This window comes from Leptosomus discolor, chromosome 2 (genome assembly GCF_034619465.1).
Source record: "Leptosomus discolor isolate bLepDis1 chromosome 2, bLepDis1.hap2, whole genome shotgun sequence".
NCBI lineage: Eukaryota > Metazoa > Chordata > Aves > Leptosomiformes > Leptosomidae > Leptosomus > Leptosomus discolor.
This window is the reverse complement of record NC_141392.1, coordinates 4,930,057-5,071,514: the sequence shown is the minus strand read 5'-3', so window position 1 is coordinate 5,071,514 and position 141,458 is coordinate 4,930,057. Positions and strand designations below refer to the sequence as shown.

The 141,458-nt window shown below is 49.8% G+C and overlaps 1 protein-coding gene and 1 non-coding gene across 3 annotated transcripts; one reads left to right on the top strand and one right to left on the bottom strand.

Moving 5' to 3' along the window:
- Positions 1-14,338: 14,338 nt before the first annotated feature.
- Positions 14,339-14,425, bottom strand: TRNASTOP-UCA (transfer RNA opal suppressor (anticodon UCA)). Its single transcript has one exon. It is a non-coding gene; the product is annotated as a tRNA-Sec (tRNA).
- Positions 14,426-46,138: 31,713 nt separating this feature from the next.
- LOC104347283 (uncharacterized) lies at positions 46,139-105,112 on the top strand. 2 transcript variants are annotated; one of them, XM_009952260.2, is made up of 5 exons: positions 46,139-46,248; positions 64,460-64,535; positions 65,801-66,291; positions 89,579-89,632; positions 102,903-105,112. In XM_009952260.2, the coding sequence occupies exons 1-5, from the start codon at positions 46,180-46,182 to the stop codon at positions 103,029-103,031; spliced, it is 819 nt and encodes a 272-aa protein (XP_009950562.2). In that variant the 5' UTR covers positions 46,139-46,179; the 3' UTR covers positions 103,032-105,112. The 2 variants fall into 2 exon arrangements, with proteins under 2 accessions (XP_009950562.2, XP_086316685.1); XM_086460559.1 differs by lacking the exon at positions 89,579-89,632.
- The last annotated feature ends 36,346 nt before the right edge of the window (positions 105,113-141,458 follow it).

Below are 141,458 nucleotides of genomic sequence, written 5' to 3'. Positions count from 1 at the left end.
ACTTGTTCAATTTTGTGTTCTAGGCTTCAGCTGAACTCTCCTGACTTGCCAGAGCGTGTTTCCATTGAACACATAGCTTGGTGAAGAAATAGCCCCTTCCCTATCCTGCAGCTTCCCCTGACCCTACTTCAACCAGAAAGGCAGTTGTGGTTGTGTTTGCTTTCGATCTGTCTGAAGCTGTTGATGCAGTACAGCCTAAACTCTCTTCCCAGCTACATCACACTCAAATCCCACCAACCTCTCCCCCTCCAAGGGAAAATCAGGGTGATGGGAAAGCTCGCATCCTTCGGTCTCACTTTCTTTCTGCAGTTTTGGACCCTTGCAAGCAGCTTCTTTCTGCTACTTTCACCTAGAAGTTCAGAAAGCCACAGCCACCTCCAGGCTTTGATCTTGAGCCAAAGCCAAAGCTAACCTCCTTCGTTCCCCAGACCTTTAAGTTTTGCTTTGACAGACACAAGTGGTCTTCTCTGTGCTTTCCCTCTTCTCTCTGTTCCTCCTTTTCACTCCTGCACTCCCCAGACCTTGGCTGGGAGTCTGCAACCTTATCATCCCTGTGGGAGGAGGTGTGTATGATCTTCTGCTCCACAGGTCACCAAGACAATGCTGGACCAAGGGAAGTGGGCAGGCAGAGCCTAGGTGATTTGGCCCCAAATGTTAAGACAATGGGCTTTCCTGCCATTGTTTTCTGTCAGTCTGCCTCACTGCAGGAGGTGATGTACACCCTGTCCTAAAAATGCCCGAGAGGGAGAGGGAAAGGCCATAGCAGACATCTGGGGCCAAAGAAGCAGCCATTTGTTAACGCCGTGTAGCCACAAATGGAGCTTTGAGAGAGGGGTCTGCAAACAGCAAACTGTTTCCAGATGTTCAGAGTCAATTCAAACATGCCACCTACTGGACCTGAGCTTGGAGACTTGGTAGAGATAGGGCAGGTGGCACTGAAGAACCAGGGAGCATGAGCTTCCACACTCCCTAAGGATTTCTTGTAGAAGATGGTCCGTCCCTCACCTCTTCTGGTCTCTGGACTTCATGATCAGTGTCCTTAACTCCACTCTGCAGAAAGCTTTCCTGCAGCCAAAAGCTGAAGAGAGCAAGGCAGAGCGCATGCAGAATGTCCCCAGAAGCTCTGTGGGAAAAGTCTTTCTTGTGTTGGTTTGCAGAAGGAAAATACATCCGAGCAGCAGAAGTACAGGCTTTTTAATGTGGAAATCTTGAGTCTGCCCCTCCGCTGCCAGACCCTGCTTCATGCAATGCTGAGCAAGTAAGGCACATATTTAACTGCATCTCCTGGTTTGGGATGCTCCAGCTTCAGATGTAATGGCCTGTGGTTAAGAGGTGCTGAGCAATCTTCAGAGTTGTTAGTTTCAAAGTATTAGATGGCCAGCACTTCTGGAGCTCTTCACGTCTCAGTTTCTTGGCCTCCGAGGAAACCTTGGAAGTGATGACAGAGAGGATGGTGAGCCATTTGCCCTGGGTAGGAAAGGTAGAGAAGTCCGTGAGTCATTACCTTCCCACACATCCGAAGGCAGCGCAAGTCCCTGCTAGTGGGCTGAAGCCCTTCGGAACTTGGTGTGCTCCGGGTCTGATGGAACAGAATTGAGGGGCGCATCTGAAGTACTGCCATGAACCCCCCTGTGTCTCGGAGCTTTTTCAGCTCGCTCACTTGAAAAGCTACCTACGCAACCAACAGGCAAACGAAATCGAAGGAAAAAAAGAAACCAACCCAATACCAGGGCAGGTAAATGTTCTTTAGTACTTCTTAAGTGCCACTGGGGGCAAAGCATTATCATCACAAAAACAGATGCTCTTTGTCTAAATCCTTCCCTCACATTTGTGGTAGATCACTCTGGTCATTTACGTTCCAGTTCTTCCCTAAAGCTTTGCCACAGGGATTTGGGCAGGCGTTCAAGTACCTGGCAGCTGGAACCATGCCCCTACTAAGCCACCTAAAGACTGACATTCCAGGCCTCCCCTCATGGAGAAGAGCCTTGGTCCCCTAACTGAGCTTCAGCATCCTGAGTACAAAGCCTGTCAGATTTCATTGTTAACGAGTGAGGAAATAAATTGGCTCTAATTATTCTATGAAGAGCTTAGATGGAATTTTACAGGAAAGAAGCTTTGTCTGGAGATTATAAGAGGAGACTCTGAGCCTGGATTCCCAGGTTTCATTTCTGGTTCTCCCCTTCATTCGTTGAGCGGCCCTGAGTATATGTTATATCTTGTTTTCACCCCATCTGTAAAAAGGGGTGATGATATTGAACTTCCTGGCATAAGTGTTTCTAGGCTTAATTAATTAACAGCAGTGAAGCAATCTGAGTTTTCAGTTGGAAGATGCCATAGTAATAATCAAAGAAATGTTTCTAGCTGCTTTGGTATTTGTCCTTCTCATTCTTTTTCACGTGTAGATGGCAGCCCTCAATGACAGAGAACAGAGCTTTCAATCTACTAACTGGTGACCGGGCATTAAGGAAAACTGGTGTGTAACTGGGTAATAAATTCACTGAAATCGCATTTCTTCTCAGGCTGTGAAGAACAGGCAGGCAGACTTTTGCTCAGCTATTTGTTAGTCTAAAATTTTCAATGAATTGTTTTATGCAAACAAATCTTTTTGCAAATGATTCACTGTGACTTTTGTTTGTGGTTTCTACTCGTGCAGAGTGATTGGCCAATCAACTCACGTGGCGTTGTGTCTGCTCCTTAAGTGGATAACGCTCGGGCTCCCAAACACATTTCAGAACCGTACAATCACAGAATTGCTTAGGTTGGAAGGGACTTTGGGAGGTCTCTAGTTTAACCTCCTGTTCAAAGAAGGAGAAGGTCAGCTATGAAATGAGAACAGGAAAGCTCAGGGATTAGGACCTGAAAACCTTCAAGGATGGTGACAGCACAACTTCTTTGGGCAATACTTGACTGTCTTCATGGCAAAAATGCTTTTCCTTGTAGCCAGCCTGAACATCTTTCATTCTAATTTATGTCCATTGTCTCTTGTCCTCCCACCATGCACTGTGGCAAAGAGCCTGGCTCCATTTCTTGATAACCTCCTTATAGGAACTGTCAGGCTGTTGCTTCTCCCCTGCAAAGCCAATCTCTTCTCCGAGCCAAACAAGCTCAGTTCCTTCAGTCTCTCCTCACAGGGCTCTAGCCCCTAGACATCTTGGTGATGTCTGCTGAACTCGTGCCAATGTGTCAACGTTTTTCTTGCGGGGTTCAGCACTCCAGTGCCATCTGAGTACCTAGGGAAGGGGGATAAACATGATCACCCACCTCCTGGCTGTGACCCCGTTAATACGGCCCGGAATGCCTTTGCCTGCCCTTGCTGCCAAGGCACACCGCTGGCTCATTCCCAGCTTGCTCTGTGCCTGAGTCCCCAGATGCTGTTCTGCAGAGCTGCTCCCCTGCCCATCAGTCCCAGCCTCTACTGCTGTAGGGGCTCTTCCCTCCCGAGTGCAAGACTTTGCCTTTGTTGTTGCTGAATTTCTTCAGGTTCCTATCAGCCCGTTCCTCCAGCCTGTCCAGGGCCCTCTGAATGGCAGCCCTGCACACAAGCCTATCAACTGCCCCCTGCTACTTTGATGTCCTCTCCAAACTTGATGAGCAAGTACTCCATCACCTCATCCAGACAACTGCTGAAGGTGTTTAAGCAGGACAGGCCCCAGGATAGACCCCCCGCAGTACCCCACTTGTTACCAGCCTCTGGGTAGAGTAAAACATGTATCCGCTCCTCTCCGAGCCTGACCGTCTAAACCAGTTTTTTACCTTCTGCTAGTCCACCCATCCAGACCATAACATTCTAACTTGAAAACAAGAATATTGTGGTAGACAGCATGAAACCTTGCTAAAGTCACGGTAACATGCCTGCCAAGAATAATAGCTGCATATATTACATTTACCTACATGTGTGTGTGTATGTGCATGTGCTTTTTGAAAACAGGCTTGTGAACTGTGGTGCAGACACTGTCTAAAAGCCATTCAGAATGGTAGTGAAGTGAATTTCTGTCTCAGAGTTCAATTTCTTGAGCACATGCTCTGTTGTTTTCCGCTTTATGGTTTTCCATTTTACCTTTGACCAGGATTTTTTAAAGCAACCGCTTTGTCCTTATATCCAACTCCAGTCATGAGTCAAATGGGTCTCTGCATTTGAAGAATGGAGCTACTTCTAGCCATAAGTCATTCTCTCAAGTTTTTCCTTCCCCTAACTTCAAAAGGAGTTCTAATCTTTTTAACTTTGGCTTTCCCCAGTAACATCAAACATATGGTCTGCAGGAGATACAGACCACCAATGAAATCATGGGAAGCTCATGGACTGAGAGAATGGATGTGAATGAGATACTCCAGGAGAAGAGGATTGGCTCCATGCCTGGCCTGCATAGGCTTGTCAACATAAGCAGTATGGATCTCGGGCAGCATCCTCTCTAGGTGTATCTAGGCTTTAAACTTAAACCAGATCTCCAGCTTCAATCATCATGTCCTTGCTACTGGTGTTCAGCTCTGTCCTGTGCCTGTTGTCTCATCTCCTGTTGTTTGGAGACGTAGCACAGAGTTTTCCCCAGCAGTTGGGCAATAAAGCTGTGTGTGCTCCTCATCATCTCTTCTTGCTAGTAATATTATTCTTCTAATGAAGCTAAGAATATGCTCTGAGAGCTTCTGGGTGCAGAGTGAGGCCACCCATGGAGGAAGGGGAGATGCGTGGCCATTTTTTAACTGGGTTGGGGAGCTCACTCCCTCTCAAAGCCTTGAGCCATTGAAGGAGGACGGTGCCTAAGTAAGCTGCTCTTCTGCAAAATTGGAGCCATCCCCTGCAGTACCTCAGTGAGTGCTGCTGAACTTGGGTGCAGCCACACTCAAGACTGGTGTTCATCATGGACAACGCAATACCACCCATGCCATGCTGAGGTATGTACTGACCTCTGCCTAGCCGGAGAGGAGACTTGCTGAACCTCTGGTCCCTCATCTGTTGGAGATCTCCCATCTAGGTACTGCCTGGCTAAAAATGTTATACACAAAGGCTGGCGGCAGAGCAGCCAGGACTGGTGCTAGAAGGCAGGCCTGCCCCCTCTTTACAGTACACAAATTTCCAAAATCCCATGTTTGTGCAATTCTTCTAGCTTCCCTTCCTTGGACAATGTTGGGTATGTAATGACACCCGGCCAGATCACTTAGAGGAAATTGTGTTTTTTCAGACTGACCTGTGAACTTGTGCCTGAAGCCCCGTGTTGGGCAGTGTGCTGGAGGTGCACTTGTCTGGGAGTCAGGCAGCACTGCCACGATGAAATAAAGCACACGAAAATTACCACACGGGGAAGGTGCAGAGGTTGGTATTGGTGCCTGACACAGCCAGTGCAGCCGGGGTGGGCAGATGGCTGGGTGTTGATTCTAGCCGATCTCCCACCCAAAGTGCACCGAGGACCTTGGGAAACGTGCAGCTACCTCCTCCCAACAGTACTCATGTGAGTGTCATGGTAATTATTATTTCCATTTACCACGAGGTGCAGTAAGGCCTAAGGCAGCTCATAGGGCTGTGGCAAAGCCCAGTGTTGTGACTGCTGGACTCCTGAGTTTTCTGTGCAATTAAAGACAGAAATCCTTCCTTTACCTGTTCCGTGACACAGCACTCGGTGACAGTCAGGCAGTTGCCTCAATGGTTTCATGAGCCTTCTAAAGCCCTGGAGAGAATGGTTGAACTTGCTGTTGGATTTTTCCACCTTGTTTTCTGGCAGACAGAAAATCAAATCTCTTGTAGTGATCTTAGCTGTGAATGTCGGTACTGCAGCCTGGTTTTTTATGCCAGGGTTATTTACCAAAAATGGATCCCATCGGAGTGGGAAGGGAAGTGATCTCATCGTTCAGCCTTCCTACCCATGCAAGAATGCGTGATGTCGTCACTATCTTGAACCAGCTAATCCTCCTTCCCTTCCAGGGTGGCACCTGCACCGCTAGGTCTCAGTGTCAGAGACGCTGTTTTGCCAACGGCTGATGACGTTTCCCTGCGTTCGGGGAAGGGTCCCGCTTTTTCCACGCTGGGGACTGCAAATGCTGTCCTTGCTACAGCTATGAAGTGAACGTTGTGTACCTTGGACCTGGCCTAGTGGCAGTCAGGAAGTCCTGGGAAGCCACAGGCGCTTACAACACTCTGTAGATACCGACAGGTTTGCCCGAGATGTGTGGCCCACAGCAGGAGTGAGAAGAGCCCCCTTTGCTCTGCCTGCCTGCAGAAGGGCTGCAGCCCACAGCCCAGCTAGTGTTGCCATGGCCACACTCTCTGCCCTGGGCCCGCAAATTCTGATTACTTCAGTGAAAATAATTTGATGCAATCAGCAGAGACGTGAGGTTTGCCGTTACCACACCCACCCACACAGATACACTTGCTCCTGCAACCATCTTCTTTGTGCCATGGTTTCAGTAAGCGAGCAGACGGGTCTGCTTGTAAGACACAGCGGCATGTTAGCCAGCAGGGATGGTTACAAACGTGGCTTTCTTCGGCTCTGCTTAACAAGACCTCCTCCTGCTGCTTGGAACAATGTGTTGTTACCACAACACGACATCTAGTTAAGAAAAGAAAGCCAAGCACAATCCACCCCAACTTCAAAACTTCCCTCTTCCCTTCAACAACAGATTTTTCTCGTCAGGTTCAAATTATTTGCCAGTGAGTGCTGGAAAAAGCCGTTGCTCTGGTTTGGCCCGTATTTATTTGCTGCCCAAAATCAACAGAAGGTATTTCTGGGAAGCGAACATCAGGGGGTGCAATAAAATGACATTGGCCTGTAGTAAAATTAAGACTAGCTTCTTCGAGAGTTGGGCCGTGGTGGTGGGTATTGCGTACTACTCTATGGCGGCTTCTCTTCCTGGGCTGATGTGTCTGGGCTGCATGCTGTAATTTCAGGTTTTGGTGAACCGAAAGCAAAATCCCAGAAGCCACAGGCAGCGTTACCCAGCCTTGGTGGGCAGGCTGGCTGGGTCACCTCTCCACATCTCAGCCCGTAGGTGAGGAACACTGAGAGGGCAGCGAGATAGACGCTTGGTGCTTGTGCTTGCTCTTACGATTGTTCTTGAGGGAGTCTGCTGCATGTTTGCAAGGGAGCCAGGTAGTGGATGGATGTTGTACAGAACTTGAGTCTCCCAGTCTGTCAAGTTTGAAAGTTTTTCCAGCTTTCAATTTTGTCTAGAGTTTCTTTCTTAAGACTCCCCCCTTCTTCAAACAGAGCCTCAACTCTGGCTGGGTCCCAGAGATAGATACCAAATGGCGCTTTTTTCCCTTTCTTTTGCTCTTTCTTCCTTCTCGTGAAGCTGGCAGACTCTCCAAACACACATCCAACCAACGCACAGTGCATTCGAAAACAGGCCATCTGGCTGAGCACTCCTTGAGAATGAGAAGACAAGAAAAACAACCCTCTTGGAGCTGGCAGCCGAAAGGCAGGCAGCCCGTACGTGGACTTGATCTTGTGGTGCAATCCAAGAGTCGTCCAATCCAAGGGCATTGCAAAAAAGCTCTTTCCTAATGAGCAGAATACGGCTGTCTCCAGAAGCGGCTCCAAGTCAACAATTTGAGTGGGATGCTGTAAGTCTCCTTGCGGCACATGTGCTCATTAATTAAAGCCACTTTGGAAGATGCCCCTGACACCCCCGCCGGGGCTGCCAACCTACCCTCCCCGAAATGCTGCCTGCTGCTTTGCAGCCCCCTGCTGGGCAGGGAACTGCGGAGCCTCAGGAGAAGGACAAGGGCCATCGGCATCCAGCTTTTAACCGCAAAACGGACCTGTTGCGTCACGGGTGAGCAGCTGCGCGGGGAGCAGAGCCCTGGAAGGAAGTTGCACTCCAGTTGCTTTGCTGTCGTTTTTCCTCCCCTCTGAGTTCGGTAACAACCAGAGTGCTCCAGGCATAAACCCACTCTGGGCAGGTCAGCAAGCGACAGGGACGGCAGTGAGGTGAGCAACATTGCAGTTCTGAGCTATTTTTCTGAGGGCTGAGGGCTGGGTTCACAAAATCTGGGTGGCTGAGGTGAATGCGGAGCCGTTAGTAGCCAAATCCCTCAACAGTAGAACAGGGAGCACTCAGTGAAACTACCAGGAGACAAGTTTAAAACAGATGCAAGAAATTCCATCACATTAGGTAGAGAACTTCTGGAAGTTGCTGTCCCAGCAGGCTGCAAAGGCAGATGGCATCAGCAAGCGTGAAATGGGATTTGACAGATTTGCAGAGAACAGGTCTGTAAACGGACACTAAAGGGAAATGGCAAGATCTACGGTCTAACATCCCGATACAACAAGGGTGAATGCTGAGGAAACACAAGGGAGAGGGAAATGGCCAGGCCTGTGCGCTCTCCCTGGGTAGTCTCTCACCTTGCCCCAGCTGCGAGCAGAGTACAGGGTGGGGATGTCCACTGCTCTGGCCCAGAAGGGCTGTTCTTCCATTTTTAGCGTAGGATTCAGTCCCTGTGCCAGCCTGATCTGAAGGTCATATGAACAGACTGTTGCCCTTTAAATTACCAGAAGGAAGCTAGGATCTGATTTTTCTCGGAAAGCTGGATTTGTGGAACATGTTCCCGCGAATGTTAACAGTCACAAGCCCTGGCTTAATCTGTTTGGTCTCCCAGTCGTCACATTTCACGCAGTGACTAGGTGATTCATTTGACCCTTTATCTTCTTACTTGGGATCTCGTTTCTGCATGTGCCCCTTTAGTACCGATGGGAGCAAGGACAGCTCAGCCGCTGGCAGATCATCTCAGCTGTGTGGGTATGGGTTTCCAATGGCTGGTTACAGCTCTGCATGTCCGGGTGGCTATTTCTCAGGTTTCTGCTGTGCCTTCTTGCCTACAGTCGTGTTTCCAGGGTGAAGGACTAAAGGTCTTGGTCTTTTGACATTATCAACTCCAGAGTAGAGTTCTGTAAGCGAAAAATGGCTTACTTCTCTTTAAAAATGATGACAAAGGGCTCACAGCACCAATGCAGGTCCTTAGGAGATCTGTGTTTCTTGCTACTAAGTTATCAGAGACATTTAGTGCCTCTTCCCTTTATCAACATAGAGTTTAGTGGTTCCCAACTGACAAAGGTGAGGTCTATAATTGAGATTTTGCATCATTATCTTTTAAACCCACTGCTTTATAAGCTTTGATAATGACAGGGAGATGTTCCTAAACTGAAAAAAAAAAAAAAAAAGTAGGGATTTGATGGAGTCAAATATGTCCCTTCTTTGGCACTGACTTAATTGAAACACAGGTGGCTAGTTCAGAACAACCTGGAGGTCACAAGGGATACAGACCTGTACTAACTCAGAGCAAAGTGCAGCAGTGCAATTGCTAAATCGTACCAGAGAGAATGTAAAGAGTAACTGAGAAACTTCAGTGTGGAAAAAAATGGGGAAAGGGGCACAACAAATTAGAAGGGGCCTCTGGGTCACTGAATCTACTCCTCTGCTGTCATGATATCCCACAGCTGATAAAGATCTGTCTTCAGTTAAGTTTTTAATTCCCATTGTTCCTCTTTGGAGGTTATTCTGAACTTCACTTTGCTGTTGTTTTGAAAGCTTCTGCTAGTTTGCAGCCTGAATTTATTTATGACCAGGGTATGCCTGTTTTAAGATCCTTCCTTTTTTAAACTCTAACCTGCTATTAGCCACATTTAGTAAAAGTTTTAGAGCATAATTCATCTCCTACAAATATGTGTGTTCTATTGCGCTAACATTGTCCCTTTTTTATTTTTAACTTACAGGAAAGCAGAATAATATGCAAAGACAAGATGAAACAGATGTTTCAGGTCTACATTACAATTCAGACAGAAATCTGGATCAGCTGAAGACATCAGAACAAAACGCATTGCAAGTGTTTCTGTGGTATCAGTTACTCAAGGGATAGTTGCAGGTAATACGCCTTTCAGTACATATTGCTTCCTTTGCAGCCTTTGATGTGATCTTGGGAAAGGTAGATTCCCTTCAGGAATGTGCTCTGAGGTCTGAGGCAAGTCGGCTGGAGGCCTGGGAGCACAGCGTCTCCAGAGACCCGATTCTGAACTTGCTTGAGATGTTTGTGTGAACAGCACTGTTGACAAAGAGAGAATATCAGGATATATTCTCGTGATACTGAGAATACCAAGCGAATATCGGTTGTGCTGTGGGAGTGCCATTTGTGCCTTATATTCCAAGAAAATGAATTATTAAGTTTTCTTCAGGTCAGTTCCAAAATTAGATGTAGAGAATGTCCAAACCATCACCAGCGAAAAGGATGCCAGTTGGAACAATTCTCTAGTGAAAAAACGGGTTTTGAGAGAACAGATATTTTCATAGAAAGTGTTTGCTGTCCTCCAAAATGTGCCCCCTCTCATAAACCCAAGAATCTTAAAAGCAAAAGAGGTTTGATTGTTGGCAGTTTGGGGATTATTCCCCTCCCTGTCCCTCAGCGTTTTCCAATGGAAAATATTCAGGGTTTGGGTTTTCAGCCCTTTGCTGAAATGTCAACATTTTCCAAAGGGTGAAGGAGGGGAAAAGAGAAGAAAAGAAAAACATGTTCTGACCAGCTCCAGTCAGAGCCAAATGGCTCCATCCTGGATTTGGTCAGGGAAGTATGCTGGAGGGGAGAAAATGGGAGTGTCTTGGTTCCACGGACAGCCTGGCTGGGCTGAGGGCTGCGTATCGCGATCCATTTGTATGAGTCACTCGGGTCAACGTTTCGCCAGGGGAGCGTGTGTAGTGGCTTTTAAGCCCTTCAGGTCAATCCTGTTAGTTGCAAAGGCTGCCTTGCTGCTTGCCGTGGCCACTTTGGCTCTCTGTGCACACAGGTACACTCTGTTGAAGTCCTCCCGTATTTCCGAGATGTCTTTAACACACAGAGACAACAATAACACCTGGCACCTGGCCAGACCTGAGAATTCAGCTCTCCCCCATTCATAAAAGGGGAGAAAGGAGAAAAATAGCACTTGCCTGTAAACATACATGGTTGTCTGGGTCCTCTGCCCAGGGGATGCTGTCTCGTGCTGTGCAATGGCTGGAATTTAGCCTGTGAAAGCCCCGGCCGGCTGCGGATGGGCTGGCCCTAGGTAGGAAGAAATGGTGGAAGTGCCAACATAAAGGCTGCTAAAGTACACACGCGCGTGCGTTCGCCATCGTGGTTCTGGGGGGAAAGGAGTGGCTTTGTTTCCCCGATGCGTTGCTGATCCTCAGCTGCGTGCTCAGCCTCTGGAAAGCTGTCCCAGCAGTTGGGCACCTTCAAATCTGAGGAAGACGAGGGCCATCTTTGCTTCTGCCTCTCCAAGGTGTCTCCCACAGCTGCAGTGGGGGAGCTGTTACATGGATGCATACCCAGACTAGGTCTTTGTCCCCCTCTAGTGACTCCACTGCAAAAGATGTTTTCCGAGTCCTGCTCCCTCCAAGCAAAGTTGGTCATTATTTTAGGCCAGGATGTGGAATAGTTTCCTTTTTGAAGGCCAGTAGGACATCTAAGCACCACTGGCAGATCATATATTTATACACACTCAGACATTATCCACTACCAATGTAAACAGTAATTAGGAGCTTGACTTTCTGCTCTATTAGGCCACGTGTCCCTGCTTTCCTCCCGTGGAGGATGGCAGTCACAGGCTTCAGATGACAGCCCGTGCTTAGTCCTCCAGGAGACCCAGCTAGGGCCACTGTTACCGGTCCAAAAGCACTGTTACCAGTCCAAAAGCACATGCTCCTGATCTCTTGTAACCAAACACTTGCTGAGTCACAGCACAGTCACCCGTACGCTTCGCAAGTCGAGTCAGCCATCTGTCACCAGCACATCCTCCTCACCGTGCTGTGACTCCAGGGGGAAAACAACAGGAGGAAGATTGAGGAGCCAGGCTCTCGTGCGTGTTGGCTCTGAGTAACCGCTGGATTGCCTTCTAACCAGCGGTGAAGCCTTTGGCTCCTCTTAGTTTGGCCCTTTGTCAGAGAAGAAAGTGACATTCAGGTTCAAATGCTGAAAGCTTTGCCTGACTCATGAGTGACTCCGAACAAAGCCAACTCAGGCAAGACATGGATAGCATTGTGCAAAATGTCCCTCATCTACGTGGGCCTCCACACTAGCGTTCTCCTCCAACCAGGGTTTAAAAAATAGCACCAAAATATAGGCTGCCCTGTTTCCTAACAGGTGCCCTGTTGTCCCACTGACCATGTCAGCCAGAGGCTGCAAGAGCAGCCTTGTTGTGTCTCCTGTCCTAATGAAACCCCGTGATTCCCTAGGTTCGGCCTAGAGGTGCAGCCCTGGAGGGCACAGCCCCAAAAGACGGGATCGCTTCCTGCCGTGTGCCTGCATGACCGACCAGGTGAGGCACTGCCCAGGTACGTGAGCCAGCCCGGGGTGTGTGAGCAGCTCGGAGTAGGGATTCACACAGGATTTCACAAACCTAGACCCCCTGCAACCTCCACAGCCAGGGCTCCTCAGCCTCCTGTCTCATGTGCTTGAAAGTCTGTTTTCCCCACGAGCTCCCTGAGGGACAAATCACCCACACCAGCGATCTGACCACCCTACTTTATCCTAAGGCGATGAAAGAGTGCGGAGTGGATGTGGCCTTTTTTGTTCTAGAGGGAAAAAAAAAAGTGAACTCAATGCCAGGCACAGATCCCAGGCTGTCTAGTTCAAATCGCACTTGGAGCACATAATTCCCATTTGTGTTTGTGTGCACGCAGGGCAAGGGTGGGGGTTGGCAGGGGGGTGCGTGTGTGTGTGTGAATATAAGAATGTAATTGTCATAATTTAATCCAAAACTACTTCTTGGAAGAAAAAAAAAAACAACAGGCTGACACAAAACAGCATGTTCAGTTATAAACACCACATGAAAGAGCCGTATTATGTTCTGCTTGGTAACTGACATCGAACGTTAACGTTCTCAGCTGCCCACTACTGGGCAAAGGCCTTTCCAACGCTCCCCCCCGCCTCCCCGACGGAAACAAAAGCCCCCAGCCAAACTGTGGCGCAGATACCGATTGCTGAGGCCGCAGAGAAATTCCACATAGCAAGTTCATTATGGGCAGAGGAGGCAGGCTGGTAGACGGAGCGGCACGGAGCAGATCGATAGCCATCTGCGACTCAGGGGGCTCCCAGCTGCGGCGGGGAGAGCGCACGCACATCTCCTGCGAGGCCGTAAAAAAGTTGGCATGTGCTGTGTGAGCCGTGGAGGGGGTTTTTTCAGCCCCCTCTCCAGATTTCCCATAATGGGCCAGTGTATTCCTGGAGTGACAGGCCTTGCTGGCACCATGGCTGCTCCTCTCCGATGGACCGGGGTGCTGGGCAGGCTGGAAGCAGTAGTAGCCTGCAGGAGCGGTGTTAGGGCCTTCCGTGCCCTTCCCTTCTCCTCCCAGGCCTTCAGCTGGAGTGAGTCACTGGGTGGAAAGGAAGCACAGTCATTCTGGCTTGGATCCTCAGGGGTGCTTACCTCCTTAGCTCCGGATGGCACTGCACCCCCTCAAAAAGCACACGGGAACACCAGAGACCTGGTAATTCACTCGGTGTTTCTTCTCTCCCTCTGGGGGATTCACCAGGCAGAATCACCCGTCCTGCCCTTGGGCCCAGGAGGTGACGAGGAAGTGGCCTCCAAATCCTCACTCTCCCCTGCGGCAGGGATGGTTGGGGTCTCGTCCTAACTAGAGGCTCCACCAATCATCTGCTGAGTCGTCGCAATAGGATATCACGAAATAAACACCTTCTGCTTGAAGAATATGTTTTTTAGCTTCACGTTAACCTTTATATTTTGTGGGGCTGGGTGACATTATTAGCACCCATGCTTACTGCTGAAGTGAAGCATCTTTGTTGCAGCGTGGGTGGGAGATGGGTTATCGTCAATATGGAGCAGATCTAGAGAATGGCTTCTGTTATTTACTTTTTTTTACTTTTTTTTTCTTTTTTTTCTGTTCTTGTAGGATGTGTGACACCGTTTAACAAAGATCTGCTTAGCAGAATCCAATTAAAATCCGAATTGTCACCCAGGCACCCTTGGGAGATGCATCGGCTGTGCCCAGCACCCCGCCATTTTGTCGGTCCGAGTGCCAAGCTCCGAGGGGACGGCCAAAACCAACAAATTGCTACGTCTCCATGGACGGGACCTCTCTGCTGCGCCCCAAAAAGGTGCTTTGTCGGGTAAGGCTACGTCTCCATGGATGGGATCTCCCTGTTGCGCCCCAAAAAGGTCCTCTGTGGGGTAAGGCGGCAAAATGCCTCCTTGCTCTGTGGCAACTCGGGATAACGCTTCAGCAGGCGCCGCTTTTTGCCCCGGGGACGGTCGGGGACCGCCGGTCCCCGACCGTCCCCGGGGCAAAAAGCGGCAGCCCCCGTGTCTGTTCTCTCAGTCCCCGAAGAAAAAGGTGGTGCCCCCCGGCTTTCTCCCCTCAGTTTCGCCCGAAAGGTGGAATTGAACCACTCTGTCGCTAGACAGCTACAGGTTTGAAGCCTGCACCCCAGACCACTGAGGGTCATCCGGGCAACTGACATGCACCGCTCTGTCGCTTATATAAACCTCCCGCCTTATTCCTCGGCGAGGTCACGGTGAGGGGCGCTTTCCCGGAGGGGTGCGTCCTCCGCCGGTTCCCGCTCAGCCAACCGCCCCCGCCGCGGGAAGGGTGCCGTAATGGCGGAGGGGACCGAGTGAGGGCAGCCCCCCGCGCTGCCGGCCCAGAAGGACCCGGGCGCTGTATGTAAATCAAAGGCCGGTGATTGGCTGTTCCCCGTGGGAGGAGCGGGGCGGGAAGGGGGCACGCGGGCCTGGAGCGGGGCGGCGGGGTGAGTCACGGCGCTTCCCAGAAGGAGCGGGGCCGTGCCAGGAGCGCGGCCGCCCCCCGCCCTTCCCGGATCTCCGGGGTCCCTTACAACATCGGCCGGGGAGGCTTGTGCAACGGGGGCCGCCCCCGCCCCGGCCCCGCTCCCGGGGTGCTGTGCTCGCCCCTCCGCCGCGGTCGCTGGCGGGGCGGCATGAAGCGCTGCCTTTAGCGCCCGGGGTTGACCTGACAGCCCTGTGCTTTTCCCCCACTCGAGCTCCGAGCGGCGGGTCCCCCTCTCCTCTCCCCGGCACCGGGGCTGCCCGGCCCGTCAAGCGGGTGCGAATCCGGCTGCCCAGTTAGTTGGGAGCAGATAAATCGACACGCAGGGCTCGGCAGAGGAGACAGAGCACGGGCTTATTTTGAGCAGTATCTTTCTTTCTTTTTTGTGGTAGCATTTTTTTTTTTTAATTTTTTTTTTTTTCTCTGCAGTGGCTAGTGCCAAATACTCTGGAGGAAGACGTGAATCTCCCATGAGATACCTCGCAGAACAATAATATCCTCTGGGAGGAAATTCCTCCCTGGCCCCCAGCTGAGGATCAACTTATGCCCTGAAGTATGAGGATTGAAAACACTTGTAATTTTATCCTAGCGAGTGTAGCTATAGCGGCTATTTTCATAAATGTCTAAACCCTTGAAAAATTACTCACTTACTTGCCTCGAGAGATTCCTCTGAAGTGGAGCCATTTCTGCAAATGCATGTGGCTTCCAGTGATTTTTAATTAGATGATTCTTTTTGGTGTAAGCAATAAATAAAACCATAGGCCCATTCCCCCCTCTTGCTCGCCCTAGGGAAGCTGAGGCTCAAAACTGGTCCTCAGTGGAGCAGCACCAGGGTAAAACTGGTACGGAACACAACCAGGGCTGCAGCCTGAGGCCGGGAGCCGTTTTGTAGATGTCAGCAAAAGAAAGCGAAAAGTACATGGTGGGGCAGCGCCGTTCCCGCTCGCACCCGGGAACGCTGCTGGGCACAGCGTTGCTTTCAGCGCGTGGCTCCAAGTCATGACTTACCCCATTGGAGCTGCACCAGCTCCGGTATCATCTGGCCTGCTGGCTGCCCGACATGGGCATGACTGTATCTGAGGCCTTATTGTTCGTAGTGAGCAGCTTTTTTAGCGACTTCAATGTGTTTTTTCGAGCTCATTTTTAACTCCAACCCAGAAGCAGGGTTTTTATCAGAAGGAGCTGGCTGGAGAGCCACTCCTGTGCCTGCCAATGCCAGGCAGGATTTTTTCTTCCCTTCCTTGGTTTGTAGGCGTCGTGTCCCCCAGTACATTCTTATCTCTTTACCTGGTACTTATCCCAGTAGCAGGTGGCGTAATCTAGCAAATTTCTTTTGTGTATAAAAATGTAGAGGGTGAGGGACTGGGGACGAGCGTGGGAGGAGATGCAGGGAAATTAGTCATGGGGAGGAAGAGGTTAGTGTGGGGGTTTGAGGAAATCAGGTGGCCACAGCAATCCCTCAGGCTTCCAGCCCAGCGGGTCCTGACGTCTGCTGGGAGCAGCACGTCAGCTCGGAGATATGCTCCTGTCGGCCCAGCGGCATGTGACCTTGCTGACCGCTTCAGGCTGAGCCAGGGGTCGGAGGAGACATTCCGAGCTCCTGTACTTCATTTTCAAGGCTCGGCTTTAACAACACTTTCACTTTCTCTTTGCTTTCCTCTCTAGCGTCTACCTTTTCTGGATCTCTTCCCCTGCAGCACTTCAGGGGAAGGCATCTTAGTGTGACAGTGCTGCTCTCATCTTCTCTCTCTTGTGGCCTCTAGGAGTTTTAAGCAGAGATGGCTGTCTTTTTGTGTCTCATGATCAATCTCCCTGTGCTTTCTAGAAAAAGACTATGCCAAGCACTCAAGTCCAAATGAAAAATAACAGCCAGGCAAAATACTCCAGCCAAGTAACCAAAGGATCCATCGGAAGGGCCGGCTCCTAAAGCTTCCCTGATTCTCCAGTAAAGGGACGTGCAGAGATAATGGAACACGGCGGTTTCTAAAGATCAAGCAGTGGAGGAAGGTGCCCGAGAGGGTCAGCAGCAGCATGGGAAATGATGCCGGACCTCAGAATGGAGGGGGAAGTGCTAACGAAGAAGCGTTGCGAGTTTTCTCCTTGACCGGATGCCAGTCCATCGAGGTTCAGGCCTGCTGCTGGAGCGGCAGCGGTGCTAGCCACTGACTTCCCCAGCCCTGGCTGAAAATAACATTTCCAGGACCTCTGTGTGTGTCTGGTGTGTAAAGGCCTTTGCCACCCCCGACCAGGAGGGGCTGCAGATGTGCTGCTGTGCCTGGCAGAGGTGCCGGTCCCCTTCTGTGAGGAGGAGGGTAATACTTTGTGCGGTTACCGCTCCTGGTGCCATTTTCTCTCAGTTGCTGCCCACGTGCTTCTGAGGGCCCCGGCGCCCATCAGGGATCGGTGGGTAGAGCTGGCTGCCAGCTGCAGGTGATGGTCATCTTATGACTTAGGGTTGGGTTTATAAGGCTACCAAAATTGCAACTAGGTACCTCATAGGATTTTCAAAACCGTGTAAATAAGTGAACAGACCCGTTGATTCGAAAGGCTCCTCAGCAGCTGATTTGCCTTTAAACGTTTCTTGGAAATCCTGTGAGCACTCAGCTTCGTCTTTAGGCCAAGTGTCTTTGCAAATCTGACCCTTTGCCATTAAAAGTATAGAACAAGTTCAGTTTTATCAGCTTAATGGTGGAAATCTCGCTCTCCTCAGTAGTGCTCTTAATTAAAACATTTCTCAGTGTCTTTGGACCTGATTCTCCACCTTATGCAGAGAGCTACACTCGCCAAATGGGTGCAGAGCACTGCCAATTTAGGTTTGATTCAATGCCCGTTCGAGTTAATAGAAATCCTCCCACGGAAATCAATGGGATTTGGTTCAGGCCCCAAAGTCGATGGGGAACTCTGATTTGGCAGTATTTTACGCCCACGCTGCACCAGTGAAGCAAATATTCAAGGTACAAAGCCTTGGAGAATTTGGAAGGGGCTTTGTAAGGGACCTTCTGGGGCAGAGTGTAGCCTAGGCTATTTGAGCAATTTGCAGTGCCTGAGACTGACCAGCAAGGAAGCCTTAAAACAGGTAGTCTGAACTTTTCCAGTTTGTTTTTTATAGCACTCTTACCACTTCACAATACAGTCTTGATTTTGGGTGGTTTTTTTTTGGTCCCAGGCTGACAGAACATGTAAGCATCTTCAGTGCTTTGTTCTTACTTCTTCTTTTAACCACCAGAACCTGATTTGTGTCAGAAAAGATAAGCCTAGATTTCTACTGTATTAATAAATAATTATTTGGTGTAAGGTGGGGGATGAGAAGGGCTGTTATTCTTAGCAGCAGCAATGAAATTTCAGCAGCTGATGACGTCAGTGCTAAAATGTCAGTGTGAAACAGGCTGGAACAAATTAAGAGTGTGGTGTCGTCACTGTGAGAGCCACGCTGCCCTCCGGAGGGACTGTGGTTGGATGCTGCAGATGCAGTTCAGGAGATGGGGGGGACAGAGGCTTGTGGGAGCTTCTCAGAAGCCTCCAAAAAAGCAACAAGAATCATCTCAGTACCAGAAAGGTCAAAGAAGATGCTATTTGAATGTCCCTGCCCACCTCATGGCGTGAGCTAACAGCAAGGGGAGGGCCGCATTTACAAACCAGATTCCAGGAACTAGCACAGGAAAAAAAAAAAAAAAAAAACAGAATAAAATTGGCCATCTTCTAGCCACTTAACAAGCTGCAGTAACTCCATCTCTGATGTCACTCCCGTGACTCAAATCAAAGAGAAATTTGGCCTGAGATGCCTTTTGTGCTGCTTAAAAGAGGGTGATGTGCTCGGAGTAGAGGTGATCCTGCAGCAGGTTATTACTTAACTGTGCTGTTGCATTTGAAGAATGCCTTCGGGCTATTCAAAACTGCTGAACTCAAGGTGCACAAAGATTTCATCGAAACGGGGTAAAATTCCAAATGCACTCATGCTTGTCCTCGCAGAGCCTGGTCTTGCGCGTTTCTTGGTTGGTCTCGGGTTGTGTTTTAGAGCTAACCCTGCCCCAGCGCGGGGCAGGGATGCTGGCTGCGAGGTGGTGCGGCAGACAGAGGCAAACACATCGAGACGTGTGCTGATCTCTCCGTCGTACCAGCTGTTTCTGGCAGGCAGCGACTGGCTGACCGCGGCGAGGAAAGGAGGATGTAGTCAGTTAGCAAAGGCGCTCTTTTCTCAGCCAGGACGATAAGGATTATTATTGGCAAACCCACAGAGAGTTACGGGAACAGAGGAACTGGTGTGCTGAAGTCACTTCCTATCGCTCGGGAGTCCCTGCGCTCGGAGCATTGTGTTTGCTTTCCCAGGATGGGTCTCGGTGGCTGCCTGCGTTCGTTCAGACGTGTGAGTGCCCTCGCCCCGGCTCGGCACGCAGAAAGCTCGCTCAGAGAGATGGCCATGTAGTGTTTTATCTCCTTTTGGGGGTAGGATCCAGACAGGGAGCATGATTCTTTACCACCAGCAACACACCTTGCTGCAGAGATATTTGCAAAACCAAGCGTGACTTAATCAATTCAGGGAACAGAAACACTCTTTTGCCAACACGAACCGCGCTGCCACTCGAGGAGTATCGGCAATCCCGCTCTTGTCAGCGTGGGGCCTTTCACCGATGAGGTGCTGTACGGGCAGGCAGCGCAGGAGGTTCGCAGCCAGTGAGATCACTCAGGGCTTTGCACCTCAGTGCTGAGGTGAGCCCCAATTCCTTCAACTCAGGAGGAAGCAGCGGGTATTTCAGCTGCAGCTGTATCAACAGGGGATTTATATCAACTGGAGGGGAGCTCCTGAGCGCGCAGATGTTTACTGCCACAGTCTGTAGATGGGAAAATTGCCCTCTGCGTTGTACGTGGTCGACACAGGTCTTGAGGATACCTCAGGAGTATCTGGTGACTTCTCAGAGGTCTTGCCAGCCAGCTCAGAAAGGGCTCCCGCTGCAGCCCTGCGTGCAACTAATTGCAGACTAGCACTGAGGTTAGGAGAATGCTACTAGATCAAAGCATCCTGACCAGGAAGGCTGGAGAGCCTGGACAAGGATTAGACAGATCCGGTGCCAAAAAGCGTCATGTTGCCCTGCTGTCAGCATTTCAGGTCTAAATATGTGACTGGGAATATTTGCAGGGGAAGCAAAAGGTTGAATGCTACCTGCACTGCATCCTGTTTTAGTCCAGATTTACTAGAGCTTTGGGGATATAGGAATTAAATGTCCACAGAAGGAAAAAAAAGACTTCTGCTTTTTCTGGATTTATTGGGTGGGGATGTCTCTGTGACATTGATCTCTAATACGACTCCCCGATAGACAGTCATTGGAGACAGAATGACTTTGTTCAGGCTGTAAATATCTGTCTATATTTTTAAGACTTGCCACTGTAGGAGACCCAAGATGATCTGTGATTTCTGCAATCTCATCGGAGAGAGCAAGTGAGTGATTCCATGCGGTAGAGACATACAGCCCGTGACTCACAGCCCTGAGTCACAGCATTGGGACACTTCAGCGCTCAGAAACACTAGTAGTGACAGAAATCAGGATGATGAGCAAGCAGCTGTTACTCATTCTCAGCTGGACACCGTAAGCATGTTTGTGCCAGTCAGTGTGGCTCTGGCTCTTCTTTGTCTCCTCTTGCAGACCTGCAGTCATCTGGATAGCGTGGTGGCATAGCTCGCTTCACATTTGCCTCTGGGCAAGAGATGATCAAGTCTAGTCTCTGGCTCCCAGACTGTCCTGCTTGACTCTATTAGTCTCAGCATCGAGCTATCATGGCAATTTTCACTTTAGATTACTTCTTTTATCTCTGGGGATCAGCTCACGTTACCAACACGGGCGCATTGATCATCACACGGGGTCAGAAAGTATCTGTATCCCTGTTTATAGCTGGGGGGCGCTGGGGCACTAAGCAGGTAGTGACTAACATTAAACACTTGCTTTCAGTGACAAAAACACAGGAGCCTTAACTACCTCTCTTAACCTCTAACCACCGAGCCGTACGCTCCATCGCATTCATCACTTCCTCATGAGGAGGCCGTTTGGATGAGAACAAGTGCCCAGGAAGTCGCCCTGTTTATTCTGTCTCGGCCTTTTAATGCCTGTGGAACTTTTTTTATTGAATTCTTTTCATGGCCATCAGCTTTGGTGCGGGAAATGATTCCGAGAGACAAAGACTCGGTTGTGTGTGTGCACGTGCGTGTGTGGTTGGGAGAGGGGAAGAATAAAAAATCCATTTCCAGATGGTTGAAAGGATGCATAGCACTTTGCTATTGGCAAAAACAACCTCTTTCATTTTCAGGATGTGTAAGTCACAGAACTGCAGCTGGAAAAAAATCGGCAGAAAGGGAGGCAGTGGGGTAAAAATAAGAACAACTAATGAAAAATAACCCAGCCGATATTTGAAAATCTAAAAGTGCTTCATTTTTATTTAAACACGGGGTGGGAGGGGGGGGGAAATGTGCTTGCTGAGGAGGATCTGTGTGGGGCAGGTTCAAATATGTATCATCTCATTTTCTTGTTAGCTTCTTTGCTTTGCATTCCCCACTGTAGCCTCACAGGAAATTCAGTCCCTGGCAAGCTTCGGCTCCAGACAGGAAACATTCTGAGGAATTTCTTCCATACAGGTACTATATTTGCTTGGAGGGATAACACGGTGGAGATATTTACCACGGCTGGATTTAGCTAGCAGGATATTATACATGTTGATGGAGTTGCTGGGAGTGATCTCTGTCTGCAGCCACCAGCATGCCATGTTTAAACAAATCGTGCTGCTCTGCCTGCCTGTGGGAAGATTTGCATCAGATCTGGGCCAGATTCTCCTTCCTCTGACAGCAGCAAGGCCCGATTTATGTCAAAGATATTTGCTGATGTCCAAGAGTGTCAGAATCGGGCCCGCCCAGCAGGCATGTGTCACACGACAGCCTTGGTCTCATGCCACTTGCACGGGCTGATATTTGCAAACGGGTATTTCGACAGGAGGGGTGACTGTGAGGGCGGTGCAGGCTTGTGTGTGCAGGGGAAAGAAGGTCTTTGCTCTCGCCTTTGCTCTCTGGAGAGGACCAAACGCTCGGAGGGGTGAGCTGTAGCAGCACGCCACCTTCCAGAGGGGTCGGAGGGACTGAGCGTGACCGACCGAGACACGAGCTTCCCGCAGCCCTTGAGGCTCGCTTGGGATGCTTTCCCACCTTTCTCTGCAAGTTCAGAGCAGGCCCGTTGTGCTTCTTAAGAGGAGGATGACAGCAGTCTGAAAAACAACAAGTGCCATACCTCCCTCGTCCACTTTGCTAGGTAACTTCGGCGTCATCAGTGAGCCGTGATGCGGTGGGTTGAATGTTTCTTGATGCACCCGAGAGAGATGTCCTTTCCTTCCCAAAACACGTGAGCGCTTGCCCGTCTTTAATGCAGTTCTCAGGATACAAGGTGTGTGGAGAGAAAAAAACTGATCAGTCTGACTCATTGTCTCCCAAGAGAAACGTGAGGGATTAAGTATACGGCTGGGAACAATCCTGCGCTGGCAAGGAAATGGACTGCATGACCCATCTCAGAGATCTATGATTCACTGCAAATACAGAGAACGAGCACGAAAATGTGTAGTAACATGCAGTGGTACCTTGCCTGCTATTACAGCGCAGCCTCCAGCCAGAGACAACCCGACCACGTTTACAGGTATGCTCTGGGAACAGGTTTTTGCTGTGGGGAGCCATGAAAGACAGGAGAATGCCTTCAAAGCCTTAAAGGTCTCTGTGCCGCCCTGCCAAGCCGTGGAGATGTAACTGCATGTGCGGTGCTGAAGCACGGGGGGGGGGGGGGGGGGGTGTTAATTATTCTTTTTTGTTGTTTTTTGTTTCTGGGGCAGGAAGCACAAGTGCAGATCCTCCCACTTAATGCTATGGGGGGAAGAAAAGATTCACCGACTCCCCTGCAGTGTTAGTGAAAATGCAGCTTTGGCCTTTAGTGCCCTTTGTTACATAAACACAAGTAGCGTAGACATATTAATCACCCTGCCATTGAGGGAGGAACAGAGCAGCAACCTCAAGTGCCACCCACTCCCCATTCTCGCTCCCATTTGATGTTGCTATTTTAAGCCACACATTATTTCCTGCTGTGATTTTATTTTTTTTTTCACCCAGCTTCTAATTCTGGCTCTGAGGTAAGCTGTGACATACGTATCCCTCCTCTCCCCCTCCCCGCCTTCCTCCTCCCCCTGCACCCACGTCCTCTTTATCACTGTCTTTTAGAAATTTTCACTCTGTGTCTCGTAAGCAGCCAGGTCCCAGAGGTTAGTTACTGACTACCTGGAAAAAAAAAAAAAAAAAAGGCAAAAAGGCTGATCTTCTTCCTGCTTTTGGACAGCCCAAACAATTTTTGGGCCATGGTTTGCAGGGCAGACTGCCTTAAAAATGCTATTCCCCTGCTTCCCCCCTCCTCAGAGAGTTTAGCGTTGTAGAGAGGGTGGTCTGGCTGGGAAGGAAGGCTGCTGCTCAGCAGCTAATGATGGGCCATGGCCAGTGTGCTCAGCTGATGAGAAGGGTATGACACCAGTGGCACGTGCTTTGTGGCTTAGAGGAGGCAGGACGGAGCTCAGCTGCTCTCCCAGGGGTTTCTCTCCTGAGCCTGCTTCTGTGTGAAGGCAAGCAGCAGATTTCTAGCCCCCAAGTATTTTCCCCCACAGGCAACTGCCTCCTCCTGCCTGTGCCAGGGCGCAGCTTCTGTCTGTCTGGTTCTGCTGCCTCCACGTGTCTCCCGTGGCTTTCAGCTGCAGCCGGCTCAGCCCCGAGGAAGGCCGTAACGGCGTCAGTCTCGGGCAGAAGAAGAATGGAGCCTGCAGTCCCAGGAAGGGCCCAGCGCAGCGGTGGCTCTTTCCCTGCATGAGTGCGCGGCTGAGCACTGATAAGAGCTCTGCCAAGGTAAGTTTGAGCCCTAGGAGGAAATCTGAGGCCTGCTTCTGCACCGCAGTTGGGGAACATTACAGGTTTATCCTCTTCCACACCCACATGCCCCTTCCCTCCCTGCCAAGCAACCCATCCTGAAAATCTCCTCCGCCTGGATGTTTGCTGCTGCAGATGCATCCCCACTAGCATAAAAGAGCAGGCTGGGTGGTGGCAGGCTGCTGGCAAAGCCTCGGGCCTTGCTTCTACACCCAAGGAGACCGAGGTCTGGGCTGCCCTCAGCCAGCCCTGGTGTATAGATTTCACACAAACAATCTCACGCCTTTCCCTTCCTGTGAGCGGCTTTCGGAGCTGCTGCACGTGGCTCTTGTCTGCCTGGTACGAGCAATAGCTGTAGGAAATCCCAGGCTGGGCGTCTACGTGTCCTTCATCCTCCCCTTCCCCAGACAGGGATTCCAGTTATGCCCTTTCTGAGGTTCCCGGAGAGTGGGAGAGGCAGAGAGAGCGAGAAGCCCTTTGCCAAGTGGTTTAACGTTAGTCACAGCTGCTGGAAGCCTTCGCTGTGCTCTCACCAGGACCGTTATTTTTATTTGCACGGCTGGGTTTCCACGCGGGTCCCTCGAGAAGGCTGAGGAGTCGCATCCCTTCCCAGGAGCGCGCCGCACGCTAGCTGTGCACGTTTGCACGCTTCGCCATGTGTCGTGAGGCAGCGGGGGGAGAGCACGCCAGCCCACGGAGCTGGGCGGCTGTCCTGCGGCAGCCCAAACCACGGCCCTCGAATCCCTGCCTGCGAAGAGCTTGCAGCTGAATCGAGCAAGTTAATTTCCAGTGGATGGGAGGGAAGGGAAAGAGCCAGGCTTACAAATTGGAGTGATCACACCCGAACGAAATGACTGTTTTTCCAGTATACTGTGTCCCCATGGGCAGCTATTTTAAAAGTTCTTGCAGAATAACTTCTCCCACAACAGCAACGCTGGAGAATTTCCCCCTCGAGACACGACCTCAGAAAGGACTCGAGTAAATTGGCTTCACAGAAAATCACCCCGCTCTCGGGTGTCACACCCAGCGCTGCGCAGCGGGAGCCAGCCAGCAGCTGACAGGCGTTTGGTGTCCTGGGGGGAAACGCACTGGATGAGGACAGCTCTCCGAGGACCGACATCCACATGACAGCCACTACTGCCGTCCTCGCTGGCACAGACTCACAGCACCTCAGTGGAGGTCCGTGCGGTGGAGGGAAGAGCTGACTGGGCGCCGGGGCCTCAGGGAGGGAGAAGAGTTCAGTTTATGCTGAGTGTTGCCTGCTTGCTGGGACCATCCACCAGAGGCCAACGCTGGTATCAGCTCTGGTGGTCACTGGAACAATAGGAATACTGGGAAGGAGCCTGTGGTTGGCAGATAAAACGGCTGTGGGGTCGGGGTAGCTTAGGGGCACTGGTGCAATAGGCCGTGTGTGAGATGGCATTCAAGGTATGTGATAAATAACCCGTCTTCAAGTTTGGTCAGGCTGAGTATTGCAAAAGCAACAACAACAAAGAACTTAAAAAGCCCGCTCCATCCTGAATACCCACAGTTTGGCATCTGGGAATGGCACAAGATGGTGGAGATTTCATGGCCTGTGGACTAGCTGATCCCGTCCATGCAACCCCAAAGTCTTTCCTTCCTTGCAGAGCTGGCCTTTGTGATCCGTCTTGCTGTATGCTCCCTGGCATGGGAGCAACCAGAGAGGCCCAGCCCGTGCAAAGCAGATCTGGCAGGAGCCCTGACTGCCTGGAGAAGCCGCCTTGCTGCCGGCCTGCCGTTGTTCCTCGCGTTGGCAGCTCAGCTGTGGCTCATCTAGGTCAAGAGAGGCGGCTCGGGAAGACGTTCCCTGCGAGCTCTGATGAGACCTGCTCCTCCCAGGGCTCTTCAGCTGGGCTTGCTCCTTTTTCTCATTCCACACAGGGTTTAAAAGGCTGTGTTTGTAAACACCGGTCTGCGACTCGCTGCCTCTGGGGCTCTGGGCAGAAGGCCAGGGAGGGATCTGCAGACAGTTTTAAGAGGCTGTGGCGTCCGATCGCCGCCATGGAGGGGACACGCCTTGCAGTTAATAGCCATGGTGGCGGGAGTCACCTATAGTACCAGTCGGGCTCAGCACTATTTCATGGCTCCCTGAGGCTGAGCTTGGCTTTTACTGAAATGACCTCTTCCCATGCCAAGGTAAATTCTGGGTCTCTCAAGCAGCTCTGCCAGAGCCAGTGGGTGGTTGAGCTGCGCTGCCTCAAAATGTACGTACAAGATCAGCGCCCTGTGATGACAAGCACCACAGTGGACACGTGTTTGCATTTGAGACGGTGCTGGTTAAATATTCACTCTGTTCAACCTCTCCTTCCTGTAGATTGCCCCAGAGAGCTTGGCCATGTACGTGGACTTGAGCACTTCCGTCTTACGGGGAGACAAGGGCCTGCTGTGGCATAGCACCTGCTCACTGAACACAAGCCAGATGACCATCCACCTGAGGTGCTGGTGAAGAGGGTTTGCCCACACCTTCCAGGCTCCCTGTCACAGAATCACAGAAGGGTAGGGGTTGGAAGGGACCTCTGGAGATCATCTAGTCCAACCCCCCCTGCTAAAGCAGGTTCCCCTACAGCAGGTTACACAGGACCGCATCCAGGTGGGTTTTGAATGTCTCCAGAGAAGGAGACTCCACAACCTCCCCAGGCAGCCTGTTCCAGGGCTTTGCCACCCTCAGAGTAAAGAAGTTTTTCCTCATGTTCAAGCGGAACTTCCTGTGCTCCAGCTTGTGTCCGTTGCCCCTTGTCCTGTCGCTGGGCACCACAGAGAAGAGCCCGGCTCCATCTTCTTGACACTCACTCTTTAGGTATTTAGAAGTGTTGATAAGGTCCCCTCTCAGTCTTCTCTTCTCCAGGCTAAAGAGCCCCAGGTCTCTCAGCCTTTCTTCATATGAGAGATGCTCCAGTCCTCTCATCATCTTTGTAGCCCTCCACTGAACTCTGTCTAGTAGCTACCTGTCTCTCTTGAATTGGGGGGGGGGGGGGGGCAGAACTGGACATAGTACTCCAAGTGTGGCCTTACCAGGGCAGAGCAGAGTGGGAGGATGACCTCCCTCCTTGATCCTTTCAAGAACTGGTTAACAAGTGCCATTGTTTGGCATTGGACATTGTGGAGCAGTGACAAAGATCTGCCATTGAGGGAAGGCTAGACCTGGTGAGAGGTAGAGTTGGGCCCACCTCTTCCCACCAGCTGCAGCACTTGGTGGGCAAGGGAGGCCAGGAGAGTTCTTCACCCAAGCACAAGTTTGAGCCTGTCTTTATGTCCAGAATTGCATCTGTCCACATGCTTTACCAGCAGGCACATTCATGCATCGATTTAGCTGGAGCTGCAAAGCTCCCAGGAAGGTGAGAGCTGGGTCCGGGCAGAGCGGCGAGCGTTAGCAGCCGGAGCACACACGGAGATGGAGCACAGAGCTACCGCTGGGAAGCAGCCCGTAGTCCAGACAGGCTGTGCGTTGGCTGTAGGGTTGGCCTGTCTATACCTGAGCTCACCTACACCTCACTGCACCGATGGAACCGCTGTGCCCGGCATCCCGAAGGCCTGGAGTTGGGACAGCGCTTGTTTTCCCTGTGTGGGTAACTCCGCACTGGAGTCCCACGGCTTCACGCTGTGTGTGATGGCTTGTACCTGGGTCAGGCGTTACACCCGTGCAAAGGACTGCGTGGCTCCTGCGGGAGCAGTGTGGGAGGTCAGGTCTGGCTGGTGGGGCCAAGGGAGGAAGAGAAAAGCTGGTGGCTCCTTTAAGGGAGGAAGCCGACAGGGCTGCAGGGAAGGAGCTCTGGAAGCCTGTTTTTCTCTCAGCGCCTCAGGGGCTGGTTACTAAATTTGGTTACTGGGCTTAAATAATGCAGCGTGGCAGAGCCCAGTGGGTTTGAACATTGTCATATCCACATAATCCTCTCCTAGGTGGCTGAGATCTCTTGTTCTCGGCTGCTGCTATCTGCACAGGAGCTTGAATGTGATGTGAAACATCATCTTAAATAATTATAACTAGCAGAGAAGAGCCAAAGCTGCAAAGTCCCATCTATTTCCACTGTGCTCTGTCTATCTATGTAATTTCTAAGGTGCCAATCACCAAAGCATCCAAGCACTGTCTAATCTGGATCCGAGTTCCCTCGGTGCTCACGGAGGCTTGAATCTTAGCATTTTATGTGAGCCCATCTCTAATTAGCAAGCATAGGGATAGAGCTGCATACTGTGAGCAGAGAAGCCTCTTGTTGCTTTATGATTTACTGACCAAAAGCCCAGTTGGGTTGGAGGAGTCAGGCCATCACGGTCACTCCTGGCCCAGGAAGCATTAAATCCTCTTTCCGTTATTCCAGGGAAGGCAGGGCAGGTTCACCAGGGGAGTGCAGGGAGCCACGGTCCCCTGGCCACGGTGTTGTCTACCTTCCAGGTCACAGAGTGTGGAGTTAGGGGCAGATCTGTGCATCAAGGCTGCATCCAGCTCTGGGGCAAGAAAAGAGAAGGCTCTCTGCCACTCCTCGCTGCAGATCCAAGCCTCCCCCTGCAGAGAGGAGGGAGAAGCACGGGACAGGAGTCAGTGACCTGGCTTTGCACCACTGCAGGAGGAGGGGGAAGAAAAGGAGGCAGGCAGCTGTCCTCTCAGCTGACCTACTGCCTTCCTGCAGGCTTTGTGAAACAGCTCCAAACCTGCCAGGTGACCGCTCACAGCTAACGCAGCGAGTGTTCACAGTGGCAAAGGGACTTGCTGTACTGAACGTACTCACCTGGAGGGAAACCAGCTTAAACCTTTCCTTCATTACCAGGGAAACAGTATTTGTTTCTAGTGAGAACCTGCCAGGTTCAGGCAATGCTATAGCAGGGCAATTACGTTCCATCCATCAGGCTGCACTCAGGAGAAGGGTCTCTCTCAGCCTCTGCCCGCAGTCTCCCTGATTTCACACGACACTTGACAGCAGGTTTTCACGGCAGAGGATACTCAGCAGTTACCGGGAGGCAGCCTTTCCAAATCCCGCTTGTAAGCATCACATTTCAGTCCCTACAAAAGCGCGGGTCCTCCTCACCCTCCCGCATCGATCAGCCCTATCCTCCTTCCCCTGCAACTGCTGGAGTATTTTTAGTGACACTGAATAAATACATGTTAAATCTTTCTCCATTAGTGACATGTCAGAAATTAAAATGGCATTAGCTGTGAAGCCTGCAGCAAAGCCAGCTTCATCTACGGCACTTGCACATGGTTGCCCAAGAGGCGAGGAACAACGGTACCAGCATCGCTTTTCCTTCAATCCGTTCATATTCTCTGCACACCCTTTCTGCTCTTCTTCCTCCAGAAATACAAATGCCACCTTCTTCTGCTGTCTATCCAGCCTCCAAAACCGTATGCCCAGGAAGAGTCTCCAGGTTATGAAGTTTCATCCTCTCCAGTCACATGTGAGGCATGTCCTCTCCAGCCATCATCTCAGAGGTTTCTCAAGCCCCGTTTTATAAAAAGCCATTGGGATTTTTTTGGCCCTTGCTAAGGCCACTGTATAGCAGCTCCAAAACTGCTCCCACAGCTAGGACTTGGCAGGTAGGAATCTAAGTATATCCATAACTACATTTTCCATCCATACCCACAACTGCTGCCTTCTTCCACATGATCTCCACTCTTCCCCAGACATTGGCTCCTCAGCTAAACTTCATGTCTGACTCTAAGCCATGCCCGCTCTGCCCATCACCCCGTTCCTTTATTTCAAGCCCAGTTTCTCCCTCAACATCCTGCCTCTCCCTCACTGCCTCTGCTGCTTCAGCTTCCCCCTGCCCTTCCCTTCTCCTGACTACCTGTCCGGTCCCCTTCCTTCTTTGTTCCCCTTTTCAGTCCATCCTGCCTCCCAGACTAATCCATCTTCTTTGGTCAGAGATGGACATCTCTGCTGTCTCTGGTGGTTCAGGCAAACGGCTTGCATCTTCTCCGAGTTGCCCAAGGCAGGAGCTTGCTCTCCTTTAGCACTACTCCTTCAGGTACCTGGTATGGATCAGCTTAGCACGCAGAGCTTGGGGAAAAGTCTACACAGCTCACAGCCTGCGTGGCTTAACAGGAGGAGATTGGCTCAGCAGCTCTGCCACGAAGGAGCAGTGGATGATGGATGAGGTGAAGCTCGAGGTGAAAGACACCGAAATGCTACAGCTATCAAGGAAGCCAAAATATTTATAGCTGTGAATTGCAGGGTGACTGATTGTGCAGGGTAGGGAAAAGCTGCCATTAAGGAAGAGGGAAATTGCAAAACAAACATCCCCTTTGGATATTTAGTAGCACGCCCAAAAGATTAACATTGATTATATCTCCTTATTAAGAAGCAAGATACTACTCTGCTTTAATTAACTAGGTGGGTTCTCAATCCTCAATTACCTCTTCGCAAGTATCAGGTGAGACATCAGGGCTGGCGTTCCCAGTGGCATGAAGCTGAGCTCTTCTGGTTAGCAGGCTAATCCCGAGGCCCTGATCTTCAAAGGTATTTGGGTTTCAGGCAGCTGATGTTATTTAGATGCTTAGATCTTTTAAGGCTCTGAGCCTTAGGAGCTAACAGGGTGGCTACGAAACTCCAGATTGCCTGCTTCAGGTCTAGTCTCTGTCAGTCCTGGTGGGTGAACGTTACTGTTAGGTATCTGCGTGATGTCAAATCTGAGGCCGGGTCATTCTGCAGTTGCCTGATGTAGCCTCTTTTCGCCCTTTGTTGTTGAAGGAGGGGATGATTGCCAGCGTGGGACTCCTGATAATGGCTTTGAGGGACCTGTGTGGAACTCAGGTTGTTTGACAGCTATTAATTCATCCAGACAAGCCAGCCTGCTGCTTGATGGGTGTTTTGTTTCACTTGGGGGTGGGGGGGAGAGGGCTGGGGGGAGAGCGCAGGGAGAATTGGTGGTTTTCCCAGACTTGCACAATAGCAGGGTTGGAATTGGGCCCTGTTCAATTTCAGTGACTGAGTTGCAAGCATTAAGTGCCGGACTGCCCACTTTTTATTGTAGCTGTGGAAGGCGGTGCAGAGAGCAAACCGCCATGGTTTGGATGTGATGGAGGTGCTGTCAGATTTTAGCAGTTCGGTGACTTTTTCATAACAGTTCCTGAAATCACAGCTCTCCCAACGCTTGGCAATCGGTAAGAGTTGTGCACAGGTAAGGACTTTCTGTTTCTTGGTGCAAGAGGAGGAGGAAGGAGAGATCGAAGAGATTGCTTCTTCCACCAGCCTCCTGCTTAATTACCTGCCTGAAGAATGACATTGAACTCAGACCCTGTCAAAGGCTTCCCAGAGGGAATAGAGATTTCTTAATAATGGAATGGACTCCTTCCCCAGACTTGCCACTGGTCCTTTATTAATGGCAGGATCCTCCCCTCCCTCCCAGTTCAGCACCTTTAATCTCTCTGGAGTCAAGCCAAGCTCCTCAAATCTAGGAAAGCAAAGGGATGAGGTTTCTCTAGTGAATCTTTGAGCCAGGAGAAAAAGCAGCTCTGATACTCAGGCTCTTCCCCCTCCTTTTACACCGAAAGCATTCTGCCATCAACGGGTGAGCCAAGCTTGTGGGGGGAAGCAGGCTGTGTCCTTTCTGCCTCGTGCGTCTCCTTAAAGAACAGCGGGCAGTTTGGCTGGAGATTCTTCAAGCAGGATGGGGCTGGATCACACCCTGACTACTTGGAGGCAACAAAGAGCCTGAAGTGCTTTTCTCACGTCTCCCAGGTTGCTGTACTTCTCCCAGCCATCAGAGTGTGGTGTCCAGGGGCTCCCACCAGTCCAGTTCTCCCTAGCTCACAAGTACGGTGGTGAAAAGGGCAACTTTTACAGGGCCTGCTCTTATACTGTGAGGTCTTCTCAGGCAAGGAAGAGTCCTGAATTCCCAGCAGCGCACAGAGGATGCTGAAACTGGAGCAGAATTTACTTAGGGGTGATGAGTGGGGCCGTGAGGATGACTTCTCGTAGACAAGTTTCAGATGAGGCCAAGGGCTTTAAGTCCACCTACATCACACCCAGGTTTTGCTGGGCTGTGTTACGCTGCATGCGCTATGCTACTGGGATGCTGAGGGCTTTGAATTTTGGGGCAAGACCTGAATGTTTTAAAAGCCATTAAAAAGCGTGTCAGGGTATTCCCATGTCTGTATCTTTGCTGGAGCTCTGGAGAGAAGGGGGATTTCCTTTCCAGTACAGTATCACCACCGAACTGGCCTGCTGTGTGTTTTTATGGTGGTAAGGATACACCTGGCCAGCATCGCTTAATGGTTCTCATGCAATTGGTCAGCGGAGGTCTGGTGGGTAAAGAGAGCACCTGAGATGTGACTAAATCCCTGTGACTTTTGTGCTCAGAATGCCCAAAACAAGGAAGTCTTTCGCAAGTTGCTCCAGCAGATTTTGTACCTTGGTAGGTCTGGTGGGGCAGGCAATGGGGGGTGGGGGTGGTGGATGTTGTCTTTCACTGCTGTTGTGGGCAGAAGAAAGAACCACTTGCCTTAAGGGTTCAGGTAAGGCTGTTGGGGAAAGCTAACGTAGGGGGAAGACTCTAGTTCACCGCGGAACAAGTAATAAAGGGAGCTGGCATGAACAGAGGTGCCTAAAGCCTTTTTATTATATCCAAAAAGCACCCAATGCCTTGCTCCCTGGGGAAGAGCTCCAAGATAGTTGTCAGTCTGGCTGGCCCCTGCCCTTTAATCTGAACGTGCCCAAATGGGCCAGGGGCTTTATTTTTGTATTACTGCATTGTCTTCCTCCCACTCACTTGTGCTTTCTTTCCTCTCAAATGCCTGTGGCTGCTTTTCATGCTTCTCTCCCATTTTGGCCTCTCTGTTGGGCAAACTTTACGGTTTGCCACCTTTCCTTGCTCCTTTTCCTACGTCTTTGATGGTACAAGAAAGCTTCTGGTTGTTTCTGTTTGCATTTCGCTCGCTGTAGGGTTGTGTCTGATGTGCTAAGCCAATAACGTGCGAGTCCTGAGTTACACACAGTAGTAAGTTAGATATCTAACAGGGAATGTTCAGCAAGCAAATGCAAAGTACGAGGTAAAAAGAGGCTGTCCATTTCTTACATTTCTTAGCGTCCTAAAGAAAAAAGATATTTGCTACTTCCTTCACGATAAAGTTATTGGCAATATTTACTTTGTTCTCTGTTCTTAGGTGACATGCTTTATCTGGCAACTTCCAAGAACCTTGCCAGTGTTATTTGTATAAATAAATCTCACATTGCTCCTGTGCAATAGGCGATTTCCTCCATTTTGCAGTTTGGGGAGCCAAGGCATTTGAAAGAGAATTAGCTTTTGCAGAACTACAGAATAATCCGGCCTTAAGAAAGAGACCAAGAACCTCCTAGTCCTGCCTTCATTGCCTTCGTTAATGGAGTGTTCTCCACCTCTAGTTAATTGGCAGCCTGATTTTCCTTCAGGTCATGATCATAAAAAGATCCAATTGTCACTTCAAACACATATAATTAAAGCGCCTGCCTACAGAATGACCTTCATCAGAATGTTCCAGCCACTGCACAGGTGAGTAGGATGCTCCTATATTGAAAATTGTGAGGCTCAGAGAGATTAAGAAATGTGAACGATTTGGAATATGAACACTCACCCTGTAATACAGAAATGTTGATTCTTATGGCCTTGTTCTGAGCCTTAGACAACATTGTTTCCCCAGGGTTTCGCACTCCCCACCCCACAAATTCCCTGAGGTTTGCCGGGAGGAGGAGACACTCTCCAGGCAATCTGCACACTTGCTGGCTGATCACCACGAAGTGGTGGAGTTGGTGACCGGAGTTTATATGGGCCAGGTTGGCCAGCTTTGCTGTGTCCTGGAGCTTGGTGAACACGAATTCACCTGATGGGTTTTTTCCTTCCTTTCTTTCTTTCTTTCTCCCTTCTCTAGTGGCTTATGCTGTCGAAATAAGTTGTCACCCCTTTTCAGTAAGGGAGAAGAAGCAGTTGCAAGTGGCAAAGAAGTCAGGAATGACTGTGATTGTCTTAAGGGCCTTTCCTGGAAAAACCCCTTTCTGCCATAGGTGGCCTGAAGACACTGGTACATTAGGACTGCAGTGTTTCCAGTAACCCAGCAGGATTTGGTGGGTGGAGGAAAGGGAAGGAACTCAGCAAGCCGTGACAATGGGAAAAATCTTGGCAGGGACTTGCACACGCAGTCTTGCAACTGGCCTCAATGTCCCAAATGTTACAAGAAGGGATTGCAGCGAAGGGAGGAAAGCTCAGAATAGGGTGCATGAAGGCAACTATAAACCCGAATCCTGGATTGGTGTGTTTGGCTGAGGCCTTGGGGCAAAGCGAGGAGGCGACTGAGGCCACGCTCCCCTTAGGCTCAGTGACACTGCCCTGCTGTAGCGACCGGGAACCTGGAGACACCCATTCCCCGCCGAGGGAGAAGGGGACGGGGGCGGTTTTGGTGGCCGCATGCTCTAAAGCGGGCACCACTCGAGCACAGGGTTCCTTCAGGTCGCCCCGTTTGGAGGTGCCGGTGCTGGGCAGCGGGTGAGGGCTGGGGGACTCCGGAGCCCCCCTGCTGAGCTGCTGCCTCTGCCCCGGGCCGCCTCACGACACAGCTCCGCTCCTCGCCCCGCAGCCACGAGAGAAGGGGCTGCTCCCGGAGGGGTGCGGGGGCCCGGCGGCAGGCGGCGGCCCCCGGGGCGGGAGGGACCCCGGGGGTGTCAGGGCCCCGGGGCGGGCAGCGGCCGCGCCCCGCCGGCCGTTAGGGCCGTTGCGCGGGCTGCTGGTGCGCGGGCCGCTGCTGCCCCCTGCCGGGAGCGCGGCCGAGGAGCCCCGCTGAGGGGAAGGGCCCGCCGCGGGGGCCGGGCGGCGGCCGTCGGCCCACGGGGACGCGGCAGAGCCCTCCAGAAGCCCCGGGAGGGATTTTTTTTTTTTTTTTTTTTTTTTTTTTTTTTTTTTTTGTCGGGGAGATGTGTCTGCCCGCCTGGGTTGAGGGGTGAGCAAGGCCTCCCTCGGCGGCTGAGAGCTGCCGTGAGGGCGGGCTGCGCCCTCCCGCCTCACCCGCTGGCTCCCTGAGGCCTCCTCGCTGCCCTGCCTGCCGGGGCACGGCTTGGCTGCGGCCTTGCTGCGGAGCGGGTGTGCAGATGCTTTGGGTTACGGGGTGCCTCGCCCGGCGCTGCGTGCGTGTGACTGTCCCTGCAGCAGCCCCTGCAGCGCTGTCTCGGAGTGGGTCATTTCCTTTTGACTCAGCGGCATCAATCGCAGAGCGCCGTGCTCTGGCTCTTGGCTCAGGGCTTCAGCTGTGAAGACATCCGCCCCCGCTCACCCATGGGCTACGGGCAGCTTGGAGACAAGCCCTGGGCTTTTGGTTTGCTGGCCCCGTAGCACCCATCAGCACTAACTGCAGCTGGCATGGGGCTATTCCCCGGCCTTCTCGGTGGCTGTTCTGTATCCTCTGCTGATGTAGAGGTGCCAGCATGGCTCGTGGGCCAGGCGAGTCAGCTTCAGGGTCCTGCCGAGCAGGCTTTCCGAGCTCAGACTGCCCCGCCAGCGTGGCGGATCCGCTGCGCAGGGCGACGGGCTCCTGCGAGTGTCCCAGCGTTGCACACCATGTGGAGTCAGGGCTTAAGGCAGCCGGTGTTAGCTCATGCTGATTCAGACACCTCTGGTAGAGTGAAACACAACCTACATCCAGATACTGTCCGAACTGTTTAGAGGCCGTCCCCTGCACCTAAGATGTGCACAGTGTGTTGTTTCATGTGAACAAGTACGTGATACAATTTATATGGACAAGTTCATATGAACGAAAGCTTTCTTTTACACAGCATGGGATTTTGATTGTGTAGCTCAGGCTCTTTCCTGTAAAAGTCAAGACCAGCTACTGCTCGCGTTCCCCTGCTGACGCAGGATGACTGGATGGACAGAGGATGCTATCCTATCCATGGATAAACAGGAGCGGTCTGAAGGCTAAGCGTGTAAATAAATACCCTATGCCTCCGGATGACTTGCCTGGAGTAGTTTTAGGGGAAACAGCTATTACTACTAGGGAAAAAAAAAAGTACTTTGTAATTTGGGACATGCTCAAGGTCCTCTATGTGCTACAGGAATGGGCCCACAATTGCTGTGGCAATCCCATCATCTCTGTGTGTCCTCTTTGCCTGTGCAAAATGACGTTGTGTGACTGACGTCCGACAGACAGGGCAGAGCAAAGGCTTGCAGCTTTGAAGAGCTGCAGTGTGGTTCACCATGGGGCGCAGGCAGAGCTGGTGGTTCGGACTCCCTTCTGTCAACGTGGACATGAGATGCTCAGTCACAGGAGAGTCCTGGGCTTTACACTGGTCCTGGGATCTGCCAGATCACGTACAACATAGACATGAGACAGTGTTAGAGATTCACAGCGAATCTCAAAAGCGAAGGCAATCTCCAGACAAACACCTCTAAGCGTGGACAAATACACACTCCAGTTGTGAAAATGAATGTGAAAATTACCCCCAAATGTTTCCAGTTATTCAGAATAAAACGGCAGTGTCTGAGAAGGTAGAAATCTGAGCTTAAACTGGAAGGGAGGAAGGAAGGCGCTTGAAAGTAAGGACCGCGGATGGCTAGTCAGCCAGCAGCATAAACACCTGTCCGCCACGCTTTTGCCATGAAATCCTTCCTGTGCAGGCTAAAATTGATACTTGTAAGTATATACAATATTCTACATAAATGTGTATGTATCGATAGTACCTTAATATGTATAGATAATATATGTGCACGTGATAATGATTTTAGGGCTACGTCTGTATTGGCAAGTGTTCTGGGGCACTTACAGCTCCGTCGTCTGTGAAATTAATAGCTGATCCCTGATAATTTATTCTTGCCATGGTTTTTGGCCTGTGCCAGTTAACACTCTTCCAAACAATTCCCAGGGAGGGAGTTAGTGTGGGCCAGGGGCCGTTCCCAACAACCACTTGAATCCAAATGCCTTGCTCGAAGGTTAGAAGTGTTTAATGTTATGGGTGCAAGCCATCCTGTGCCAGGGCCCTCTGTGCCAGAGAACAGTCCTGGGCACGTTTAATTTACTGGTATAGACATAGTCTGGGAGCCCAAGGGATTAGGCAGGGATTGAAGGGTTGCATGCCTGGACTTAGATACTTGATGTCTCCCAAGATCCATTTTATGGGACTTTGTGGTTTTTTTGTGGACATCGGCCTTGATCCTTTAAATCTTCTATCACCTTAGCTAAAAAGCCTTGCCTTCTGATGTTAATGACCCTTTAGCGTTCTCTCTAAATAGCAGACATCCAGTGGAAGGTAAAGTGGGTTATAATTACACAGTTTTATTGTTGCTGCCTTCATGACAGTGGCATATAACAACACTGAACTCTGTTTAATTAACATTTTAAAAATATTTTTAGGAAGAAAGTCACATAAAACATAAGAGGAAAAAAAAAAAACCAAACATACAAAACGGTCATTTTTCAAAGCCTGGCTAATTTTCATCAGGCTTTGTAGAAAATAGCTTCCTTTGCCTGCAGGTAGAACCTGGAGATTTTAAGATCACACTGTTTTTGCTATATGAAATTATGGAGGGACTGACTAGATTTTGCAAGGGGTCCCCCCTGTAAGTGTATTCAGTTATACTGATCCTTGGGAACGGTGCTACTGAGTTTCCACTACGTCAATGTACTTGAGCTTTTAGCTTTTCTATGTCTCCTGAAGAACGGCACCGAAAGGTGTCTCACTGATAGCAGCAAACCTGCATTGGTAGGAAGGAACAAAAAATCTTTGGTCAAGATGCTAATTGTGGTGCTCCAAGTCCCATACTTTTACCGACCCATCCGTCTGGTCTCCTCACAGCTCTTTCTCCTGACTCTTTGTGGCTGGTTTTGAGCTTCATTTCTGTCAATTTGGCCACCACCTTAGCGTCAGAATAAACAGGCCAGTGAGATGAACACTGACGTAGCAAGCGCCTCTTCTTACCTGTGCGAGCCTGGTGGATCTGGTGGGACTGCCGCTCTGCTGTGCAGTGCGTGACCTGAGTATCCAACCACCCCAACCACAGCCCGCTCGGTGTGCAAACAGGCGTTGGGACAGCTCTGACACGGTGATGATGACGCAGTGAGGTGACGGTAGCAGCAAGGAACGGGGCAGAAGTATATTGAAAGCCCAGTTACCTGCTGGTTTGATGAGTGTCTGCCATATAGAGAGCAAATTTGGCTGGATCTTCAGTAGTTGCCCTTTGAGTTTACAAGGAAGGTAAGGGGAGGGCTGGGGAGCGACGAGGTTAACATCTGATCCTTTAGACTGAATCTGTCTGTCCTGTTTTTCCTTGCAATTCGCTACACGGGTCTCCCAGAGATGGAATCCCACGCACTTGCGTTTCTTTGTAATGTGTGAGCAGGTAAATTTGGGGGATTTGGTGCTATGTCTCTGGGCCCATTACTCACCTAGAGGGGAGCCAGAAAACAGCTGAGCGGATCTGGTTGAGAAAGAGAAGAGGTTTTTCAAAAACTGAGCTCCAGAAAATGACTCATTAATACCTCTAGGAATGCTGGCTGCGGGGCGGAAACTAAGACCAAGAGAATGTGTTTCTGCGTTGCCTCCTCTGAATGCGGTCAGGTTGTGTGGGCCCTGCTTTTGTTGTCCCTCGAGGGCTGGGAGAGTGGCTGTGGGGTGGAACTTGTGTCAGGCTCTAGCGCCCACCTCTCACGCGCTCAGACGGCGCAAGGTCCTCGGGTGGGATTTGGAGGCGGGCCCGATCCTTTCCCTCTGGCCTTTTGCGCCGTCCTCGGGCTCAAGCCACTCAAGGGAGAGCGCGGAGCCTGGGACCAGCAGCCTGGCTGGCCACGCGTGAGACACCCAGACCTCTGGGTGGTAAAGCGCGACTTCCCGCTCGCGTGTGCGCTCGACAACCCAAAGCAGCTCCTTGGTGCTGTGTGGTGATCCCGGTCGTGCCCTCGGCCCGTGTGGAAGAACACAGAGGCAGAGCTGGGAAATAGCAGGAACCCCTGCAGACCCCTTTCCCTTCTGGCAGCGCTCGGTTGGAAAGGGTGAGCCGGGGCAGAGGCAAAGTCGCGGTCTCTTGTGCCCTCTGGGGACGGCTGGTGTGTAATACAGGTCCAACATGGGGCTTTTCACAAGGTTGCTTTCAGCCAGCCCTCCCGTAGGGGAAGGTTGTAGGACAGGAGCAGGCCATGGCTGCGTCTCCATGCATCTGCCAGATCCTGCTGCTGTTCTCGCAGCACCTCTTAGCTGAAAGGTTTTATCCTGGAAACAGAGACACCGAAGGGAGTGATGTGTGATAAGATTTACATGAAAATACCTCACCCCCACCATTTATCTTCTCTTTGTCTTAGCCCATCTTCCTTTGCCCCCTTTTTTTGACCATTTTTTGCTCTGGCGTGCCTGCACGCAGAGCTCATGGGTTCTGATGCCAAACTAATTTCCTTCCTCCCAAGGCCATTTTCATCCTTGTTTACACAGCCATGCTGTAGAGAGCTGTTCCAACTGGGATTTCTGGTAGATAGCTTGCAAATAACTGTTCTCAGTTGTTAGAAACTGATACATGTTTCAGCATTTGGCCTTGGCTTCTAGAAGAGCCGGAGGGATGCACAGATGCACCATGCATTCACAGAGTTCAGAATGCAAGGAGCAAATGACATGCTTATGACTTATTCTCGTTACAAAATTTTCTAAGGTCTCTCCTTCCTTGGCCAGTCTAGCAATCTGAGCTTTTGAGGCAGCAGATTGCGAAGACAGGTTGTCTCCTTCTGTTCCTCAAAGTGCAGTTCCACTGGATGCTTGGACCCCTTCGGTTGGCTTCTGGCTGGCTTGCGGCCACAAATCCTCAGTCATTTTCGATTCTACAGTTATTTTAAGGGCTGTGTATTTTACCTTCAAGCCTTTGAGGATTCTGCTGCGCTGTCACTCCTGCAGAGGCCTCAGGCAGCACTCGTGCTCCTCTCCCCAGCCTTCCCTGCCATGCCAAGAGCAGCTCAGTAGCGCGGGTTTACACACTGACTTCAGCAGACCCAGAACTGCCTTCCCTCCCCACTGGTGGCCTGGAGCCTGGCAGCAGCTGGAGATGGGGTGCAGGTAGGCTGACGGGAGTCCTAGCAGTTCTGTGAAACATCACCAGCGCCTGGCCGGTGTTTCCTGATGATCCGAGGGCAATTTGAGAGCTCTGGCCAGGCTCACGGTGAGGCACCGTGGCCAGGAGGCCCCCAGGCCAGCCAGGGCACAGCGTGGGTGCGGCCTGGCTGTTGCTCTCCTCATCCACGCACCGTGCCCACAGTAGGGATGAGCTGCAAAGCAGCAAGTTCAAACTGGCACCTCCTGGAAATTCTTCCTGGAATTTCTTTCCCCGATGATATGAACCTGGCTCTTATTTCACTTTCCTTAGAAGCACTGAAACTGCTCACAAATACAGATCTAGATGGGGTGCGCAATGAGAGGAACTGGGAACCCTCTTTGATGTTGAAAGCTGTATTTTATTTATACACTCAGGATAAGCCCAGAGGCTGTCTGGGCAGCCAGGAAGTTCCAGAAAGGAATTTCCCCCCATCAAACTAGCAACCACAATAATATTTTCTCCCTTCCTCTGCAGAGACTGAGCGTGCTCATTTCCTAGCACTTTTGCTTAAGAAGTTTCCCGCTTTTGCAGGAACCTAGGGCCTTTCCTTCTGCTGCTCCCCTTCTAAGCTTTGTAGTTTGAGGTTTCTTGTCTTTGACCCAAAGACCTCAAGTCTGAGGCAGCTGATGAGTTGCTTGGCCCTTTCTGTGGGGGTATGATGTATAGACTAGATGTTTCTTTTGTTTTTGGACTGACTGCTGCTGGCTAGCTCCATGGCAGGGCTCAGAACCACGGTGGGATTTCAGCTGAGGACTGTTATCGTGAAGGCATTTGTAAAGGAAGAGACGTGAGTGAGTTGCAGCGACTGTATTTGAAGAAATGAAGGTCAGAGATCCTTTAGCCAGATGAGCTAATTCCTCTTCTCCAGGGGTTAGAGGGAAGAAACTATCTAGAGAAGATTCCCTGGAGGTTCCAGCTGGCCAAGCTAAACTGCTGGCCCTGTGAGTGCTGTCCAAGCAGCCCATTACCAAGTGAGTGTCGTGGGGTCCCTTGTAGGCTTGTTCGCAGAGGAACAAACGTCTGCAGGACCAGCTGGAGAAGCACGGTGTAAACGGCCATGGTAGTCCTGCTCTCCCTGCTTCTCGGTGTGCTGGCCACACGCTGACTTTCCAGTTGGCCCTAGCAATTTGCAGGGAGAGAACGGGCAGCAAGGGAGTAATAACAGAGCTATATATATGTGTGTATAGATATATATATGGGGCTGCCCAGCAGTGCTGTTAAGAGGATCATCTCTTTTCCTCACTGCTGTCACGTGGCCTGTGCTGGCATGGTCATTGTTTCTCTGTCAAGTAGCAGGGATCAGTAATTTCTGAACACCTTTCTCTTCAGTTCCTTTTCTGCTTCTTTTCCTCTTTTCACGGCAGTCAAAAATTACATCTGCAAAAACACGCATCCTAGGTAGCGCATCGCTCAGATGTGCCTAAAAGAGATGTATCTACAAAGAGAACAGATGGGTGTCAGTCTCGGCCATCTCTGACCTCCCCTTCCTGATACTCCCTGGATGTCTGAAGTGTTTGCAGGACAGCAGCTGGCTCAGTGCTGGGACAGTTTGTAGCCGTTAAGGTAACGGTGGCCAGTTCTCACCTTTGGGTGCCTACGGCCTTAGCGAAGGGCTCCTTTGTGCCCCCACGTGGGAGGTTTCCAATGGCCTGCCCCACACTCCTGGTATAAAGACCTGATCACGGCCAGAGCTCGGAGAGCACTTGTGTGCGCTGGAGCTTCACCCCCGCAGCTGGGTCACGGGGTGTTTATGGTTGGTATGGTGGGGCCTTGGCTTAGGGCAGACCTCACCCGGAGGCAAGGGCAGAGAGGATCCCTTCTGGAGGAGCCTACAGGCTCAGCAGTTCACATGCTGGAGGAGAAGTACCCTGTGGGACCTGCCCTAAGTGGTTGGTGGCTGGCTCAGGGATAGAGCTTGGTGCCCTTTGCCTGTTTTGTCAGTCAGACTGTTCTGGGGACAATTCTCGTTAATTTTGTGGACTGTCTAGATAAAAGCAGGGGAGAAGATCTACATACCTTGGATTGTGGCTGAGACAGTTGGTGGACAGCCCTGCTCTGCGGCACCGCTCAAGATGTGCCTGGCTTTGGGCCCGCATCTCCCTCCCAGCAAGCTCTAGCCTCAGCTTTCATCCTGCTTCTGCCTTGCTGTTCTCTTTTAGCATTGCCTTTGGCAGACAGATGTTCCTTCCGTGCCTGGCACTGGCTGTACTCCAGTGCTTGTCTCCGACATCACCCAGTTAGAGGTCATAAGTCAGAGGGGATGGGATGGATGGGGTTTTTCCACCTCATCCTTGTCTCCCTTGGTGTAATAAGGGGAGATCCCCAATAGATGGCACTTGAAGCTCTTGCCTGGCTGTTTTTTTATTTTCGCCTTCAACATCGGATGTTCAGACCAGCGTCTGCACAGATGCAGTGTGACACTGCCATGGCACAGCGTGCGGGAAAGGGAGGCCACAGAGCGGGTCAGTGTGCAAGGCGGGCCGAGCAAATCCCCAGGTGCCTTCAAAGGGTGAGAACAGCATCTCTTTCCTTATGACAAGGCTTGGCCAGGCCTGCCTGATGGCCCTTCTGCACCCACCCACATTCAGGTTCTTGTGTGTCGCAGTGTCAGTGGTACACCCTGAGCAGGATAAACCGCACAAGGCATTCGATTGTCCTCTGAGCACAACGGGAAACACAGCTCAGAGGGAATCTGTGCATTGAACTAACCCTCTCTGCATTGCCTTCACCCCTCCTGCCTGTCTCCCCTACTCCACTGTTTGGCCAGGATTCCCACAGAGGAATAGCTCTGAGGGAAAATAAGAGGTGGCACACCAGGAGCTAAGGCAGTTCTCCTGGGATGTCTTCCCCATGGCAGCAGAACATGTGGGTATTGTGGAAGTGAACCAGGATCCTGGCTCAGCTCACAGCCCCCTGCCCTCTCCCCAACGCCACATGTTCTTGCAGGGGAAACTTGCCACTTGCCTCCCTTCTGCTCCTGCTCTGGCCCTGAGGAATTCAAAGAGATCTCCAAGCAATGCTGGAGCAGGTGTGTGGGCTTACCCTAAATGTAATGCGATGCGTTTTTCATGTTTTTATCGTGTGTCCAGAGGAAGCTTGGACCAGGTTTGAGATCTGGATTTGGTTTGAACTCAGTAGGCAGATCAAAACTCCAGGGGTGAGAAACCCACAGGAACCAAAATCAAAGGAAAGCGATCACATGAGATGCTTGGGAAGTGAAACCACTGAAGTGTGCATAGCTCCAGCAGCGTGCTTTAGTAACAGGCTAGATTGCAGTCTGGGAGCACACGGCTAGGGGCCAGGAGATACCACTTCTATTCTTGGATCTTCCACAGCTTTCCTCAGTGACCTTCAGAAAGTCAAGTAACCTTCTTCTGTCTTAGTTTTCTTCTTTGGGAATAATACTGTTACTTACCCCTGGAAAATGTTTTGCTATCCTTGGATAGAAGTTACTTGGTAATGTTCTGCAACCTGCAACACCTCCAGACCTCTCAGGAAGCTTTCCTTCCAGTATATGATGCAGCAGCATGACTTGTCCTCTGCTGGGAACCCATCTAGCATGTCAAGCCTCATCCTCAGGGCAGGGATCACATAAGACAAGAGTTGCAGCAGTGGGTTGCAGCTCTGTTTCTGCAAGGGCTTCTTCTCCTCTGGGATTCGGCTACATTGCTTGTCGCTGGTTGCAGCAGTGTCACTGTGCCTCATTCAGAGGAGATGCTGGATGCTGTGGATCGATGGAGAGCTTGTCATCTGTCAATCACTTGCTCCTGGCATTGCGGCTGTGGAGCATGAGAGAGGCCATGGTACTTTACCAGGGTGAGGTGCAAGGTTAGCTGAGAGTCTGAGCTTCTCCTAGGCCTGATGGAACACAGACACGCTCATGGCTACGCAGCCTGAGAAAACAGGGAGCAGGTGTGTATAACTTGACCCCCAAAAGACCTGGGTGTACCCAAAATTGGTGTTCCTGGCTATTCTGGTTACATGAAATACAAAGCAAGAAAGAAATAGCTGCTCTGCAGGTACCTGTTGAAACACATGCAGGCAGAGTTGCAGAAGCAGAGGTAATACGAGGAATTATAGTACTGGTTTCTCTCGCATCACAAGTGCCACGACAAAGCCTCACCAGCACTTGCTTTTGCCACTTGTCGTGAGCAGCACTGGCCCCGAAACAGGTCAGGCAGCCTCGCACAACCCCACCGTGCCTCCCCGCTGCTGTTCTGTGCCTTCCTGGGGTGGTGCGAGTTCAGGGAGGGGCTGTGAGGTGTTGCAAGTGGGGTGGCAGGTTCTGCTCCTCTGTTTCAGGGAGCTTCTTCAGCTTCATCTGTCCTGAGACAAACTACTGGGCCCTGGCACGTGCCTGCCCCAACGCCTGAACCCTGGGAGCTCCAATATGGGAAAGGAATCATACCCAGGATTTGAAGCTGCCTGTGGTTTATTTCTTACAGACCGTTACGAGGAAAGCCAGTGGCTGCAGTGCTGGAATAAGGCATGAATACAGGCCTGGGAGATTTGGCTTGATATGAAAAGAAAAATCTTCTTAAGTGACAGTCACTAGAGTAAGAAAATGAGAAGAGATTCTCAGTTGTTGGGCTTTGGGATAGACCTTGATCAGTGGTTAGGGATCAGGAGTAATTCTTACCCAACATACTATTGCATCTCTACATGGAGGATTTCTGCTTTCATCTGGCATTTTGCTCTCTCCTATTGGAGGCAGGGTGCTAGACTAGTGATCTGCTAATGTGCACTATTCCCTCCTGTTCATGCAATAAGGGAACCAGAAGTACCTTTAACAACAGGTAGCTTAGAGTCATTAAGAGTGGACGGCGATTTCAGTTTGGTGTGAACCAGGGGAAACCCAGGTGAAAATAAGTCCACAGTGTGAACGCAGAACTCGCAGAGCAAACGTGGTTTGACAGATGAGATAGGTTCCTTCTGCAGGCGTCTTCTCAGAAGGTGCTATCTGAAAAGCAGCCACGTCATTTTCTGGCCCAGACGCTGTGCCGGTTGTACTCCTTCAACAAAAAACATTTCACTATAACTGGAGCTGGCTGAGGCCCTTTCCCCGGCAGTGATGTGCTCTTTTCTTACCTCATTACAGGTGCTGGCTGAGCATGGGGAACCAGCCTGTGCTCCTCTGGAATTTGGACACGAGCAGAGACCCCCTCAAAACTTCCAAACTTGTCCCAGGAGGAAGGCTGGGACAAAAGGCTCTGCTGGCCCCAAGGGACTGGCAACGGGCAAAAGGGACCTTTCGCCTAGACACAAGGAGGTTATCGCTGGCGCGGAGCTGGCAGGGGCTGAAAGCCCTTTGTGTTCCTGCTGGCAAACGCGTCGGTGGCTTCCTGCGGGCTCGGAGCGGCCGGGAGCGGAGCGGCCGGTCCCCGATAACCTCCCCGGCTGTTTGGCCAGGGAGGGGCCGGAGGGCGGGCGGTGGAAGCGGGACACCTCGCTTGGGCCCGAGGGCACCTGGGGCCATCTGGGCCCCGCGCCTGCATTTACCGTGAGACAAGGCGGCGGCGGCGGCGAGTTTCCCGGCTAGCTGCGGGCCCTGGGCAACCTCCCTGGGTGGCCCGAGGGGGGACACACACACACACACGAGGCCTCCCGACGGCTCCGTGCCCTGACGAGGGGGACAGGACGGGCGGGGCACGGCGTCCCGCTGCCCTCCCGCTGTACGCAGGCCGTTATCAGTCTCCTACAGCCTGAGCTGAGCTGAGCTGAGCCCGCCCGGGTCGGGTCGGGTAGGGTAGGGTAGGGTCGGGTCGGGTCGGGTCGGGGACGCAGGGACAGCCGCCTGGACAGAGCCGCCGGTGACACCGCCGCGGGCCGGAGCAGCAGGCATCCAAGCCGTCAAGCCGGCGGGGCCCCTTTAAGCGGAGGCCCCGCCCCGTCCCGCCCCGGCCGGGCCAATGGGCGCCGCGGCTGCCGCGCCGTTTGTTACAAGTTTCCCGTCGCGGGCAGGGGCGCGGGGCGGCGGCGGGGCGCGATGCCCGCCGGGGGCCGCCGGGCTGAGGGGCGGGCGGGAGCGGAGCCCTGAGGGGAGCTCTGCCCTCCCGCCACAACCGCTCTGCACCCCCCCCCCCCCAATGCCTGTCGTCCCTTGCAGCACGCTGCCAGCCGGTACCTCCCTCCTCCCTGCAGCGTAACCGGGGAGGGGGTGGCAAGCGAAGGAAGTTTGGTATTTATTCCTTCGGCTTTGGAAAGGGCTCACCTCCCTCTGCCCCCGCGGAGGGCTGTAGGGCAGAAGGCGGTGGCGGAGGAGAGGGGGGCACGGCTGGAAGCGGGCTGTCCGGAGCTTGCCCCCCCCCCCCCTACGCCCGCCGCTGTGTACCTGGGGGGTGCTGGATGCGAGCTCCGCAGGGCTCCCCCGAGCGTGGCCGTAGCAGCTCGGCAGATGTAGATGCGTGCGTGCGTGTGTGTGTGTGCTTAACCCTTTCTTGGCTTCGCGGATTTGTACCATGCTGAAGATCCTCACGAAAAAGCTCAGGAACCAGAGTTTGAACGAAATCCAACCTTTCCAGCTGAAGGTAAGAGCAGCCGGTTTTGTCTCGGTTTTTTTTTTTTTTTTTTTGTGCCCTTCACGTAACTAATAGCGGGGCCTTGAGCAGCTGGTAACTTGCAGTGTTTATTATGCTGGGCCAGTTTCCTCTCAGCCACTGTGCTCAGTGGGAACTGGCCCAGGCTGTAGTCGTGTTGCTCAAATCCTATTCCTTTGCTCTGAGTTACCCTGCATGATTCAATAGGTGGGTACAGAAAGGTGGATAAAGGCAGATGTATCTGTCTGTTCTGTAGAAGTATCTACTTTTATTGAGTTTCACATTAACTCCATGGGCATTTGCCTGGCTGTCTAGTTCCCTTTGTACGTGTGCAATCTGTAGTCTCCCAGCCCTTGCCAGGCTAGAACCCCACCGTGCTAGGTACTGCACAAACATGATTTGCCTAAAATGCCTTTTGGCTCGTTATTTGCATTTCTCTCCCTTCTGGTCCTGAAGGCTGGAATCTGAGCTGAAGTTTGCAGTCTGGCTCACTGCATTGACCCAGGGCTTTTCAGGCTCTGCTTAACATCCTTTCTTAGTGCTCAAAAGAAAAGTGAGGATCACAGATTCAGGATGAGGAGTATCTAAGCCCTTCCTGCCAAATGCAAGGAGGAATTTTCGAGCCATATGCAATGGGATAACAATGCAGTCATGATGAGTAAATTATAAAAAATTACCGGATCCTCATTTGGTGAGAGTGTTGTGAACCAAGGGATACCCCTTGAAATCAGCGGAGTTTTATTGTGGACTGGCATCAGTACTGCGGGAAGTATAGTGCCTGGCCCCCAATCAAAGAAGGGAGCTGGGAAAAGTAGCAGCCCTCGTTGCCTGAGTTGGGGGCTGGGGATCCGTATACCAGACTCTAGTGGAGTCTTTTGTATGTGTTACACAGAGGCGGATTGCCGTGTGGCTGCACTTCTGCGCAGTCACGGTGGACAGGCTGATGGCAACTTTGTTAGAAACGGGGCTGATGTTTCCTCAAAGTTTGCTGTGTCTGTGTACTTCTTCCTGCAGGGACTGCGTGTTCTGTGGTGCTTGAGGGAGGCAGGATTAGGTTTTGGTTCTGGAAATAAAATAAAAGCCATGCTTTATTGTAGTGGACTGATTAAGTGCAGAATATCTCTGCAGAGGCAGTGGGGGATTTCTGTCGAACACTGTTTCGGGGGCCTTGTGGCTGCGATCGCCTCCTTTACCTTTAGTGTTTGTGTCTTGGAGCCTCAGGTTGTGAAACCGTGAGAATCTTTGGAAGGAGCTCTTGAGGGTATGTACGGCCTTCAGGATGCTTGGAGGCATGCAGGAAAACCCGCAGGAGTGGGTATCTGCAGCCATTTTGTTCCTATTAATGCCAAGGTTTTGTGCTGCAAACAGGTGGTCTGCATTTTTGCAGGCTCAATAGAGAAGAGAGACTTAAGCTTGTACTGTTTCTTGCAAGGCTGATGCATAGACCATCAGAGGTACCGTTGCAGCCGGCTGTGGGGAGTGGTACAATGACTGGTATACATGTGTATGGGCAGAAAGCCAGACTTTCAGACTCTGGGTTTATATGTTTTGTAGGCCTTTGGGGACTGTGTACAGCTGCCTGGTCTTGGTTTAGCCTTGTACCAGCATACTAATCGCTTAACAGAGCGTGCAGTGCTCTGTCTGAGGTGTTGGGCCACATCTCCTTACAGGTGTGAGCAGAAGATAGGTGTCACGAGCACCGAGCGGTGCATGAGCTTCCCATGGCTGCACTGTGCGTGGACCCTGTGACAAGGCCAAGCGTCCTGTACCATCTCCTTCTGCTGCCCTTGGGTGATGTGGTTCTGCCAGGCACAGACTGGACTTCTGCCTTCTCAACTTACGTTGGTCTGAGTCTGTGCAGGTCTCTACGTATTCTGGCATGTATGCTACATGCCTGTTTAAAAAGTCCAGCCTGCTGTCACTGAGACCTAGTGAAAAGCTAGTGAGGTGTGAGCATAAAATCAAGTCTGTAGCAGCGTAAGTGGAGAATGAGCCACTAGCTTGGATAGAGTAAGGACTGGTCTGCATCCACCACCCCAACCAAGAGCTTTCTGAACTTTAAAGCCAGTGTGCTTAGCTGCTGCTCTTCATTACCCGCTTGCTTTTGCACTTTATGACCTTTGTTGGAAGTTCCCAAATTCAAGGGAAAGCAAGCTGCTCTTGTGTTTCTAGTATGCCAACAGTCCTGCCATTGGGCAAAGTCCCAGGAGACTGTCCTTGGGTAAATAGTCAACTCATTTTTGTAAGCTTGGGACATTTGACCAACCTTGGATTGGCATCCAAGCTTTGGGCATCTTTTCAGGATGAAATTTCTGCTCGCTGTAAAGATCTCATTTTGGTACCATGTGTCCTGAATTGGTTTAGTGTGGCTTTTTCCTAATCTTCCTCTACTTGGAGAAGCTGCCATGGCCTCCTGTAAGTGAAACCAGGACATATGCAAGCTTTGGGTATTGATGTAACGGACTTTTCTTTTTTCCCCCTACTAAAGTTGACCTTTAGGCAGTTAACAATGAAGACCACTCACAGGGCTTTGACTCAAGAGGTCTGCTGGTTTGCACTGGTGTTGCTGAGGCAGTGAGTGTGCCTTTATTGCCCTTTCACCAGAAGTCACCTTCATGGGAAGGGAGAGCTTGACTGACGTTTCACCCACTGTTGGGTTAGCGTGTGCTGCCAGCAGTTTTCTGGTAAGGGTGGCTGGGCTGTGAAGTGTGGTAGTTAGGGTTCACGTTTGAACCCTTGGCCTTGGAAGACTGGTCCTGCTGACCTTGCTGGCTCCCCACTGGACGCTCGTGCCCCTGTAGCAGGGGCAGCAAAGTGGCAGCGTGTCTGCTCCCGAGCCGTTGCGGTTCATAGTCCAGCCCATTGCCTTAGAGTCCTTCAGCTGCTGTGGCTAAATCCAAGGAAGGATTGTGAATTGTAGCCTTGTGCCTCAGCCTGTTGTTCCACCTCAATGGGCTGGTGTTATTTGCTAGAGATTAGGCCAGATTCAGAAACCTCCAGTTTTTGGCTGGCTGTTAGAAATAGAGAGCCAAAAGCAGATCTGACTTTACAGGTTAAGGCTCATCTTGATAACAGCTGGCAACTGGGTTTGTTCCAGAGCAGACTTTGTGTGACAGAAGTGAAGGCTGAAAACAGGGGGTTGTCTCATACTGTAGTGAAATGCTTCATATAAGGACAGTGAGAGAAGCCTGTAACTGAAGGCCTGACTTTTTTGTTGGTTGTTCAGTATTATAGTCTAGTACAGTTTTTTATTATTTCCTTTCATAGCTTCGGACTGGTAGTCCTGAGAAGCCCTTCCTGAACTGTAAGTCAAATTGTTCAAGGAGCTTTTAAAATGCATATCCTGGGGTTGCATGTGGGTTTATGTGATGGAGTACTGATACTGAGCCCTTGGGATTACTCTCCAACTGGCTCTGAGCTTTCTATAAACGTCTTGTTCATCCCTGCAACTTGGGGTAAGGGTTTCTCATACAAATGCATTTCTTTCAAATCCCTCTTCAACTCTTGTGCCCTTGCATATTTGTGTAGTGGCTAAAGTGTAGGTGTCTATCTTCTAAGCTTTGCTTGCAAGCAAGCTCCTTGGGGCAGGGAGCATCTGGTTGGAACAAGCCTGTGCATGGCCAGTCAAACTAAGCCCTTAATTAGTGGCCCTAGGTGTTATCAGAATGAAACAGTTGGATTGTGGTGTGTTAAAAAAATGAACTGGGTGGAACACAAAGCTGAAGAAAACGGAGCACTTTAAGGGTGGCGATTCCATTCCAGCTTTGCTGTTGACACAACCCACTTCAGAGGCGAAACAACTGATGTTCTAATCCACGAAAGCTGTTAAATTACTTATGTGCTTGGTGTATTCCTTTCTCTCCTGGGCAGAGGTAGTTAAGACACATTTGTCATTTCCTTAAAGTTGATCAACAGAATGAAGTCACATGTGAGTCTGTTCTGGTGACAGAGAACTGCATTTCTGGGCTATGTAATTTTAGCCTTACACTTGCTTACAGGGGAACTGTAGACTAGGTGCTAACGAAGCCACCGTGTCAGGAATCTTCAAGCACCCTTGCAGCTTGTGCATGTGCATACGCAGCGCTGGGGACCAGCAAGTCATGGCAGTCATTTTCTGCTGGCGTCCGCATCCAGAATCAGCCATGAGACTCTGGTCTGGCTGGCCGTCCCTGACGAGCTACTGGGAATCAGCCCAATCCTTTCGATATGGAAGGGGTTCAGTTGGTTGTGCAAAGTGAACCTCAGGCTTGCAGGCAGCGACTTCTGAGTTGCTGTCCTGGTGGTAGCTGGTTATTCTGCAGAGCCAGGAGTGTATTCTTTAATTATTTTTTTTCTCCTCGGACCAAAAAAAAAAAAAAAGAGTGAAGTAGCATCATTATTACTGATGCACAGTGGGTGTGCTTTCAAAGATCTATGTGAGGGCTCATGCTTTGTATGAATGAGGACAGACTAATTTCCCCTCTTTCTTTGAGTTGACTGCTTGTCACGTGCTCAGCCAGCCTCTGGTCTTCAGGCTGGCTGTAGACCGCTTGGCACAGTAGAAAGTTTAGCTTTGTCTTCTGTGGTGTACGAAGATTTTTTCCCCTTCGTGGGTTTTTCAGCACAGCCCACTGAACAGGTTCATTTCTCTAGGGCTGGACGACTGGTTTACATCAAAGCTTTGCTTTTCCTCCTCTTAACACCTGGTAATATTAGATGCTTCTGGTTTGTCTTAATCTCGCTTGGAAGGGTCACAGGCACTTACATGAATCTAAGTGTGTAAGTACAACTTTTTGGCTATTGGAGTATCTATGAATAAGCCTAAAGTTAGGCTTGTGATAGTTTGGACTAAAATTATGTTAGTGGGTTAGATGCAGTGATAGATACTTAGCCAAGGCAAAGAATAGAACAAGCAATCCCAACCACTCAGAAACCTCAAGTTTTTGAGACTTCCGCCTGAGGCATTGTAAAATAATAGGCTTGCGATTCTTTCTACTTGGTTTCTAAGGTCTGAATCTTCAAGGGTTGTCATCTTTCCTGTGTGGACATCCAGCACTGATAGTCTCCTGTAATGACTTCATTCCAGAGCGTGGGACTTCAGACAAATTGCAGATATTGCAAATACAGCATAATGGGAAGTTTGTGGACATGGGGCTACTTCAGTGAGACATCCTTTCAGCTGGCCTTCTTTGGGACTGATAGGAAAACATGGTCTAGGTTAAAAAAAAAAAAAAATCCACCCCCCAGTGTCATGAAGAAAACTCATTACTTTTCCTTGGTTTTCCCGATTCTTGATTTTTATTTGAATGAGAAATTGAATTCTGAAAATGTAGTACTTTGCTGGACAGTGCAGTTCTCCTTCATTTCCTGCTGTCATGCACAGTCTTATGGTTCCTGAATTTATGTTGCACTGTTTGGGATGCTAGAAGTTTTCCTGAGCAGGAAAATAGCTTATATTTGAAGTGAATATAGAAAGCAAACCTAGGTCATCACTTATTTTAATTATGGCTCTTGCAAAACCATGGGTTCAGCTTGTTTTAAAGTAAAAAGCAAGGCTGGCATCCGCTTAGGGCATCTCTGTGGAGTGGTGGGTGGGCAGGGCTCCACTCTGCTGCAGCATGCTAGTCTGGCCAGCTTCTCTGGGTGTTCCTGGACTGTGCATGGGGCTGCAGAAGTGTTGCTGGGATGCCTCAGCATGGGAACTGGGGGCTATATTCCCTTTTCAGTGGGAAGTACGCTCCCACCCACAGCATAGGCAGTGCCGACCCCTCCTACCCCCACACATTTATCTGTAGCCCCCGTTTCTCCTGTTCAGTGGGATTCAGGTTGCTGGGTGACCCGACCCTTCCTAGCAACCAGCATCCCAGGTATGTGTGCGCTCAGGGCTGTTTGCTGCTGCCACCGCTGTCCTACGTGGCTGTGGGCAGAGCCTGTTTGTCCTCTCGCCACTGTTGACCAGCAGAGTCAGCCAGCTAAGCTGTTTTTGAATAGGCACCAGCACCACCCACAACTGCTCAGCGTGAACACCCGGGCAAGGATTTAGAGAAAAGCCAATTAGTTGTGACCTTTATCTGCACAGAAAGCATTCCTTGTGCAGTATGAACTCTGCTGTGACCCAGGCCTAAAAGTCGATGTAAAGGACATATGGCCCAGTGTGACCTATGCAGAGCTGTCTCCGTACCAATCTGGGCACAGGCCTGCCCAAGCTGTGGGGACATGGCACACAGGTGACGCACAGCTCAAGGAAGGTTTCTTCTGCAACAGCATGGTCACTTCTTGGGGGTGGACAGCCCAGGCTGCCTCTGGGCATTTCTCCCTTCTCTTGCTATGTTCTTCTTGCTTGTCATACCCATTATAACCTCCTTCCTGCTGTGGGCTGGCCTCCATGTGTACCTCAGTACCTACATGCTGAATTGTTCAGTTGTTGTAGGACAGGCATTCTGAGGCTGGGGCATCTCGGGAGCTGGCTGAGGCAGAGAGAGTGGATCTCATGTGGTGAGAGTCTCTCTTCCTCCTCTGTAATTTCTGCAGCACACCAAGTGCTCGGCCAGGTGAACTTCTGCTGTTCTGTCTTTGAGACAGCCCTACAGAATGGGAATGCTACAATCGAGTACCCTTGTGTGGGTACATCATCTGAAGAGCTCATGTGGTTGCCTCTCTAGTCCAGCCTTGGTGGCTTCATGGAGGGTGAAATACTGTGGACACTTATGAAAACTTCCTGGATGTAAGAAAGTATCTTGTTTGGAAGATTTGCACCAAAGCTGCCACATAGCTGCATGTGCAAGAAGGCAAATCCTGGGCCTTCCTCGTTGTTCTGGGTTAGCATGGCAGAGTGTCATCTGGGGGTGTCAGGAGCTAAAAGCCCAAAGAAGGTTCTGTGAGTGAATATCAGCTTTGCAAGCAGCTGATGTGGACCAGTCTTTGTTTCCAGCCCTTTCCTCCCCCGGCACTCTTAGCCATCCGGCCTCTCTGTAGAAGTAAAGTCCTGCTGCAGAGCCCCTTCAGCTTGCCAAGGCTTGAGCTGTGGTGCTGGGAACAGAGGTCGATGCCTGTGCCCCACTGGCATGCACCTTCTAAATGAGTGTTGTCAGCGAAGAGATGTGGTGGAACCTGGGGAGGTGTCCCTCAGGCGTGGTAGGCTGTGAGACTATGGACCACCTTCCTCAAATGAGCTGCCATCGTATGGGACTGGCCTGAGTGGCTTGGTTGGTGGTTGTATCCAGCAAACACATCTGAGAAGCCCTTTAAAGCTTTGCCAGGGATCACCTCCAAACCCTTGCTCCAGCATCAGCCTATATGAGAAGACCTAAGAGTTCAGGGCTAGAAACACCTTCTGAGGAAGAGGAAACCAGTGCCTGAGCCTGGGTGTCCTGAGGAGGTTTTTATTAGTCACATCTCCCATTTCAGGGATGGGTTGACCTGAGGTTTGTTGCCTGACTGCAAGGTAGGTGGTCCTTATCTGAATTTAGATTTATGAAAGGAGAGAAGATGCTTGGATAAAGTACTCCTAAATACCTCAATATTTGTTAAATCCACAATGAGAGTAGGCAGCCCTTGGTTTCTGACATTTCTGGGACAGACTATTGATTGGTCTTGGATCGCTGATTAATTGATTTGACTGGGCTACAAACCTGGTTTTGAGCCACTGATTTCAAGGAGATCATGGAATTCAAGTTGTGGGTGGCGTAAAGATCGTATCCCCTCGTGCTCATTTTGTTCAGAAATCTGTCTCCTCTTACTCCTTCCTAATGGGGTCACGTTGTTTCCATGATGCAGGCTATATTTTAACTGATGTCCTTTCTTCTTGGCATCAGAGGCCACAATCTGCCAAGCTCTATATGGGCATAAGATGAGAAAAAAATGTCCTTTGGTTGGATGGGGAATTTCCCGTCTTAAGGAAAGGTGCCAGACAGGCAGCTAGATCCTCCAGTTTGCTGAGAGTGTGTCTGGATGTAAGCTGGAAAAATATAAAATAATCCTTCCATATCCTGTCACCCAGTTATTACACACAAAGCCAAGTGGTTGTTCCAGACAGTTGTCTGCAGCCAGACTGTTTTTGTGGGGGGGGTTTCTTTTTTTTTTCCTTATTTTTTTTCTTTATTCTGAGGAGTTGGTTATTCCAAAGAAATGAAAGTTCTTTGGCCAAAGGCTAATTAACAGGAGAGAACACTGGTATTTGGTGTAGAGCATGTGAAGTGAAATAATTTAGTCTTAAAAAAATCAGCAGCTTCCACGTATATATTTTTGTTCATAGAAAACCCTTTATTCTGGCTTGGACAGAACCAGTCATTCTTGGGAAACCTCTCTGGTATTTTGCAGAGGGCTGCAGTGCAATGCAACTTTCCCCCTGTCTTGCTCCTGAAATGGTATGTGGGGGTGCTAATTTAGTATGTGGTGCTTGGGCACTGGCTCAGAAGCTATCTGTGGGGAGTGTGGCGAGTTGAATCTGCAAGAACCCTGTCAGGTTTTGTTCTGTGCATCCCCTTGTGTCATGATATTGCAAGTAAATGCATGGACTGTGTGGCCTGCTTCCACGAACGGGGCTTAAGAGCACCCATCTGTGTTAGACCTGCAGTCTGTTTCCTCTTTCTGTCCTGTCTCCTGCAGACGCCAGAGGTGGGCACTTAGGGGAGACTGTAAGAACAGCACTTATTTTGGTCCTGGGACTTCTTGAGACAGAAATGCTGTGCATTTAGTAGCCCAGTGGACTTTTAACCTAAACCTGTCTACCTCCCCCACCAAATCTATGTAGGGTCGTTGCATCCAGAACATCCTGTGGCAAAGTTTCACACCTTAACTGTGTGTTGCTGAAGGGTCACCTGTGGTTTGTTTAGAACCTGCCTCTTACTAATTTAATTTTGTGCTTACTACCTCATATATTGGAGGAGAGAGGAAACATTCAAATTCTGTCTTTCTGCCACTCGTCTCTAGCCCATCTCTCCACGTGCAGGGTGAAAAGACCACCCCTTTGGCCAGATTCTCCCAATTAGGAACCGCTTGGAATCCCACAATGCCTACTGGGAAAGGTTTTGGTGCAGAGAGCACCGTTACAAGGTCCCAACTCTTACTTTAGAGCTGCCTGACCAGAGGGATCAAAGATCTAGTCTTGAAGGATTATCCTGTGTTACTGGCTTGCTCCATGATAAAACACGAGAGGCTTGGTGTAAATCCATAGAGATGAAACAGCTCGCATCTGTGTGCACTCAGAAGGGTTAATGTGGGATTTTTAGAGGAGGAGAAGCCTGAAATGTCTCATGTGCTCCAAATGCGTTTTCCAGCCTGACTGTAAGGCATTGTTCCTTGTGTTTGCAAATCTGGCTAATGTAGTTCTTCATGGCTGAGCAGAGGTGAGTGTTGAGTGAGGTCTCCCAACGCCAGCAGCTTCTCAGCTAAAGAAGTATCTCAGGGCCGTGGCAGTTGCCCTCTCTGGGCCTTTTGAGGAGGGGATGGGAAAACTGCCACCAGACGTGTTGTTTATGCCAGCTGCTGTCAGCTGTGCCTCCCTGGTGGAGGGGACCCATGCGATGCTGGGGAGTTGCTGTAAACTGTCAGAGAAGCTGGCCTGTGCAAAAGGACCTCTTCTCATCACAGCAATACAATAACAGAGCTAGGCCAGTGGGAATGGGGGGTGAGTCTAGAGGGTCATATATAAATCCCTGTGGCCAAAGCAGGAATGGTTGGTGCTGGTGTGAGCAGCCATCTCCCATCCTCCCCTCTCTCAGGACTTGCATTACAGATGAGATGGGTTATGCGTGTAGGTGCCTCTCCAGTTCTAGGTGTCCCTTGTACCATCATCCCCTTATGTCTGAGAGGGTTGTCAGCCTGTGATAAATAGTGCTGCTTTTAATCTGACTGTGTTTGGAGCCGAGGTTCAGCAGCAAATGGGCTGTAAATTACAGATGGAGCTAAGTCACTGTATCTTAATGCAGTGGATGAGGCCCCCTGTAATGACTGTCTTTAATCCTTCAGGCTCCTTCTCGTCTTTCTGGACTGCTGTGCTTTGTGGTGTCAACATTGCTGAATAATACTGCTGCTGCAGGGTGCAGAGCCAGGGGAATGCCAGGGCTCCATGCTGGGAGCTGTCAGAGGAGTTGACCTCCTTTGCAAAGGGATCAACTGCTTTGTAGGTTGCTGCTTCTTTCTGATCGGTGCTTCCCAACACTTTACCACTGTTTTCTTTGCATAATTCCCTTCTGAACTACGTATGTAAAATCCTTTCTCCCAGTATAGGATGAGAAAGCTAACAGGTGAATGCTAGTCTTCCAAGAGAATCCTTGAAACTTGGATATGAATTAGCCATAACTCTGTCACATCAGTAAAGCCATGAGTAGAGTAACAGAGCTGGTGGGAAACTTACTGTAAGGGTCTATTGCATCCAGGTGGCTGCTGGCTGAGGCCAGGCTGCACCTGATATTTGTGCTGAGCAGAAACTGAGTGGTGGGAGGAGAGGAGGGGATTTGCTGGAGACTTACTGGGAAGTGGCACATCTGTAAGCTTTACTTGCAGGTAGAAGTGGAGTTGGTTGGGTGTATGGTTTCTGTCACCATAGTGAGAGCTATAAACATTAACGAGCCTCTTAAGCTGACAACATAGGGATAGTCTGAGAATTTTGTGAAAATTCTTACTACAGAAAATACAGTACATATCACAGCACGGGCCTGCAGCATTCCCCTGGCTCCTGTACTGCAGAAGCAGTCTTGTTTTGTAACACATTGTGGTCTGGGAGGGCAAGGAGGAAACTGGAGGATTAAAGGCTCTACTTCAGTGGCAGCATGTTTGTTACCAGACTCCATCCACCTGCTGAGTGAGGGCTGTAATGACTTTGTTCTATCTGTAATTTCTAACATTGTAACCTGTGAAATTGTGGCCCCAAACATGACTGCAGCTATGTTTATACAAAAAGATTTTGGTTCTCGTAGTGGCTTTAAGGATAAATAAACCGAATGGTGAGTTCTCAGATTTGGAGTATTTTGGGTGCTAAGGACCAGAGTCTGAGTGTTTGCCTAAGAGGCTTTTTAAAGTCTCATTTTTCAGTTTCTAGTGTTCTTTTTGTGTCTTCTGTTGTCATGCAAGTTTGATGGCTGGTGGGAGGAGTGTATGCACATATGTGGGTGCCTATACCATTGGTCTATGCTGGGTAGAGCTGGGTCTGTTGTAGTCGCCTTGCAAGTGCTGCCTTTTGGAGGTTTATCTTGAATGGAATTTAAAAGGATGGTCTTGGTTTTGCTCTTCTAACAGTATTTGCCCAGAGCTTTTGAGAACAGACCCATGGTGGATAGCAGTCTCAGCTGTAGGCATCGGCTGCGTTCAGTTCCCTGCGATCGGAGAACATCTGATGTTTGCTTTTTGTGGTGACTGTGGAGTTCACGTGCTCATGCACCGTGGGCTCACTGGTGTTGTATGCCATACTTCTCTGGAACAATGGTGAAGCATCAGGACTTGGTGGAGGTTTTTTTTATTGTGAAAGCCCCTCGTGTGTTTATCTTTAATCTTTCCCTGCAAAAATCAGCTTAGCCCTGGGGAGAGCAGGGGGGAGATTTAGAAAAGGAGGTTTGATGCAGACTGCTGCAAGAGAGCTGTCGTGGGGCAGATGAGAGTGTGCAGTGAGTCCAGCTGAGCTCTCTGGGTTTGGCCTGCACTGTATTTTGACCAGTCTTTGTGCCCCTTTCCAGCGCTGAAGCCAGCCCCACTGCGCTTGTCTCTGCGTAGAGTCCTCTGATTCACTCCACTTGCACGTGAGGAACCCCAAGGCTAGGGCAGCGCCCTGTCATTTCTGTAGTTCTAGCCAGGTTTGGCCACAGCTGTAACTTCATTCCAGGAGCTGTAGACAGTAGATAAACACAATCTCACCACGCAAACAGTATGCTTAAAGCACAAGTATTAATTTATTCGTGGAATTACAAAAGGGTGAGGGAGAGGATTTGAAACAGTAAGAGGACCACACATGTACCTCCTTGCACCCACCCACCACTCGTATCCTCACTGTTCTGTGTAAGCCTAGCGCTTTCCTTTCAAGATCTAGGTAACGCAACATAAGCCCATGCTTCTGGAAATCAGGTTCAGCCATTGTTCCTCAGAACAGAAGCTCAGTTTCTATGTTCTCTGGTTAATGACTCCCACCACTTGCAGCCTGAGAGCTGCCAGTCACCATGTTTGCCTGTGTCTGTAAAGTAAGCATTCAACAAAAACATCATCTGTATTGTTAAAACATTGTGGATGCTGCTGCCTACAGTGACTCTCCTTCCCTCAAACCTGTGAAACCACCGACGGTTAAGTAGACTCTAGGCCCATGCAGAAGGTGATGTGTCTGATAAAATGTGCAGCATTCCCACAAAAGTAGGAACTTTGCTGTCTTTGGCATGGGGCAGGCCTGGAAAACGAGAGCCTTGAGGAGTGCTGTGTCCCACTGGCCCATCACTGCTTTCACTGGCTCAGCCAGACCGCTGCGCTGTCAAGCAGGACAATGTTCAAGGGTTATGAACCCTGGGTTTGAATTGTAGCCATTTGCAAGGGAATGGGGAAAGGAGTTTGAAGGCAGAGCTATTACGAAAATTAAAAAGGAAAAATAATAATAACAATGGGGAAAAAAAGACTTTAGAAAGCTTTTGCTGTACTATTCTGGCTGGAAATTTAGCTGTTGAAGGACGCCAGCTGTAAAACCCAGTCTGGGCAGTCATATCTTGCATGTGGATGTTTGAAGACTGAACTGAATTTAATCTCCAGCTCTGCTTTTCTTGAGGCGAGAGCAAGCATTACAGCCTGTTTCACTAGCATAAATAGTCTCTGTAATGCTGAATATCTCTAAAATAAATTTTAAAGAAGAACTTGGGAGAGGAGTTAGATGTTGATTTGAAGGTCTGTTTGACTCATTCCTTCCTTCCTTCCTCATGCTGTTCCACAGCTCAAAACTGGCTTTCAGTGTCTCATCTCCCTTGTTTTCCCACTCTCTCTAATTTCTCATAACTGGGAGGATGGCACTTCCCTCGTTCAAGATCAGGCAGTGTCCCATGGCAACTGCAGCAATTGTTGACCTGGAAAAATAACATTGGGGAAATTCAGTAAGATGTTTTTACTAAAGCCAAGCTGTTGGGAGGGAGGAGAGCCAGCAGCGGAGCCCTGTGCTGTAGGATGCCCATGCCTCTAGCAGCTGCCTGTAGGCAGTGTAGCAGGGAGAAGGTAAGTGAGCACTCGTTTCACTTCTGCAATCTGAAGTCTGAAGAAATGGATATCGGTTCCCCACAGCAGAGATGTCAGCAGTCACTGGTGAGCTCATCATCCCTTTCTACTTCTGTGCCAAGAAGCAGTGAGTGAGACCAACTCGGCAAAGTCTCTTTCCGTGGCACTTGGAAGGGGCTTTACTTAGTTGCAGAGATTCCCTGGGGTGCCAGGGCTCAAGCGAATGAGCCTGTGTCGCAAACAGCCTTACGTGGGGCAGCACAGCAGCACTGGTCTCTGCTGGGGAAGCCTGGAGGTAAACTCCCTCCCTCCGGAGGGGGAGATGGGGAATGGTGCCCTCCAGCCTGTGTGCATTCTTGGTTCATGCTGGGAACATGGGGGGTGGGGGTGGTTGCCTGTGGTCAATTGTATCTTTGTCTTACCTGCTGTGCATGCACTTACCCTCCCCTGCACCAAACCACCCCGTTGGTGTTTTAGGGTTTTTTAGGACAATACAGCTGCTAAGTGAAGCCTGTTGAGAGATTTGTTCTGCCTTAGAAGTGAGATTCCCTTCTCTTTGGTAATCATCTCCCAGATGATTCTTAATGTAATTACTTTTGATCATATGATAGCAGTTAATTTCTCTTCTGTAAGGGAAACCAAGAAGAACTCCACTTTGACAGGGTGGGGTGTTTTTATTGTCTGATGTGTTTCAGGACTTTAGACTCTAAGGGTGATGGAATGCTTTAGGACCTGGGCAGTTCTGGCTGCAGCGAGTTATTACACAGTTGACAAGCAGCAGTGTGATGAGAAAGACAAAGATTTTTCTCTGTCTCTAGCTTTTTCTTATATCTACTAGTTTGTCTTTCATGTTAAATCTCCCTCAAAGATACAAGCTTTGCACTCAGTTTTCCTTAAATACCATCTGCTTATTCTACACAAACCCGTCCTTCCTTACTGGAGATTGATGCAAAATCAAATGTAGGGGGAAGTTTGTCCGTGTTTCCATCTGGCACAGTAGGAGTCCTTAGCCTGACAGACGGCGTGCCTGGTGCTGGAGGACCCAGGTGTAAGACTGAGATCCCCGTCAACATCAACAGGAGGCTGCTGGCTGGGAACTTCAGAGCTGGTGCATTTCCTGAAGAAAGACTGGAGGGTGAATGGATGCCCATCCTTGGTTTTCTGGCTTGTTTTGTGCCATGGCTTGTAAACATGGACACATCTATGTGACTTGGAGACTTTCTTCTCTTTAATTTCACACATTAAGGTACAGAGTGTACTGGGCACAGTCCTGGGCAGCCTGTTCTAGTTGACCCGGCTTGAGCCGGGCCTTGGACTAGCTGATGCCAAGAGGTATTTATCCTCCATTCTAAGCCGTTCTGTGATTTGTGTGCTGTGAATGAAGCCGTGATCTAGTGGGATCTTTGACAGGGAGATCAAGTTTTCTGCTATAGCAGTGCCACAGTTCTGAATTTGTGAGGAAAACAAGGCTGTGCTGCCTTGGATGAAAGTAAATCTGTGGCTAATATGAGACAGGGACTGTGCAATGGAGGCTGGAGGCCTGAACACAATATGGCTGTGTTTAGTGGAATGCTTTTGAAGAGAGGAAAGTGTTACTGCTAAAGTCTGGGAAGAGTCAAGGGAGAGCGCATTTATCTCCAACTAGTCAAAGCATTAGTCTTTGATTCCCTATATCTTTATAGTTTCTGGGAATTCTTGTTATCCATACAGACAGACAATCGCTTTTTTGATCTTCCGTTAATCTTTGCTTGTGCGGTGTATTATGGCAAGAGGTTTCATGTGTAAACTTTCAACTCTGCAGGACTGATGGTTAGTCTGCTGTGAACGATGTTTCTCTGTTAGGGAACAGGGGAGCGAGGGTCTCGTATGTAGGAGCTTGGGAGACTTCAGTTCCCACAACCAGGATATAATTTCTGGAAGGATTTACAGCGAATGTAAAACAGAGAAGGTAACAGTACTAAAATAGAAGGCCTTACTGAATGACGAATGGGAGGAAAATGATGATGTCTCTGAAAAATGTGAAGACCAAGCAGGAGAGTATTTGCATGTGTGTAACCCACGCAAAATCAGAGATGAGAGGACTTCTGAAAGACAGGGCAGGTCATGGGATAACAGAGGCAATGTGATTTCTGGGTCTTATCTGTTTACTTCATCCATGCACAACATGAACACTTACTGGATTTTATGGCTTTTTTTATGGTTAACCTGTGATACATATGATGAAAATATTCTGATTTCTGAGGGTATTGTCTAGAACAAGGGTATAATGACAGCAGTGGGAATAATGGAAGAAGCCAAGTCTGAATGTCGAGAGAAATGTGCTACTGGTATGATGTTCTTCGAAAATAAAAGGTGGGTGTGAGGAAGTGTGGCTTATTAGGTATCTCTTATTGCCTTGATTCTGAAAAGCACCTGATCTGTTGCTCGTAAAAACTGTAGCCTGTTAAAGAACACGTGCTTGTTTTTCCATGGCTGTCATCAGCAGGATGATTAGCAAGACTGTGGGAGCCCCTTTTTTCCTTGAAGCCTTTTATATTGTCCTACTGCTTTAATTCTTTGGGATATACTATGGGACAAAATCCACAGACTCAGTATCTTGTTTGAAAGCGATTTCTCTCGCAGGTGTTCTGAACAAAGCCTCTGGAGAAGTGTTTGAGGCAACTCACAGGGCATTAGTCCTGGGCTGCCTGTGGGACTGGGGAGGACTTAGCAGAGGAGACTTACCCGTATGAGACTAGGGGCTAGCAAGATTGCACTTGTACAGGGAGGAGTGAATATTTTGGAAGCCCAAGACTGGTAGACACAAAGACCATCAAAATGTCAATCATTGACTGAAATCCAGCTCCTATTTTAAGCATCTCAAGCCAATGACATTGGGCAGTAGCTCTTTGACCTGCATGTGCTAGGTGTCATTGCCTCTTTTTTGGAAGCAGCTCTATGCCGTGTATTGACATTTACATGGTACAAAAGCTGGACCTGATAGATTTCCCACGCAGAGCTGTTAAACTTCCCTGAAAACCCTGCCGTGCCCAAATGAAAGGTTTTTATGTGGGAATGAGCCACAGACTAAGGTCAGTACCTCTTGAGTTAGAATTGGAGCCTTAGCTTTTGTAACGAAGACAGGGCTGCTGTCTGTCTGTACAGCAGCCAGCACAATGGCACCTCAGTGTCAGCTGTCCCCTCTGTGAACTACCATGGCACAAACAAGGTATTATACCTGTTCTGCGGACAACTAGAAGTCTGTTAATTTGGCAGTGTTCCTCAGTGCCAGCTGCCTTTATTAAATGATGCATGTGTGTGAATATGTACAAGAAATTTGTAGTTGTGGTGGGAAAAACAACCCCCTGTGTTTACTTCAAGAATATCAGCGATGGAGATCAATCTGTGCCATTTTCCCAGGTCATCATTTGACAGTTGGGAATGTAGTTTAAAGACTAGCAAGGAAGGATTCTGATTTCTTAAAGGGCAATGTAAATAAGAAAGGCAAAATGTAGCTTGAAAAAAGGTGGCACCAGGCTTTTCAGGGAACAAAACCCCCAAACACAATCCTGGAGAATGGTTACAAAATAGGTGTGTTGACTTAATAGCTGTCGAATTCGGTGTCAGTCAGAATTTCTCTGCTGTTCCTATTTCTGTGCATCAGCTGTATGTCTTTCATAGGCATCTAGTTCAAGGGTAGTTGCTCTTTTGGGTCTCAGACTGAAACACTCCCAAGGATGTTTCCCTAGGAATGGGGGTGGAGGTGAGATGGGTCCATATCAGTGTAATGGTTGCATGCTGCCTCACCTAGAAAAGTCAAGCACAGCACATCAGACGCTTTTTGAAATGGAAACACAGCATGTCACCTTTTGAAACCTATTGCCACTGGATTCTGTGGTGGGCAAGTAGCTTGTGAGACTTGGCTAAGAATGATGGAATGTTTGTTTTTATTTGGAATAAAAAGATGTAAGGAATAACAAAACTCATCTTGCAGTTATTTTATTCCAGAGCTGTCTCGTATAAAGTTTTATTTTGAAGTATTGAGTTTTCCTTTGGCTCATTTGGTTTTGGCCATTGACAGAGACACATACTGAGCTGCATAGCTCGGAGGTTTGATGTTGTAACTTCAAGGTATGCTCTATGCAGCAGAACGAAAGTCACTTTAGGAACAAGGTAGGTAAGCTTTCCTTTATGTGGGAAACTCAGTAGTAGCAGGATCTATCTGACCTACAAAAGCTTGGTTTCAGATCTCTCAACCCTTCTCAAGAGGCTGCTACCAAGTTTGTGCAGTGTTAGAAGATGTTTTGAGTAAGTGGGTGTTTGGGTATACAGCGAGTGGTTTGGTGAAGTCCATTGGCTGACACAGAGCAAATGTTCCTGAAAATTCCTGATAGACAAATGCGTGAATTGTCATTGCTTTTGGAGCATTGAAGGATGTTCAGGGGTACTGTAAGATTCTGTGCTGGTGGGGACAGCATAATGGTTGTTTGCGTTTCTGTGAAATCCTGTTTCTTTTATTTCTATTACATTCTTCAGAGCTGTCCTGCAGGAAAGTGAGATAAGTCTGTTCTTTGTGGCTTGTGTGTGTGCCTTCAAGGGGGAAGTGTGGGTACATACGGAGGATGGCTGAAGTTACCATGCCACTTCCACTTGTGGGTGCCTTGCAAGGTGACAGTGCTGTTGACAGGATGTGTCTTTATTTTGGCGGTGGGTTTTGGAGATTCCGTTGTCCACGTGATGTGGATGTGGTAGGCCATGATGGTTGTAAGCTGTGTGTCTGGGGAGCTAAGGGCAGGGTATGTTTGTTGTGCTTGGGGAAAGCGTTGGCGGTGCAGTAAGGTGGAAATAGCGGTAGGGTGTGTGTTTTGTGTTGCTGCAAGTGAGAGGATACCATGGGAGTTTGAGGTTGGGAGATGAGGGTGTGTGTAGAGGGAGGTGCTGTGGCTGGGGGTGTGTGGTTAGATGGGGTGGACGCCTGCAGCATCTGAGAGGGGGAAAGGGTGGGGGAAGTGACTGGGCAGCGGTTCAGTGTTCACGATGAAGCCTTTTCTTTCTCCTTGACCCCTAGATCTCCTACCCCCCAAGTGATGAGGACAGCGATGACTCTGAGGGAGAGAACCAGGAACTTGCTCAGATCGACAGAGGTAAACGGATGAGACAGGAGAGTCCTGGGGTTCTACAGCTGAAGTCCATTTTGCTTTTCACTTGTGTTCTTGGAAGTGCCTCCTTCCCTGTCTCCAGTGTACCACAACCAGATGCATTAAATCAGTCACCTTGAAGTCTTTGGGACCTCGCAGGGAGAAGCTGGTATTGCCAATCACTGCAGTTTCTTTGCACTTTTCTTACCAGAGGTGGACATTGTCAACTATATGTTAAGGCCCCAGTGCTGCAGACATGGGGCAGAGAAGGTCTCCAGTTGGACCAGCAGCAGAGCTAGGACTAAAAATTTGTTCTATCCCGTGCTTGTGCACCTGAGTCAGCTTTGTTCTAGGTTTCCTCTTCCTTGCCATTCTGAGTTTTTCACCTTCTCTTTCCTCATTCCCCTGGACTCATTGGCTGATTAGCTTGCTGCCTTCCTCCTGTGCTGTTGGTATTGGGCAGCCCTATTCTTGACTCGAGTTGAGGCTCTTTGATAGAGGAGAGACAGGTGCTCTGCTGTTGTTTTGGGACCTGGTATGAAGCAGCTTAGAGCTGCAGGTGAAGTCTGTAGTAAATGCATCTGTTGAGCTATGCTAAGTCTCTGCTAGTAGTGCATGCTCTGTTTTATTGTTGTTTAGCCAAATTCAAGTGGATTCTTATGCAAAGGTAGAAGTAGTTAAATTCCTGACCCACAGGAAAAATTCAAATCCCTGCTCCATGTGATTAACACAGAAAGAACTCAGCCGAACAGGTAAAGTGCACCCAGCTTATGGCTGAAGGTGTGCGCTCTTGTATGACAAGCCTCGTAATAAGAACTTTTACCTCCAGAAACCAGTTCTCTATTGTTTGAGCCACAGATGTGCTGCTTAGAATAATGTTACTTGCCTCATCTACCCTGAGAACTGGTCACTAGAACATCATGTTTTTAGCTAGAGGCAAGTGCCTAACGCCACATTTGTATGATCACGTCTTCTCGACGTTCAGGGGATGAGGCGGGTGGCAGGTCCATGTTCTTCCTCTGCAACTGGACTTCCAGGTGACTGTTTGTGAGGGGATGTCTAGGAGTCTGATCTAAATAAAGGCCTGGAAACTTCCAAAGGGAAGCATTCAGCCAGGGGCTGTTTCTTCTGGGGAAGAAAAGGTGGGAAAACAGCTCAGAAGTTTACTTGGGAGGAGATAAAATAAGAACAGGTCAGGACAAAACAAGCCCGGTTGTTTAGGGTGTGGGACATACCTGCTTTGCCACTCCTCTATCTTCTTCTCCCACCAGAGAGAAGACGGAATTGTACCTTGACCCCTCTGGCCACCAACCAGCTCCAGAACCAGGAGAACCAATGCTGCAAGGTTCGGGCCCTTTTCCATGCCAGCCTTGACCGCCACAGCTCGGAAGAGGAGCTGGAGCGCATCAACCGAGAGTTTGCGGCCGAGAAGCGCAAGTGGTCCCAGGTCAGCAGGCTTGCCTGCTGCAGCGACAGCAACAACACCTCCTCCAGCGACGAAGAAGTGAAGAACTTGTGCACGATGTCCTTCCGGCCTGTGGCCGAGCAGGCTGATGGCCTGCATGCCAGCCCGAGCCCCGTGCTGTTCAGTGCCTCCCCTCCCAAGAGACTCCAGCCCCTGGTGCGGAGCCCAGCCTCCAGACCTTTAATCTTCACAAGCGTTGGGGCGGGCCTTGAGCAAGTCATGCCTTGTAAGAGACATCGACAAGGATACGGGGATAAGGTCAGCAGGCCCAGCCTTGACCTGGAAAAAATGCAGCAGGTAAGGCAGAACTTCGTTTGGGGAAAGCAGCATCACTTGAGAGAAGGTGCTGTAAGCACAGATGGAAAAGGATTGTTGAGGCAGGGTTTGGTGAATTCGTAGGGTGGTTTCTTGTGGTCATCTCTTCAGGGGCATAACTGGTACTTCTGCTGCCTGTCTGGGGTAAACTAGGCCTAAGGGTTGATACCTTTCTTGGGAGGCAAAGCTGCTGCTACTTGGGTGGCTCTTGCTGCAGTTGGGCTGTTCTCTTGCTACCTCCATTAGGTTCGCAGCACCCATCCTGTCTGGTTCATTGCATGGCACAGGAGCAAAATCGCTGGAATTCGCTTTCGTCACGTTAGCCCTGCTGCCGTGATCTGACTCATACCGTACCATTTACTCCAAAATAATTTAACTGCTTATGGGCATATAAATACCTTTGTGATGAAAGGGGTTGTAGGCTTGATGACAATAGGTGTTTCCGCACTTGTTGACCTCCTTGGGCCCAGGTTTCTTTATGCCTCCTAGGAGTTTTACAGCAGTGTAAAACTGTGGTTTTTACCTTCTTAACACTTTACAAACTGTTTACAGTTTGCTCTAGATGTAGTTACTCTTGATTTTGCAGGACTTTTTTAGGGGCCTGGGGTTGAGATGCATAAATGCTAGGAGTTTGCCTCATCACTACAGAGGCTGGGAAGTGGGACGTGCCTGGTACTGGTGGGGTGGGCTGCCCTGCACAGTGCCCATCTGGTGCCTCTCTTTCAGAAGGTGTTGCTGTAGAGTTACCATTTCAGTTTGCTCTTCATTATTTGTTTTTCTTGCACTGGTGTAGTGTCAGTTTGAAAGAGTATCTGCAGACATCTGCTGACCCTGGTAAATTGCATGAAGTTAAAGGCAATTATTTTCAGTTCTGAATTTCCTCTCATTAGGGAAGAATTTCACTGCCGTTGGTGGGATGTACTAGTTTTAACCTCACTAACGCCACCTCCTTTAAGCCTACAAAATAGACCCACTAACAGAAAGGACTATGTATGTATTTTCCAAGATCTATTAAAAACGAGACACCCCCCCCATTTCCCCATTACATTGCTGCTTGTTCTCAGTCCTGCTGGCAGCATACATCCCATGAATACATAATGCAGAGACTTGTGGTTTCAGTACAGTTTTCCTCACCCCCTCTTCACCCTTCTAGCCAAGTTTCTGCTCACAGAACATTCAAAAGGCCCAGTCTTGCATTTCACATCACCCAAATCTTCTACTGATACTGACAGACTTTAATTAGTCTCACATCCTAATGAGAGGAGAAGAAAGCTGGTGAGGCTGTGCCCAGCCTTCCTTTTTTCAGAGTGCATGTGAGTAAATAAAAAAAAAAATGTTCCTTTTTAGCCTGGGTGCTTCCTCTGGTTTGGATCTCAGGCATAGTGTCTACCTGCTCTGCCTTAAATTCCTTTCTGTAGCATGTTTGGGAGTGTGTTGCTGAAGGTTAGGGGCTAATTTAAATAAGATATCCAAACTGTTGTGTTTTTTCTGGGAAAGCTTGTGAGAACAATTTGTCTCCTGGTCCGTCTGCTCTCTACACTTCTGGATTAATTGTGGCGAAGATTTTTGCAAAAGAAGTTGAAATCCAGAGTGGAGGTGGGGGGGGTGTTTTTAAAATAACACTTTTACTGTAGATGCCATTAACACTTCTGGGTTTAGAATCCCTGTTACCAAGAAAGGATATTCAGCTAATGGGTTTAATTTTAAAGGTGTGTTTTTTTGTGGCGTGGGGGAGGAACCTGCAAAGTGAGATGCAGCCTGAATATTCTAAGTGTTTGGTCACTTGTATTTTTATAGTTTTAATTGGTTAATTTTCAACAAGTAACATCCTGAAGCTCTATGATGACTTTTTGCTTGCTACCTGTACTGGTTTCTGCTACAGAAGTTATGACAGAAATAACGATGGTGTTGTAGATTCAGTCTTCTACTGACACTCGGATTCCCATCAGCTTAGCTAAAATCAGCAATCTCATTTCTCATGACAGTGATCTGAAATCTGTTTTATTTTGAGTTCTCCCGCAAAATCCTTGTATGAAGCTGAGCAAGCCTCATTCAGTAACTCCATTTCTCACCTGTAAAATGGGACCAGGGTGTTTGGTCTGTTTTCATTCTCCAACAAAAATGACTCTTAATCGCCTGGGCAGCACTTGGCATCATGTGGGTTTTTTTAATCAGGTCAACAATGCAAATGAGGAATGATAATACTAAACTGGCTGCTCTAAGGTTTCATCTGGGCTCTGAACATCAAGCTATACTTGCATTGCAATTCTTATCCTTACTATCATGTGCTTGCCCATGAGAATACAGCTGAAAAGCTCGATCAGATGGAAGCTTTCTTGAGCAGCAGATGTGTCTTTCACTCTTGTCCCTGAGCCTTACTTCCCATTCCTGCAGCTCTATGGAGCTGACAGATGACAAAGTATCAGGCAAGATTAATTTGTGCTGGAAGCAAATGTGTTCTGAGACAAGGCGACACTTTTGGGTGCATGATGTGGTGTGGGTTACTGAATGGCAGATGAAGGCATGCCGAGTGCTTTGCCTTTGCATCAAATCCTGTTTATGTTGGGTGGTGATGGAAAATTGGTCTGGAGAGTTGTGGTGTGGAGCAGCTTGGTGTTGGGATGCTTAAGCTGTTCTTAGGGTTGAACAGACAAGGCACCTCTTTGTAGGAAGGCCATGGATCAGTGGCATGTGGTGTCCAAATGTCTTCCTGTGTTCCAGTGATTTGGTGCCTTTTGGTAAGGAAGGCAAGCAAGTTTGGGAGAGATAAGTGGGTTTGGAGCAATCTGAATGCTTTTAAGAGGCTGGGGAACTGCTGTGCTTCTACCTCCATGGCTTGTGGATAAATGGAAATCTCCACCATCTGGGCCTTTCAGTTCAGCCTCCCTCAGCAGGAAAGGCTGCACAGGAGCAGGTTTAAGAAGTCCCATTCTGGTTAGGTGCCAGACCATGGCTTTCTAGCTTCACAGGGCAGTGTGATTCTGCTCTTCTGTGCCCCAACCATGAGTTTGGACAGTCAGTGGGTGTATTTCCCATGCTGGCTGGTCAGCTGGCCACCCAGCCTCTTCCCTATTGAGGCCGAGCGAGGGCAATTCAATGCACGCTTTTCTTCACTCCTCCAAAGGACTAGAAAATTAGCTCAGAAGACTTCTTCCTTTCTTTCCCCTAATTGGGCAGAAATATCCTGGCTCGTGCAGACACCCACGTTGCTGCAGTGAATGCCCTCTCCCAGCCACCTCTTGATCATGGTCCTTGGACAGCAACGTCATGACGTACAGGCCCTGCTGCCAGACACTTGCTGTTTAATGAAGGCTGTGCATGTCCTAGAAAGTGGGGCTGCTGCCACCCTGTTAACTTTAGCAGGTCTGGCTTTTTTGGCAGTGGTGAGAGCACGAGGTCAGGGAGCGCAGGGACATCCTGTGATGGCTCGAGGTGAAGGCCACCAGGGGATGCAAGGGTCAGCTGAGGTGTAAGGAAGTCCAGGGTGTCACAAAGGCTCCTTGGAGCTGTTGAGCTCATTCCTAGAGGATAAGACTAATTGGTCTTGGCACATTGTGTAAACAGAGGAAGTAAAGGGTCCATCCTCTTGTGCTGTTCAGTGGGGCTGCCTGGACCTCCTTTGATATCTGCTTTGAGCAGCTTGAGAGAGTGTGGCATTTGCAGGGAGAGAGATCATAAGAGATCCCTCTTGGAGGAGAGCAACTTTGGGTTGGCATGATGAGCAATCCAAATTGTCCTCATTTATGTGTGGGTTAAGTGGCTGGTAGGGAAATTGTCGTTTTTAAGATACAAGGCAGAGAGTTTGGGTACATGGGTATATTTCCAGTTACGCTGCGAAGTCACTACATAGTTCTGAGCAAGTTGTGAAACGTTTCTGCCGTGGTTTCCCTCACCCATATATGAGTAGATAATATAAATACTGTTGTCTTATGGAGGCGTAGTGCATTATTTAAAATGCTTTGAGGTGCTACAATGAGAAAGGCCGGCACAGAAGAGAAAAACACCTCCTGTGCTAACATTTGGATTTCTCACTGCAGACACTGCACTCTCTTGGTGGGTGAGTAGTTTCAGTGCACAGCAGGTGAGTGGAACTTCATCTTGGCTTGACACTGAAAGTGGCCTGGGTACAGTGTGAGCCCTAGAGCTGGGCTTAGCTGTGTTATATCAAGCCCGATGGTCCTTCTGGTGAATTTGAATACTGGCAGTTTGGCTGGACTGGGCGTGGTAAGGCGATCAGCACTGAAAGCTTTCTTTGGAACAATACTGGTTGCACAGAGGTTGCAGGACAGCATTAGCCACATGTGACCAGGGACCAGTGTGTGACCCCTGGTACGCTGGGGTCTGGGCTTTGGGCTGCTAATGGCTCCAGGCTGAGATTTCCATACCCTTAGCGCAGGTGGGCTTTGCCCTTGCCTGTCTCCAGAACTTGACAAATAGCTTCCAGATAGAGAATGTGTGAGCTTGTGAGTCCTTTTCACCTCTTGGCTTCCCATTTGAATCCAGGCTTTGTCAGTTCCTGAAAATTGTTATCATCTGTTTGCCTGCCTGAGCTTGCCTCTGTGGTGAGGGGGTGCCAGAAAACCCACTGCTGGTGCTGGTGGTAGCTTCATCATTGTCTCTGTCCTGGGCCTAGCTCTGCAGAGTGACTGAGCGGAGTTCAGGGGCTTGTGCTGAGCATAATAGCTTATCCCATTTCCTAAGGGGCCCAGTGCCAGAGCTTGTCTCTCACTGCTGTGCCAACTTGGACCATAGAAGTTCTTTGTCCCTGGGTGCAGGAGAGTGCTTGTTGAAGCGATATATAATAAGGAAACTGTTGCAAAAATCGTTTTGCGCCATTGTAAAATGAGAAATCCTGCTTCTATTAACCTCCTGCAAATTTGCTTTTATTTTTCACCCCCAGAAATATTCTTCAGCAGCTGCCTCTCCAGCACAGAAGACCCTGTCTACCTCGCCCCTGCCAGCATTTGGCAGTGAAGTAGCCAGCAAAACAAATGCTATGCCTGGCTGCTGTCAGGCAATCCTAGCATGAGAAAGTTTGGGGCTGAAAATGCCTGATTAGATTGCCCAGTTTGCTTCCCCACAAGCATGTAGCTCTGTGGCAGGAAGCTCTGGGACTCTAGGCATATACCACATGAGTGGACAATAGGGCATGGTAGAGGTGTCTCATTCTTTGTGCCTTTGGAGGAGCTGAGGAGATGTTCTCTTCTGGTTTGATGTCTGTTACAAAGACTCTTTGGCTCTTGTGCTGTGACAGTGGTGCAGAGAGAGAGGGAGGGGAGGAAGGTGCTATCTGGGAGGTAGAGAGAGAGACTCAATACTGAGGGAAGGCATGAAGACCCCCACCCTGCCCCCAGGAGGCAATTGTGACTCTGCCAGGCAGCAGATCTCTCTGTCCCTGAAGTGTTCCCTGGATGGTTGTCTAATCCATGCAAAAACATGCTGTAATGGCAGTGCCTGGGTGGTGCTGGGGCTGGATGAATTGGAGCATGAGAGCAGTAACTTGCTCTAGCTGCTTCCTAGAAAGGTTAATGATTTCCTCCTCTTCCCTGAAGGAGACAAGTGAGTTGACTATGTCTTCACTTCAGTGTCAGTAAGGCTCACCTGTTGCCATGGTGCCAGCTTGTAAATGCCAAGGGCAAGGCAGGTAGGATAACCTAGTCCTATTCCGAAGCTTTCAGCATCAATCAGCATGACAGAGGTTAGAGCTGAATGGTTGAGATTGGAAGGGATCTCTGAAGGTCATCTTGTCCAATCTCTCTGCTCAAGGAGGATCACCTGGAGCCAGTTGCCTAGGACTGTGTCCAGACAGCTTTTGAGTATCTCCAAGGATGGAGACTCTGCAGCCTCCCTGGGCAGCTTGTGCCAGTGCCTAGTAACCCTCACAGTAAAAGTGTTTCCTGATGTTCAGAGGGAACAGCCACCTCAGTTCCAGTTTGTGCCCATTGCCCCTGGTCCTGGCACTGGGCACCACTGAAAGGCACCAGGCTCTGTCCTCCCTTCAGATACTTGTATGCAATAAGGTCTCCCTGAGCCTTCCCTTCTCCAGACTGAACAGTACCAGCTCTCTCAGTCTCTCCTCATAGGAGAGATGCTCCAGTCCCTTAATCATCTTTGTGACCCTCTGTTGGACTTTCTCCAGTACCTCCATGCTGCTCTTGTACTGGGAACCCCAGTACAGAATTGGACACTCTAGGTGTGGCCTCACCAGTGCAGAGCGGAAGGATCAACCAGCTGGCAACGTTCCTCCTAATGCAGCCAAGGATACCATTCACCTTTGCAGCAAAGGCACGTTGATGGCTTATGTTCAATCTGATGTCCACCAGGACCCCTGGATCTTTTTCTGCAAAGCCGCTTTCCAGCTGAGTTGCCCCCAGCATATACTTGTGCTTGGGGTTGTTCCTCCTCGGGTGCAGGACTTTGTACTTCCCCTTGTTGAACTTCGCGTGGTTCTTGTCAGCCCATTTCTCCAGCCTCTTGAGGTCTCTCTGGATGGTAGCACAACCCTCTGGTGTATCAGCTGCTCCTCCCAGATTTGTCATCAGTAAAGTTGCTGAGGGTACTCTATGCCCCATCATCCAGATGATTAATGAAGATGTTGAACAGGACGAGATCCAATATTGACCCCTGGGGTACATCACTAATTCCTGGCCTCCAATTAGACTTTGTGCCATTGATCACAACCTCCTGAGCTTGACCATTCACCCAGTTTTCAGTTCCCCTCGCTGTCTGCTCATCCAGCCTGTACATCAACAGATATACGAGGATCTATGTTCTCTGTACATTGCTGAAATAAAGAATCAATTTCTGTGCAAGTTTGCTCCAATTCTGTCCTGCCCCGTGATATCTGTTGATACTATGGCCACCTTTCAGGTGTGCTGCCAGCCGACTTTTGTTCTGATCATGTGTCTCTCCTTGGACCTCTTCCACCAGTGTGTCAGCCCCGGTGCAGACTGTGGTGGCTTGTCCATTCCTAGGGCCGAACACATCTGCTCTTCTCCCTTGATCCCTTCCTTGTTTTGCCTGAGTGCATTTTTGGTCTGGTTTTGTAATGCACACAAAGGGGCAACAGTTTGAGGGAGATGGACAAATGAGCCACTATGAGTGTTTCTGTCTGGAAATATTGATCTTCTTTTTTCCCCCCCCCCCTCTGGGTATCTGGCTATGAGACTTTGCCTTTTTTTTTTTCCTGGGAGCTTGCATGTTGGTGAATATAGCTATTTGGACTACCATGGGACCTAAGTACCATCTGGGCTATCTCCAAGTGTGAGCCAGTAGCTGGAACATCTGCTGAAACATCTGAAACCTGGTTCCTTGAGGTGCTGCTTTGAATCATGAGAGTGGGGATTAGGTTGGTCAGGGTGACTTGGAGTGCACCAGAAAGCTTGGTCAAGGAAAAGGAAGATGAAGGAAGGAAACTAGATGTGGCTGAAGTTTGGGAGAGTGTGTTGAATGCAAGAGAGATCTGTGGGATAGGAAAGGGAAGAGGAGGGTAAGAAATTGGTGGAGACAAGAGCTGGAGAGAGTAATTTTGTTGTGTTAAGATTCCCAAAGGGACGATAATAGCACCTGGCACCAGTGGTGGTAAATTATGAGCCTGAGGTTAAAGCCAATGGCTTATCATTTAGATTGGCAGGCTTGCTGGCCACCTTCCCAAGCCTGCTGTCTTTTTTTTTTTTTTTTTTCCCCTCTAAGCTCTAAAGCCTGGTAAGAAGGTATTAGACTAAAGCTGATTCTTTGGCTGCAGACCAGAGAGAGGAGATCAAATGGGCATATGGGCACCACTGGCATGTGTCCTTGGGATGTGACTTAGGGGGAAGTCCTGAGTGATGCTAGTGACACTGTGTGAGGCTTGAACTCTTGGTGTGACTCTGAGGGGTAAGAAGGTCTGGAGGGAGCAAATTTGGGGGCGGGAAAAAAAGGTGTTCCCACCTGAAAGTGGCTGCCAGAATCTCTGCATGTGAATGTCGAAGGTTGGGGTCTTGACCTCTAGTGTTTTTCTCTAAGCACCACCGAGAACAATTCCTACTGAGCCAGTAGAAGGAAAAGCTCGGTCTCATATCTGCTAGCAGTGGTTTATGGTGGGCTGCCAGCAGGCCACAAGAAAGTCACTCAGCAAAACCTAGCGATCCTAACTGCAGCCACAACACAACTGGTTAAAATGGGATTTGAGGTGGGGTGGATGGCAGTCAGAGTGTGTGCTGGGTGGGATGCCCAGGGGTGGCCGTCCTGCCGCATAGCCCTCTTCTGCCTCTTGCCTGTTGGCTGTTGCAGGTCCTCTTTGAAGAAGGTTTTCCGAAGGGTGTTTTGTTTCTTGTTTTGACACGGTACAGCGCAGAAGGATAACGCTGGCACGTTCTCTTTTCCACTCTCTGAATTCAGCCCAAGTAGCCTCGGGGGCCTGGCAGGTTAAGAAGTTTTGCTGCAACCTCTTTGTACTTTCCAGCAAGACCAGTTGGGAGATGTTGCTTGGAAGTGAAGGACCTTCTCTACAGCGCTGTCCTCTGGAATAGCGCCGGATTGTCCTCACCTCCCCCAGCCTTGGTGTGTCTGGACTAGAAAGGCTGCCTGGGTTGGGTCCCAAAGTGGCTGTTGAGTTGGCCAGATACCTCTCCCTTCCCACTCCCCCCTCAGCATGTGGCTCATTGTGATACAAATATCTCATTGTTGCCTGCAGAGAAAAGGAGTTTGCAGACGGCTTCACCATATGCTGTCACTGCCCATGTTGTATTTTGTCTGTGGATGAATGGATCTTTCTTCAGGCGTGATAAGTTACATCTTTTGCTTATGGTAGCAACCTCTGAAAAGGAGAAAGCCTTGCAGTTTATTTCTTTGGAGGATCAGTGAGGTGAGCTTGAGGAGACTGGAAAGGGTAAATGGCTGTTTAGAGCCAAGCTGATTATTCCTCACGTAGTCCAGAGAGCATCGGGATGGTGGTGGCAGTTTTCTGCCTGTTTTTCTGATGTTGTATAGATTAGGAAACTGAAATGAGCAGAAGAGCTAGGTTAGGCTGTTGCTTTTGTTCCTACCCTACCACCACCACTAAGCATTGAATTCCCAGCTTAAGCACTTACACAAGTGACCGGTCTCTTAGAAGTCAGCACCCACAAGATAACAAGGGCTGCCACTGCCTAAAAGTCAGATGGTAGGAGGCTTGTTCAAAACACACCACAGAAGCAATGGGAGCAAGGAATGGAAAGCAAGAGCTTGTTTTTCCCTTTACTTCCCACTGACTGGGCACTGCTTAGCCCCATATCTCTGACGCGGGACACCTCCTGCGTCCAGCACGGCTTGGCACGGGTGTCTGAGAGGTGACACAGGTGTGCTTTGCACCCTGCAGTCTCCCCGTGGGGCACTGCCGAGGAGGGAGATGGTAGTGTGGGTTTGGAAACAGCAGAAACAGGGCGGTCATGTGATGGTGCAGTTTAGCTATTAATACCGGGGGTTTGTGCTCCAGTTTGGCCACTGCCGACTGGAAGCATTGTCCTGGAGCATGTCGGAGGCTTGGAATCACAGCAGCCATTATTGTTCAAAAGGCAGAAGCTGGCTGAGCTTTTAAGGGCAAGCCTGCAACTAAAGTAAACACTCTAGGAAATACTGGTTTTGAGACAAGCTTTGGTGTGGTAGAATAGCCAGCCTGGCTGTCAACAACACAGCTGTCCTTGGCGTGGGCTGGGGTTTAGCTCTGCTTTTCTGCCTTAGCTCTGAATAGCCTCTCCATTGTTGGCTCGCATGAGAACGGCGCTGCTGGGCTCTGCTTGCACTTTCTTTCAGCCTGTTGGTGTCAATGGGAGTTTTGGGCATTGGTCCACAGCTCATCTCATAGGAGGAGGCACTCAATAGAGGCATCTCCTTCTCATGTAGGTAGACACAGAGTTAAACCAGAGCAGATTCACTTCTAAAACTCCTTGCTCTTCTCCAGAGCTGTGTTCCCAACTAAACACTTCTTGTTGAGCTGCAATTGGTTTTGAGGAAATGATGACCAATAAGGCAAAGGTGAAACCTCCCTCTCCAAGCCGAAAATGTGTAATTCCATGTTTTCTAAATTCAAGGTTTCAAAAGCATAGGTGTCCTGGGAGCCAGAGGTGAGTTAAAATAAAGCACAAATGAAGATACTTAAGAGAAACTCTATTACAAAGTTTGCTGGTTTTCCTCATTGAAAAATAATTTTTTCAATCTCCTGTTGAACTTTGCTTGCTCACGCAATGAACTTGCAAAACTGAGGGCCTCTAGAGTGTTAGGAACTTAATGTAAATGAGAAGTCTGTGGTCATGTCTATGCTAGGGCAAACTGTATTTTTAATTCTAAAAAAGTGTTTGTGGTTTAAAATCCTGGCATATCATTGCAAGCTATAATTCCACCTTCTTGCTGTTGATTATGGGAAAAAAAAAATAGGTTGAGAAGTTATACAAAGGATGAAACCTGAATCGCTTTGCAAATTGCTTTGCAATCTTATTGTAAGCGCGCTTGGTTTTGACAGTGTAGATAAATCTTTTGCTTACCTGTGGAGACTTTAGGAAACTCCCTATCTTGTCTGTTGCTTCAGAGGCTCATCAGACACTGCTGTAGGCTCTGCTGTGACAGTACATGGGCATAATAGGATTAAGAAACAAAAAACAGTTTAACAAACCATTTTCCAACTTGCAAAGCCAGTGGATCTGTGCAGTTCCTAGTATAGGTAGAAATATACTTAAAATGGAGAGACTCAGATGTCTTGTTTTCTTACTGCTGTAAAGCTGGTACTTGTTACGTTACAGGCGATGTGGTTTGCAGCTGGGGAAAGCGCCGGAGGTCAGGGAATGCCCTGGGTTTGTTCAGGAAAGTCTGTTACCGCTATTGTTTGCTGTATGTGCAGGAAAGACAGACAAGCCTCACACAAGAACGTGGTGTACCTGGCTAGATGATAAGACTGTATTGAGCATACCTTAATGTAAGTCTCAACCTAAGCTGTGGTGCTTTGTTCAGAGCTCTGATTGAAATAGCTCAGTGAGTTCATGATAGGCGTATCTTCATTGTCATTCTGAATTTGGTGTGCTATCAAATAGAGCTTTTAACTTATTTTCAGCTTAATATAACTTGCTGTCGTCTTCTGAATAACGTGGCCATTTCTGTTAGTTTCTAAGTGTTGTTAGAGGAATGAGTGTAATTATATGAGCAGTGGAAGTGGTGCTCTTGGAATATGTTTTTTTTTGAGCAGAGAGACTTCTAGTACAACATCTTTTTAGTATTCTTGTATGTTTTCTTTCATCATATACCTACTGTCCTGTTCAAGTCTGACTGCTGCAAGAAGTGTGAAAGGCGGTTTTGATGTGCTAACTCTTCCGGTCTGCATTTTGCAGGCTCTTTTACTATGGGCAGTTATGCTAAACAGCCTATGGAAAGACCCTAGAGATGAGTGAAACGGTAAACCACAAGAAGCTGAAAAAAATCAGATTGCTATCTCATGATGTGGCTGCTGGCAGGGTTAGAAGTAGAAAGCAGCAGTAACTACTGCTGCAACTGTGAGACGTGCCTATGTTGCTTTGTCCACTGTATAAAACTCTGAGTTGAGACACCGGTTCCTTTGCTTTCCAAATGCTAGCATCTGAATCACTCAAACCACCTCAAAACTATTCATATAAATGTGGTATAAATTCTTGCTTTTACTATCAACCTTTCTCTGCACAGAGGATCTTGGTGAACTTGGCCTTGAGACATTCTGGTCTGCCTTTGTACTCTGCTCTTCCTTCTTTTAATGAGATGATCTGAACTTCTGCCCTTCTCCCAAGGTGGTGGTGGGTGAATGAGCCCTCTTGGTCCTAGGACATGACTGTTTTGCAAGCATGAAATGGGCTAAAATCCTCAGCTGAAAAAAGGAAACGCCGAAATTATTCGTGTCTTAAAATTGATGTGTGTATTATGAGCGCTGTCATGTGCTGTACAGCCTCTGATACGGATCTTACAGACTATTGAGTTGAAGGTTTATTTCCAACTATTTGGAAAGTGGATCTTGATGCAGGCAATGGAGCAAGGTAAGCAGTTCTCCAGATAGTTCCTCAGGCACAGCTTTGGGCACAGCTGTAAGGGTTGCTGTGCTCTGCTAACGCCTATTTAGAAGGGTTGTGGCCTGCTGCTGGCTCTGAGCTGCCATATCACTGCTCTCGCACAGGAGAGGTTCAAAAAGTTGGCAGGAGCAATGTGCACCCTTGGCACCTATGAACAAGTGGAGAAGTTGAAGCTCAGCACACTGAAGTGTCCAGGGAAAAGGACTATTTGCCGAACTGGTTGTAGTGCTTCTCGTACCGGGGAGGCTTCCCTGGACCAGCTTCTGTGCAGCCATGAGGACGTGAACAAAGGGGATGCACCGGGGTGTCAGAATCCACGAGTGCTGATCACCAGCACTGAAAGGAACCATATACCTACTTAAGAGGAAGGACAGAGCACCAGGCAGGGGATACTGGCTCCTCTGGAATCCTTGCAAGCTGTTCTTGTGGGTGGGTACAGGCCTAGGCCAGCCCTTTCAAAGTTGGTAGGTCAAATCCCATCACAAGCTCTGAGCTTCAGCCTGCAGACACCACCCCAAGCCCGTGTGGTGTGTAGCGTTGTGCTGCAAGGCAGGTGTGGGCAGGCACTGCTGCGTGCAGCCAGGGGAGAACATTCTCCAAACGCAGTGGTTAGTTACGTGCTACGTAAATGGATTAGCTCCCTGGAGTAAGAGTTTGTCCTGCTAGCTAGCCAGCCACTTCAGCATGTTCCCTTGTCACTAAGGTGTCTGTGAGGTTCAGCGGAGCAGGGGAATAGGAGGACAGGTAGGTGGTAGGGTGGGGAATGTGGGAGCAATTTGCTTACATCATCATTTCTGTGGTTATTAATGTTCTACTATTTCCACTTCACAGATGTCTATTTGAAGACCAAAAAAAAATCTCTTTGGTTTGTTAATCATCTTCTGGCCTGCAGTTTCTAATATAGCGCTTGTTTATGTGAAATTATCTTCATGGGATCTCACAAATAGGCATAGTCATGTGAAAGGAGATGATGCTGAATTATGCTGCAGGGCTGTGCAGACATGACATGTATGTGTGTGTGTCTTGGGAGGAGGGGGAATGGGACTCTTTGCCCTGTGTTCAGACTCTGTGGAGCCCGAGTAAGCCTCATGGCTCAGGATGTTTGCTTGCTTGTTTGTTTGAGACAGGCTTGTTTTGGCTTTTTCAAAGTTTCTCCACAGTCAACAAATGCAAGTTCTCGTCTGAAGACATGACCTTCTGTGTTTACTGCTTAAAGTTGCCTTTGTGAGTGCTCCCAGCAGCACCAGCTGAACCCAAGGTGAGGGTTCCCACAGGGTAATGCACTCAGCTGGAGAGAGGGTGGGAGGTGATTCAGAGTCACCTTTTGAGGTTTCTGTTGTGAAGAACAGCCCATGCCTTGTCTTCCATGCCACTGAAAAGTCCTTTCCTCACTTAGTGCAATGAGTATACCCCATGTTGCCCTCTTTTTGAGAAGCTCCACTTAAGACCAACCCTCTGGCTAAGAATCTGCTGAAAAGGTGCATGTTCCAGGTTGTCCTCAGACAAACCCATTGATTCATCATTGGATGTTTTCTGGGATGGTTTGAACAGATACAGTGTGGGTCATATACCTCCTGAAAAGTCCCTTGTGCTAACCATACCCTTTAGGGCAGGCTTTTGTGCTGCCAAACAGGTGTTCAGAGCCAAGAATTTATACTTTTAAATGTAAATACTTGATATCAACATCTAAACTATCCAGGTTGGCTAAAAAACATTAATAAATTGGCTTAACCTTAGACTTAAACAATTATGAGCTGTTTTTTTGGTGGTTTTTTTTTCTTTTGCCTTCCATGTGTATAGCTATCCTTTTCTCTGCTGCTGTGAACTTGTGTAAGCATGGAGTCTCTTCTGCAAATCTGGTGTCCCAGATGCCTAGGCTGTTCACTTTCTGGCTGGTGTGCGTGTGGCCCAGAGCCTCCAGAGTGTCTTGTAGCTTTTTTTTCAGTTAGCTGAGGATGATGTAAAGGCAATCTGGCACACGCTCTGCTACTGCCTGTGTCCTTCAGGTTTGGAGCAGCCATCTGTGGATTCTCTTCCTATTTGTGTCCCTGTAACATCGCAGCTGACAAGGGTCTGTACCTTTCACTGACTTTTTTCTTGCCTTTCCCATCTGTGTGACTTCAGGAGTCCTCTCTGTGTCTCCCAGCTTAGAGGAAACTGTGTTTAATCTATTGCCCGACTTGTGCCAATGTCTTAACTCCTTGTTGGTGTGCCTGGGGACAGCGTTTAAACACCAAATGGTGGAAGCACCTGGGACTGCATCTCCCATGTGCTGCTGCAGCAGCGGCGCTGAGAGGAATAGGATAAAGTGCAGGAGGCAGCATGCCTTCTGCCCTAGCTCTGCCTGTGGCAAAAGTCCATGGGGAGGGAGGGCTTCGGAGTCACGTCTCAGCCAAGGCTTCAGACAGTCGCAAGCTGGGACTGCAGAAGGGAGACAAACTATAGAGACATCAGATGATACGTTAGACTAGACTGGATGTTCCCTGTGGACAGCTTTGGAGCCAAGGCCGGGCATGAAGGGAGGAAACAGTCACGTCGGTAACCCTGAATTAAAAGCCTTGTAAGCTTCTTTCTCAGGAGCTGCTGCCATGCCTGCCTGCTGTGAAACTAGACCCTCACCCTGTCCCTCTGCACCCCTCATCTCTTCCCAGGCTCCAGTGAGCAGGAGGGGAGAGCTCAGCATTTGAACTTCGGTAACTTCGGCCGGTGCAGATGAGTGATAGGGAATTAATGGATCCTGCCCCTTCTTTATATTTCTGTTGCTCCACAGGTGCTGGAGTTTTCAGTCAGGTCTGTTTCCTGCACAAATGGAGCTTTGCATTTTTTTTTGCAGGCCTCAAAGAAAACTCAGCGAGGGATTTGGGATTGGCGAGGAGTGAATAGTTGAACCATCTGATGTACCCTGCAGATCATCAGACTCAGACTCTGCCAGACCAGCAGGGGAAGCGGCTGCTGAGCCAGAGACGCTCCATACAGAGTGTTCGCTTCCTCCATGCCCAAATTCAAATCAGAGGGCTAGTGGTAAAAGTGCCAGGGCAAATCTGTCACGTTTTATCTGTACCTAGGGGGACAGGGCTTCTGTACAGATCCAGAGTATGTCTGGAGACCTTATGCCACAAAGGTGGCAGAGGAGCGCTAGAAAACCAGTGTCACCTACAGAGATGCAGAGGCTCTGTTTGCTTAGACCGTAGCTGTCTAAGTAGGTAGCTGTGTTTGCATTAACTGTGGCTCTAGTTTGATACGCAGGGAGAACTTCAAAAAGCAGTAACCTGAATGATTTTACCTCCTCTCTGGGCCTTGGGAGTGGTGGGAATTTGGATGCTCTGCCATGTGGCAGACCTTTCTGCCCAGGCTTCAGGCCACGCTCTTCTGTAGCAGGTATTGACCAGACCCAGCAGCCTGGTGGCACTCTGCGGTCATCACCTCTGCGTCTTTCCAGACTGAGATGCAACTGGCTTGTGCTTATTTAGAGAGCAGTCACTTGTGGGATTGCCTTGCTGTTCTGCCAGTTGACTCACCTGTGTTTCAGGGCCATTTTGTATTTGCTGTAGGCGCTCACACATTTCTCTTCAGCAGGGACAGCTGAGCCCCTCCCAGTAGCGCACAAAATGAGGTGACTAATGACGCCGTGTTGAAGGGCATTTTGGTGACCACAGAAGTTATTTTGTTGTGGTTTTCATGGTCCACCATTTGCTGAGTGTGTGAAGCTGGCACGTCCCTGCAGTACGCTTTTTTTGTAAGGCCTTGTCTGTTTTTTTCATTTTTTAATTTGAATTTGTTCTTGATGACCACTTAGTAATCAGCATTTCCTCTGTCCTGTCCTGTCCAGAGGCACTAAGCAGTCAGTGTTTGCAGTATAGGGAGGCTGTGAATTTGTGGCACTTGCTGGCAGAGGTGCTGCCTGGAAAACTGGGGCTCCCCTGTCTGATAGAGATGGGGGCCCTTTATGACAGGGCTGAGAGACCGAATGTGTTGATGTCTTGAAGCAATTTCAGACAGGTTGAGGATAAACGTGGCAAAAAAGTATTAATGACTAATTCAACTGTATATGAAATGGAATTTTTAAAGAGTTCAGAGGCTTTTCAGGATATTCCACACTATCACCACAGCTTACAGTCTTCAGATGCTGGGGTTTGTTTTTGTAGGAGGGGACTGTTGGCCAAACCACTTGAATTAGCCTGTGTTTTAAAGCGCTGTGAGGCTGTTTAATTTCTAGTGGAGCAGACTGTGACAGATGATGATTGTGATCTAAGGCTGTGGCTGAAACACAGCCCTCCTGGTGCTGTGCTGCTGCAGTGGCTGGGTAGGGAGCTCATGTCCCTGTCCAGCACATGCTGGGTAGCAGCCTTGCACCCCTGGACCCAGACAGTGGGTGCTCCCCTGGCACAGGCCATCCCTGGCAATGCAAATGTGGAGTACCCTCAGGTGACAGCTAGGAAGACCTGGCCCCCTTGTTTCTCTGCTGATTAAAGTCTTACGTGCCTGAGAGCCTGAGCCTGTTTGAGGTGTAAGGTCAGCTGGAGTTACTTCAGCTGTACAGCAGTAAAGAGGAGCCTGTGACCTACTCTGTGTTTTTTTTTTCCTTACAGTTTTTGTACTGCAGAGCTAAGAGGTGATACCCATGCCTTAGGAGCACTGCTTGGTGCTAAGGAGTTTAAAAATCCAGTCCAAAATCAACCTACACAACAGCTTTAAGTGTGTTTTGTGGGGTGTTTTTTTTATTTTGCTTGTTATCCTTCTAAGCAGATCAGGAGGGCAGACTCTGCTTTGCCCCTTGCAGAGTACCCATCACCGTGTTGGCACTAGGACAGGAGCCACAGGCTCCCTCGCATCCTGCTGTGTGGGCACAAATGGCTCGCCTGGGTGGGAGATGGCTGCAAAAGCAGAGGGCACTGGGTTGGGGGTGTTTTAACCCAGGGTTGCCTGGAGCTGTTGGGTCGGGGAGGCACCGAAAGCTTCAGCCTCGCCGTTGAGCTCTGGCTGGGGCCTTGCGGGGTTTCACACCTGGCTTATGGGAGCGCTGCCTTCGGGGGGGGGTGGGGGGTGGCTGATCCCCTTCCTTTAATTCAGCCTGTGCTGCCAGAAGGGCCCTGCTGAAACCCCCCGCTTCGTCACTAGCAGGAGGCTGCTGCTGGTTTGCCTGCGTGCGTGTCTCCCCGCTCTCTGGTGGCCGTGGGACAGAGGTGGGACTTGGTCAAGCGGCAGCCTCCAGCCTCGTGGGGCTGCACAACAGCCCCTTTGTGCATCGCCCTGACCTCCTCCGCTGCAGCTGCGCCCCTGCCCTGCGCCTTAACCCTCCGCCTGCTCTCCCCACCCGAGCACTGGTGGGGCACGGAACGGGTTTTGTTGGGCAGCCAGGGAAGGCCGCTCCTCCTGGCCCAAACTTGGCGCTGGGGGCCGGTAGGGAAGGAGGTCAGCAAGGCTCCTTGCTCTCAACTGCCTTCCCAGGAGAGAAGGGCCGTGGGGTTGGACTCTCCGGGCTACCTTGGTGTTGGGCTGGAGCTCGTACATCGGCGTTGCCTCTACGCTTGTGTCCACCTCACCTCCTTGTCACAAGATGCCCCTTCAGCCCTCTGCTTACTGGGCTGTGGAGCTGCTTCACTGCCTTGCTGTCACTTTTTTTCTCTTTACGGATGTCACATCCTTGGGTATGGTTTCTCCCTTTGCATCAGCCTTCTGGTATGACTTAAGAGTGCAGTTTCTCCTCACATGTTAACGTTTCTTCTTTTGCTTCTTTTTCTGAACAAAGCAGTATCATCAGTCTGTTTCTATATTTATTTTCTGTGATAGACTTTAAAGCCCGGTCTGCCTTGTTCCTGGAAGACTCTGGACAACTAGGGAGCTGGCTGGTAGAGTTAGCAGCATGGAAGTAAAACAAGAGTTAGGGAGCTGAGACTTTCTAAAATCTTGGTCTGCTTAAAACTTTGTGTCCTGTCAAGAGCTTTAAGATGTCAACAAGTGACAGGCATGTCCACACCTTCAGTCAAGGTGCACCTGCCCTTCTGTGGAGGGTCCTCAGCAAAACTAATGAAAGGCAGACTGCTGGCCTGCTTGGTGTTCTACAAGTCTGGCTTTGAGTCAAGTTACAGCACAGTTATTGAATACAGACTTTTTTAATATGTTGACATTTTTCTTATTAAACAAGTGAAAATCCCTGCAAAATTCTTTAAGTCGTAACAAGCTGATTGTATATCAGTATGTAGCATTTGATGAAGTGTGCTGTTTTATTGTAAATTAAATGATGGGTTAAGTGGAACTGAGAGTTTCTGTACTCTCTTGCATGAAATAGACTAAACTGCTTTGAAAAAATGGTAGTAATTAAACTGTCCTTTAGGTTTAAAACTACAATTGCATAATAAAATTAAATAATAATAAAAAAACCACCAGTAGACAAAAGAGCTGTTGCTTTGTCCTGTGGTGGTAGTGAAAATGAAACCATTCTAAAAATAGAAAAGTGCATATAAAAAGCAGATGTAAGATGAAACATGTTTATTAACATATAAGCTGATATTTTGCATTGCACGCTGATTTAAGAGATTGTTCAAACTCTTAAATATTTGCAAATTAAGCTGATGCCTGCCTTGGAACTGTTCGCTGCCAGAGTTTTAAATATTTATTTTTGAACTGCAGTAGTGCAATTGAAAAGTGGATTAGTAAATTCATCCTTCTTGAGGATTTCACTATTCCTAGAATGACCCTATTTTGTTTGTTAATACACATTACAATCATCTGGATGATGCAGTTTCTGTACAATAGTTCTGGACACAGCAGCTTGTGCGCTTAAGCAAATAGATGCGTGCACCACTTCCGTCTGGGGTAGTTCAGAGCTGTCAAGTCAGTGTTAGAGGACTGGAAGCACTTGAAGGACTTGGTTAGTTGGAGATGTTTCCTGAAGCAAGACTGGGCTAGAGAGCTGTGCTCGGAGAGAAGCAGGGGCGGTGGTTCGGCCCTGCTCTTCATGTGGTATTTTGATGTGGTTAGTGATGTGCAGCAAAGCCACTTGTGCCAGTTCAGGGGTTCGTTACCGCATGTCGTTCAGTAAATATGTAACCCTCTAAGTGATCATTTCCAGTCCCTGCAGCTTCCCTTGTGAATCCAGGACAGGGAGGGTCACTGAGTTATAAGCAGAGAGCATTTGTATAAAAGGAGGTGGGAGCGTTCTTATTCTGAACTGATTCTGCTGGTTTTTGGGGCTTTAACCCTAAAATATTCCAGTTCAGCCTTATTTTTAGTGAGGCATAACTCCTGTGCCCTCAAAAAGACTTTCCACATTTCCTTAGTCATGTCATTTCCTCCTTTTAAGTAGAAGCCACAGCAGATTGTAAAATAAACTTTCCTTTATGAAAATAATAGTGCTCCCAAGCTGTAGGTTTCAGCTCTGATGCCAGCAGCTCTGTCAGAGACCAACAGGAGGGACTTTTTAATTGAAATAGGGAGGCTGAGCACAGATGCTACCTCTTCTTCTTCCATTTCCTTTTCTGCAGGTGGAAGAAAATCTCAGAAACCAAACCCTACAGTTTATTCTCAGCTCTGCTGCTAACATTCTCCATGACCTTTGGCAAATTTCTGGTCTTCTCCTTCTGGTCATAGCTTCCAAAAAATAACTGGAGGAAATAAAACTGCACTTCCAGGTTGGCCTGGTAGTTAGGAATAATCCCGCAGTTACTAAATTGAGTGTGTCACTTTTCTTATAGGCCATTCCTCTGGGCTTTAGGCTACTGCCAGTCATGTAGCCGAATAAATGTTATTTCAGCTCTGCCTTGTATCTATGTAAATAGGAGTTAATGAGTTCGTGCGTCTCGTGGCTGACTTGTGACGTGGAGGTCTCCGGAGGGAGGATGAAGGGAGTTGCTGTGGAAAGTCCCTGGCTGTTGCTAGGCAGCACCGTGTTTTAGCTTCCCCATCCGAAAGTCTGCACTCGGGTTTGGCAAGGAAAAGGAAAACCGAGGGATGGAAAACCATACAAAGATGCTTGACTGACTTTTTGTAAGGCATGGCTTTACTGTGCTGGCCGCAGAGAGTGTGTGGCTGCAAGCGAGGTGGAAGCAATTTGATTAACTAGAATAACTTTGATAACTGGCCTTGTATTTGTTAGTTCTCAGCTGCAGGATCATGTGTCTCACGCTCTCCCTCCCTCTGTTCTGATGATCTGGGACCCTTGTGGTGAAGCTGCAAAAGTGCAGCACAACCGGTCTTGCTCCTCTTCCAGTCTAAGTGGAAGTAGGAGAACCCAGCAGTTCCAGAGAGCTTCATCTGCTGAGGTTTATGCTCCAGTTTTAGAGCCTGTGGAGGAGGGGATGTCATGTTTTCATTTTGCTACTAAGTCCATCAGGAGGCACACCAGAGATCACTATTAACTGACAAAAATTACGATGTAGGGCATCCTGCTCTTGCTGCACAATGCAACCTCTCTGAACTGTAGCAGTAGTGCAAATAGTGGTGAGATCCTCATATGATTAAAGCTCATCACAACAGCATCGCTAAAAGAGCACCTCTGTTTTCTGCCAGAAGCGTAGGATTTGGGACACAGACGAGCTCTTAAATTCCTCTTGGTAGAGTCTGGCTGGTCGTCCATCCACCCACAGGCTAGTTCAAACTTTTCAAGTCAGCCTTTGTCATTGTCTTGTAATGGCTCTCTCTGTTCCTCCCTGTGCATTTTAATAGAAGGCCAGGATGAGTAAATTTAGGGTCTTGCTGCCTGTACTGATTTGTAGTTGGGAAATGATGTCTTTTGTAGCACCCCGATGGAGTTGTCGGGGGATCTGTGGATGGGACTTTGCTAGATGTTGGACCCCACTGAACTGTACAAGGTGTTGTACTTGCTTCTTGGCCGACAGTTGTGTTTAAAGATGCTTTTCCCCTTTCAGCAGAGGATCCCATGGTGCTACTGAGACACTGTGGAATTTGGTGTCACAGTCTCTATCCTTGGGGGTTCAGCCAAGTACCACTGCAAAGCTCAGCTTTACAGCAGCCTAGAGAAGCGCAGAGTCTTGCCCAAAGTCATGCAGCTTGTAGTCAAAGGGGATGTGGCCGGGCATATCCCTCTAACAGGGCTCTTCCCCTAAAGGATGGGGCTGGAAATATGGAGTCCTGATTCTCTCTTTTATTGTTCAACCCTACTTTGTCTTGCACATTTTATCCTACCAGTGGGCTTATGGCTTGAGCTATTTAGCTTACCCTTCCTCATCCCCACCAGCCAACATCTCACAGTGGTCTAGAAGAAAAGCTTGTGGAAAGTCCAGAACTTTTCAAGACCTCACAACTCCTCACTTTGCCCTTCCCTGCACCCCTGGGGTTTGTCAGTCCCACCAAGTCTCTTTCACTGTGTGGTTGTGGGGGGTCTTAAAGGCAGTAACCTCACAGTACGTACCAGCTTACAATTAACTGCCTTGCAACCTGGCTGGGAACAGAGCCCTGTGTTGTTTTTATAGGAATTCCCAGAGAATTACTTGCTTAGTCGGACAGCACAGGCCTGGGTTAGTTCTGTTTAGCAGTTCCCTTTGTCTCCTACATGGTTTGTGCCAAGACTTGTTGGGTCCTTTTAGGTTAGAAACCTTGGTGCTGCGCTGACATCAGGTCAGACCTGGGGGCAGAGACATCAGACATGGCTACTGTTGAGCCCTTTGAACAACAAAGACAGCGTTAGGATTCACCTGCTAAAGGATTAAGAGAAGAAGCTCAAAGCCCTTGCAGCACCTCCCTTCTCTGTGCATGCTTGGGCAGTGAAATGCACTTTCCTCAGGCCCCAAACTACCCATGTACAAGTTTCAAGACTCGCTGTGGTCCCTGTCTCTCTTCCCCGCATGCAAGTGGGCCGTGAGTGTGCCGAGGGCTGGATTTTAGATCCAAGAGGCTGATGTGTGTAGAAATCATGGGTGGGTCTCCAACTCCCCCTCCAAGTTTTGGGCAGCTGTGTGGATTGGGCCTGCAAGGATGTGTTCATGTGTTCATGACAGAAGGTGGTGGAGGAGCGGGACTTCCCTCTCCACCCCCCAGCAGTACTTTCTACTGGCAAAACAATATATACTTCTACCTGAGCACTGTCTTCAGCTTTGCGTGTTCTTTTCCTTCTGAGTTTTTGGGAGTTGTTTGTGTATTTGGGGTGGGGTTTTAAAGCTTTTTGCGTTTTCAAGGCTCCCTTTACTGTGTGCTTTTTGTCTTGTCTTCTACTGGAAAAGCAGGAAGACTACAAAGAAAAGGAGAAAGGAAGTAGAAGATCTTGCTTTTTACCATCCTTACTGGTTAAATGGTGGGATGTCTTTCCACAAGTGGTCTCTGTTAAGAACTTAATCTGAAGAACACTTCAGTTGCTTGGTTAAAGCCTGGGGGCAGGGAGTGTTTTCCCACACTTCATGCAGCTTTCCAACTAGAAAAGGGTAGAAAACAGTCAGGAGCTAGGAAAATCTGTTCTTTCTTTCAAAAGCTGATGGAGAAGTTTCTTCCTGACATGCCTCCGTCACCAAGTTTTTCACTATGAAAAATGTCATTGAAGTATTCTTTATGGAAAAACTGTTCTCTCTTGGAGCCTTGTTATTCCACTTCGAGTTGCTTTTTGGAAATTTTATGAGGGGAAAGAACGATTTTATTCACTTGACAACTTCCAAAGCACTGCCTCAGAACTGGGATAGAGCTGCAACTCACCTGTTTATTTCTGTAGTTACATGGAGTAATTGATGTTTTAAGTATATCCTGTTTGCTAAGTTGTGCGGTTCCTGTGTTATGAGAACTTTAATGGTTCTTACAGTATATGGCAGAGGGTTTTGGGACTGTGGGCAGGTGCTTTTTACCTTGTTTTTTAATTCTAAATAAACATAATGACAACTTAAATAATGGGAACATCCACATGTACATTAAATAGACCATTTTTATTTCTTCATAAAAGGGAGGTAAATTCACCTGCTTCAGGGCAAAGTCTTAACCACTAATTGACAGAAATTAGGAGGAAACTTCCTTTTAGGCAGTTGTTCCATCTCTTTCTCTGTGGAATTTCTTGTCTGTCCTTTTGAAACCCAGGATATCAACCACTGCCAAAGGACTCTGTGCGGGTTGGCAGATAGTCTGAGATGAGGTTGAGTGCTTGATGGCCACCTCTGGTAATTCTTAGTCTTTCGTATCTCACTTCAGCATCCATCCATCTTGTTTGCTAATTAAATGTTGATGAAACGACCTCCCTCTTTCTGTTCACTCATGCTACTGCTACTAATCCCTGGATTCTACTTCTCTTTCAGAAGATGCTGCTCAAGAAGAATTGTGGAGCGAAGACTAGAGTTATTAAAATTCGTGTAAGTTGGCCTTTTCTGGTGCAGTTCCTTCATCCTTCCACATATATCTAAATGTGGTGATTCTCTTTGAACGCCTATGCCCAGATGATTATTTCTGGAGGTTTCCTGTGGCTTGATCACCTGCGTAACAGAAGCTGCTAGGCTGGAATATAGACTGTAGTGGCAACGTAGGTTAGATGCTGACAAGGCTAATACACTGGGTTTTCCATTTTGGAGGCTATGGGTTCAAAGCTTCCTCAGAGTGAAAGTCTACATCCCCTGCTGTGAGCTCATGCAGTTATGCGTGGCTGCCCTGCAGGGTGTCACTTGGATCCTTCTTGACCAAGGGAAGTGCTGATAGGAGGTAACAAGGGATGTTTGGTAGGGGTGACAGGCACTGGTAGGTGGCTGTGGAAAAGGGACTATGCCTGCATGGCACACTGGTGTCTGCAGAACTGTCTGGGATGTGGGACTGGGTGACAGCTGATGAGAGCTAGATTGCTGGGATGGCTTTGTGGCTGCGGTGGCGCTGCAGCCTCTGAGCATCTCCCCTCCTGGAGTGCCCACGTGCCTAGCAGGGCTAGGTTTGCTCAGCTCTCCTGCTCGTAGGTTGTGCTGCCTCCACCTCCGAGTTTTTTTGTCTTGAGTACCCCATGCCCTGACTTTTCAGCCAACCCCTGTCTCCTCTGTGGGCACCTTGGCTTTCTTTCAGTCGGTGCTGCATGGCGCTGCGGGAGGTGTGTCCGTGACCTTGCACGCTGCAGCCAAAACAAGTGCTTCAGTCCAGAGCCCCGTGTGATCCTCCACAGGTTTGTGATACGTAGGCAAAAACAGGTCAAGGTGGAGAAAACAGATACCCTTTGTGATAAACCTGCTACTTTCACAGCAATAACAGCTTTGCAAGAGGGATGGATGACAGACCAGCATCCTTCAGGGTTTATACCTTGCCCAGCAGCAAATGGGACTGATGCTGTTGTGTACCTGGAAGCGCTAGTCTTCATGGGTGTGCTGTTGGGTGCCCCTGCCCCTCACTGCGTTGTGGGTGAGGTTGGTATTTGAGAAGAGGAGCAGCAGGTGGGGCTTACCAGAGCCTTGTGCAGAGCTGGACAGCATTTCTGCAACTTCTCGTGTGCCTTTTGCCAGCGTGCTTCGGTCCTGTCTTCCAGCAGCCCCACAATGACCCGAAACTTCGGATTGCCCAGTTAGTCCTGATCTGTTATGTGTTCTCTTGTGCTCCTGCCTAGATTGTTTTCAGTAGCGCTGTGTCCTCCTGTGCCCCATGAGCTCTCCCCAGAATGTTCCTGTCCTTCGGACCTACTGACAGTCTGACCCTGCTGCAATGTTTTAGCACAACTTGTTTATCACTTCCTTTATCCCTGCCCTGGGTGCTTTCACTGTTTTGTTTTTTTTCTGTGTGTCCCTGGACTGCAGCTGTTTCCAGTGCTCCTTGGTGGCAGGCCCCCAGCACCTGGGGTTTCAGCAACCCCTCAGTGGGGTGGTTTCTGCTGACACCTTGAGCTCATTATTGTGGCTTATACTTGTGCCCCTGGAGAATCTGAGAGGCAGAATTATCCCTTTGCTCCCTTCTGAGCCCGTGTCAGCTCACACTGAAATAAACAGCAGAAACTGAGAGCACACCCTTCTGACAGATGGCACAGAATCCATGCATCTCTGGCTGAGCTGGGACAGTGCATCTCCACCTGAGGTGCTCGTGTGGTTTCCATGACAATACCATATGATACTTCACAGTCTCTTGTTGGTCTGTCGTGGTGGCAGAGCTGTTAGGTAAAGGAGCACTTTTGCTTCCATTTCGCAAGGGATTGCGAGCACCTGCTTGTGTGTACCCAGCTTAAAAATGAGGCAGCAGGTCTGTGGCAGAATACATTGAGGTGCCTCAGCTCTAGAAGCAGCTGAGAGAGGTTGATGCCTCTGAAGGATGTTGCTGTGCTCTCGTATAAAGGGAAACCTCAGTCCAGCCAGTACGACATGCTTGGCACAGAGTTCCTTCTCGGTGTTGCCCAGCAGCAGGACAAGAGGTAACGGGCACAAGTTGAAACGCGGGAAATTCAGGTTGCCTGGAGAAATTGTGGAGTCTCCATCCATGGAGACATTCAAAGCATGCCAGGACATGTCAGGGCAACGTGCTCTTGCTGACCCTGCTCTGAGGAGGGGGATTGAACTAGACATCTCTAGAGGTGCCTGCCAACCTGAACCACTGTGTGATTTCTGGCTCTTGCCCAGCACTTGGTAATGGAGTCAGAGCACACCAGGATCCTTAGTTCACTTGGGAGGGCTATTCTGAGGCCCTACTGAATGTGACCTTTTTGCAAAGGATGACAGCAGGAGGCAAGGTGAGAGGCTTGGCTCTCTGTTGCTGAGGGTCTGGTGATTCACGTTCAGCGTTGGGACTTTGCCATTGTGGTGAGGGTGGAAGAAACTAAGACAGATCTCCCATAGCAAATGGGTTGATGAGGTGTTACAGGAGGAACCAGGCAACTGTCTGCATGTCTGAACAGGAAACGTCACCATGTGAACCAGCTTGCTTGTGTCGCTGTAGCCCTGAGAAGCCTTGGTGCACAAGTGGTCCTGTTTCAGCGTAGGTAAAGAGCCTGCAGTCTTTCTGAACTGAGGTGGGCAGCGACATCCAGACAGTGTACAGCTGGATGAAGATGCAGTGGGCAAACTGATCTGAGCAGCAGGCAGGTTACCTGATGGTTTATGCTGGAGGTTTGAAGCAAGGAGCCCTGCTTTCTCCGCCCCCCCCCCCCCCCCCATTTCTCCTGCTGCTGAATAGCTTGAAGGAGAAAGGATTATGCTTATTCCCTCCTGTGCGAGGCAGATGATGACAGTGACCTGCTAGTAACATCAATGAAGCATTTTTGTACTGTCCTTGCTGAGGACAGTGTCTCATGTGGTTGTGACATGAAGCATACTTTTAAAAATACCCTCTTCCTGACTGATATTTTGTTTGCCTTGACATCTTAGGGCTTTGCTGGCATGTCAGGATGCAAGGCAATGGTCTCTCATGCATCATCCTAGCTATGCTCTTCCTCCCTCTTCTTCTGGAAGAGTCTCCCATGGGAGAGTGAAGTGGAGGAGCAGTGTCTTTGCCCTCTGGCATCAAAACACGGTTTTAGCCCTTGGAAATGTTCACTGTCCTTGGGAGCCTTTCTCAAGCAGGTGACCTAGACTGGATTTTGCTTCTCCACATGCCGTTTTAACGCTAAGGTGCCACCATGTTGTTGTTCAGCTTCCCATGGGTCAACTTGGGGTTAGGCTACAGGCTTTCCCCTTGCTCAGCAGTTCTAAAGCAGGATGATGGGACAGTGATGTGACAAGTCTAAGAACCTAGACAGATTAAGGCAGAGAGATTAACAAACTTTCTCAAATGTGCAGCAGCTCAGTCGTGTTTGAAATGTTTTCAGGAATAGCAGCTGTGTGAGAGGTCAGAGCCTACAGTGAAAAGAAAATCGTGTATTAAAAAAATCTCCCTTCTCTCCCCCACCCCAGTAAAGGATAGTGGAACAGGAGACTCTGCCCCCATGGACAGGTAAGCAGAGACAAATGTGAGGTGACAGCACGTGTGTGAAGTATGGATTTGTGGATAATAGATACATGTAGCGTAGGGTGTGTCAGTGCAAGGTGAGGGGTAGACGAGGGCCTACATGGGGGTTGCACAGCGAGGTGGGCCGTGTGTGTGTGCAGGACCTGGTCACTGGTGCCCCAAAGTGTCAGCTGTCGTGATGTCTGAAGCTGGAAGCAAGGTGCTAGATGGGAGTGAGAGGGGTTGCACGCGTGTGCGTGGGTGTTTTAGCATCCGGAGCGTGTTTGTGGTGCAGTCGGGTGTTGCATGGAGACGCTTCCCTAGCGCTGGAAGGAGGGTGCCTGTATATGCACATGTGCACAGGGTGTAACTGCCTCCACCCTGGACCAGGCTTGATCAGCTGTAGCCAGCTCAGAACGCAGAGACCCGTTTTCCAGAGTCTTTCTGTAAAACCACAAGTCTTTAGTTCTCCAGGTCCTCTTGGGAGGAGGGTTATTCTTGGGAGGAGGGTTACAAGTCTGTCGTCTAGTCCTATTCTTGTTCTTCCTCCACCAAGTCTTACATGCGGTCTCTGAATGGGATCAATGGAGCTGGGCTTATCTCAGCAGCAGTAGATGGGTAGAAGACACAACTGGAAAGCCCCTGGGTATCTTGAGAGCTCTTGTTGGGGCAGGTAGAGAGGGAGTGAGGATTTCAAGGCCAATCTGATAACCTGGCTGATCAGAGAGATGTTTTCTGCTATGTAAAAATAAAATAAGAATTTTAAATCGGAACATAAACCTCTTGTGCTCTTGCCTTGATCTTATTAATGTTGAGAACGCCCTCTGATTGAACAGGGGCCAGGTCCCTGGAATGACTTCCCTGTCGCTTATCTCTTGCATCTGCATCTTAAAAGGCCACTGCAGAAACCTGGTGGGTTTTCTTCTCCTAAAATAAGGGAGCTTTTCAGCTTGGAGCTGAGCAAGAGATATGCTGAGCTGAGCCTTCTTGGCAGATGCCTGAGCTGTTCACAAATGCAAGGCATGCTAGGCGACAGAGCAGTATTGGTGTAAACCTCTGGTTCTGGCTGCACAGTAAGAAGTAAAGATTTCTAACAAAAATCAGAAGACTCTGCATACATGTACGTTGCCCCTTCCATCACAGGCTGCTAAGGTGCTTTGCACGCATTGCTAAGTATAACATCCCAGAGAAAGATAAATATTGCGATTTGCAATTTCACAGTGAGTTAAACTGAGAAACCAGCAGAGAATGTGCCTTGCCCAAAGAGAGACAGTATGAGGAGAACTGAAGTCTGGGCTTTGATCTTCAAACCACATTCTCTGAGCTGTGTCCTTACTCATACCGTACCATGCAGTCTAAAACAGCTCTGACATCTCAGGAGCAGAGATGCAAAACTGCAGCTTGCTAACAGTTTGTCAAACCCTCCTGGTTGTCTGTAGTATGTGACTGAGGGCCTAAACCTGAACTTGCCCTTTAGAAGCAACAAGAGAGACTCATCTCCCTGGCCAGTTGCGTCCTTGGGTTACTTGCTGGTCACAGGCCCCTCGTGGAGATTTTATCACTCTGGTTCCCTAGGTGGGCTTTTATCTCCTGATTATGGGCACACTTCTGCTGAGCAAAGTGGAGAAGGTCCTCTGCTAAGTAAGCACATGAATATCCACTTGCTTATTGAGGAAACCAGCTCCTCCCATGCTCCTCCCAACCGAGCCACCAAGCTGCCTGCTGAAGGACTCCGTGCAGTGATAGCTGGCCCTGGAGAACCCCAGCCCTTGCTTGCTCTGAATAATTCCTGACAAAAGTCTTTGTCCAGAGCTTCCTCGGTGTGGGGAAGGATTGCAGTGTAGCTGAGGTGGGAATGCTTCAGTCTGTTTAAAAACTATCCCAAACATCTGGCTCCAGACGTTGTTTTATTTAGCATTGCTTTTATTTGGTTTCATGGCAAAGCCTAACCAGGCTTCAGCCTGTCCATAGCAGCCAGGAGAGGGACTGTCATGTTTCTCTCTTCCGCTTCCTTAAAGAAAAGGATTTTTATTGCTGCCTGCTTTTCATAAATTCCTGCCATGTATGCCCCTGCACCCACTAAATTACTTAAGTGCTTGCAGAATAGACATTGTGGAATAACCAAGAGCTCTGTAATCCAGACAGCACTATGAAAGTATTGAGTGGCTGGTGAGTCGGGAGGCTGACATCCTCTTTTCAGTGCTGTCCTTGCTTTGTGGTCTGATGTGGGTTGTGGGTCTATTTTAAGAATAGCAGGGGGGTGGGGAGAGGTAGAAAGGAGGTTAGGACTGAGGTACAGCCCGCTGACCAGCTGCTCCTGGGACAGCCCTGTGTGGTGATGGTGGCTGTGGCTGGTGGCACTGTGGTTCAAAGGGTTGGGAAGTGGCAAGGCATGTTTCACGGAGAGCGGGGGGACGACTCACACTGCCCACTGCGGTTGCTCCCTGTTCCCCTTTGTTCATATGGCTGTGGGAACCTGGCACCCACTCCCTCTCCCAGTCCCCAGAGCTGTAATCCTCTTTTCCCACACACCTCTCCCATAATACACCCACATCCTGCGCTTGGCTTCCACAGCTGGGGCGGTTTGTCCAGAGGCGAGCGCCCTGTGTCAGCATGTGTTTGCAGCCTGCTCCTGCCAGGGTAATAAATACTCACTTTGCAGCTTTAATTTGGGTTCCCTTTAAGTTGAAAGCAGCGTGCTGCTCTGTGCCAGCCTGCCTGGCTGGAGGGAATGGGGTTGCCCTGGCCTCATGCAAACTGGAAGCTGCACATGCCCAAGTACGTACCACGGGCAGGCTGCGTGCGAAAGGTGGTTCCTGGCCCAAAGGGAGGAGGACTGCAAGGGTGAATCCTCTGGAGGGAGGGTGTTTCTGCCACACAGGGAGGGCTGGAAAGGGGAAAGTGGGGAGGAAGGAGAGGACAAAGTGATGTTACTTCTGTATGGACCAAAGCTGCTAAGGACTCTGCTTGGAGGTGGTTGAGAGATTTAGGGCCGGGTCCTGCCTTGCCTGTGTCTGTGCTTGCTTGGAGCTCCTCTCGTGCCCACTCCTCCTCCCACTCGGGGACACGCAGACCCTGTGGTGTGTGCAGGAACCGCTGCAGGCGTGTGCAGGGAAGCCCAGGCCGTTTCGTATCAGGAGAGAAAGTGGGGACAAGACACAGCTCACTAGTAGGGGGATGTGGGTTCATTCACTTGTTCCTGAGAGATTTGTGTGGCCTTCAGAGCAGGATCTTTACTGGGACCCTGGAGCAGTGAGTTCCACAAGTTGGGCAGGGAGCGCTGACAACCTGCCCCTCTGAATGGCCCGTCTGTCACTTTTCGTCGTGCAGCTTCCTTCCTTCAGCTTGCCGGGCAGGCAAAATCAAAGCTTGCAGTCAGCTTTCTCAAGGACATGTAAGAGAGAGGAGAAGAAAGGCTTATCACACTGGTGCCAGCAAGGACCCATAGCTGAAACTGGCCTATTTCTGGTTTTGGGCAAGTGACCAGCAAGCATCTGCTAGGCCCTTTGAAGTACCTTCCAAAAAAGTTCAGTGTTGTCTGTCTAGTGGCACCTCTGTAAGTCTGGTAGTTGCCATCTGACAACTCTGCACACACATTTGCAAATGTTTGATAGATTTTTTTTTTTTTGGTAATATTTTTCTTTCCTTCCCAAGAGGAACAGTGATGTGTGTGTAAACTATTGAACTGCTCTTTGCAATGTGTTTCTGTAGAAGGAAGGAGGTGTTGGGCAGCCTTTCGTTGGTGGAGGAAGACGGGCCTTTCAGCCTTGTGGGGAAGGGTAATGGAGAACACAGGAAAACAGTGCTAACTGCAAAGTTGTGTTTTCCTTGTCAGAACAGTGTTTGGAGCTGACCTTTCCTTTTCTTGGAAGAGAAGGGAGAAGAGTAGTCTTAAAATGAAGTTCTGTCATGGTCTGTCTTCTAGCTATCCCCTGAAATCAAACTGCGTATGAGCCTGGGGGTGGAGGAGAGACTTTCAGGAGGGAAGGAGTTTGCCCTCGGAAAGTTATTTTTTTGAGCTGCTCCAGGTCTGTGACTGGAATAAATTGTCGGAGGCCCTGTTGGAGTTAATGAAGAAGCAGTTAAATGTGAATTGCTGCTCCACTGGAGAAGCTGGTCCTGCTTGTCAGCGACTATTTCTTGAAAACTGCCTGAAGCGAGACTGTAAGTGAAAGAAAATCACCTCTCATCAGAAGGTCGCAACACCTAGATGTTAATTAGTTCATCCTGACTGTGGTGTATGTATTATGCACGGGAGAAACTGAGGCACAGATGATGTGAAGCGGCTTGGTCAGGACCGTGTCTGGAATTACAGACGTAGCTAGGCGCAGGCATAAGGGTCCCCTTCCATCGCTCACAGCTGATGATTTCACACATTGAAGTTGAAGTGTCACCAGTTTGTTTTCTAACCACCTGGCAGGGGTGAGAGGAAGAACAGAAGGGAATTGAAAGCAGTGTACCTGTCAGTGCTCCACCGTGGAGTCTGACAGCCTTTACTCTGTCTGTTCCCCGCCTCAATATCACTACTTCTGGCTCTGTCCACTCCTGGGCAAGGCAGCTGTCTCCCAAACAGGCAGCATCGCAGGCAGGCATCTGTCTTTGCCAAGGCTCTTCTAGGGATTTATTCCTTTCCACCCAGGGTGGTGGTGGGAATCGGATGCGCCTTTATGACTTGCAATTACATGGTGCCTTTTGTCCCAAAGGGCTTTTAACAAGTGAGCTTCCAGACTGCAAAGGGATCATTCATCCACCACTGAGAGGCATCCACCACTGGAAGGCAGCATCCTTTAGACGGAGCTCAGCAGTGTTTCCCAACTACCAGGACCCAAGGGTAGGAAAGAAGGGACAGACTCCTGTGCTGGATTGGCCCTGAGTAGGGGACGGGTTGGCAGAGTGCACAAGCTGATCTGATTTTGAATCCCGCCAGGATACTAGAGCTGTTATGAAAGAGGACCAAAGAGTATTAAGCAGGGCTTAGTTTCATTTCACCCCTAGCCCACCACTCCCTTCTAAGACATTGTTGGGTTAGGTAACTTCATATCCCCCCTCCTGTGGGGATTGTCTTTCCCACAGCTGCAAGCACGCTTGGAGCTGTGCTTGCCTTTGCTTTGTACAAAGAGAACTGCGCTTCTGTAGAATCGTGAGTCCAAAATTTATTTCACAATCTGCTTTTGGGATATTTTCCCAGACTTCACAGGGGTAAGGGACGGGTTTCTAGGAGGAATGTGCATTTGTATTAGTAGATTTATTGTTTACCTGTTTATACTCTTCCTATGGACATTTTCCTTGTTGAAACAATTATGTTACAGATGGATTTATGGAGCAGTTGCCCATTTCTCTGTTTAACGAGAGCTGCTAATATTGAAATTCTGCACTACTTCTCTGGTGTTTAATCTTGCTGGTCTTAGAGGCAGAAAGGGACCTGGGGGTGCTGGTTGACGGCTGGCTGGACATGAGCCAGCAGTGTGCCCAGGTGGCCAAGAAGGCCAACAGCATCCTGGCCTGTATCAGCAATGGTGTGGCCAGCAGGAGCAGGGAAATGATCGTGCCCCTGTACTTGGCACTGGTGAGGCTGAACCTTGAATACTGTGTGTGGTTTTGGGCCCATCATTACAACAAGTACATTGAGATGCTGGAGCGTGTCCAGAGAAGGGCAACAAAGCTGGTGAAGGGCCTGGAGAACAGGTCTTTTATGAGGAGCTTATGGGGTTGGTCTCTTCTCCCGAGTAACTAGCAATAGGATGAGAGGAAACGGCCTCAAGTTGTGCCAGGGGAGGTTTAGATTGGATATTGGGGAAAACTTCTTTACTGAAAGAGTGGTCAAACATTGGAACAGGCTGCCCAGGGAAGTGGTGGAGTCACCATTCCTGGAGGTGTTCAAAAAACGTGTTGATGTAGTGCTTGTGGACATGGTTTAGTGGGCATGGTGGTGTTAGGTTGATGGTTGGACTTGATGATCTTAGAGGTCTCTTCCAACCTTATGATTCTATGAGGGACCTGCATCCACTCACTATCTGTACCGGCTTTAGGTGTGCTTCTTTGTTAATGTGCTTCAGATATGTTTCAAGGCTGATTGCTTATTTACCACCTGTATTTAATGATGATAATGCCATTGGTGACTACAGTACGGGTTTGCAAGAGCGTGTATGTAGGTGTGTGTATATGAGGGAAGCGTGTGTGTCTGGGTGCACGCTGACAAGCATGTGCGACCAAGCCAGCCCATGCATCGTTGCTTGAAATATGTGAAATGCAAGCTAGCTCCCTTCGGAGCTCATCTAACTCAAATGAGGCTTGCAATTGGACAGCATGGGTGCCTGCAGGTACTGAAACTACCTTCTGCTCCCGACAGTTGTACAAGCAAGTGATGAGCTGTGCTCCCTTGGACTGTCCCCTGGATGCTGGTGGAGTTTGGGCCCCTCTTGGCCTGAGTGACAATGTGAGCGGGCAAAATTTTTGTGTGCAGGCGCAGCTCTGCTTGTGATTTCCAAGTCAGGCGGAGGTCAGAGGGATGTGGACAAGCGGCCAGGGAAGGGCATGTGTTCTGGGGAGGAGCCAGGGTGCGTGAGAGCAGGTGAACGTGTGCAAGCGAGCCTGGGGGTGTGTGACAGAGCGTGCGTCCGAGTGTGTGCGCTCTCCTGCCGGCAGCCCAGCGCGTGTGGCTCCGGCGGTTCTCCAGCTGTGTAAATACGTTGCTTAACAAACGGAGGGCTCTGGTTAATGATTGCCATTAGCGCAGGGCCCATATTAGGCTCCATTTTATGCGAGTTACCCAGCTGCCCGAATGCCATTAGAGTGAACACATCACTTTATGTCAAGCATGGAGTGTTTGTGCTCCGAGGAGCCTCTGCAGGAGCTGGCCTGGGGTTGCTCAGCAGGGGCTGTCAGGCAGGTTTGTGGCAAGCTCCCTAGGGCCTGCTACAGCAGCAGCAACTCTAACAACCTTCTTTTAGTCAAAGCAATGTCCCGAGTGTCACAGGCTGGCGCTGGGTGCCCAAGGGGAAGGGCAGGCTGGCTAGGACACTTGCCCAAACTACAGGGAGGCAGTTGGCCTAAGCGACCGGGTGGGAGGAATGTGTTTCCCTTCCCTGGCAGCCAGCCTTCTCTGTGTTTTTTTTTTTCTGGGAATACATCTACAGAGCTTTGCCTTGTGCTACTCATCAGAGCCAGACCACCACATGCTGTGATCCCAAATGGTGTCGTGGACTAAGCCAGATCAGGCCTGGTCATCCCTAGAGCAGGATCCGAGCTCCAAAGAAAACATGCTCTTCTGCAAGAAGAGAGTGGAGTGATTTGGTGCTGGTGCTCTCTCTTTCCTCCACCAAGGTCCCTAGCAGCAATGCTGCCTGTCAGTCATGGAGTTAGGTGCAAGACAGACCCGTACTGACTGCAGATCGGGTGCAGTTGGAGCTTTACTTGCAGATGCCTGACCACCTATGAATCTCTGCATCCTCCTGTGTCTTCTCGTGTCCCTGTCCTTCACCTCAGCCCTTGCTCTGTGCCCATCTGCCTTGCGGTGCCCTGGGAAGGCTCTCTACCCTGCACACTGGCCCCAGAAGGCGGCCCAGAGAGAAACCCCAGGGTGCCTTCCCACCCAAAGCCTGGTGAGTTTTGTGGATGACTTTCATCTGTCCTCTGGACCTGCCTTTCCCCAGCCTCTTCTCCATCTGCCGTCCGCCAGAAATGAACTGATTCAGCTGCCTTCCCTAATCCTGTCTGGCATTTCAAAATGGAGGGGACTGCCAGGTTCTTTGTTCCCATTCCCTCTTGGCACTGGCAGGGGACCTTCTCTGCTCTGGAGAAGGACAAATGTGCTGATTTATTCTGCCCCTTAGCTTTGAATAGGGGTTGCTATGTTACCCTCCAGCTCTGAGGCTTGCCAGAGCACACACCATATATAACCCCACAGCAGGTGGCTATTGAGTAAAGGCCCTTAAATCTGCCTCTCTTGTTTCTTATGCTGCTGGCCAAGGTGTCAAGGGGATGTAGCAGGCCATGATTTGCTGGCTGAAACTGCAGGCACAGCTGATGCCAAGCACCATGTTGGCGTCTTCCATTCTCAAGTGCCCATCTTAATTTGCAGAGAAGGTACCAACTAGGCAGGAACATGCTGCCCACACTGGCTTTTTAAAGAGGCCCTTTCTGACATAAAGGCTGTCCTATGGGGCTGAGCTGTGACCAAGATCCTGGAGGCAGAGGCTTCCAGATCCTGCTGCAGTGAGTGCAACATCCAGGGCCTGGCTTGGACACTTCCGTAGCTCGCTGTAATTTGGCATGATGGTTAAGCCTGACCATTTGAGCAGCTTTCTGGGAAAATTTGTGTGTGCTTGTGCTGTGATGACAAGTTAAAACCCAGCCAAGACAGAGGCAAGTGTTACCAAACATCACCTTGCCATGCTGGTATGTGGTTGAGCTGTTTGATAGACCTGACTTTGAAGTACCAAAATAAACTGCTGTCTTAGAGGAGACAGCAGAGTTGGTAATTGTTCCTAAAAAGCCTCATTCTTTGAAGAACAGTCCCTTAGTGCAGACTGAGCAAGGGAAACCATGGGTCTTCCTAGGAAAGGCCTAGAAGAGACAGAAGGGGGAGGCACATGAGATCAGGCCTAGGCTCTGGTATTCTTTCACTGGGTTTTTTTCTAATTGCCATGAAAGCAGTGGTAAAGCCCTTCCCAGCAGCGACAGGAGCGAGATGAGGGCAGGGCACACTTGCACGCGTTTCTGAGCTGCTGAACTTCCCAGCATGTGGCACTCAGTAGCTCACACCTATCCCTGGGGAGTGAACTCTGCGGGATCATGATTAAATATTCTGCTGGCCTGTAGAGCAGTGAGACCTTCTCTCCTGACCAAAGAGTGTCTGTGAAGCAGCTGCCCCCCTGCTGCTTCTGCTTGCACAAGGAAAGAAACAAAACCAAGTTCCCAAGAAGTTCCTGTTTAACAGAGTGGGATCACTTCTTTGGCACCGTAATTCCTTTGGGGTCCACAGGGACCAGCACAGCCTAGAGGGCAACAGCATTTCTGTCCTGTCATGCAGTGCAGGGAGTGCATGGGTGTTTCTGACCTCCTTACTCTGGATCTGCTCTGAACACCGGGAGCAGAAGGGGGGAGAATGGTCTTTGTGGTCGTGGTACAAACCAGGCTGTAAGGCCTTCAGATGGGATCTTTTTCTCTGAGCATCTCTCAGCTATTCCTGGAGTCTCGAGCCAAAACTCTGGAGAGTTTTGGTGTGTCTGGGGCTTTAAGAAAAGGTGATTTGAAAATACTTAACTGGAGAGCTGTTGAAAAACAGGACTGAAGAATGAGTCTTCGGAGATGACTTGGTTTTTCTCCCTGCTCTAAAAGTGTAGCAGGTCCTCCTTCAAAGCCAAATGAAGGTGAATTTTAGCTTTTCCATGTGATACTTTCTGATAGGGATGCTGTTCTGATTCTGGGACTCTAAATCCATCATGGATATCCTGTTTCACTTAGTGGCTACAGGTGCCATGGGTCCTGGTCATGTGGATCCCAGGGACCTCAGTCCTGGAGCAGGGGATCACTCACGCTTTTTTTCTCGAGGGGTAGGAGCAAGGACATGAGTAAAGCTCTTCACTGCTTATGTTAGTCCCGTTTGCTGCGAGTACAAGCATGACCACCTATTTAAGGAGGTGTAATTGTACCAGTGAGGAGGTGATAAAGATCTTGAAGCAAGAATTTCACTGTTTGCAGCTTATATGAGCACTGACTTGGTCCCTCCTTTTTATTCCCCTGCAGAGCATCAATGGAGGCCGCCCGCCACCCCACTTTGTGTATGATCCATCCACCTTTGCCTTCCGTTCCCTCAGCACCTTGAAGCCGCTGAGCCCGATAGCTCCAGTGGAAGAACCGTCATGTGCCTACTGAAGGAGTTTCTCCAAAAACCTCAGGAACTATCAACCAACCACCTGCCTGGCCGGGAGAAGGGGAGGTGGTGATACCCAAGGGGATGGGTGGGAGAAGAAAGCAACAATGACACATCTTTGCAGCACAGCTTCTCTGGCAGCAGGGAGCATACAGCTTTGCAGCAGCACCTGTTTTCATACCATTGCCGTATCTGAATAGTGGCGAAGGGGGAGATTTTTGTCTTTCAGGGCAGAACAAACCAGTCAGGTCCACAAACTGCAAGGGCAGCCACCAAGGTGGTGTCAAACATGGGGATGGTGGTAAGTGAAGATACCCCTGAGGGGTTCAGGGGCTAGTATGGCCTACAGGGCAGCAGGGATGAATGATCCGAGTGTGAAAGCAAGTCCAGTTGGTTTCTCGAGAGTGCCTGGGTCTGCTATAGACCTGATCCTTCTCCTGCTCAGAGTTGAGCTCAGGATTGGAGACAGGCTATACAGGACTGCCTGCAAAGCCAGAAGATCCCTCTCTGAGATCGTTATAATTACATTCATTTCAAGCTCTCCTGAGTGGAAGACCCTAGGACAGAAAGGTGGAAGGGGCTAACTGGTATTCTGGCTGCACATTCCAGTTGGTCTGCTGGCAACTCAAGTGATAATCATCTGAAATGGGAGGCATGAGCCTCCCGCTTGTAGGTCAGGGGTCAGAATAAAAGTCTAGAATGGAAGGTCTGTGTTCAGCCATCCAAGAAAACGGCACCCACCCTCAGTCCTCTCGGCATCATCAGAGAGAAGAACCTGGGGGCGACTGCGTGCTCTTGGGCCTCCTCTCTGCTGAGGCCGTGGTCTGGGATATGCAGCACTTCTCCATAGCGTTGTCCTAATACCCTGCTGCCCTAACATGATGCTGAAGGTAACTGGTATCACCAAACTCAACTGAATCCAATGTCTCCAGCAAGCTTTCCACTCCCCTGCTAGGCTGGCTGTTCAGCTAGATGACTGTTGTGTCAGTGCAACAAGTATTCGTGGATGTAGCATGGAGTGGGTGAAAGAGGTCTCTGTTTTGTGGCCACCTGTTGGTGGAAGAAACAGGAGGGGAGTTTGGGTGAAGCTGTGGGACATTTCTCCATAGACAGTCCTAAGGCAGTTAGGACCGTGCTAGGCCTTGCTGCCGCTCGAGTTTGACTGGGATCTGGCCTTGAGACGTGTTTTGTGCCACAAGGCAACAGCTAAAAGAACAACCTCTCACCTCTCTTGGGGAGGCAGAGGAACAAGGCATTTCCCCTTGCTGCACCTGGTGGAGAGCATAACCTCTTTGTCTAGGCACTCCCCACCTTGAGCCTGTATCTGGCCGAGGGCAAGGGGGAGCGAATAGTTCCACTTCTTGCCTGGATCAAGAGGAGCAACTGTGAGTAATATAAAATAATTTTTGATTTTTAAATCTGCTCCAGGGTGGAGGTCTTTGATGCTACTCTTTGGATGAGACCAGTGGTCAGTCCAGCTGCCAGCAGGAGGCTGTACAGTGAACCAGCATTTACTGGTGCTTTCTGGGTCCTTCACTGAGACCCCTGGGGAAAGCCCAAAAGCTGTGAATCCCTCACCCCTACCCTCCTCCCTCCCCAACCGCCTCTCACTTGGGCAGGTAGAGCAGCTGGGCAAGGCGGTGAAGGGACATCTGTCCTGATGCTGCCCCATCTCTGCCTGCTTTTTGGCTCCAGACTGTCACAGCTGGGCCACCCCCTGCACCAGCACCGCCTCCAAGGGGTCGCTTGTGTTTGCTGGTGAGGTCCCTCTGGCAGAACATCGTGGTTCCCTGCAAGAAGTTCCTTCTTCCAACAGAGGCAGATCCCTCTGCTTGAATCCTCCTGACCCTGTAGAGACTCTGCTTATCTTGTTTTGAGGGTGTGCCTCAGCTTTTTAACTGCTGCCAGATCCAGGTGACCAGTGCGGGAGGAAGCGTTGCCTCTTTGGACCAACTCCCTGTGCTCAGGAGAAGGGACAGACATAGGCTGGTCCCTGTCTGAAGAGGCACATTCCCCCTGCAGATGGCTGGGCGGCAGCCCCCTGTGTGGCCCCCCCCACACCCCCAGGCTTTGCCCAGCGAGAGCTGCCGAGATGCTCAGCCCCAGAGACGTGGTTCTGCCAGCCCGCAGGTGCAGCAGGCTGCCTTCCCCCCCCGGGTGGGAGCGGGGAACAGGGACGTCCTGCTGATACCGTTGCCTTTTAGTACTTTTGTAACTTTTCTCTGTCTTTTCTTTTTCAATCAGAAGGAAAAATAAAAACAAAACGAAGTACCAATGAAATGGAAGTGTAGCAGCTGCTTTCTTCACACCTCTGGTGGGTCTCGTGTGTTTGCCATCTTCTGGCTGTTTGTGGGCCAGGGGTGTAGGAGGGGATGGAGTACAGCGAGCTACGACACAGCACTGCCAGTCCCAAACACTCCCAAATCCCAGGCCAGGTCTGCAAGGGAATGGCTTTGAAAACGAACCAGCGAGAGGTTTTCTGAAGTGAACACCAGGCTCTTTGCATACAAGAGGAGCTCCCTGTGCAGCTGCTCCTTCTGAGGCTGGCCCTGATGCTGTATATTGGCCCTCACACTGTATATTGGCCCTTAGAGGTGCTTCCCTCACCAAGAAAGTGCTTTGGCTTTGGAGTGACCTGCCTCTTGTTTGGAGGTTGGATGTGACCTGGCTGGAGGCCTCCATCCCCTCAAAACAGGAGGGTGGGTGACTGCACAGGGAGCCTTTGGCTTATATTTTTAGCCTCAGTAAGTCTTGCATCTCTGTCTGAAGGTTCTCAGCAGCCCTTTTGTTTACAGCTGGAGTACTCCTGCTCCTCTGTAGCGTAACTAGCTCACCCCTTCCTCTGGATCTTGCTGTAAAAACACTATCTCAGGTACTTGTAATGTGCATTCCCCACCCCTGGCACTCTCCTTGAGCTAATTTTTGTCTCTTCCCCTAGCTCTGTATCATAACCAGCATCTCACAAGGCTATTACCTATGTCCCCTTTTCCAAGGCCCCCCGAGAGATACTAGCTTAAATTCCTTCAGCAGTCCTACTTAGGCTTATTCCCAGGAGGCCTTTTCTGCTCTTCCCTCCAAGCTCTGATCTCCTCTAGGCTCCCTGCCATTTCTCTTATCTTGAAATCCTCCCCTCTCTGTCAGCTGCAGCTCATTGTTAATTGGCCTTGGCCCATTTTCCAAGGCTTGTAAGGTGGACTTGCTGGCTCCCCCAAGCCCTTTGCTCTCGTACCTCCCGTATAGAATTGCCTTTCTCTGATGTTTCTTCCAAAACAGCCTGATTGCACCCGCCTTTGGGGCCCTGGATGCTGTCTGAAAACACCGTGGTCGCTATGGCTCCACCAGCCCTGATCATCTGGACGCTTCTGCTGGGTCAAGCTTGTTTATAAGTGTATAAATGCATAGAGGGGGACGTGTTGACCTTGTATCAGCCACGCTGTAGGTATGGACACCTCTCGTGCCGAAGCAGAGTACAGCAGGAAGAGCAGAAAGCTTGGTGGTGTGCAGTCAGCTAACTGGCAGGGTGAGCTGGGGGGGTGGAGCTGCTTCTGCTGCTCCCGGGGCCGTAGTCTGGGACCCCCGCCATGTGCTTGGGTTGAGTTCAATTGTGCCCACCCCTTATCTCTCCCTGCAAGGTGGACCTCCAAGTTAACAACACAACAGGGCAGTTTTTGTGGTGAGACAGGATGATAAGCCTCGCTAAGGTGAGAACTCTGAAGCTAAAAGAAAGCAGGTTAGTGGTATTCATGGAGATCTTACGGGGTACTTCTCAGCTGCAGTTACCAGCGTAGCTGGCAAAGGAGGGTGAGGGTGTTGGCCTCGTTTGGATGCCAGACCCTGGCATGGGGGAAGGCTTTGCCAAAGACCACTGCAGAAGCCATCAGCAGAAACCAAGGAAGCGAGAGCTGAGCTGCGGTCTTCTGAAGGCCATTCCTCGTGGTAGCCACTGCGCCCCGTTGCTGCCTCTGGCATACATCAGCGTGGGGCTGTTCACCTCTGTGGCTTCCGAAACACCTTGTGCAAACCCTCCCTCCGCTGCTGGAGCAGGCAGGGGGCACGAGGGAAGCACTTTGCGAGCATGGTCAGCTTGGTGTAGGTCCCTCAGGACTTCTGCTTTGCTGAGCTCTCAGCTCCAGAGGTAGTCCTCCCACCAGGTTCGGGTCCTGGCTCGGTGGGGGAGCCTGTAGCTTCTAAGATGAGATATTTCTCTGCTCTGAGCTGATTTCGCTTGGAGAGGTGCAGGTGTTTCCCTTCAGAGCAGAAACCAAACCCTGTGAAGAGCGGAGGACTGTTGTGCCAAGGTGCAGCCCGGGCGCGCTGAACTCAGCGGTGTTAACCGTCTGCGGGAGGGTGAGTGGGGACAGGCGGCTGTTTGAAGAGCTTGGCCACGGCTTCTCTGTGATTTAAGTGGGACCATTTAGGCTAATACTGTTCTCCAATTAAAGTAAATTAATTAGGTTAATGCTATGGCCTTATAAAAAAAAAACCACCAGGGAACCAAGCTCACAGCAGCGGCAAAGTGGGTTGTTACATGTGTACCCTGAGACTCAGCGAGTCCCTTGGCAGCCAGCGCACGAGACGGGCTCTTCCTGTGTTGCCCAAAGATTTTTCACGTGTGTGTACACACATGCACGCCCATGATACGTGTATGGATGTGTCTGTGTGTTTCCTTTGTGCAGAAATCTCGGTACTCTTGCAGTCACCCCCAGCAGGGTGCCCTGTGCTCGCCTGGGTCTGTTTGACAGGGCTCAATGTGAAGCCCACCTGCGGCACGCTCACTGTTTGTGTGCTGCAAAGCGTGGTGGTGCCTGGAAAACACACCTACCGCTGTTCCCAACTGCGTGCTGTCGACCTGTCTGCCCACCTGTCAGATTGACTGGGAAAACAGGCGAAATCAGCGGCGCTGATAGGGCCTGGGTTATCACCCCAGGCTAGATGGAGGCCACTGAAACAACAGCTTGGCACAGAAAGAGCTAAGAAGCTGAATTTCCAGCTGGACAGACCATCTCCTTCAAACACCTTCGGGCTTTCCCTTGCTCTTCCTGACTGCGTGTCGTGGCAAGGCGTGGGGTGGAAGAATGCGCTCGAGGGTGTGTGTCAGGTTAGGGTTGGATGGGGTGTGTGCTGATACGGCGTGGGCGTATAGACACAGTGCGTTTCCAGTGGCGTTTATATGGTTGTGGCATTTATATTTATGGCGTGTCACGTATATTTTAAGTGGAAGGACGTCGTGGAGGAGTCAAGGCAACGGGCACGCATGCGAGCAAGCGTGGGCCTGGCAGGGTGGGTGCTGGTGGATGGGCAGCTGGGGCACGGGCGGAAGAGCTCGTGCTGGGGAGGGGCGCGAATGAGGCCGTGTGTTTGCAGGTGTCTGCAGATAGCGATGCACGGAGGTTGCACCGATGGGTTAGATATGCCAAGGCAAGGGTGGTGAGGATTTCTTTGCTGTTTCTGCAGTCTCAGCCATTTGTGGTAGCAACTAATTGCATTGCATCACGCCAATAATGTTTAGGGAAAGTGAAGAAAAAATGACAAATGCCTGATCTGGGTCCTTGAGGCGTTTGGGGGCTTTCAGTATTGAATGAAAAAGAAAAGGGCACCTGGACAACAGCGACTCAAAACAAAGCGACTTCATTAGGAAATAGAGAGTGATTGTACGCGGTTCCTTCTCAGACAAGAACTTCAGGGACATCAAAGTGGCAGGTGGCAGGTTCAAAGCAAACAACCGGGGGCAGATCTGCAGGGGAACCCCGTGCCACAGGATGCTGTGGCTGCTTGCTGTTTACGGAGCTCCAGACTTGAAAAGAAAGAAAAAGGGGGAAAAAAAAAAAAAAATATAGGAAATGCTACATGCACAAATGCCACCTCTGGTTGAGGAAGGTGATAAGGTGGGAGGACTTTCTGGGGCAGGGTGCTGTGTGCCAGCCCCGTCTCACTCTCCTCTGTGGCAGAGTCTGCTCCTGCCAGGATTCAAGGTGAGCCAGTGACTCCAAACAGGCACAAGCACCAGCAACCATGCTGCCACACCAGTACTCATTGCCTTTACACCTCCAAGACTTCCTCCGTGATAGTGGTGACTTCAGTGGTGACTTGGCCCTCTAGTCTTTGACGGGGAGGTCGAGGATGACCCAGTGCGTCCGCTGAGCTGCTGATGTCAAGAAGTAGCTTGAAACCCGGGCTGCTTGCTGATCGACCTGCATGGCTGCAAACGGACATCCTACAGATCCCTTCTGCCCCGTGTGTGGGTTTTGGGGCCCTGCTGGGAGGACCCCAGGTCATCAGGGCTGCCTGACGTCCATCATGTCCCTCACCACAGCCAGGCTGAGCCTGAGCCAGCCACGGTCGCTGTGTACAGAGGCTGGTTGCAAGGGCATAGCTCAGGCTCAGGTTTCTGTACCGGGTGACAAGCCAGTGTCCGTGGTTTGAGCACTGTCTTCAGCTTATGACATGTATATTACACATGTAATGTACTTTTGGGGCGTAGGAACATGTTAGGAAAGGAAGGACAAGTGTCCTCCGGTGACTGGTAACCCTCACACGGGAGCGAGCAAGCCGAAGATGATGCCGCTGAAACAGCAAGGGACTGCAGAAGAAGTAACATCAGTGATGAGGAGGATGTTTAAGCATGTTGGTATCTCGCCATTTCCTGAGCTGGATTTTAGTGGGCTTATTCAAGAAAGGGAGTGAGGAAGCAGGAGCTGTAGGCGCTCTGAGAGCTAGCTCTGGCTGTCGCTGCACGCCAGCCTGGCAGGGCTTGACCACATGTTTTCAGTTAACCCGGGACAGGATGTGCAGAGAGCTCCGGACACGCGAAGAGCCCAAAAATCTGTTTTCCTTTTTGTGGCTGCTCACATCAGTGCCTGCTGTAATAATAGCTCGGTCTGTTAGTGGGCTGGCCAGCACTGAGGGCATGTTCCCGTCTGACACGTTCACAGCATAGTAGCTCCAAGGTCAGAGGACTGGAGGAACCGAAAGTGCTGTGAGAGTGGGGTGCCAAGTGGGGAGAGGAATGGGGACAACAAAGCCCCTTTGATGAGGAAAGTGGTCGCCAGCCCCGACGGGAGGGACGTTGCTTTCTATCGAAGGGTCCCCTGGTTGCTCTGCTCTCCTCGCCCCGGCATGGCCTGCAGATGCCCCGGGGCGGGCTAGCTAGTGTCTGTCCTCGGTGTCGAGTGGCCTTGGAGCGCGCTGCCGCGCTGTGCCAGTGGGTCTCAGAGGTGTTTGCAACCCACTGAGGGGCGGTGGGACTTTGGTGCTCTGGATCACTGGTGTGAGACCTGTCTGTGTGTGCCCACAGCTCTCCTGTTTGCCCACCTGGGCCTCTTCCTTTCCCCTTGGCCTCCAGGAATGCCTCTCCTCCACCTGACCGTGTCTTTTTCCAGGCCTCCTCTGTTTCCTCACTGCCTCTCCTGGTTTCAGGTTCCTCCAAGACCCTGCAGTGAGCCAGCCCAGAGGCTTTGATGCTGGGGTCTTGGTGCATTTTCTTTTCCCTCAATTTTTCTCCTCCTTGTTTCCTTCCTTGACCGCCTTATTTCAGCCTTTAGTCTCAGCTAAAACTGAAGTTTTAATGTCGACAAAACTACGTGCCGCTCCTGGAAATGGTTGGAGCATCATCTTTGCCATTTTTTTTCCAAAAAGAGTAGCCTGTGTTCCACCCTGGATGGTTTCCTTGCCAGCGGGTGACGTTTGGTTGGCGAGGGTCTTGCCCAGTGGAAAGCTGCTCGGCAAACCTGGCCTTGGCAGTGTGACCAAGCCAAATAAATCAGGGCGAAACCTCAATCATACACAGCTCTTTTGAATCCTGACAGCCTTTGTCAGATCTTCAGCGCAGAGCCTCCACAGGCCCTGTTTTGAAGAGAGATGTTTTGTCCTTTCTTGGCTTTAAACAGTTCCCCGAAATAAACCCTCTGCTATTTACCGGCATTGTTTTCTTTCTTGTGTTGAATGCTGATAAATAATCAGACCCATTATATTATATTCATGTCTGCTCTGGTAGCAAATAATTACAACAATTACAACCAAATCAAAATGCTTCTGTTTCTCCTCGTGTCATTAGCATGTCCCAAACATTTTGTTCTTGTGGTTTAAAGTGCAGTAATAACACAGTCCAAGTGCAACACCCGGTTGAGGGGAGCTTCCCAGCACAGCAAGCTTCCCAGCCGTGATTGCCTCTGAGATGCTGCTAATTTTCAATCATGGTGTCAGATCCTCTTCTACCGCAGGGAGAGCAACTGCTTAGCCTGTGATTTACCCAATTTATTCCGGTAATAACTGGGCTGGCTGTGTAGCCATCTGTCTGCTTTACGTGTTCCTCCTGCCCTGCACCCTCCGCCACCGCACAGACTAAGCTGGGTCCCTGCCCTTGTGACAGCAGAGAGAGGAGGCATCGCTTTGCCCTGGCCATGAAGTGGGTCTCCATGTGCTCAGAGAGAGGTACAAATGTTCCCCCTTCTGCCCTGCTCGGAAGCAGCAAGCAATGCCGTCCCTCTCTGCTCACCTCTGGATGCCAGGGCTGCCAGCAGTGGTGCCTGCTGCAGGTATTTCCACCGGGCAGGGAAGGAAAGATCCCCTTTTGGGTAGGGCACAGTGGGTTATCAAGGTTTCGGCTGCACCCTGGCCCAAGCGAGGGGAGCTACGGCTGGTTTGCGAGGGGGAAACTGAGGCAGGGAGCAGCTAAGGCAAGGACCCGCCACAAAGATAGCGGACAGGTACACATTAGCTTGGAATTGCATCCACAGATATGAAAACCATCGTGGTCACATGGTGAAGAAAGCACTGTGTTGACTGGATCGTTATAAAGCCTTTAATTGAAGAGCCAAGTTGTCTCTGCCCTGTGTAATGTTACTCAAACAGACCTGCACACAACTGCTTCAAAGCAGATGTTAGCCAGGGCACAGCCTTAGATCAACAGTCATTCAGGATCAGGATTGCTTGAAACCACTGGGTAAAATCAAATATAAATAGAGCAGAGAGCATTTGAAGCAATTAGGGTCTCGGGGGAGATTCATTCCGCATAACGAAGCCAAGAAAAGGGGAGACGATGCATCATTCCTGTAATGCAGTGAGGACATGCAGAAGCTGGATTACAGAGAACAGTCTGAGCAGCACGTATGGTTCACATTAAATCATCTAACCTTTCTATCTCCAGTGGTATTTCTTGGGTTTTCATTACTGTGGAGCTCTGCAAACTGTAGCCCCGTGATTGCCTCTTGGAGACAGTGCAATAGTCAAGATAAATAAGATTTTACTTCTTGTGCACACCAAAATACTGGATTTTCCTGCTATTTTGGTGGTAATGCACCGAGGAAAGATCCTCCCCTTGGAGCTGAAACGTGGAGAGCGGAGTAAGCAAATCATTTAGGTCCTTAGAGAAACTGTTGGTTGCATGAATACTTCGCCCTGCATCTCTGGAGTCTGTCTTGATGGTCTCGCTGCAAGAAACATCTTCCCTCCAAGGCGCAGGGTGCGCTTCTCTAACTCCCAAGTTGTTTGTCCATAAACGATGTATTTGCCACCAAATTTCCCAACTCTCAGATTCCCTCGATGCTGGGGATAGATAGGAGGCTTTGACCATCCAGGCTTGGCCATGGGGCAGCTTGGCCGGCAGCTCCGGTGCAGCAATGTGTCAGCCAACCTCTGTCTAACGCGGTGCATGGGTTTTGCCCAGACTCTCCGCTCCCTCTCCTGTTTCCTTGCCATCTCCTGCTCGTCACCGAGCTGCTCCCCTGCCTGGGCACTGCCGAGGCACCGCTCCTCCCCGTGCTGCAGAGCACCTCGGGCACACGCCTTGACACGAGGTCCCTGCAGAGCACCAGCAGCAGGTTCTTGGCAGGACTCGCATCACTTGCCCACCCCAGGAGCATCCCTTTCCTTCAGAGGTGGATGCGGCGCCGTGCTCCCCGCGGCCGCTTGCAGACTGTGCGCGGCAGTGAGGCTCCTGGACGGCTGGAAAGGAAATCACGTTTCTCTTGATGCCTGAAAGGAATTTTTCCTGAGGAGCCGTGGTGCTGGCCGCACGTGGGGCGCAGGGGGCCAAGCCCAGGTTACTCCAGGCTGACATCTTCAGGCTGAGTTTCCACCCAGGGCTGGCTTGGGCTTTACAGCCATGGCTGAAAGGGAAAGGGGAGCGGGTGGCAGAAGTGCCTGCACTACCCAGGGTGCTTGAAGTAGATACTGCAGAGCGATTAACCACCCAAATTGATCCCAGGTGACTGGGATTGTCTGAAGCACCAGTTAAAAAGAAGAACATGTCCTGTAAATTGGACATCATGGGAATCCAATCTCCTTTTGCCTCTGCCCACGGGCAGTGCTGTCTGAGGGCATGACCATGAACAAGGTATTTAGGCTTCACGCTTTGCATCACTCCTTCAAGGAGCTTTGTCCGTCTGCCAAAGTGTATTAGAGATGTTCTTCAGCAGAGCGGGGAGCTGGGGCAGTTGAAGGGCTTTGCCCAGTGCTGGGTTGACCTACAGGAGCCTGGACTTCAGCCCCATCCAGGGTGCACAGGATGAGACCTGAGAGTCCCTCTGTACCTCTCCAGCCTCTCTCATGATTGAGAGCAAACCTGGGAACACAGGCCAGGAGGCAGCAAGAGCTGCTCCATCCAGCTCCTCCCGTCTGGGATAATCAAGGGGACTCAGGACTTCAGGGCAGCCCACCAAAGGCATCTCCTGGTGCTGAGCTGGGGATGCTGCCAAGGGCCTCTTGCACAACCAGGCCTTTGCTCTATGAGTGATGCTGCTGCTCTGTGGAGGTGAAGCTGACCAAGGCTCTTGGGCTCATTGCAGGATGCTGAGAAATGCTCTGGCCACATGCCGTAGCCTTCAGTCTTCCCAGCTGGGGCCACCTGCTTTGCGGTTGCTCTCAGTTGCAAGAGGCTGGGTACCACAGACTGGCTAACTCCTCATCCCCCCTTCCGGTGGTATCTTGCAGCTGCCTGGCAAAACTTTAAACCTTTCCTTACAATAGCCACACAGAAATGAATATTTTAATGGATGGAAGTCCCCATCACGCTTTGGAGGCGCCGGCATTGCCTCCAGCTGATGGCTGTGCCTCCCATGCAGGGCCTGTTGGAGGCCTGGCCTTGGCACTCCTCCGTAACCCGAGAGAACAACACATTTTCTTTCGATGCTGGCACAGCCGGACAGTTTATGTGCTGCAAAAGGCTGGGGTAGTATTTCTTCCCTCTGAAAAAGGAAAAGTCTCTTGATCTCTGGATCGCTCCATCACCTCCCTCTGTATCGGGTAAATAACATGGACTTCCTGGGCTTGGGCCAGGAAGAGCAGGGATGGAAATACACAGGGTGTAGCTCAAGTCATCCTTTCATGTCATGAGCTTGGCTGGGCCACGCCGTTGTGGACGTGTGGCCGTGCCCACGGTGGGGGCAGAGGGACGGGTCCCATCCCTCTCCTTGACGCTGTCTGCATTCAGGAGTCCCACCGCAGGCACCAGCATGGACTTGACCCTGGGTCTACAAAGGACAGAAAGACCTTGAGACCAACACCAGATGGGGACGTGCCTGAGCTGATGTGGCCTCGAACCCGGGATACCCCTTGAAGATGGTGTCCAGAGCACGTGGAGCTGCCCCTGGGCAGGCAGGTCCCACAGGTGACATGAGCCTCCTGCTCCTCAGGGACTTGCCTGGAGCATCCACCTTGCTGAGTCTGGAGCAGAAAAAGAGGGAGGGCAGGAGGGTGCCACTGGCCAGGGCGACAAACTGCTGTTCCCAGTGTGGTGATCAGTTCCCAGAGAGGAAAACCAAACAGCAAAGAGCCGCTTGGTTTCTCTTTCCCTTTTTCCTGCTTTTTCCTTTGATAAGACAAGAGGGAAGAGCGAGCAGCAGAGACCCACCTGCAGCTCAGAGGCATGCGGGGAAGCAGCGCCCGCGGCCGAAAGCAGGGCCCGGTGGTGGCGGGAGGAAGAGGAGGTGCTTCCCCCGGAGGGTTTATAAACTCCTGGCTCGCAAAGCAGGAGGACAAAGTGCATCGCCAAAACGGCATCGTGCTTGGTGTCTGGGTCAGACAAGCTCCAGCTGGGCCTGGGCAGCCCCTTCTGCCTCCCCACCCCTTGAGAGCCGGCCAGCAGCCGGGGGCCAAACTGGCACCTCACCCCCGGCGCTGACGGGAAGGTGAAAGGACCGTGGGAAAACCCAGCTCTGGCTGGCTGCTGTCAGCTCAGCGGCAGTCGCAGTGTAAAAAATATTTGTCCCCGCCTCCACGCTCTCTCCATCCCTGCCATGGTCTGCCTCGGCGGCATGAAGGCAGCAGGAACTGGTCGCCCAGACGGACTGGGGACTGATGGATGAGCCAGCTACCCTGGGTGCCTGCCGGCTGGGTATGCAGACTGGCTGATGGAGCAGATGATGGGAATTACAGCTGGGTAAACTCAATGCCAGGTTAACCCCACGGGGTGCAAGTGGGGTCCCAGCCACACAGGCACACGAAACGCCAGCTCTGCTCTCTCCTCCCCAAATTGCTCTTTTCTGTCCCCATTGCACCAGTGGGTTGATAATGCAAAGCCTTCCCTCACCTTCACCCTGGCTCTTCCCAGGCGCTGGGCTCTCTGCAGCCTTTCCCCGCCTGCCCCTGTGTGTTTCATTTGTTACATTACAAGGGGAGAATCTGGGACTGGGGCTTTCAGGGATTTTGGGGTGCGATGCTGGGCAGTCACTGGGGGGGAACTCAGAGGATGGCAGGATTCGGGAGACTCGTGGTATAGTGCCCTATGTGCAATAAAAAGCCAGCGACCCATTTTGGTCAAAGCAAACAGAGCTTTTTGGAAAAGCCTGCCCTGAGAGGAGATGCTGCTCCCAGAGCATCCTACAACCCCCAGGTGATACCGCTGTCATCGGTGTCAGTGCACACAGGTAACTACAGTATTACCAGCCCTAGAGACTCCAAAATCCCGAATAAGGCCTCAAATCTCACAGCACTGGCTTAAAAAAAATGGATTAAAACCTGTGCAGTTTGGAGTTGGATTACTTAACCTCTATTTGGGTTCTTAAAACTTTTGGATAGAGCTGGACCGCCTTTTCAGCTTCCCTTTGCATTGCAGTGGCAAGGTCACAATAATTACTGCAGAGAAGGGAGTTACAGAGTTGTATGGTTTTTGAAGGAAGCTGAGATTCTCATACATTTAAATTTACAGGGAGGGGGCTTTAACAGTTCTTTAGGCTCTGAGAGTCTGTTAAAAAATTGCAAGGGCCACTGATATGAAATAGATTAACCTCAGACCAATTTATGTGTGTGGTTACTGATCACCGTCTCTAAATGAGCTCATTGCAAGAAGCAATCTTCAAGGAACGCTGCACATTTGCAGCTGTGCCGACAAAGCATCATTTTCACTGGAAGCGTTGACAAGGAGGGAGAAAGCGAAGGGAATCTCGTTGCCCAGGAAGGCATAGAGGCAGACTGATAAATAATCAGGTGGTGAACCAACTCCTTGGCAATAAGTGGTGAGGCAAGCGCAGTGCAGTGAAGGCCAGTAAGAAAACACGATGTCATGCATGGCTCTGCTTTGCCAAAGCGTGCCGCTCCCCGCAGAAAATTGCAAAGAACTGTAAAAACAAAACACATTTGTGCTTCAGCTGGAGACTGAGGCAATAGTCGTTATGGTGAAGCAGCAAGCATAGTTGGTTGGACATCTCAGTTCCTCTCCCAGGGAAGACTCTGCCACACGTTGGTCGGGGAGGCTGGAAGCTGGGACACAAAGTGAACGTTGGCCGCCTCTTTACATGCTCCAGCCTCTGAGCTGCGGGAGCAAACCTAGCGGGAGACCCTGAGGGCCCCCAGCTTTGTGTGTGATGGTCCTGTCCTCCCTTTCTCCTCTCCCAGCTTCTCCATATCAAAGCGGAGAGTGAACCGTAGGGAGAGGCTCAGCACAATGTTTCCTTTGAGGGAAGTCAACAGCCACATTTTGCTGGGTATTTATGGTCCCTAGATACCGCTCTGGATTTGAATGGAGACAAAGGGGCAGGAAGAAGTTAAAAGAAAAAAAAAAGGAGGAATAGTTTGGATGGGACAAAATAGGAGCAGCCTGCATGTCACGTTGGTGCTAGCTGAAGGCAATGATCCGTACCCTCCGTTGTCACCTCTAAACACCACCAGCCAGGGAGGTCCAGCTGGTTGTTCAGCTAAGGGACTCCAGCCAAGCTAGTCCCCATCTTCTCTGGGGTTTCAGAGAAGGGGTGTAAGTGTTTGCTGAGAGGTTCAGAGGAGGCTGTCAATTTTTTTCCCTTTAAACACGAAATGCATTCCCTTAACCACAACCATAGGAGGAGGCAGCTGCTCTTGACAAATGGAGCCGCGCTAAGTGCACTTGCTGGAAGTGTTTTGACTTTTTGTTTCTGAGCACGACCCTAAGCGTAGTAATCCTCAGCTCTGGCTGCTGACAGCGTGGTGTGGTGGGAATGTGAGGGGTTGAGGGGACATGGGATCCATCTAGGGAACAACCAGAGAGGAAATTTCTGCAGCAGTCCACTGCCACAGCAGGAACAAACATAAGCAACAGTATGGAGAAATATAAATACACAGGGTGTAGAGCCCTAAAGAGTGGTTTGCCATGTGTGGGGTGACTCAGTGCAATTGAAGACGGGGAAACCTTCTCCGTGTCCTTGTGGGGAGATCAGAGTTGGAAGGCCAGACTTGCCACAGGAATGAAAACCAGGGAGCAAGTATTGCGAGTCCCTGGTCCCACAGGGTTTGCTCCTGATTTTGCAGGCAGCCTATTGCTGCGCAGGGACCCCTGGGTCAATGGTGTTTCTTGCTGGGCATCCTCAAAACTGAAGCCCCTACAACTGGCAGCCTCTGGCAGTGCTTCCACTTCTCCCAAATTTCTGCTGAGTGGAGCCGAGTGCCCCATAGGAGCTGCCAGGCTCCACCGAGAGGGAACCACCCTTGCCAGGGGAGATGGGGTCGTGCCTCATCAACACTTGTGAAACACTTTGGGGTGAATTATAGAAATATGATGATTCCTTTGCTTCTGGGGAGGATTTCCCAAAGCTCCTGACTGATCCAGTCCAACTTCATATATCCCCCTTCACCACTTCTGTCTGGCAATCAACACCAGGCTGCCGGTGGTGGGGCGGCAGGGCTTACCCACCTTCCTCACTCAGAGTTCAAAAGAAACTCAGACCCTTTAGAAAGAAAAAAAAAAATCCTAAAAAAGAAGAAAAACAAACCATCCGGCAGCCCATGTTGGAGAACGTTATGGGTTGCTTTTGAAAGTGCTCCTTTGCCTGCATGAGGATGGATGTACCTTCATCTTACAAAGCTGCAAGTTCGGGGCGCTCTGGAGGGCAGCCACGCTGAAATTGTGATTAAGTGCTTTGGGCCATGCCTTTCACTGCAGCCTGCCAGATAAATATTTACAGCTGACCACGGAGAAGCAGGGGGGGAAGGAAGAGGAGAGACATCTGTAAATTCTTTGGAGCCTTGCTGTGTTTTAATTTTAATTTAGTTCTTTTTTGTTGCTTTTCCATCCGCACATCATTGTCTCTTTTTTCCTCAACCCACAGATAGCTAAAGAAGAGATTTTTGAGAGAAAGAGGTTATTTCTAAAACCTCAGGAGGCAGATCCTAGTTTCAGTGACCGTGGTGTAAAATCTGGAGCGGTGATAAACCAATACTGGGGAGAGCAGACCGCAGCCTTTGGTTTACTAACGGGCCTAAATCTGATGTAACGTTATTGATCTCCGTGGATTTACTCTGAGACTCATTGCTTCGTCCCTTGTTTTCTTCACAGCTGCCCTTCTCCACGCGAAGGCAGTGCCTATGTGGCTGTAGCATGCCAGTAAATCGCAGTGTTACACCCACTTCTCAATGGTGTAAATGACTCCGTTTTGGTTCTCAAAAGAAAGCAATTCTCCGTGCCCAGTGGGAGAGCCGGTTATCAGCAGCCCAGACCACCTCCTCCCACTGACCCCAGCCGGACAAGGTGTCTGTAGCTGAGCCCTCTAAAGAGGGGGCAACCAAGAACGACTCATACAAATGAAGGCCCTCAACCCTGGGGGCTCTCTGCATTTTGATATATGAGTATATACATCCTGCTCAGAAACATATGCAGGAATCTGTAGCTATAAATGCCACTGCACCACCCTGTAATCCAGCCCAGATGTGGCTCTCCTTTCATGGCGCACTCAAGGGACCCCTCTGAGCCAAGGCAGGCAGGGATGGAAAGCATTGTTCAAATTTACTCACCCCAATGAAAAGAGACCCACAGCAGACTGCTCGCAGAGGTCCAGAGCAAGGAGTCTGGTAGAAAGGATTGACTTCAGGAGGGGGACCAGACCATGAGCCAACTGATGCTGGCCCACGCTGTCATCAGATGCCTTCTGAGGTCATCAGCACAAGCCAGGAGCCTGGCAAGGTCTGGGCCTCTCTGAGAGGCAGGCGTTAGCACGGGCAGTGCAAACCCCGGTCTTGCTTGAGCTCCCAAAGCTTGGTGCAGGTTGCTGAGCCTCTGGTGATAATACGGTGGGGCTCCTCGCCTCCTTCAAGGCCTTAAACTTGGGAAACAGAGGCCAAGTAATGAGACTCCGGGGTGGACTTTCATGCTGATCCGTTTGGGAGAACAGGGGAAAGACTTTACAGTTTGTCGCAGGTAGCATTTGCAAGCAAAGCTACCAGGATCTCCTCCTCCCCATATGGTAGCAGCTTGGGCTTGAGATTTATCCCTGCTCTTATCGGTGACCTTCTAAGTAGCCAAAAAGTAGCATTTCAAAAAACTGCTGCTCTGGCTGCAGAGTCATCTGGGAAGTTACTCTTTCTGTTCGTGTCATAAAGCTGCATGGCCCTAAATAGAAAGCGTGGAGGCAAAGGTCTCGTCCCCAGGGCTTTGCCTTCTCAGCGCAAAGAGTGCGGTTATAAAGCAAGTCACGGAGTCCAGGAAGGAAATTTATGGCTGGGAAGACGGATAAATAATACGCCAAGATCAACAGCAGTGGTAATGTCGGAGTGTACCGAGCGGACTTGCTCCGCTGTTACAGGGCTGTAACTGCTTGGAAAGCTTGGGCTGAAACAAGCCGACTGCTAGAGAGCTGCTGCGGCGTCGAGGCCCTGGCATTGGCACCACCAACATCTGACAGCCTGGAGAGGCGGTTTTAATGGGAGGGAGCAGCGCCACGCGGCAGTGACTGTCTTCCCCAACGCGATCTTACTCCTGGTGTCACCGCCGGGTTGTGACAAAGACTGGGGTTTGACGGTCATGCTCTCACACGTCACCTCCCGGTGGTGATGTGACCTCATGGAGTGCTGACATGGCTCTGAATCTTCATTTGTAGACCGTCTGGAAGCCTCTTGGGCCTCCAGATGCAATGAGAGGAGGATTGGGCTGTGTGTAGCTCTTGGAGGTTTGAAGAAGAGAAGAATCAAAACCTTTGCAGATTTTTTGCTTCCCCTCTCAGCTTTCCCATCCTTCTCCTTACTTCTGTTTGATTTTCTTCTCTTTTCTTGGCCTGGAAAGTATAGTCACTCCACTGTTTACTTTCTCTGTTCCCTGCCCAAGCTGTTAAACACGTCCTATGTCATCCCTGCTAATGGATCAGATAAAGGAGTGGTGGAAATCCATTAGTGAAGGTGTCTTAAAGAAGAGATTGGACAAAGACGTGTCAGGAGCACTGTAGGAATAGCTGATACTGTCCTAGGGCTGATGTTGGACTAAACAACATCCTGAGGTCTCTTCCAGCCATAATTTCTGAGCTCCTCTGATCTTGAACAGAGAGCGTGGCAGTCAAGACCTGCCCTTAGGTGTTTCCAGTGAGAGCAGCCCACCATACTTCGATGTCTGCTTTGTGCTCATGGGCATCATGCCCTTGCTATTTGACATCCAGTCACTGCTGTGCAGTGGCTTGGTGTGCTGTGGTGGCATCTGGGAGGCCAGCTGCGAGCAGGGAGGGTCAAAAGTGACATCCCCTTAAATTCTGTGCAGCACAGAGGATGTAGTCAGTATTTAGTCCCATACTTACTCTCCAGGTGAACTGTCTGAAAGCAGAATTAATTGTTCGGGAGAAAATACTGGCCACCCCCAACCACTGCCAGGCACTGTACATCCAGCCCCAGTATGTGATCTGAGATGCCAGAGACAAACCTACCCCCCTTTCCTGGCCCTTGGGGTTTGCTCTTTGAATATTCTTGAAGCTCCAGCTCTTGGAGTGTTGTGATTACACAGGGCTCTCATGCCCTAAAAGCAGCAACAGCAGGGCTCCTGAGGGGAGAGGAAAGCTTGCATGTAGCCTGCAAAGCAAGAAGGCAAAACAGAGAACTCAACCCTTTAATGAAGAATCTCACATTTTGAGAAGGATCTTCTGATTTTGGTGTTGGGAGAGTCGCCTGAAGCTTGGCTTTGAGAGTCCTGACGGCTAAAAGACCTGGATTCACAGTCCAGACTTTCTCTGCAGTTTCTCGGGGGTAGTTCACTGCTGGGGTACACCTGGGCTGCAAAATTCAGTGTTTGGGCCCTGAAGACTGTCCCCTCTCCGGACCCAGAAAGCAAGATGGATAAAGCCTGAAATGTGTTTCTTGAAGTCTTTGCTGTCTGTAGGTCCCTTTCAAAGGATCAGAGGGCAATCCAGGGCCTGCATCGCTTTCTGCTAATGCCATGGCAAGTCAGGGTTTTCCTCGCTGCCATCTGCTGCGTTACACCAGGGCAGGGCCGGTGTGAGGGGGACCTGAGAAGCAGCTGGAGCACCAGCCCTTTTGAAACAGTGGAAAGGAGCCTGGAAAATGATTATGGAGGGATCCATGATGGGTGTGGGGGGGGGGGGAATGCAGAGTTTTGCTCAGCCCTTCTGCCTGTGACACAGACCTGCATCTGTCCAAACACCAGCGCTTCCCTCCGCTCGCTGACTGGAACCAACAAGGAGGCAGCACATTTTGCATCCATCTCCCGCCGGGACAGAGAGCTTTCTGGATCCCCCCGTGTCAGGCTTGTTCTGGGTCAGATTTCAGGGTTTGGGCTCTGCGTGTGTGCACTCGCGTGTGCTTTTAACTCACTCTGCAGGCTTTCCAGGAAATTAATTTGTGCCAGGCGACTGGTTTTTGTCCTTCCTTTGCTTTTTGGAGGGCAGGGGTTGGAGGATGCTGTTGATTCAATAAGCTGCAGTTATTGCCCTGCTCCTCTGGCCCCGCGGCTCTATGTGCCTGGTGCAGCTCTTCCCCAGGCAGCAAGTAAGGGAGGGGAAAACTTGTGAAAACCCAACAGTTTTGGGTGTAGGTGGCAGGAATGAATCCATAAAGTATCTTGGTTCTGGAATGAGCATCCTTCCCTCTCTCTCCTCCCTGGCCCACTTCACACCGTTGACTGGGTCCGTGTTTTGACGCACCACCAGATTGGTGCACCGGCAAACTGCATCTCCATTAAAAATCCCAGGGAAGAATCTGAAGATCTTGTTACCAGGTAAAGGCAATCGAGAAGGCAATTGAACAAACAGCAATACAGCAGCAGAGAAAATGTAGGAGATATTTAAGACCTGGCATGGACATCTAAGCTGGATATTTCTGCCAAAACGCTAGTAGAAGTCGAACAGTGACACTTAAATCAATTGTTGTCCCAGAATTAGGAACTTAATGTGCAATAAAGGATTTTCTACCACTCGGAGCTCTTGTTTCAGGCTCTCTTCAGACTCAGGAAGGCAATATTGCTTTAATTAACCTCATCTCACACTTTTGAGTGTGCTTTTCTATAGGCACGGGAGCTGAACTCTTCACCTTCAGTAGAAGTTGGTGTCCTGGAGTTTGAATCATTGCTTTCAGAATGGCAGGATAGTGAGAGGCTGAATTATCAAGTAAGAATGAGAGGCAGCGACCTTCTGTCTGTTCCCCAGCATTTAACACCATGCTTCGATCTCCAGCATACACATCACACAGCAAGTGCCGTCGCTGATCTATTTGCAGCTTAGGCAATACGCTCACGGACCTCCCTGCTCCTACTCTGACCCTGTCAGTTCATGTGAGTCAAAGAGGTTCGATCCAGGTCAGCTCTTGGTTGACAGTCCTCAGAGGAGAGGCCAGGATGCCACCAGATGTGACAATCTCTTTTCTGGCTCAGTAGGATCAATCACACTAGCCTACTACTACAGGGCTCTATGAATATTGGCTCCTGGAAACTGATCTGATGAAACGGGGACTTCACATCACCATGACCAGGAAATGTGAGTGTGGGCCACACATTCCTGGCACACCAGATTTCACTCTCTTTCTTTGAGCTGTGGGGTTTTTTTTATTTCTTGCCTCAAATTGCTGTGCTTGGAGATCGTTCTCGCTTGCTAATCTACAGCTGTACTGCTGGCCCAGGGGAGCTGTATTTGGGAAGAAGGTGGGTGATGCACTGGTGAGTAACGTGCAGTTCATAAATGCTTTGCATCCCTTCAGCTCGGGGGCTGTGGGAGGCACGTGGACTCAGAGGTACAGCTACTAGAGTGGCAAAGTGATCGGTGCCGTGTTATTTTTTTCACTGTCAACAATTGTCTGTGAAACCCACAGGCAAAGTGTCCAGAGCAGGCTTACACAGAGGATGACAAATAGCTATTGCCCTCACTTGCTCTGCTAGCTCAGGGGCTGAAGTCTGCATCGTAGATCTCATGGACATGACCCCGCAGATGGTCCCTGGGGGTACGAGAAAGATATCATGCAATAAAGTTTCTTTCCTTTTCTCTCACTGTGCTTTAAAAATAAACAAACTCTAAAATCACTTACAACCACTTCCTGCCCCTACCATTGAACAATTAATTCTTCCTCCGTGACCTGAAATTCTGCTGGTTACCCGTTTTTGGAGTGGTCACAGCTTTTATGGTGTTCTTCTACCAGAAAGGCTTTGCTCACATGTGCGTGTCTGCCAGGATGTATATCGTGTGCTACGTCCAGCTCTGACCTCCCTGACGTCCATCGCCAGCGGCAGGGGAACAGCTGACCGCAGCGTGGTGGGTTCAGCAGGACGTGTGTGTGCGTCGGTGTGTGCGTACGTATGCAGCGGGGGTACCATGCTGCAGATCAAAGGGAAAATGAATCTCTAAAATGTTTGGTTTATAAACTGTATTGTTGTTGCACTGCCTCCCAAGGTCTTCAAAGAGGCCCAGATTTATTGTCTCAGCCCAGTTCAGAGATACTTGTTGTAGATTAAAAGTGGAAGAAATAGGAAGGGGGCCAGGCGTGTAAATTACTGAGCAAAAATAAGAGCTCTTACATTTGTTTGCTGCATGAATGTGGGTTTTGTTGTTTTCTTTCCCCCTGCTAGTGCTCTTTACCCCTCCCCCTTACATTCGATCCTAAGAGCCAAGGGGTCACGTCTGTGTTTTCTTGTGTGGCCACATGGAGTATGTCCTGACAGCTCTTCTATCTCTTAGGTAGAAACTGAGATTATCCAGGCACGGGTCTCAGAAAGGAAAACTCACTACAGGCAAATCTGCTTCGCTTTTATTACTGGAGGTACCGTTTAATCTCAGCCCCTGACTGTTTCTCTCCCCACAACTCCTCTGCTTGGAGGAAAGTGATCAACTCAGCACATGACAAAGAAACGAACTTTCCTGTGTGGCCACAGATTTTTAAAGAGAGGGAGCGATCGTTTGGATCCTGCCCCGCTGGCCGCGCAGCACAGCCCGGAGAGCCTGAGCAGCGGTGTCCAGCTGACGGGCACGGCGCGGTTGACACGTCCCTGGCAGGTCATGCCCAGGCACAGGCTGTGACAGTCCCCGCAGGCAGGCACGGCGTGTGCCCACGCTGCCGAGGGGACCCTCTGCCTGGGTCCACGCAGGGGGGTTGCCCAGAGCTTCAGCCCTCGCTTAGGCCGCGTGCGCTGACCTTCCTCACCCAACCCGTGGGCTGAGGCCGGAGGAGGACACCGCAGAGGGGCAGCCTCTGGTCACTCCTTTCTGCAGTGGGGCTGGGGAGATGATAGGGGTGTCAAGGAAAGGCATGGGCTGTGATGGGGAGAGATGAAAAGCAGGAAAATACTACTTCTTTCCACCTTTACTTGCCTGCATGGAGCTTTTTCCCCCAGTTTCAGTGGAAAGACAGAGGTTTGTTTGTGCCATTGTGATCTGACTTTGCCCTGGAACGGGGCAGGGCTGTCTACATTCAGAACTAAGGGAAAACATAAGATCTCAAGATACTCCTCCTCACCAACTCTCACCGATGATCTCTTAGGCTAAATGTGCTGGCTATGTCCTCACTGGGGCACTAGCTGTGATTTACTAGGCAAAATCAGATCTGGGTCAAGCATTCAGTATCAACAGAGCTTCTGCAAAAGCTCACACTGCAAGTGGAGAAGTCAGCCACAAGGTGGGAGATACATGAATTTAGAGAGGGAAAGTGAGGTGCTGGAGGCTTTTGAACCAGAACTGCTACTGAGCCACACGTGCTTGATTCATGGCTGTTGATGCTGCATCATACTGTCTTTGTCAGCCCTCTGAAATTCTCTCTGGTTCTCTAAAAACCTGTACTCCACGAGGTAATTTCCCCTGTGCAACTCTGATCCCTTTCTGGCAGCCCTAGGTAATTTTAAAGGGCTAAGATTTGGGATCCTACATCCTGTTGCTTGAGGGGAGCGTCATCTTCATGCTAAATGTGAGCCCTAGCTGTGTGAAGCTTACAACCACAGCGATGATGATATTTGCTATTTGCTTCATCCATGCTGTGACCCTGTTGGGTAGCAGAGCATCCCAAATTGGTCATCTTTCAGGGATTTCAGGAGCCATCTAGTAGCTTTCAGCTGAAGAGCTGGAAGCCATGCCCATCTTGCTGGGTGCCAGGGACCCTGCTCAGCTGTGTTTGTGCTGTTGGTTAACCTTCTGGGCGCTCACATCACATCCATCTTGTCACCTTTTACCTCTGCATCCTGCTGTCAGCTGCAAAGACTGCCGCACATTAAAAGATCGTTGCGTCCAGTGAGGTTTGTGTATAGATTTTAATATCGTAATTACGGCATGTAAACAAAATACCACTTGATTATTGGAACCATATTCACTGAAGCTGAGCTCCCATGTGAGAGATACATGTGAGTTTAATTGCTGTTAAACCTCTGCAAATGTACTTTCAGTAAGGCACTGGTGGTGTTTAACACACGGATCAAAACAACTGCTGAAATCTAGAGCTGATGCTGGAGGTCAGTCAATGTGGGCTTTAGCCATTTCGCTGTACAACTGATGATCAGCGGGATGCTTCCTGCGTTTTGGCAGCTATGCCCATGACATCCAGCTCCAGCCATTGGTCGCACCCATCCCGTGGTTTCACTTGAGCTGTCCTCCTCGTGGGAGATCAGATGAGACAGAGCTCCCCTTAACAACCCGGGGCCAGGCTGTCTTTCATACGGACAGTGTCAGCGCTGGGAATAGCCTTGCAAACGCCAGGAAAGCCCAGGTGCTGCCACGGGGTAGAGGGAGGGCGATGCTGCCTTTGCGCGGGATGCCCACCCCGCCTGGTCAGCGTGCTCGTGACAGCCCCACCACCTCTCCGGCTGCTCTGTCGCCCGCAGCTTGGCTGCTAAGTTCTGCTGCTGACATCTGGAGCAAAACCATATACAGAAGACTATACAAAACAAAAACATACACAGAAGAATGAGATTAGGTTCTTTTGAGGCTCTTCCAGGCCCAGCCTCCCCCAGAGCTCTTTGCTATGTTTTGCTTTGTATGCCGGGAGGAGAAGAGCTCGGTTAGAGAAAAAAGAAGAGGACATTTTATAGATTAACGAAGCCTAGATCTGATCCAGGTGTTGCTTCCCAGGTCTTTTCGCACTCTGGTGACACCAGAAGATGTTTTGTAGAGCCCAGACGGTGGTGGGGACAGCTTATGGATGAGTGATTTCCCCGGCCTTTCCAGCCTGACAGCCCAGTGATGGCTGTCTTTGGCTAATTGTGGCAGGACTTCTGCCAAAGTAGCGAGCTACCTGAGTAGGAAGCCTGGCGGGCTTGTGGACATCGATGGGAAGTCCTCTGGGCAGCAGGGCAGCAGCAGTGCGGTGGCACTGAGCTTCCTGCTCCGGTCCTGGCTCGGGAGCTCCTGGTGAAGAAGGGCAGTGCCCCTAAGGATACTTTTCTGTGTCTGCAAGTGCTGTCCACCTCACCGGGTGGAGTCTCTGTCTCCTCACAAAACCTCTGTGAAAACGTGAGGTGCTGTTGTCCTCATTTTACAGACAGAGCCTCAAAAGTGTTTAGACATCAAACTCCCAGTTAAACCCAGGAGAACTCAGTAGCTAAATGCCTACCTGAATCCAAGTGATTTGCTGATGACATGTCGCAAATGAAATTTTCACCTTTAGCTGGTGGCCTAGCCCCGAGGCATCTTTTTCTACCAGAATGCAGGTCCCCGTGCTCCCTCATCAGGCGGCCAAACAGCTTGTGGCTGCTTGGCAGGGCTCGCCTCTGCCTCCAGGCTGGTCGGTGCTCTCCTGTGGCACTTGGAGAGCCTGGGAGGCTGGTGGAGGGGGAGCTGTGGGGAAGGGCTGTGCTCAAAGGAGACGGGACATCAAAGTCCTGGCCACCCACAGCAGTAGATATTCTACAGCTTTTTTTTTTTCTTCACAGCAATGGGGTGCCACCCTTGTTGTTTTGGCAGTTCCCAGTGGGAATAATTACATTGTGCATGCCTTAAATTCCCTCTTTTGCAATGACAACTGGATGCAATTTCCTTAGGAGTCTCACAAATGAAGCTCTCAAATTGTTGGAAGCCATTCAGTGAGTGCTGCAATGTGTTCAGAGGTGGCTGCTTCTCAGCAGGACCCCAAGTGGTTTCTAGAAACCTTTCCGTAGCCTGTCATGCACTTTGGGACCCACTCGGTGGGCGATACATGGGAGCCCTGGACAGGGTCTTTCAGCTAAATGCAAGCTTGTTATTTCTACACTGCAGAATACCAAGGTCGCCTGGTTGGAGGCACGCACTCACGTAAGACAGAGTGTGAAATACAAACCTGAAGGTTTAGAGACTTCATATGTTGTTGGGATTGGGCTCAGGAAATGCCAAACCAGAACTGAAACCTGTGCTTGAGCTTTGATTCTGGTTCACGCTTAACATAAATATTACTCTTGCTAACGACACATTCCGTGAAATAGCTCCACGGAGCTAAGGTTAGGTCTCTGCAGAGAATTTTACAACCTAGCTGCCTGTGATAGCAAAGGAGTAGATACAGCTCAGCAGGTCCCTTCCATTCGTGTTGTCCTGTGACTAAAGATCAAGAGTCACCAGAGCAGGCTGCTCAGGGAATCCTCTGCACAGCAGCAAAAAACTTCAACAGTTGTCGCTGTGGGGAAATGACTCGTGAGACCATACGCATACGCATTAAGAGGGTCTGTTTGGCAGGAAGGGGCAATAGTCCTTTTGATCTGGAGACATGGAGGGAAACAAACCTATTTTCCCCAGCACAAGGCTGGAGGACACAGGGGAAAATACCCTTCTGACGATGGAAAGTACCACCTCCCTCCTACCCGCACACTGTGCTGTGCTTAAGATGGCCAGCATGTGGTGCTACTTATTTTTGAGACTGTGCTGTTGACTTGCAAAGAGACCTTTCTGCTAACACCCCGCTGGAGTGCTCGACCACTGAAGGACAGCCTGCAATGTGCTTCCAAGCGTGTCTCTGGACAGCTAATGGAAGAGCAGGATAACTGAAGAGACCTAACGAAGGCCAGCTCCTGCCAAGTGCACGATGGAGTGATCTGCGCAATGTACGGCAAGAGAGGAGAGGAGGGAGGATCAGGAGAACAGACAATGCCGCTAGGACTTGAAAAGCAAGGTCCAGGGGAGATGACAGATAAAGGAGGCAGAGGAGGAACAATGTGTGTTGTGGTTGGAGGGAAGGGGTAAAGAAAGAAAGAACATGCTCGTGTAATTTGTAACTGGGGAGGGAGGCCTCGTGCAGGTATTTTATTCCAAGTGCCCAACCTTTGCCCTATCTGGGAACACAAGAATTCACTCAGATATTAAACAAATCCTTTGGTCTAGCTGGAAAGCAGACTGCAGTTATCTGGAGCAAGTGAGGCAGGAGGAGCAGAACACCCCCTTCCCTTCTTCAGTAGGAGGTGGGCTGGTCACAGGGACGACATGAGTATTTTTGGCCAGTTCTCTAGTTCCCTGAATCCCCAGAGGCACCGCAGAGGGCAGTGGGGAGCAGGAGCGAGGACCTCCCAGGTCATGGGCAAAAGCCCTGGTCAAACACCACCTTGGGAAAACTTTGCAAATGCACCTGGATAAAGAAATGCCACCTCAGTCCTTGAGCACAGCTGGAAAGGAGCTGCCTGGAGGGCTGTGCATGGAAGGGCCAGCAGTGAGGACATTTTGGGAGCTGTGGTGTGCTCTGCTGACCTGAGAGGGTCGAGTCTCTCACAGTGCTTTATAAGAAGTGCCAGGCAGGTACTGTTGTGTTCACATTACTGTTTCTCCCTTTTTCTGCCAGCTTTAGCAGCACGGGTGTCCTTACAGCAGGGCAGTCGTCCCTCCTCTCATGGAGCACTGTGCTTGCCAGCCTGCGGTCCAAGATCTCAAGGCACCCGAAGGTGCTCAGCAAACGGTGCAAAACACAAGACAAACCACAACCTTCCTGCATTCACAGCACCATGCCTGTAATCAAATCCGGGGGGGGGGGTACAGACACTCAAAGCTGAGCTTGATTTTTACTTGGACCTAAGTACAAATCACTGTGGTGACTGTGCGATGTGATGCCTTCAGTTTATTCAGAAGTGGCTGGGCAGACCTTCGAGTAAAACACGTACAGAGATGCTGGTCTAATACATATAAGGCAGAAAGCAGGAGAGCAAGATGGGAGTGTGGTAAGCATAAGGTCCTGAGGTGGTCCAGGTGCTCAGAGCCAAACCCTGCCCTGCCATCTAAGACCCTCGAGGGCATAAGGGCTGCTGTTGGTCTTTGAGGAGTTCATCAAGGCTGTACTGCATTTCTGTGGGCGCTGCAGGATCACATTCTGCACATCACTGCAGGCTAGTGCCCTGGGACACTGATGGGCAAGGATTTATGGAGGACTGGGGACAAAGGAAGAATGTCTCAACTTCAATAGATCCAGTAGAAAACACCCATATTTCTGTACACAGGCTAGGAGACAAAAGGTGCTGGCCACACGCAAACCCGAGAGCAGCTACAGGATATGATGGCTTTCCAATCCCTGCCCGAAGTTCTGTCTGATTTGCTTAGCTGCTGTGGAAAGAGGGAACTTGGCCCAAAAGGAGGAAACTGGGGGGTTCTCTCTGGTTCTCTCCTATGTCCCTCAGTGATTGCTCATTCTTGGGGAGCATCACTACCCATCCAGTCATCAAAGCATCAGGTACTCATAGGCAAAGTCCTGGCCTTTGGTGGACCATCACCACCAAAAATGGAAGAATTCACTTTGCTGTGGACCTCTTGGGTGTTGGCAATATTTGCAGATACAGCCCCATACTGATGATGCCTGTGTGGTCTAATTACCCTTTATTGCTACTCTCGCCTGCCTGCTTACTTGCATGTTAATTTATTTGTCCCAAGATGCGCTTGTGCATCTGTTCCTTATTTCCTGTGCATGCATTTGTTTTCTTGCTAAATACTGAAAGAGAAGGAGATGAAATGCATTGAAGATCTTGATTTACAGCTTCAGCCTTTCCCTGAATCTAAGAACTGTGTTCTCATGTCCCCCTCCTCTCTACCCTCTGTGATGGCAGGGAGACATCCAGTAAAAGCACAACAAGCTGTAATGCAGACACCAAAACAGAGACAGACCCCTGTCACTCCACTGACCACAGCAGATAATGAGCATTTTCTGCTCTGCCCCTGATCCTGGCTACTTTTTTTTGTGATATGTTGACCCTCTAGGGCAGCAGCGTACACTCACCGTTTGGTTCTTCCACCAGCAATCCTGTGTCATCTTGGAGTTGATGACAGCACTGGTGGTGACGCACAGGGGGTAGCTCAGGATGCAGCTTGTCTAAGGCCAGGAAGAAAAGACGGGAGCAGCACGGAGAGGCTACGTGATCGGTCAGCCCGAGCAGCCACGCGGCTGCCCAGCTGCCTCTTCCTTGCGACGCTCTGCTACACGTGAGCAACTTCTGCCGGTGGAGCAGACCTCACCCGACGCCACGGCAGACTTCAGCATGTGCCTTCGCCTTCGCTTGCTGTGGTCCGGCCGACGGTGCCTCACGTGTGCATATTTCAGAGCAAGCGTGTGCCACCAGAAGGGTGGGGACAAGTCACAAGCAAAGGTCAGGAGAGGATGGTTCCCTGAACAGACGTGAGACCCAGACTGCTCCAGGAGGTCATGGCCCGGACTGGACTCTCCACCAAACCTACTTGCTTGGTTTACTCAACCCAGTCAGTATCATAGGGAAAAGGAGGGATCAATAGCTGCTGGTTGATCCAGAAGGTTGGTGTGTTGGCGGATGGTGAGGAAAAGCTCTGTCAGCATCCAGCTGCCTCCCATTCCCTTGAAAAGGGACTTCTTTTGGTGGTGGGTAACATCCTTCCCGGTTCCCTAACACCACATACTTGGCAATCCCCGCTGCCTCTTGGCTCAGCAGTGCTGCTTTGATGACAGGGATTCGAATCAGCTGGGACAGGGCATGTCCAAAAGAGATCACTGAGATAGGTCATCCCTTACCGCTGCTGCTGAAGACCTGTAGGATGAGTAGCCAGCTTTCCCTAGCAGGGATTATGCCACTCTGGAGCTGACTGAACCATTTCTCCAGTGCTTACCCCAGGCCTTTCCTCTCAGTGACACTAAAATTGCCAAAGTCATGGGAACAGTGTTTTTCAGCTTCTGGAAGTGACTTTACCTAGGATTACGAAGCAGCTTGTTTGAACAGGCTGTGCCTAACCGCTCACTCCACTTGACACCTGCCTGGGCTTGGACTGGGAGAGGAAAAAACAGAGACCAGCTTGTGCCTGCCAACTTCATGTGGCTGCTTTGGGGCACCCTGCCACTGCACGGGTCAATCCCATGTGCTTGAACCTCTGGGGACCAGTAGAGGCAGGAGAGGTCTGGAGGGCCTCTGGAGGACTTCTGGAGGACCTCTGGAGGAGGCAGTAGGACTGGCATCCCTGGACAGGATAATTTCTGTTGGGGGAATGAAGAGCAAACACCCCTTCCCTTTAATTTCACTGGCAAAGGAAGGTGACAGGTACCTTGGATAAGCTGCTCCCTCACCAGGCTGGCAGCCACAGGTTGGAGGAGGGACTCCGTGTGTCCCTGGCATCCCTCCTGGCAAAGCCACGTTTGTGGCAGTGCACGAGATGAGGACCTCTGCAAGGCACCATGGTGGCTTCCCTCCCACCCTGGCTGGCCTCAGGAGGCCGTGCCACCTGAACCCAGCTTGCTGCGTGGAAAACCCCTGGCTGTGCCATGGGACTAGGTGAAATATTGTTTCCCAGCTTAACGGACAGATTCGTTATGTATACAATGAATTACCAGCTCTTTCGCTGCAATAACTTTTCACACATTGTTTCTCTGCCTCTTTCACTGTTTTTTATGATTCATGCTCCTTGGTTGCCCAGTTGACATTTCCAAAACGAGGTTTTTAAGCTCCAGCCTTTCCCCCCCTCCCCTCTCCCCTTTTTGTTTGCCTGGTTTATGGGCCTGAGAGAAGTGTTTCCAATCACGATAATATCTTCATGTTTTGTTGACAAAAGGTCAACCTAGGAATAAGCCAAACTGGTTTTAGGAAAAATATTTGCTTATTTAGTAAGGGGATGTGTGTTGGAGATCAAATTTATGAGGGTGAAATTGAGTCTGGTTATTTAAAGGATTCTGAAATAAGAGCTTCCCACCCACTCACAAGGGGAAGAACAAAAGCTATAAATTGCTTTAGGCTGAAGGGAATGTAGAAATAAACTAAGTTTCTGTGCAAAAGGTAATAGGATCCAAAGCAAGAACTAAAACCAGAGTTTAAGAGACAACAGCCCGTTCACTCCCTCACACACGGTCTTCATTTCACACTGTCATTCCTTACAGAAAAAAGGTCATCATTTTCCCCAATATCTGACCTTCCACTTCCACAGCAATCATTCTCATCCATTGGCCAAACACTTACTCAGACTCACATAAGAACGATCAGGCAGCTTAGCTGGTCACGGATGTCTGGTTTGTAGCATGCTTTCTCTAGTTTGGCTTTAAATGGTAGTTCCATGTCAGACTTTGCAGACCCTTTCATGAGAATGGCCCATGCCAGGAGCCCTACTCCATTCAGGAGGAAGGATCTCTTCATGGAAATGTGCACGAGTAACACTGCTGGACAAGGGCGTCTGGAGGATCATGTCCAAAAGGTCTTCTCTCTTTTCATTGAAAAGGCTTGCCAGGTTAAGTCACCCTTTTCCATACAGAATGTGCAGAGCAGGTGTACCTCATACATACGTGTGTGTGTAACTCCGTGGTTTTAAAAATGCACGTGTGTGTGTGCATGTGTATGTATATACATATATATGAATTAGCATCATTCAGGAAAACACCGCCGGAGGTGATCACGTTTGCTCCCCATAAAGCCAGCCCAACCCAGGTCACATTGCACAGGCCCTTGTCCAGTTCAGTCCTCAGCCCCTCCAGCCATGAGGAATTTTGCCTAATATCTACTAGGATTTTTTTTTTCCTGCAGCTTGGCACTGTTGCCTCTGTCCTACCACTGTGCACCTCTGAGGACAGTCTGACATACACGTGTACGTGTGTGTACGTACATACACACACATATATGCATATAAGCATACACACACACATGGTTTCTAATGCTTCTTCCTCCGTGCATCCAAGAGATAACAAGCTAAGCAGAGCCTTGGTCTGGCCCAGTGTAGCTATTTCTAGTAAACTTCAAGCAGCTGCAAAGAGGATCTGGCATTTTCTTCCTTCTCCTGCTGTTGCACAGCTCCAGTTCCTTTGTATTATTTAGACACATGCCCCCCTCATGGCTTGCAACATGACATTTCTTTCCTCTTTAAACATGATTATTACAAAATACAAATTGGAGCAAGAACTGTAGTTAAAAAACCCTCTTCTAATGAAGTCCCATTGACACTGGATGCTTGTTAAAAAACACAACAGAACATTAAGTAAGTCTTTGCAGCTAGTAGAGACAAAGACAAGTCATTATTAAAAGAGTTTTAACTGGTTTGAGTAAACCCTACAGTCATGGCACGTTTCAGCAAATTCCAGATACAGGGGAGGCAGGATACAACAATGAAATCTGATTTGCTGTAGATTTTATGTAGTTTTTAAACAAGATAACAATATTGTTTGGAGATACTCTGCACCCCTCTCCGTGTATAGCCACCACAGATCCGCTCTGTAGGACTGGAGAAGAGCTATCGTGCCATGCTGCTGGATACAGGACTTTCTTGGATGCAGCTGCGTACATCTTGGGCTTGCAGCCGTAAGAAGAATGAAGCCAAATTATCTCCCAGCATAGAGGCAAAAATGAGGAAGCTGCCTGATTGTGAGGCAATCCTCTTGCTGGGGAAGCCACTCCAGATTTCACAGTCATTCTGACCCTGAACCACCATAGCTGGCGTGATCTAGCCGGCGAAAGGATGATTAGAGAGAAATATATGGCCAGTATTCACAGGCATGGAATCTATTTCTGATAGAGTATAAAAGAGATTAAACCATTCCTACCTGTGGACCACCCGGCCTGTTCTCTCCCTAATGGGTGTTAGAGGTGTTTTTCATTCATGCTTTTCTCATTTTGTAAGATGAAAGCAATCATACAGTCAGAGCTGTAACCTCTAACCGTTACTCCATCCTCTAAAAAAGAGCACGTCTTCACATTTGTCTTTGGGGAACAGCCTGGGCCTAATCCGAGACAGGATTTTAATTACCCAGGTGCTGCAACAACTAACCAGCATCATTTTTTTTTAGCATAATAAAATTGTATCTCCTGCCCGTTTGCTACCTCTCGGGAGCCCATCCAAGTATCTGGAAAGCTTTCCTGTAGTCATTTCCAGTATAGCTTGAATGCTGCCTTTTCCCACGCCAGAGCCATCCTGTCATCCACCCCAAACACCACCCCTGTCTTCAGGGAGACGAGACACTTGGCGGCACCTTTCAATCCCAGCTAACAAAGCTCTTCACAGATGTCCTAGACCTAGTGCCAGCATCTTTCAGAGAGGTTTCACTTGTTGAGTACAGCTGCATTTCTGTGAAATTAGCCACATTTTACTGCTGAGAGCATTGGGCAGCAAGAGGTAAACGCCATAGGGAAGTCAGACGTTGGGAGCAAGTCAGGATGCAATCTCAGTAGTTGATTCTGTTTGGGCCTGAGCCCAAACTCTTTAATACTCGTCTAGGTGTACTGAGCAGCAGAAGAGACTCTGCGGAGCATCAGCACTTCACGGCACGTCTCCTTGTCTGACTGCTTCGCGAAAGCAGGTGGCAGTTCGCAGGCAAATCTGCTAATTTGGAGAGAAAAACCGGTGTCATCTGTTTTGTGGTGACACACCTGAGAAGCCAAGAGAGCTGTTTCAGGAGGAAGCACAGAGAAGGTCTGTGTCCTTACAGCTGTGCTTTCAACACTGGAAAATAAATAATCTTTCCACCACAGACCCCATTACAATGACCCTAACCTGTAAGAACAATTAGGGTGTTACTGCCTTGCTGTTAAGGAGCCGTCTGGATTGCTGTTTTCTTGAAGAGGTGTAATGGGAACGGAGTGGTTATTTATGGTTGGTGAGGTGATGAATAAGTGACGAGATTTCACACCAGTATTCCTCTGGCTTTTTTTGTAAAGAAATGTCATCTCACTCTGTCACGAGGTGATGGCTTTGCCCATCATTTCTTCCCCCCCGAAGAAATCTGTAAGAACAAATCTCAGACCTTCCCCGATTCCGCTCTGATTAGGAAGGACAAGAAGGGAGAGATTTGGCTACCCAACTGCTTCACGTTGTGCCACCTCATCCTGCCAGCTCATAACCCAGCAGCCTGCTGAGCTCTGCTCGAATGGCAAGCACACCTCCTGCCCAGGACAGCTGTCAGTCGGGGAGCCAACCCTTTTGGTTGACTCCTGGCAGAGATAAGCACACAGCCTACGGACTCGGGCTGGGGCTGGAGCTAAACCAGGCGACACCGGATTTAGCCGGAGATGCCCACTTTGTTCTGCACTGGATGGACCCCCCCCAAAAAAGGCTCCCAAAGAAAAGGGGCAGCTGGGAGACAGGCGCCCAACAACAAAAAAATATTTGGTTCAGGTTCCACTGGGACTGGAGGCCCCACTCAAAACCTCAAAATACAAATTTAGATTCAGTTTCTGAAATGGTGGTTCAGGCTGGTTTCTGGTTAAGTTCAACTCCCAGCAAAACCACTCGGGCAACTCATGGGCGGGACAAAAGTGTGAAGGGGATGTTTTAGGGTACAGGTAAGGTGGAGGTGGGCTTGAGGATGAAGATGAACAAAGGGAGAGGCTCAGCACAACGTGGTTCTGCCCCACTGGGAGCGATGAAGCTTGAACTGGATCGATGTACAGGAGAAGTAGTGGCAGAACAGAGCTGTGCCAGCAGCAGCAAGATAGACCCAGTTGGTCTGGTGGGAGAAAACACATGAGAGCAAATTAAATCAGGAAAAGCTAGTGTCAAGGGACAGCTTCCACAGGTGTCCGCTGGTCCCTGGCTTCTGCATGAAAAGAAAATAATCGATGACCAAACAGAAGAATGTGTAAGGAGCCACTGGGTAAATCTTTCCCTTTTGGAACTGCCCTTTTGGAGCAGACTCTGCTCTGCTTGTATTACATATGCCAGCTCTTAAAAATGTCCTTATATCTGAAGATTTTTGCAGTTCACATGAATATCCATTTTTATCAGAGTCCATGTATTTCATTTAAACCAACGCACTGCACACATGGCGTGCTGACCATACGGTCAAGACTTCAGCAAGTGTATCTTTATAGGCAGGGATATAAACATGATTCCTACAAAAAGGGATCTTCAGAGCCTTTTGCCTGGAGTCTGGAGGAGCTGGTGAGCCTTCTACGGTGTGCTCAAGCACTCTCATCACTTGGGCCAGCCCAGGTGAGTTTTGATCTGCTGTTCCACAAGCCTAATCTCAATTGGACCTCCCTTGAGCAATCACCTGCAGGTGGATTCATACCATATGCTATTCTTAGCCTGCATATCTCATTTCTAGGTGTTAGAAGAAACTGGATTTGAAACAGGTACTCAGCGTAAACAGGCGAGTCACTTGAAATGCCCCAAGACTGCAGTTTCAGCAGACTGCGTCCAGCAAAACGATAAACTTGCGTTTCAAGTGGTTTAACAGGTCAAAGCAGAGAAACAAAGCAAGATATTCATGGTTGAAAGTGTGCATACACCTGCATATACATCCACACAGCTGCACGATCAACAAAACACTTCCGCAATTTAAAAGCGTAATTAAGCAAATCAGGCTGATATATAGACATTTCCTTTAAGTTAAAGAATGTTTTTCACATCTTACCTCACATTCACTTTGAGAAGGAAACTGAGAGCTCCTAAGACAGCACTTCATTTTCAGAATGTGAAAACTAAACCTAAAAAAGCCCCATATCATGTCTACAGCTATGCTGAGTGTGTACGTATCATCCTGTGCTGCAGAACAGCACAATGTGTTGCGACACAGGTATCAAAATATATACTGCTTTACGCGTAGGACTGCAAATCAAAGTGTCTTGCAGCCAGCTGCCCAAATATTAGGTGCTCCTGGGCCTTAGGGCATTGATGCCCCATAAATTTAAGAGTATTTATTAGGTGAATACAGAACTGGAAGTTTTGTAGCAGTGGAAAGTAAGTATGATAATGAGGTAAACACATGTTGCAAAGAAAATACCAGCTAATTGTGTGCTCTGTGCAGGAAATAGCAGCCTTAAACAATCACTTCTTGAACGCTGGAGCAAGGCCTGTGAGCTGGCTACGGGATGGTCTACTTGTTAGTGACGTTTCTCGGCGTCCTGTAGATTTTTGACAGGGTTGTAAGCCCAGTTTGACAAGGAGGTAACCAGATAGGTGTTAACGCTCCTTTGCAGGACCTTATGAATGCTCCTTCCCCTTCCAGAAAGCGGAGTGTTACATGTAGCTTCAGTTTTCCTTCGATAAGCAGGAGGAAGCGTTCTTCAGGGGACCATACCCACAGACACAGCCGGGATTCCCTCCTTGCAGTCAGAGGAGACCTCAAGTACGGTGAGGTCTGTGCATCATGAGCTCCATCTGGAGGCTGTTTGCTCTCATCTGTGGTTTTGAAAGAAGTGGAGAGTAAATGTCACAGCGCTGGGTCAAAATCACCAAGCCCTGGGGGCATCTGGAAAAAAAAAAAATGACCTTGCAAGCCAGAAGAGCTGGCTGATGTGGAGGTGTCAGGCAGAGAATGGTGGGTGGTGGGATGAACTCCGTTTGCCCATGGAGGTGGTGGGGGACTTGCAGCTACACCTGAGATGGAGCCTTCGAAGTATGTTTTCTCATGCGTTGGTCAGCGCAGCAAAGAAGGGGCAGAAAACCCAGCACGCAGCCAAGATTGTCCTGTTGGACCACTTATGGTGGAAGCAGCTGCCCTCCCAAATCCCCAGGGTGTGTATTTCAAAGTCTGTCTTTACCCCTACCCTCAAACATAAGGGTGGGGTGGTGGAGGGGACGTCAGCCCAACCTGTGGCTTCCACAGAGCACAGGCAGCAGTGGGAATGGCCATTCCAGAGGTCCAGGGCTAGGCAGTATGCAGAAAAGCCCAAGTTTGTTGATTCGGGTGAGGTATTGCTGCATGAAGCTCACAAAGTTTGGGGTGTAGAGCAAGTTTCTGATGACTTCTGCCAGATGTTTGACCCTGGTGATTTTGCTCAGCTCTGTCTCGAAGCTGCCTGCATGCACAGCTTCAACTGGAGTCTCCCACTGTTAATTTAAGCACTACAAATTCGGAAAAAAGTTTCAGACTGGGTCAGTACACTCGATATGAAGTCAGAGAGAGCTGAGATGTGATCAGACTTTCCGCCTGGCCACTCTTATGGTAAAAGCTGTGTTATGCAGGACCCTGCAGCTTATCCCTGTTCTAACGTTACGGACAAAAAGTGGTGCTGTATGATTGAGCTAAAACCCACCAGTGATGGTTTTCTCTGTTTGGCTGGAAGTCTCACAGCGCTTCCAGCAGTGAGGGGGTCTGACTGATGCAGAACTGTTGAGCAGAGCAAAAGAGCTCCACGAAAAACCAGAGTGGTCTGTGCACAGGAAGGTCGTGCTGAGTAGGATCCCCTTATTCAAGGAGCTGCTGTGGGTTAATACACTCATCGTCTTTCTGAGTGGAAAAAAAATGCTGGGGGATTCTTAAGCCAAGGAACAGTCCTAGATATCCCAAGGAGCCTTTCCTCCTCTGACACGGTGAACATCATTATCACAGAATCATAGGATGGTTTGGGTTGGGAGGGACATTAAAGACCATCTAGTTCCAACCCCCCTGCCATAGGCAGGGACACGTCCCACTAGACCAGGCTTAAAGCCCTGTTAGGGAGGTCAGGAAAGGTATTTGGGGCACGAAACCTTGGTGAGCTTTGCCACCCACGCTATAATCACACCCACATCCGTAAATATTATCGCCGGCTCTGCTTGCTCTGTGACTGTGCACTTAACACCGCCACGGGAAGAAGGTGCCCCAGCTGCAGACTGCTGCGCTGGTCTGGGGAGCCCAGATTGTTTGGCTCTGATTTCACACGAAAAAGTGCAAGACCTATGCAGAAAAGCACCTCAAACATGGAGGCTGGAAGCGCAGTCCGTGCCATGAACAGACCTGTAATGGAAGCCAGCAGCAGCGCTCCGTGCCCAGTGACCAAATCCCCAGCAGCGGGGCAGGGCTCTCTTCTCCACGAGAAGGGACACATGGAGCAGGAAACTGGGCACACATCCCGGTTTACATTTTTGCCATGGAGTTAGCGCCAGATGCCCCATGGGATGAAGGAGGAGTGGAGAGGAAAACCGAAGCAGAATGGGAGCTTAAGGGGACACGCGGACGTCAGTCAGCTGCTTTCAGGGCTACGCTCCTCTGACGCCAAAGGCGACGATGGCTGCTCAGTTGTCAGCCAGCTTCTGAAAGAAAAAATGGGTGTGTAATTAATCACCCAGGGTGCTAAACTGATGTGCATTTGGTTTTCATAGACCCTCTACATCTTTTACCCATGAAACCCAGCAGTCTTCCTTAACTGCTGGGTATCACTGGCTGCAGAAGTTATTTCCTCTGTTTTTCCAACGCTGCTGAAAATCAAAGCTATGCAGGCCCTCTTCCACAACGGGATCATGACAGGGTGCACAGCATGGTGCTTCAGGGAGAGAAAGCAATTCTTGACATGTACACAGACCATCAGAAGGTCTTTGACTGCCGTAGGAACTAAGTTACTGTTGCCAGCGAGATGTAAAAATTTTGAGGGAGGCCTACAGGTCACGCAGAAATAAGGTTATGGTGATGGCCTGTCACACAGTGGATGAGAAAGAGAGGGATGAAAAGGTTTATCACAATATAGATCCTTTTCTGTATAATATGGTGGCCTCTGCTTGCATGTCCACATACTGGTTTATGCCTACCATTGAAGGAAAAAGAGGTATTTGACCAATGACATATATACCTGGCCAAAAAGGCAAATATTCAAACCTGTCACGTGTTACCTGGCTGTGAGTATCAAGTGGGAACCTACTTCTGGGATGGTTAAGTGATCATGGATGGGACGACAGCAACTTTTAAATATAACGGGTGCCTTTTCCACAGTTGTATTGACTACTGCCATGAAAATGACTGGAACCATCCCGTGGGGACCACCTTTGGGTGTTCATGTTGTACAACGCAACAGAAGATGGACCACCTAAAGAGAGCAGGTTTTACCATCAGATCTGTAAGGGAGCACAAGGGAGCCACTATGAAAAGAAACAGGGAGCTCATGGTCTTAGCCAGGACTAAACTGCCCAGCCCCTGATGCCCAGACGGGCTTTTTGGCAGCAGGACGAATCCCCTTTGTCTGTACTACAAAGCAGCCCCCAGTGAAAGGACACCTCGCTATGATTTTGCTAGCCTCTATCCTTCCATCAGCAAACCTAAAAAAACACCCTCTTGGGAACCCAGAAGTCCTTTTCTTTGAGAATTTCGACACACTGACCCCTTACTTTGGGATAAGGCATACCTACCTCGTGGGCTTTTCCTCCCTGTGCTTCTCACGAGCACAAATGGCAAACGACAGAAGTCCCTTGCAGGTGCCTGGAACTGGACAAGGCTCTCGAGAAGGGCTACAGAACCTGTGAAACACGAGGTCTGGCATTTTGAATGGAGGGGCAACAGCCTTTTCTTGGATTATGTAAAGACACGGCCTCTGCCAGCAGCAGGAGGCTGAAGGCTGCCCAGCCTGGTGCGCAGACACTGACAAAAAGGCGCTAAATACGGTGAAGATTACTGGCAAAAAGAAGATGCTGTTTCGCAGCTTGAGCAGATTCAGCAAAACCCTACAACATGCCAAGCTGCCAAACTGTTTTATGTTCTCCGTGGAGTAAAACTGGAGCGAACTCCATGGC

What these genes read in the sequence shown, in the direction of transcription:
- LOC104347283 (XM_009952260.2), top strand. Translation starts at nt 46,180, where the DNA reads ATGCTGAAGATCCTCACGAAAAAGCTCAGGAACCAGAGTTTGAACGAA. An exon ending in ACCTGGAAAAAATGCAGCAG is followed by an intron (nt 66,292 to 89,578) that starts GTAAGGCAGAAC and finishes CTTCTCTTTCAG; the next exon opens with AAGATGCTGCTCAAGAAGAA. An exon ending in CTAGAGTTATTAAAATTCGT is followed by an intron (nt 89,633 to 102,902) that starts GTAAGTTGGCCT and finishes ATTCCCCTGCAG; the next exon opens with AGCATCAATGGAGGCCGCCC.